Source organism: Melitaea cinxia, chromosome 3, assembly GCF_905220565.1.
Source record: "Melitaea cinxia chromosome 3, ilMelCinx1.1, whole genome shotgun sequence".
NCBI classification, from domain to species: domain Eukaryota; kingdom Metazoa; phylum Arthropoda; class Insecta; order Lepidoptera; family Nymphalidae; genus Melitaea; species Melitaea cinxia.
In genome coordinates, this window is record NC_059396.1 from 13923957 (window position 1) to 14051539 (window position 127583).

Below are 127583 nucleotides of genomic sequence, written 5' to 3' on the forward strand. Positions count from 1 at the left end.
ATTTGTCTTAAAACACATTGCAAACACGTTTTCAAATTACTCTCATGTTTATCTTGCTTTTTAATTATAACTGTATCGCCGCAATGTTATTATACTGTTTGTAGAAAGTGTTAACAATGTTACATGAAATTAATTTTAATATTTGTACAGCCTCGCCTGGATTAATAGTTCAGTAACATAACATTAAAACGGGAAGCCGCTGTCACTAGCGGTCGCCTTCCGAAAGGCTTTATATCCAATCCCAATAAGCGATTGGCGCGAAGTTTCGCCGGTGCGGCGCGGGCGTTATCTACGACAGGTTTATAGGAATAACACCTTAAATAGAACGTTTAAATACGGCGCGCCGAAGCGGGTCTGATGTAAGCTGTTATCGGATCAGAAAGGCTAAATTCTTTCCGACCTCCCTAAGCAAGAACTATATATATATATATATATAGTAGAGTTCGTTTTTATTATAATATTATATTAATGTATGTAAAACATGTTTATTTTTATCAATTTCTCGTAAAAGATATAGACAAGATATAAAGACCAATTTAATAGTAAATAAATAAGGGAATTTGTTATTGTAACGAGCTTTTTTTTTAGTTTCGTGTGATAAAAACTTCTTGTAGCGAAAACGATATAAAAAAATTAATTTTAAATTTTTACGTCTGTCGTCTAGACAGATATTTTGGTCCATTTAGCTACCAAACAGCTCTACGACCTACGAATATATTAAATTATATTTCTAAAATGTTTACTTGCACATTAACTGGTGTGATCTAGAAACTTTGTTTGTCTAGAAACTCGACAAGTAATACAACGTAGATAGATGAAAAACTAGTCAGGTAAACAGGCATTATCAAAGATTACTTAAAAAGTCGTCATCAGATCTCGATCAAATTTAAATGGAACCAAAAGACACGCACCACCATTCGATTAAAAAAAATCATCGAAATCAATCCACCCATACATAAAAAAATACATTGGAATAGAGAACCTCCTTATTAATCTCCATATTTTTCTTGAACCATTATCTTCTTTTAACATATATAGGCCACAACGTGAGAAATTGTATGTGGTGCACATTTTCTCATATCGCTATAACCAATATCAACAATTTCATATACTTTAGTTCATTTCAAACGAATTCTGATTGTTTATATGTAACATAATTATATACATAATATATTGTTCCATAACATGAACTGAATCTATTATTTAAACTAAAATTGATTTAGAAAAAGAAAAAAAATACAATTGATTACATGTTAAAAAAAATAATGAATTTTTTATTAAATAAAAAAGTAGGTGTAGAAGAGAAAAGGAGTTGACATTCAAAAATCAGCAACAATAATTGTAATTACAAGTGCAACTCACAATGACATTTCGTAGAAAATTGTTATAAAAAATGTTATCAGAAAAATGCATAAAAATGTTGCCATTACTTTAAACCGTTACGACTCGACACTACTTGATACGTTACGTAGAATTTAAAAATTAAGTATCTTATAAAAAATATTGATAAATTAAAAAGTTATAAAAGTATAGATTTTATGAATCCAATGCATGTTTATTCTCTCGTGTTCAGAGAATTATTTTGCAGTTTTCTTTTGGTATAGTTACGTATCAGAAAAGTACTCACCCTAAGTTACTCCTTACTACATCAGCTATTCACCAGTGAAAGTCCCGTTGAAATCGGTCCAGCCGATTCAGAGATTAGCCAAGCCAAACAGACCGACAGACAGACAAAAATTTTATAAAATATCATTTTGGTATATGTACCGTGTATACATCCTTACGCATTTAGTAACAGCGGTTATTTTGATATTGCAAACAGACATTCCAATTTTATTTATTTGGATAGATGAGTACCACTAATCCATTCTAGAAGGGCAATCTTATTTAAGAATAGACACCTAAATTAGAAAATAACCACGAATATATTCAGAAACCTATTGTATTTTACCCTTAAAAGTGGATCAAATGAGTGTTTGAATTTATACCTATGGGTACATTACGGGCATAACTAGAGATTATTTAATAATTGTGTTTGCTCGCAAACGAAAAAAAACCGACTTCAATTACATCGACGAGTATCAAAACGTAGATCGACGAAAAAATAGTCAAGTAACTACGCGTTATCAAAGATTACTCAAAAAGTATTTATTAGATCTCAATAAAATTTATATGTTTTACTGAGGTAGGGCACAGCAGGAATTCCCTGCTCAAAATATGGAGCAGCCCGACTGGGGTAGTACCTCGACTTTACAGAAGATCACAGCAAAATAATACTGTTTTCAAGCAGTATTGTGTTCCTGTTGGTGAGTAAGGTGACCAGAGCTCCTGGGGGGATTGGGGATTGGGTCGGCAACGCGCTTGCGATGCTTCTGGTGTTGCAGGTGTCTATAAGCTACGGCAATCGCTTACCATCACGTGAGCCATACGCTTGTTTGCCGACCAAGTGCCATAAAAAAAAATGTCACCACATGACAAACATCAGCTTTCGATTAAATTAAAAATTATTAAAATCGGTACACCCAGTAAAAACAGTCTGCCTGCGACCACGGCCAGTAATATATTTTACCTTAAAAAAAATTTTTGTTCGCGTTAATCCCCGTATGAACATTAAAATATACAAATGCAACGCGAAAGTTTAAAAGTTGTTACACCCAGTAAAAAGTTATTGCGGATTTTCAAGAAGTTCCCTTGATTTCTCTGGGATCTCATCATGAGATCCTGGTTTCCTTATCATGGTACTAAACTAGGGATATTTTCTTTCCAAAAAAAAAAAGAATTATCAAAATCGGTACACCCAGTAAAAAGTTATTGCGGATTTTCAAGAGTTTCCCTCGATTTCTCTGGGATCCCACCATCAGATCCTGGTTTCCTTATCATGGTGCTAAACCTGGGATATCTGCTTTCCAACAAAAAAAGAATTATCAAAATCGGTACATCCAGTAGAAAGTTATGCGGTATAATACAACGTAGATCGACGAAAAAAGCGTCAAGTAAAAACGTATTATTGGATATAACTCGAAAAGTAGTTGTTAAATCTCAAATAAATTTAAATGGGACCAATTGACACACACCACCTTTCGATCAGAAGAAAATTTGTCGAAACCGCTCCACCCAGTCAAAAGTTCTGAAGTAACATACATAAAAAAAAATACAGTCGAATTGAGAACCTCCTCCTTTTTTGGAAGTAGGTTAAAAAATAATATAGCAAATTCATTATTTTCATTTATTTCAAAATATAAGATATATATATATATATATATATATATATATATATATATAAAAGCGAAAGGTCACTCATTCATCACGAAATCTCCGAAACTATAACACCTACAAACTTGAAATTTGGCAGGTAGGCTCCTTATAAGACGTAGGCATCCGCTAAGAACGGATTTTACGAAACTCGACCCCTAAGGGGGTGAAACGGGGGTTAGAAGTTTGTATGAAAGTCCTATGTTTTTGAAGTAAGAGACTTAAAATTTAAAATGTAAGCTCTATAGATGATAAAAAGGTGACCAAATAATGAATATTTAGAAATTAACCCCTTTTTGGGGTTAAAACGGGGGATCGTAGGTTGACTCACTGATCACGAAATCTCCGAAACTATAACACCTACAAACTTGAAATTTAGCAGGGAGGTTGCTTATACAGCGTAAACTACCGCTAAGAATGAATTTTACGAAACCCGATCCCTCAGGGGGTAAAACGGGGGTTGGAAGTTTGTATGAAAGTCCTATGTTTTAGAAGTAAGAGACTTGAAATTTAAAATGTATGCTCTATAGATGATAAAAAGGTGTCCAAATAATCTATCTTTAGAAACCAACTCCCTTTTGGGGTTAAAACGGGGGATGGTAGGTTGACTCACTCATCACGAAATCTCAGAAACTATAACACCTAAAAACTTGAAATTTGGCAAGTAGGCTCCTTATAGGTCGTAAACATTTGCTAAGAACGGTTTTTACGAAACTCGACCCCTAAGTGGGTGAAACGGGGGTTGGAAGTTTGTATGAAAGTCCTACGTTTTTGAAGTAAGAGACTTGAAATTTAAAATGTATGCTCTATAGATAGTGAAAAGGTGTCCAAATAATGTATCTTAAGAAATCAACATCCTTTTGGGGTTAAAATGGAGGATGGTAGGTTGACTCACTCATTACGAAATCTCCGAAACTATAACAGATAAAAACTTGAAATTTGACAGGTAGGTTTCTCATAGGACGTAGACATTTGCTAAGAACCGATTTTACGAAACTCGACCCCTAAGGGGGTGAAACGGGGGTTGGTAGTTTGAATGAAAGTCCTATGTTTTTGAAGTAAAAGACTTGAAATTTAAAATGTAAACTCTATAGATGGTGAAAAAGTGTCCAAATAATTTATTTTTAGAGATCAACTCCTTTTTGGGGTTAAACCGGGGGATGGTAGGTTGGCTCCCTCATAACGAAATCTCCGAAACTATAACAGATACAAACTTGAAATTTGGCAGGTAGTTTCCTTATGGGGTGTAGACATCTGCTAAGAACTGGTATTATGAAATTTAACCCTTAAAGGGGTAAAACGGGGGTTGAAAGTTTGTATGAAAGTTCTATATTTTTGAAGTAAGAGACTTGAAATGTAAAATGTGTGCTCTATAGATGATGAGATGGTGTCCAAATATTGCATCGTAATCTATATATGTAAAAGAGAAAGGTCACTGACTCACTCATCACGAGAACTCAAAAACCGCTGGAGGGTTCATCCATCCAGGATGGACAAAGATGAAATTTGGCAGGGAGGTAGATTATAGTTAGTAAACGTCCGCTAAGAACGGATTTTGCGATATTCCACCGCTAAGGGACTTAATTGGGGTTGATAGTTTGTATGAAACATATAAGTTCGCCTGATAAGTTATTTATACTGCTGCCTGAAAATAAAACTAAGAATGTGGTGTATAGAGAGGTTTTATAAAAACAACTATTAAATTATACTAAATTGTGCCTTTTAAAAAGTTACTCAGTGTGATAAGCATTTCAAGTAACTGAAATAAAACAATAATTTGCGTTAAACATCTTAATAGTAATGCATATCTTTATAACCACGCGGATGTAGTTGCGGACAACAGTTAGTTTATTATAAAACAAAGTCTCCAAAAGTGTATGTGATCGATTCCCTCAAAATCTACTGAACGAATTTTCATGCGGTTTAAAAGGAAGGTTTACATAACGGCTTAGCCGATTTTGATGAGAGTTTCACTGGAAGTTTGCCGGGAAAACTTTGTGACACACTGATTTCAACGCGGGCGAAGCCGCGGGCACAGCTAGTATATATATATATATATTTATTTATTTAAATAATATGGATCTTAAAATGTAATGTACTCGTATATGTTATGTAATATGATGTAATCCAACCGATTTCGACCATAGCGACCACTTCGACCCCTTATAGGGCTTGGCGCTGATGCGCCCAGAGATGGCTTATATAGCACACAAATATATTACACAAAGTGGGCAAGTGAGCTTACCGCTCTCATAATTATAGTGAATGGCGGCGAGTGGACGATTTTCAGCTCATCACGCTTGGCTTCGAGGTCAGCTAAACGCTCTTCCTCAAATTCGCGAATTCGCTTCTTCACAATCTTGCGCCATTCCGGTCGCCGTGCAGTCAAACTATCCCAGTGAGAGGGCTTTATATTGCATCTTTTCATGTGACGCTTCAGAATATCTTTATATCTGTGGAGTTGTCCACCATGCTTTGCTTTCGCATCAAATATGCCTCAATGCCACTACCATTGGCGCGTCTTAGAACTTCGGTATTACGTACCCGATCGGACCATCTGATCTTCATGATGGTGCGAGGGCATTTTAAGTGGAATCGATCGAGAGTGCGTATATGTTGACGATACACATATCAGGTCACGGAAGAATAGAGAAGGTTTGGCAGCATGATCGCCACGTAAACCGAGATCTTAGTAGCCAGCTTAAGGTCATACAAGCAGAAGACCTTGGAACACAGCTTTCCAAATGCTGCAGCTGCAGCAGTTATCCTGCTCTTGATCTCGACATCAAGGTGACACTTAGAACTTACACTATAAGAAAGAATAATTTAAGGGAGTCATTTTTGTTGATCTATTCGTCTTAGTTAGTTTAGAAATAGTACATTTTATTTCACCATTAATTAAGGCGCACCTTGTTCATTATAAAATATTTAAAACTCACTGAGGCTTAAACAAATAGCAGCCATCCGCAGAAAGTATCTTCAAAGGGATAATAAATTGCTAAATTCAAATAAAGGATGGACGATAACCCATTTAAATGTGTATAATTTAATTAGGAAAGGGTAACGTATTCCTTGCACTTTTAACGCGTTTGCAATGGACGGTCAGAAGTGCTGCATTTTATTAATTAAAATCTCGTAGCGAGAGATAGTGCACGTAGTTGATTCTATTTTTTGTCTTTTTCCAGCGGTTTGCTAGCAGCCTGAAAAATCGAAGGAGGTTTCACTGGGAGCTCGTAGTGCCCTACGATAACGATAATACGCTACCCGCATTTAAATAGTAGATTCGTGACGTGCATCTCCCTCGTGTTAATTTGAAATTTTTATCTGCGGTTAAATTTAAATATTGAAACTACTTATAACGAGTACCTACATAAAGTTTGCTAGTATTTAAATATGAAGTATAGTCAGTATTTTAATATGTGATGATGATGATATGATGATGATGATGATGAATGTTTTTTCTACAATTTTATTAACATTTATTCCTCTTCTCTTTGTTCTGTAAAAATATTTTAGTATAAATTTGTTATTAACTGAGACAAAGAAGTTCATTAAATGAGAACCCCATTTCTCGCAAAGCCCTTTTCGTGATAAACATAGACGTAGCAATTAATACCCATCGAGATCACACGTGGATGGGTAGTCAGCTTAATTATTTCCCCTGTAAATTTGTTTAATGGAATATAATGGCCCGTGGGCGATAATAGCGTTTCATGTCACGGCAACGTGAATATTAGACATTGTGCGAACTTGTAGGTACTTATGAATAGATATCGGGGTGTTTTCACCCGAATATTATTTGAACAATAAACTATATTGCAAAAAGTATGTCGAGTAAACATCAACAATTTTGATGAGACTTTGTCTACCTACGCTGTGCTAATTTGTATAATTTAGGTATAACTCGTTCATTTCTCGTTCTCCACGTAATTATTTCCTGAAAAACTTCACACACATGTTGCCAAGAAACTAATTGGTTAGATGAAACGGTGAAGTAGCTTTCGCATGTACGATATAAGAGAAATTTCTTCATTGAATTACGTAGAGTATGCAGTGCAAAGTGTAATAAGTATTTGTATGGGGTGGTGTTGCGAGGGCGGCGGTCGAGCAGATCAAGGGCGCGTCAGACGGTGGGGCGGAGCGGGGCGCGGGGCGCGGGGCGGGCGGGATGCTGCGCCGGAGAGCGCGCAGATCAATATCTCGCGTTGCCGGGGCGACGCCGCGCCAGACCGAGTGCCTCCCGTACTACGCCTCCCCGGCCGCCCCCGTCAACCCACTACTCGCTTATTTAATACATGCCGTATCTGGGATGCGAGCTTTTTCATGTTAAATGACAGGGCAGCGTAATACGCTTTAATTCCGAGTCACCGCGCCCGCGATAGTCGCCGGCTCTCTGGCCGGGGGCTGCCGCGGGACCGCGCCAGCTCTTACGGCGACATTGACCCCTATCCCAGGGTGCTCGCTATGTCTTCCGCGCCCATTACCCTATATAGCGCACCACGAGTAACGCCAAAATAATAAAACATCGCAGTATTTTTGACACATATAATTTTATTGATTTAATGTAGATAATTCTTGCGGGAATTCTTTTTCTAAGTGTATAATGATAAAACAATGAATGCGAAAAATAGTTTATTAAAAACTTTAAAATGTGAACATAATCTTTCGTTTTACATAAAATATATCATGAAAACTGAACAGAAAGATAATACATTACAATTCACAACGTAATTGACTAGTTTACCTAAATATAGGACATAATAACAAGCAGGCATTTATTGAAATATAAAATACAGCCAGCCAGCTCTGATACAATTTACAAAAAAATATGCACAACACGTCAATTCATCAAAAAATATTAAGCGTGTAACAAAGGACTCGCGTTCTTTGTTAACAATATGTGGACAGAGGTGGTGCCTAAATATACTTTTCGTTATAGGATTCGCTATATTTTTAAGCAGTTTAACAGTACTCTAATAAAATTTTCAAGGTATAAAAATAAAGATTGTTTTATACCACCATTAATGTTTTAGCAATTTATGCTAAACTCAGTTACCAAATCGAACCGATCGAAAACGAGAAAAAATAACGTTTTAAATGTTATTGTTAACTATATTTTTAGATGTTCGTCGATCCTAAAGTACACGTCGTCATTTTATAGTTTTTTTTTTTAATTTCCATCCATTCTATTCATCGCTCGTGCTAAGTGCACTGCTCGGAACACTAATTGAATCAGACGTCGTTTTACATGTATAATGATTATATTTCTTTGATGGAAAGCCTAGGACAGAAGCGAGTCTGTTTTATTTGATATCGAGTTTTCACGTAACAAATAACAAGCAAAGATCGTAACAGAAACTTTATTACAGGCTCCTATTCATTAACAAAATCAAACTGTGAAGACAAAGTCGAAACTTAACATAATTAAAACAAAAGTTACAAAGTTAATAACAAGTAATTATTATAAATTAAATTAAAATTAAATAATTGCTAAAGGTACATAGAGTCGTTACTTTATCTTTCGTGTCTTGTTAATAGATTACAGATTGTAAAGCACAAAGGCTTTTATTTTTTTGTATAGATACATATTAATTTCATATATCGTGTGTGTGTTTAGGGACTTAGTAAAAGTTATTTGATACGAACTCTCAGTATCAGATCATAATAGCAATGAAAATTTTCCACGAGACATTATTTCGCTTTGTTTCAGTTCAGTGGAACCGGTATCGAGCGTAGGTGGAATATTTAAGTGCCTTCTGTTGCTAATTTAAGTTAGATATATTTGACTAGACTCCACTGGTGTCTACACTAGCGATATCCATAATAATTACATGCAACTAATATTTGTAAAATACTTTTTGGGTTATTCCAAATCTCTATGATTGCGCAATATAATTGTAAACAATGTCATTGGAATGACGCAGTCTCCGTACAAATGTTTTTTTTAATTTTATTATTTTTAATAAGAAACCAAAATATACCATAATAACTGTACATTCACATATCATAGTAATTTGTGTAAATTATTATGGTTATCATAGAATACTTCTCGATTTATCTATACTAATAGCTAAAAAATATTACATGAATCAAATTTGTCGGTACCGTAAATCATAACTTCATAATTTAATAACCACATGTCTAATGAAGCTTTAAAAAAAGTTCCTAACTTATAATTAAGAATAATATACTTCAAAGATATTTCTGCAGTCGCCACAGTTCTCAAACGGTCCAATCAACAAATTCAGCACTTCATTTCGTATCATCCCTTTTCTCTTGTTTATCTTTCGTATTAAAAATATTAGAAGTGCCGTTGGGATCTTACGTAGTGATGATTCGTCTTACGCCCGGTGACTTTATTTAGAAAACGATTCGATTTATACACGAAGTTCGAACAAGACTGAGGTAGGTTTAACTGAGGTAGGGCACAGCAGGAATTCCCTGCTCAAAATATGGAGCAGCCCGACTGGGGTAGTACCTCGACCTTACAGAAGATTACAGCAAAATAATACTGTTCTCAAGCAGTACTGTGTTCCTGTTGGTGAGTAAGGTGACCAGAGCTCCTGGGGGGATTGGGGATTGGGTCGGCAACGCGCTTGCGATGCTTCTGGTGTTGCAGGCGTCTATAAGCTACGGTAATCGCTTACCATCAGGTGAGCCGTACGCTTGTTTGCCGACCTTGTGACATAAAAAAAAAACAAGACACGTTTTGAATGTAACGGTTCGTAAGATAAACGGTCAGTTAAATAAATAAATATTTACACAATACACACACGGTCGTCTGTTCCTAAAGTAAGCAACTTAATGCTTGTGTTATAGGTTACAGCCGACTGGTATATAGCTACATATTTTTTTTTTCGATAAACATACTTATAAATAATACATATATAAATATATAAATAAATATTTATATTACACCCAGACTCGGGGTGGGAATCGAACCCACAACCCTCGGAGCAGAAAGCAGGGTCACTACAAACTGCGCCAACGGGCTAGTCAAAAGTTGTATAGACAGTTAGGCATAGTTATGGCAGCGGTGAATCTTCCGTCCGCCGGGGTTTGCAGAAGAATTTGGATTCCTGCGATCGCGGCACGGGCGACGAAGGTGGACAGCGCTGGTTTTTAGTGGGTAGTCCGGCATCGCACCTACCGCCGGGAGCCCCACACTCCCGCTGCCCAGCTCGGCGGCGGGGTCAGTGCGTAAATGCATTTTCCAGCGTAAAAAAAAAGCGCTGAATCTTCCGTGGTGTTGCACCTACCGCCGGGAGCCCCACACTCCCGCTGCCCAGCTCGGCGGCGGGGTCAGTGCGTAAATGCATTTTCCAGCGTAAAAAAAAAGCGCTGAATCTTCCGTGGTGTTGCACCTACCGCCGGGAGCCCCACACTCCCGTTGCCCAGCTCGGCGGCGGGGTCAGTTCGTAAATGCATTTTCCAGCGTAAATGCATTTTCCAGCGTAAAAAAAAAGCGCTGAATGTTCCGTGGTGATCCGTTTCAGAAGGGCAGCTGAGTGAGCAGCGCCGCGCCGCGCACGACCCAGTGGTCGGGCGCGCGCGCGGTGGGCAGGCGCACGGCCAGCACGTAGTTGGTGGAGTGGCCCGTGGTGGACAGCACGCCGCGCCGCTCGCCCGTCTTGTACAGCGGGCAGGCGTAGCGCGCGTCTGCCGGGATGTCCTCGCGCTTCATGGGGATCAGCCACACCTGACGGTCGGCGGTACGATAACTGGCCGCTTACGAATTACATTTGTGGTTTTTTTACCAGTCATTTTGTCGCTTGGGGGATGGGAGGGATGGGCTTATTTTTTAATCATTGTTAAGCATTGGCGTTATCAGGATGTCGTAGATTTTCGTAGAAGTCAAAACTATACGATAGATTTTAATTAGCTCTTATGTTAAACATTAATACTGATGTAAGCTGCAGTAGTGTAACAAGTAAACGATCAGTAATAAAACTAAAAATCGGAATAACAAAAGCATGGGCACTTTAAGCCTGTGGACATAACTTTATTTAAAAAAAAAAAAAAAACATTAACACTGACTTTATATAAGAAACCGTATCATAAAAGATGGTAGGTTCAAAATCTATTAAAGGGCAATATACCGCACTACTTGCATAACTACTACTTAACTAAGTACAAAACACTTAATGAATTAAACTCAAAATATTCCACATTAAGCTAGTAGCCTACTTTCAAACAGTACGTATATAAATAACAAACACTAAAATCACAAACTAACCGGCGGGAAGTCGTCGTAGAGCACTTTGGGAAGCGACTCGTCGACGACGTAGTCCTCCATATTCCAGCGCGCGCCCTCCATGAACAGACCGCGGATGTACACGCCTTCCTCCGGTGGGGTCTCCAGTTCGAACGAACTTTGGACCTAGATTTTCAGATCACGTTTTTAAGATTACCGTATGTTTGCCTGCCCATCCGTTCACCTGTTACAAGCCTGTATTTTTTAACCGTAGTATGTATAATTGAAATTTGTACAAAATACATATTGGCTCCTATAACAAAATAAACTAGTATAAAATTTAAAATTAATAGAACTTCCGTACTTAGACAAAACCGTGCTAATAAGGTTTTACTGTCTGTCTCTCCATTCATCCATCCGTATTTTACAGGAACATATTTATATAGAGTTAGAAATAGAGTTGGAATTTATTTAAAATTTAAACATTTGCTGCGTATGCATGTTTTAATGTACGACTGTCTACAATTTTTAATTTTTAATAAGATATTTATAATTTTGCCAAACAAGATAAATTCAGGAAAAAAATTAATAAAAACGAAAAAAAAAAATGTACTTCAAAACCATAATACTCAAATTAACTTTGTATTTGCTTTTTAATCACATTCGTTTTTTAGTATTGAAAATCGGAAGTAATACATCTGTTGCTAATATATAATTTGGTTAGAGGCACTCTCAAAAACATGGATTTAAGCGATCTAATTATGTCTACGATTTTTTTTTATATTATATCCACATTACAGCATTATTGCCAATCAATACGCAGGTAGACTAGTTGTACGAAAAAAATTACCATATTTTGTATGCATGTCATGTTGTAATATTTTTATATATATAAATTAAGCGGACCATTGGCATTGATAAATATTTTACACGCTCTTTGTTGCAATACAAAACACTTATCACGATACTACGAGTATATTCGCTTGATTACCATAATAATGACGTAATTAATAAGAAAATTAAATTAAAGGACTTTAGTAAGCCAAACTAATAATGTTTGAGCCGATATCTTGACTATAAACCATATAAAACCTCGCAATACTCTCTCAAAGAAAATCGGGGTGATGTACTAGAAGTGTAGACATAGACTCGTGTAGTACAGTGAGTAAGCCGGAAGCCCAAACCCCTCTCTTATCTAACTCAAGAGGAGAAAGCCCTTAATACAAATAGATCAAGGGGCCTCTCCCCTTTGGTTCGAACAAGCTAGCAACGCATATCTGTTACTCATACTACAAATTTCGTATCAGTAATCGCATAGCATAAGATGGTATATCTTCTCGTATTTCGTCTTTAACCATGAAAACATTAGCGTGAAAGGTGACAAAAGGAGAATTTAACGGTGTTCCAGTTCACAGTGGTTCCAGCAACTGGCTATCGTTGCACCAACAGTTACGAGTTGGATCCCCCCACATGAAAATAATTTTGTATATGTAGACTTTGGTCGTGGTCTGGGCGTTAGTGCTTGTGCATGTGTCTAAGCCCCGCAACAAGATTCACGCCCTACTGGGAGCTGTTGAATGTGGGATAGTAAGTTTTCTTCTTCTTCTTCTTCTTACGGTGCCTCTTCTCTACGAAGGTTGGCGACCATCATGGCTATCTTAATCTTCGAAGCTGCAGCATGGAAGAGAGAGCGAGTACTTAGATTAAACCATTCACGGAGGTTCTTCAGCCAGGATATTTTCCTTCTACCTGGTCGGCGTTTTCCCTCGATTTTTCCTTCAATCACAAGCTGGAGAATCCAATATCTGTGTCCTCTCATTATGTGACCAAAATACTGCAGCTTCCTTTCCTTCACAATCCTCATTATTAGTAAGTATACTGTCTGTGAACATACCTCGTAGTGGAAGGCGAGCTGGTCGATGGGTATGCGGTACTTGCGCGCGTAGCTCTGCTGCGCCGCCGTGAGGAACGCCTGCGGGAAGTAGAAGCCCGACAGCCAGAACACCGCCGGCGGCCCGCGCTGGTGCCAGTGCTGGCCGGGACATAGGCGGTTTAAAATACTGCGTCAACTAAATACTAATACAGTGCACTATACAAATCTATTTTCGTTCGATAAAAATTAAGTAGATGTTTCAACTCTTATAGTTCACTACGCATTATGCGTGTCAACTTTGTCCATAGATAGAAATTTAACTATAAACAAGTGCGCAAGTCAAAGATATAAGTTTATTTTTATAGCTAAAATAATTTTTATTCTTATCTTCAATAATATGTAAATTTCTTGTTTGGCCACTATTTCGAATTTAATGTGTACACCAAGATGGCAACAAAAGTCCAAATTAAATTCTTCAAAAACTGTACTCATATAACAAAGCAAGGAAATGCGGCTTTTCATCAAACAATGCCATAATTAAAACTATACAATACACGAGTACATGTCGACATACGGCCATATGCAAGACGATTACACCCAACTAGCTTTATTGAAAAGCTTTTACTAGTATTGAACAAATTTAGTCAATACTGCGCAATAAAGTAGAGCAGTGAAACTTCATCTTTTTTCAACCGACTTCCAAAAAGGACGAGGTTTTCAACTAGATTGTATTTTTTTAAAATGTATGTTACCTCAGAACTTTTGGAACTGGGTGGACCTATTTCAATGATTTTTGTTTTAATCGAAAGGTGGTACGTGCCATGTAGTTCCATTCAAATTGGATTGAGATCTAAGAAGTACTTTTCGAGTTGCATGTAATGCGTATTTGCTTGAATATTTTTTTTCGTTGTTACTTGTACTACTCGTCGATGTAATTGAAGTCGGATTTTTTGTTTGCAAGTAAATACATTTTATCTCAACACGAGACGATGCTTGTATAGTATAGTACAATATGATAATGATATAGTTTAGTATTACAAATATGCAACTTGCCTGTAAGAACTCGAGTCTAGCAAGTAGATCGTTGAAATATGCGGCAAGAGGCTTGAGCGAAGGATAACTTTTGCCAGCCCACAGCGCTGGGATGCGGCCGCGAACCATACTCGTCAGCACTTCCTCAGTTATGTCATTGAGAACGCTTACACCTTACGACAAACAGAACTATTTTGGTCAATCAGTACGGACTTGGCTTTCATATCGGCAGTAGTTGCACCGATAAAAAGTATTTTGGCGAAATCTTCTGTGCTCATTTGGCACTATTGAAAGCCATTTTAAGAAGAAGAAGAAAAAGTAATTTGAAGTCTACCACGTGTTTTAAAAGAAAATAATAATAAATTAATTTTGAGATTTTGATAATTTCTTAGTAAGATACGAAAAGTGCAAGTACATATTAGTTTTAACTGAGGTAGGGTACAAAATATTCAGCAGCCCGACTGGAGTAGTACCTCGACCTTACAGAAGATCACAGCTAAATAATACTGCTTTCAAGCAGTGTTGTGTTCCTGTTGGTGAATAAGGTGACCAGAGCTCCCGGGGGGAATTAGGGATAGGGTCGGCAACGCGCTTGCGACGCTTCTGGTGTTGCAGACGTCTATAAGCTACGGTAATAGCTTACAATCATGTGAGCCGTACGCTTGTTTCCCGACCTAGTTATATAACAAAAAGAACAAATACTTTGTGAACAAAAACTGTTAACTAAAGTCTAAAAAATTAGTACGTCCCGCGCCAGTCACAAATTCTAAGAACTCTTGCTACGATTGACTCCAAACAGCGATTATCACTCAAAATCAGATAAAGAAGCAACTGCTATATCGACAAGGACGATTCTTACTTCATAGTACCATTATAAGGTAGAGACATCTTGCAGATAGCTCACCTTGTACAGCACCGATCACAGCTCTGGAGCTAGTTCTCACAACAGAGACGAGCCGCTCATACCGCGCCGCCTCCTGTATCACAACGATGGACATCGGAGTCATGTCCGCTGGTTTTATGTCGCCCTCGTGCGATGGACCCGTGAGGATCTGCTTGGGTAGCCTCGCTAGAATGTCTTCGGCTATGGCCATCGCTTGTTGCTCTGGGGTTACACCGACCCCACCCGCGGCCATGGTATCCTGATATAAATTACATAAAAAATATTCAAATATTTTATAGATTAGAACCAATTTTAACAGTGCGAAGCGAACTAACGATTTCAACTTTATACGATACACTCGTAATGTACATATGTATAGACTAGATGACACCGCATACGTGGTTTTGCCATATATATTATTAAACCCTTAATCCCTTGTAACGTAGGGGTATGAAAAATAGATGATGGCCGATTCTCAGACCGACCCGATATACACACAAAACTTCATAAAAATCGGTCCAGCCGTTTCAGAGGAGTATGGTAACTAGCATTGTGACACGAGAATCTTATATATAAGATATCTAATGTTAAACTTATTATAGATTTCTTTTAGTCAGCGAGTCATATATTTATATTTACAAACACATTTTAACATAGCTTTACTTTTTTATATGCTTGTTAGTTTTTTATCTTTATGATATATATTATGATGGGCTTTGATGCATAAAATATAATCTATTGTGTACCATACCAAGATTATGATAAGTTCATTTTTGATCTTTATATCCTGATGCCCTTTGCAGGCATACTGCCTACGTATGTCAAATTATATTTACCTAATCTTACCTATTTTTTATTTATTTTAACAGCAAACGTAGACAACTGTGAAAGTGGACGAGAAAAAAATACTACTAAAAAATAAACTCTAGACAAAATAATAATGTTTTTAGTAAATGAAGAAGTAGCCATGAAATGTACTTTATATATCGATAGTTTTTAAGTACATATATTTTAAAAGAAAAATAAAACATTCAAAGTAAATAGAATAAAGTGAATGTTTTTTTCTTAAAACTTACCAAATGTTTTTTCAGACGATCCTTCGGTAAAACAAAAAAAAAACAACGGTATGATTAATTGCTTCAGCAAGATAAGAAAGATAATGATATAATCCATTAAATGTTGCTTACCGTGCGATCCTTCAGGAGAAGATGAACGGATGAAACATAAAAAAAATGAGATAAATTAGCTACTGAAAAATGAAATCTAGTTTATCTAAAATTATCCTACAAGTAATGAATAGTTTTCACAGTAGTTTGTTAGACAATCTAAATACATAATTTGTAATTGCGATAAAACTAAATACTAAACATATATCTTCGTAACTGACGAAATTACAAAGTATAAGACTTACCATCAACACTCAATTCAAGAATTATATCTAATAAGTATGTATGGTCTAGGTAATTAATAAAAAGAAAATACCTATTTGATATTGATAAGCTTCAATTTTGCGCTGGGGTTTTAAAATTGGAACTTGGTTTTTAAGAAGTACTATCTACTATCAAGTTTACTGTTTACTGTTTACTCATATGCTTATTAAATACAGATCTCGGTTATAGTACCTGCGTAAGAACGGCAGTGCTGAGTAATTCCTCGGCCTCGCGGAAGTGCTTTGTGATGTCGGCGTTGGAGTGGAAGCCAAACACGCTCGGCGGAGTCGCCACCGGCAGCGAACGGGCAAATGAAATGAAATCGGAGTGCTCGCGGAGTGTCGGTATGTAGTAGGTGCCTAATTTATTAATACATTATATATAAAATATGACAAGAAAATTTTTGATAAGTTTGAAAAGTTGAAAAGTTTTGAAACTGTGCCAACGAGCTAGTCAACAAGAATCAAATGTTACTAATGCCCGCATTTTAACTATCATGAAAACAAGGCTTATGGGTAATACTAGTGAGGAAACATCAGGTTAATTTTAAGTAAAATAAATACAATTTAATGCTGACTGATGGGTAGACTGATTTAAATAGGTAGGAAATAGGGAAGCCTTATCACGTGTAGTTTTGGTAGCACTATATACTACATGTATTTCCAACGAATACATGTTATCAATGGAATACGACGACATTACTATGACTTTTCAAATTACTTATTAAATGTAAAATTAATAATAACTAATATATTTTAGTAATCCCTATATAATTTTGTACAGCATATTAAGTTAGAAGACCAACTCTTATATTTTATAAATCATGTTATTTTCAATCTAAAGGTTGAAAGGCTACTATTTTTGTATAAACGTAGCGTTAACAAAATGTTGTTTTTATCTATCGAGAGTAAGGAAAATTAAATCGAACGCGATGCAGTGAATAAGAATATCGAATTAAACTTCAACACAATTCTTAAACAAAAAAAGGAAGATTTTTTTCGTTAAAGTGGAATATCTGGAAAAATTTACCTTATTTCTTATACATCATATAAGAGCTTTAAAAGAGATTATATTATTAGCTTAAAGAATGGTAGTACAGTACTACTGTCACGTGAAGTAATAAACCATGTACTAATTATTATTATAGCATTTTCTTACGGAATCGCCTATTGAAGTTCTTAAATAATTTCATTTATTTACAATTACTTCGTTAATTACATTGCATATGATTATGCAATTATGGTAACATCAACTATAATACTATCAGAACGCTAATCCTGTAATATTTTTAATTTAGGACTCATAAGACATTTGATTAATAATGAATTTCAGATCCCTCTATATACTTAGTGTATGATTAGCTATTGTATTAATATTAGTGGATAAATATTATGTATACGTACAATTCTACTTATGTCATAAATAAATAATAAATAAATGTCTGTTATAGTCGGGGTTATATTATGTGGTTGTACTCCGGAGCCTCGAGACGAGATCTCGTTCTATTGGGAACGAAAGAGTGTATTTAAAAACTACCTGTAGCTCTCAGTATCACCCGCGTACGTTTCAGATCCCGTGATTGTTAATAATGATCCCATAGGCATAACATAGGATAAAAATAGCCTATTCTTTACTATCAATTGTCAGCTACCTGCTTACCTAGATTCAATACAATCAATTTCAACAAGTAAATCCATCCTGACAAACTTTTGCATTTATAAATATTAGTATCTGGGTGACCGCGCTCAGCTCGATATTTTTAGTAAATTGTGTTTTTTAGAAATCATATTTAAATATAAATTACACATTAATAGAATATGAATATATTATCCGATTTTACTGACATAATAATGAAAAATATAAACTGGTTATTTAAATAAAAAATTATGAGTGCAATTAGAAAAATTATGGAAAAAAATCGATCTGGAGACATGGGGATTTGAACCTAAAGCTTCTCGGTCGATCCTTACTGGCCGATTTCCCACCTGAGCTATTACAACTTCATTGACAATTGCGAAATTTACCTTCGTATTCAAACGATATTGTAGCAATTTTCCATTGCCTAAAACATGGATAAAACAACATTTTCTAAAAATGAATCTTAGCTAGATGGATTTATCGCTACTGAAACCTCCTATATACTAAATTTCATGAAAATCGTTGGGGCGGTTTCCGAGATTCAGATTATATATATATATATATATATATATATATATATATATATATATATATATATATATAAGAATTGTTCGTTTAATAGTATTAGATTAGTGGGATTTTCTAATAAGTATGATTTACCTGTGGGATCGAGAGGGTACTTGTCCTCCTCGATGACGCGTGGGTTGTAGAACTTGTAGAGGATGGTGTTGAGGCAGCGGCGGTCCCAGTCGTCGGTCACGCGGCCGCCGTAGTTGCACTCGCCCGTCAGGTAGCGCAGCGCCACGAACTGCACGTCCTACGAGACGGCACCCTAACTCTTACTACTGATCGAAGAATATGTCTTACAGTACATTGTGTACGTGAGTATATAGTGAAAGAATAGACATTAAAATTCATGCCGTGTTAGCACTTATAATGTACCTAGTTTAAAGACATTTTACAATGTTCATTGGTTTCCTTCAACTCGAGTTGAAAAAAAGCAACAACATTGTTAAAATGTTATTGCTTTATATACGAGTATGTTATTGGGTAGCTTTGTTGTAAACAATAGCCTCAGACACAATTAAATACACAAAATAACTTTCTATTGTAAAATATTATTAAGACATTGAGTTGATTTTTTTATTTTTTGAATAGTGCATAAAGTATAGTAAAATTTTTAAAATACACTTACGAGAATTAGATAAACTTTTTACAGACTCAATTATAACTTAGATAAGCAGCATACAATATAGGTAGCTCAGAGTGGAATTTAACAAGGCGCATGTTAGACGCAGTCACTATGAGTTTGGTTAACGTTTACCTCGTACTCGTTGAGGAACATGTAGAGCTGCGTGACGCTGATGCGCAGGTCGGTCTCGTTGAACTCGTAGCGGATGTTCCAGCCGAGCGGCCCGAACTGGCGCCGCTCCTGCACCACCGCGTGGAAGAAACACAGCGCGAACAGGAGCTTCTTGAACGTCTCCGTCTGCTTGTTGCCCTCGAACCACTCCAAGTCGTTTATCGGATCGCTTTGGTACGACCGGGCTATGTTTGCTCGTAAACCTTTGTTTTAATATATAAGTGAATGGTTTTTAATAGGGCTTTGCTTAAGCAGAAGGTTGTCCATACTTATATATATAGCTAACCTAATTTTAATGAGTGATTAATCGTTCATTAAATCAGGTTTTTGTTTCTATTGTCTACGCTTGGACTTAAGTCAAGACTTATAGTAGTCAGGACACGTTGTTTGTATTGATTTTATCGATACTACATTTGTTTTGAAATATTGTTGATGTACAGGCCACATAAGGTGACTACCATGTAGTAGTCTGCTTGTATGTCTACTATTTAGACCGCTATAAGTAAATAGACTATAATCACATCCTTCACAGTGTCAAAACAAGTCAAATATTTACAATTTTACAGAAGAAGTAGATGTACTGATTGCTAACTTGATATGTCAGACAATATTTTAAAACCCTATTGCTCTAAATTTATATTTTACTATTCAAGAATGACAAACAAAAAAAAAATTGGTAAAACACTTAACGTATTCACGAAATGTACTTAAAAACATTTTATATTTTTTGCTACATATTACTGTCTTTATTTTTCTTCATGGCCAACTGTTACAGGAGTATTGAAAACACGTCTCAAATGGAAGAGCTTTTGATGTTTTAATATGCTTCGTCTAAAGCCAGGGGATACTCATCCCAATTGGCCTGCCCGCCAGTTGTGGTATGTTATACGGGTACGCGACCCCGGCTCCCCGAGCTGCTACTGTCTCAATCGCATTCATCCGAGGCAGTAGTATCCCTTCCCTTATCCACTCCAAAGATCCAAACCGTTCCTTCCTGATTTCCTTGCAGCGGCTCCCTCCCGCTCGACATACAAAGACTATCTCGGTGGGGAAGGCAACTTACAGCAGATATGCAACGAGATAGGTGGACCCGGCGGGATAGCAAAGCCTGGTGGACGGCTTAGGGCGATGGTAGAGGGCGTACAGTTACCATTGGCCAGACACATCATCGGAACCCTTCTCCGGTCGTATCGGTCTCTCCGTTCCACCGGACAAAGAAGGGGGAAGACGAGTGAGTGCACCTGCGTTTGCGCAAACGTTTGTGCACCTAAATATCTCCTGCGCACTTGACTGCTTCCGGAACTAAGGACTCCGAAAAAAAATTGGCTACATAAGCCACGCGCGAGCATACCAAAGACAAAAACGGAGTTGAATGCAGTCGCCGTGGCCGTAATCGGCCGGGAGGAGTATATATGTTTCGTCTGCTACGTCAATCGTGGAATGTCATCGAAAATGTAATTTTATTACTCAATTATACTTTACAAAGTGACAAGTGATGACATCGAAAAGTTTTTTTATTGAAATATTTTTTAATCATACACATTTCTACACGCTTTACAGTACATACGTCACGTAATATGGCTTTCTTTTAAACGTACTTTAATTTATAATACAGGTTTTGGTACATTATAATTATAATTATTTCGACAAGTTTACCTTGAGGTGGCTCATTAGTCATCTTCACTCCATTCTGGAGTACATACACGGGAAAATGATCTGCCGGATAGGAAGTCAACCACAATCTAAAATCCGGGTGCGTAGAGTCTGAAGTTAGACCTTCACATATCTGAATCGAAAAGAAAAGCAAATCAAATAAAAACATTGTTTAAGCTGAAGTACCTAAAGTTGAAGTAGAAAAATGTTGAAGTACCTTTTCCAGCATTGGCATCCAACTCTTAGCCAAGTGACAGTTTTGTAAAACAACCCAAGTGCCACTTCTAACACCTTCATCGATTAACTTCACTGCTATTGGACCTTGCCCTTGTCCAAGAGACAGAGAAAACAAACGAGAAGACCCAAAACCCTAAACAAAAATTGGAAATACAGTATTAAGTCTTATGTCTACTTATGCCTAACATAAGTATATAAATTACCTGATCGTCAGCAAACTTTAGTAAGGTACCCATAGGATCAGACCCTGGTGTTAAAACGAACAACAATGGGATACAGCAATGGGAGTCCGCGTAAGATGATGCCAAATCAAATAGTGGAGGCTCCACAAACTGACGGCCCATTTGCACTGAAATAATATGTTTATTGTAAAGTAGTAACCTCAAAAGAAAATATGCAGGTAAATTTGCTAGTAAAACTAACCTTCAACAAAATTTTGTACAGCGGGAACCATCATATCCAGGCGCATACAACGCAGTACCATCATTTTCTTAAACAAGAAAATATGATGAAATATATATCCATGTAAATATATATATTTGTTCTGCAGCGAATAGTAAAAACACATCATATCATATTCAAACCTCAAACATGTCGAGATTCTTGTTCCAGGGCGCTGGCAAGGGTTGGTTCTGGGGATCTGGGGTGTCACAGAAAGCCTCCCATTGGTTCTGGTGTTCAATAAAATGTTTGACTATTCCTTGAAATTTGTCAAATTCATTAAGCCTGAAATTATTAATTAATCTTGAAGAAACATAATTAATAACCTGTCAATAGAAATATATTTTCCCTGGACTAGACTAGTTTATAAAATGAAATTCTCGGTCTTCCTTGGTTTTAAAGGTTTAGAAAACTCTAATACCAGTGAAGGTATTAATTTGTAATCAATTACAATTGTTGATAATAATTATGTTTATTCGCAAACAACAAAAAAATTGACTTCAATTACATCGCCAAGTGAATACGACATAGGGACACGAAAAAACAGTCAAGTAAATACGTGTTGTCAAAGAATAAAAAGTAGTTATCAGATCTCGATTAAATTTAAATGTGACTACATGACAAGCATTAGCTTTCGATTAACGTAAGAATCATCAAAATCGGTACACTCAGTGAAAAGTTATGCGGTACAATACAACGTAGGTCGCCGAAAATAGTCAAGTAAATACGCATTATTAGATATAACTCGAAAATTACTTGTCAGATCTCAATTAAATTTAAATGAGACCACATGGCACGCACTGCCAGTCAAAAGTTCTGAGGAAATATACATTAAAAAAAATCGAAGTAAGAACCTAAGAAAAAAGGAGGCTTTTTTTAAAAGTCGGTTAAAAATATTATTTTTTTTTTGTCAAAACACGTAAAAAGTAGAGATTAATGTCAAATCAAATTTTCAAACATTATTAAATTTAAGTACAGTGATTGAACTTGTCGATTGTCTATTTAAAACACGAAATTATACACAACCAAAAAAAGTTTCGTTTGAGATCAGTGACCCAAGTCTGCCTTGATAATAATATCTAACCCATTTAACTCTGCCCAGGCCTGAGGGCTGAGGAAAGAGACGGGGTTGGGTGGCACGTTTCTTGGTTGAGCGCCTGCCAGGAGAAACATAACATTTGCCTGCTGAAGTTGACCTTCTGCTACCAATATTGTTATGGTGAGGAGCAGCGAAAACACCAGTTTATCCTGATGGACATAAATAAACATGTTATTGATAATAAATTTTACAACTTGACTTCTGACTTTATGACTAAGCTTGACTAGTTGATAGTCATTTGTAGATAATTCATTACAAGTTTCAAGAGTGACTCGCGGGTAATTACGTTTTTAAATAAATATTACATAAATTAGTAACTATACTGATTTGCATACAACGAGTATGAGATGAAGTCGATAACCAAGGGTTATGCTCACTTTCTAACATAACATACACATTACAAGACACAAATTCCTTAAAGAAATGTATGGGCTTAGTACTCATCAACAATTTTTTCTTCTGTGGAGTATCACACCCACATTACATTACATATTGTAAGTAATGCTAATAGTACAAACATTTGATACTCTACCACCAGGAATAATACATAACTACATAATTTCTTAGATCTTTCTATACACTTCCTAGAATTTAAGTAAGTAATACTTAAACATCGTATTACCTTTTCAAAAAGACTTCTGCAGATGTTTGCGTACAAAGAATATGTGAAGTGTGCTCGCAAGATAGCCAGTCTCTCAGGAATTTCCTCAACCTTTTCAGTGTTATCAATAGACGCGGTAAACAAACCTTCAAACCAGCCCAAAGAATACTGATACATGGGATCAATATTTGCCAATGAAGCTTAAAATAAAAGATTATATTTTATAAAAGTAAATACGTAATATGTATAGGACAAAGTGCATATTAATGTGTTACCAATTAAGAAGAATAAGTTAGTCGAATGAACGGCAATTGGTACGTAATCGTCTCTCGCTTCATCAATAGCTTTCTCGGTTGTCATCGCCACTTCTTGTTTTTCTTTTATCTCATTTGCCATGTCTTTAGCCGAATTTAATATCTAAAATGTAGTTGTTTGTTATACACTTAAATTTGCATGGAACTTAAATCTATTAAATAAGGTTTATTCTTTCATTCCTTCAATATAATGGTTTCCAATAGTGTTAAGGCTCAAATTATCTAGATCCATTATATAAAAATTGATGAATCCATTTTCATATACTTTGTTGCAAACGAAAAACATTTTCTTAGTTAAAATTTTGATGTTAGACTTACCTGAACAGCCTCTTCATCCTCTAACAAATGTTCAGAAGTTGACAGAACATTGAGTATTTTCTTTTCAATGTCCTGGAGTAGACGACGATGCTCAGCGCCTTGTGTGGTAAGGTCCGCCTTAGCTTGCTGTAAGTCTGGTCTCTCACGGGCAACCACCCTAGCTAGCAATTGTGCTTGTAAGCCATCCTTGGCTAACATAAAGTTAACCAATGTGACACGAACTCCAACTTCCGGCAAGTAGTGTGGATTTGCTAGTTTTGTGCTTATATACAACCTGATACAAAAAAAAATGTTAAAAATACAATAAAATATTATCAAAATAATAGAAAAACAACATGTTTGACCTGAAAGGCTATTCTATCTTTAGTATAATTAAACATACTTGAAATCTTTACTGTACTCAACGATTGTGTCTCCAATTTTTATGCAAAGTGCTCCACCTTGTTTAAACGTCTGTTGCTGTAACAATGGTTCCAACATTGGATCTAATTCTTCCAGAACGTTCTCCAGTAGCACCTACGTGAAGAACATAAAATTAATTATAGTTAGTACTAGCGACCTCTGTCCATCCATATTTTTTAACCGACTTCCAAAAAAGGAGAAGGTTCTCAATTCGACTGTATTTTTTTTTTTTTATGTATGTTACATCAGAACTTTTGACTGGGTGAAGCGATTTCGAACTTTTGACTGGGTGAAGCGATTTCGACAAATTTTCTTTTAATCGAAAGGTGGTGTGTGCCAATTGGTCCCATTTAAATTTATTTGAGATCTAACAACTACTTTTCGAGTTATATCTAATAATGCGTTTTTACTTGACGCTTTTTTCGTCGACCTACGTTGTATTATACCGCATAATTTTCTACTGGATGTACCGATTTTGATAATTCTTTTATTGTTGGAAAGGAGATATCCCAAGTTTAGTACCATGATAAGGAAACTAGGATCTGATGATGGGATTTTAGAGAAATCGAGAGAAACTCTTGAAAATCCGCAATAACTTTTTACTAGGTGTACCGATTTTGATAATTCTTTTTTTGTTGGAAAGAAGATATCCCTAGTTTAGTATCATGATAAGGAAACCAAGATCTGATGATGGGATCCCAGAGAAATCGAGGGAACTTCTTGAAAATCCGCAATAACTTTTTATTAGGTGTACCGATTTTAATGATTTTTAATTTAATCGAAAGCCGATATTTATCATGTGGTCACATTTAAATTTCATCGAGATCTGATAACTACTTTTTGAGTAATCTTTGATAATGCGTTGTTACTTGACTATTTTTTCGTCGATCTACGTTGTATTACTCGTCGATTTAATTGAAGTCGGTTTTTTTTTTCGTTTGCGAGCAAACACAATTATTTACACGATAAGTAATCACCAACATATCATATACTAAGCCCTTTTCCGAAACACGCTGCATCTTATGGTATAAGTATTATTCCGATCGGTTTGGTAGTTTTCGCAGTATCACGTCAACAAAAAAACATGCTCTCCATTTACTAGTATAAATAGATAAACAGAAAATAAAATGTTATTTCTTAAAGGAAATAATAAATACTGGTTGTCCAAATTGCACGGCGTTTTCCAAGATACGACTGAGATCGGCCTGGGTCATGCGCACCACACTCAGATTGTTAGGCTTCTCCATATTTTTAATCCAACGATTTGCCTGTCCCTGAGGATCTATCATTAAAGGCCATCGACGCGCTGTCCTGAAATATTGCATTTATTCAAATATACTTTTTTATATAAAAATTGTGCAAACCAAAAATGTACTTATGCGATATCTCGCAGGAACTAATAAACTAAAACTCATACTATTTACTAGCATACCGTTCCGGCTTCGCACGGGTGCAAAAGCTATCAGTGTTACTCTACTATATTATGCATGTATTATACATATAAACTTTTCTCTGAAATCACTCTGTTTACCAAAGAAAACTGCATCAAAAACCTTTGCTTAGTTTTAAAGATCTATGGATACAGACAGCGGAAAGCGAGTTTGTTTTATACTATGTAATGATAAAAACAAACGCAGACTAAATATTGAATATTAAGGATATTTCTTGTATTTGGGACCATTTGTCTTACAAATAGCAAATGATAATACGATTACATGATAATAATGGCGCTTTCGACGCTAAAGTCATCAGCCGGCAGTCCGTCAATATTCCACTGCTGGATGGTGACGGGCTCTCCTAACGACTTGATGAGGCTGTAGTTTAGACTGCACACGATACCACAGTCGTGACACGCATGAGCCCACTTCTTTACCTATATTTTATTTAGAAATTAATTTTAATTTTAATGAATACATACAGTAATAAGAACTCAATAAAATGTTCAGTTTATAGCTTACTTGTTCATTTCGGAAAGCGGCCGTGAATGGTCCTAGATACGCTATAATACCAGCTGCGATTAGGATGTCACCTGCGAAGAAGTTTCATCACAAATACTAACAACTTTGTAAAAAAGAATAATGTGATTGGATATGGTTGATCCAATCAGCCTTATCATCAATACCTCGTCGATAACCAAATTTCATAGATTTTTTACATTGTTGAATATTTAAAATGACTCACCAGTGAGTGAATTGTAGGTTTCACGTAATGTCTTAGCGATGCTAGTCCAGCGAGTTTTCTCTCCTCCCAAGCCTGAAATAAGCATCTCTGCCCTCTTCAATTTGTTACTGCAGTCCATAACCTCATTGTCAAGGAGTTTCTGCTGACGGTTCTGTTCAGATAACGCTTCTTCCAACTTCGCTAATTTTTGTTGAACCTGAATACAACTTTTGTTTCAAAGTCTTGCTGTCATATTGAGAGAGAGAGTTTTGTGCAAGTACTTTATGTATAAGGTGATGTTTATTTCCTTGGTTGTATATTACTAATAAAATTAAATTAAATCTTTAATAACTCGAATGGGTTTCAGATGGACAATATTTTGGTAAATATGGTATATTTTTAATACGATTAATATTTAGATTAAGTCCTATAGTAAACCTCTTTCAGTTGCGCCTGCTTGACAGCGAGGGCGGCCATGGCCTTATCGTAGACAGCTTGCGCGGCCGCTAACCTTTGCTTTTTCGGTGCTACAACTTTCGCCACTTTGTCATATTTCGTCATCGCTATTACCCACTTGCACATACCTAACATTTAACAAGATTATTTAAAAACAGTTTCGATGTCTAAGTCCTTAATAAATGTTTGTTCTTAAACAACAAAAAAATAATAATCAAGTAAACGACAAATACCCATTATTAGCCGTAAATTAAAAACTACTTATCAGATATCGCTTAGATTCAAATAGGACCATTTGACAAACAACAGATTTAAAAAGGTAAAAAGTTACGAGGTAACACACATAAAATGTCGAATTGAGAACCTCTACCTTTTTTAAGGCGGTTTAAAACATAACATGAAGTATTTATCAACTTACTCTAGCGTTTATGGATTAAATTGAATGGTTAAGTCTACTTAAGTATAAAAATAAGATTCACTGTTTTCATAGGAATAAGTAGGTATGCAAACGCCTACTTGGCTTCTACTTGGAGAAAATTTCATTTAAATTTATACCCTCAGCAGCAACCGACACAGCTCTGATTTTTTCAGGAACAAATCCGTCATCTTGCATAACAGTGGTCATCAGTTTCTTCATGACAGCCGGTGGGATGTTATCTTTGTCGTAGTTTTGCAACGACTCTAGGAACTTTATATCGTTTAACAGCTTTTTTGACGGTCCCCAATAATCTTCAATTGTTCCAACACCGGATGGATTGGGAACTTTGTCCGGCTTAACTTCCTAGAAGTAAAGCCATCAAATTCGAATATCACAAAAATATGTGTTATAGAGTAGAAACAAAAAACTGATATTCAGTTTCTGCTAAATGCAAACAGCACAAATTAACCAAATTTTAAATGTATACTCACGTTATAACGTTTTTCACGCAATTAATTATTATCTAAAATGTTTAATAGACACAAATTACTTACCGGATCATCCTATCAATGATTAACGAATGGAATGTGAATGCATGAACATAAATAAAATAAATATTAAGTAATTTAAAACTTTCATTAATTACATTAAAATAACAATATATTAAGGTATAGGACTTTACATATGCTGTATGATTCATTAAAGTAGTAATAAACAAAAATATTCATCATCATCATCATCACTTCAGCCTATCGCATTCCACTGCTAGACATTTGCCACCACAAGTTCGCGCCTAAAATTGTGCGAACTCATATGTGTTACCCATAGTCACCACGCTGGGCAGGTAGGTTGGTGACCGCAGGGCTGGCTTTCTCGTACCGAAGACGCTACTGCCCATCTTCAGCCTATGTAACGTAACTACATAGCAGTAAAAATATTTAATGAAGTATTAAAAACCTTTAAAATACAAATCGCTTCCATAACAAGCTTAATCCCTCTCGGAGGACTCTTCATAGTCTTGATGAAGGTAATATCTTGTGGCGTGAGAGTATCCAGCGCAGCTAAAGCAGCATTTAGAATTGGCATTGCTTCTGCTAGATCAGCGTCACACTCATCCTTGATGCCTTGAGCTTCTTTAGCCTATGGTTAGTAATTTATCAGTCATATAATACTAACAATTCAAGAAGATAATTGTGTTTGCAGGCAAACGAAGAAAAACCGACTTCAATTATATCGACAAGTAATAAAACGTAGGTAGACGAAAAAATAGTCAAGTAAATACGCATTATCAAAGATTACTCCAAAAGTTGTAATCAAATGTCGATGAAATTTAAATGTGACCACATGATAAACATCGGCTTTCGATTACATTAAAAATCATCAAAATCGGTACACCCAGTAAAAAATTATGCGGGTTTTCGAGACTTTCCCTCGATTTCTCTGGGATTCCATCATCAGATCCTGTTTCCTTATCATGGTACCACACCAGGGATATTTCCTTTCCAACAAAAAAAGAATTATCAAAATCGGTTCATAAACGACGGAGTTATCCCCGAACATACATAAAAAATATATAAACGGTCGAATTGAGTAACCTCCTCCTTTCTTTGAAGTCGGTTAAAAAACGAAAATACAAACCATACCACACTTGAAATTAAAATTAGAGCATCAAGCAAATAAATAAACCTGACTGTTTATTGGAATGTCTTTGAGCCATTACCTATCTTAATATATACGATCCAACTATCTATTACATATCTTATTATATAGGCATAATAATATGCTTATAAGTGAACTGTTGTTGAACTGTTCTTGAGGAAAAATTCTTTAAACGTATCTTAACTTCAATGATATGAAAACTTGATAAACCGACTACAGTATAGTGCGATAAATAATATTGTTTTCCTTAAAATAAGATATATATATATATATATAATAATAAAGATAATAATAAAGTTTAACCTGCTCTTCAGCCGCTGCTTGATCAACCAGTACTTCAGCTTCTACCAAAGCAACTCCTTCCTTTTCTTTCTCCACCTTAGCAGTAGTCTCTGCAACCGCAGCAGCGCCAGCTGCTAACTTCGGTTGCAGGACTTCTAAAGCTTCTTGTAGAGCTGCTACAGACTTAGCAGCTATTGCAAGCTGATCGAGTCCAGTTATATAACGTTTTTCACCGGTAAGCAACTCTCTGTAATAATATGAAATTAAAATAAATACGACCAAATTTTTAAGCACTACTCAACTGTAGAAAGCTTTGTTAATTTTATTTGTTAATTTTATTCATTACAAGTGTGGAAAGGCTGTCACTGCAAAGAGTTCCGACAAATGTCTACCCGAGCCGAGGCGCAGCCGAAGGCGAGGGTTGACACTCGGAACAAGTTACAATGACGGTTCCGCACGTGTACTGAACAACTATTTTTAATACAGTTGCGAAAAAATGAAACAATTTAATAAAATAATAAAAAGAAATTTTCTGAAGAATGGCGCCAACTGTAGAATATAAGTTTTTTTTTCTTCACCCATTCTGATAGGCAAAGGGAACTATGCCCATACAGCCAAGTCTTCAGTAGAAGTTTTTTATTAATATAAAATGAAAATGAAATTTAATGAGATGAAATGAAATGAAACCTAACCAAACTCATTCAATCAAATCATTAAATCTGATATTGAAACAAATTAGTAGCTTCTTTTTAGAAATATACGTATTTGCATTAATCAAAAAAAACTTCTATTAATTTTTTCAGTAAAAACTTCATGGTTGGTTTTTCTTTTTAATATACATTATTTTGACAGTTGGGAAAGAGAACGCACGAGTTCGGGATAGGTAAAAAAAAAGCACGAGTATGTAATAGCCTACATCCCGAACGCTATACTATACGCCACTTTTTGAGCAACTGTATTAAAATAATAGTCACGTGAAAAAATATAAAGGTGAGTGATTTTCAAAGGAATCTTAAAAATTAGTACAGTTGAGAATTTCGAACAAAGATCGTATTTTTCATGCCACTTACGTTCGCTTCTTTCCCAATAATGACTTAAACATATTAATTAACTCTAGATAAGCCGTAGGTGTGACGTAATTGTAACGCTTCAATCGCAGCAGGAACTGTTTTGTTAGTTCTTGAGTGTCCGTGTGGAACATTTGACAAAGTTTAATGGCGGTATCTCGTTCAAGTTCTGTTAACTCAACATCCTTTAAAAATCGGGTAGCGACTGCAAGTAATGCATCTGGTGGCCATTCCTGTACAACAATTAAAATACTATTTGTTTATGTTTGTAGTTTAATAATGCTCAAGAATGCTTCAAAGGCATTTGTACAAGATATTTAATTTCGGTAATGTGATCTCAAGTAGAGCCGAACACGTACAGTCACTTCGCGTCAAGAAAATAGTGAGACAACGTACGCCCCTTGTCCAATTAAATAATAATAAAAGATTACACCAGTTGAAGCAAACTTTTTAGATATGTCAAGTGGCGTGGCTCAGTTAAGTGACAGAGACGAGTTACTATTTTCTGAACGCGAATATAGAAGAGCGTTAAGTTTGACAAAGCTAGACACAACACATCTAAACAAAGATACAAACTAGATGCAAATATGTACATAGCTCTTGTACCTGAAACCAGTCAATGGTGCAGCAGTTGACAAGCGAGGGGAACTTCCGTATGCGCGTGCGCAGCGACGTGCCGGCCGGCGACATCGCCAGCACGATGTGCAGCTGGTCGCGCACGATCGACACGAAGTACGCGTAAAGGGCCGTCGGGCTGCCGTCCGTTTGGAGTGATTTGTCGCGTTGACGGTCTATCTGATTTATACAAGATTGGTTTTAAGCAACACAGACGGCACTCGCTAAAAATAAAGTATGATGTTTTCTGAAACTAATACTATAAATCTGAAAAGTTTGTTGGAACGCGCTAATCTCAGGAATTACTTACTGATTCAAATTGTGTCATTCTTTTTGCGTTAGATAGTCTATTTACCGAAGGAGGCTATACAATATTTTAGTTCATTTTTTCTTTAAATTATAAATACAAAGTCTGTCATGTATCAATCTTATAGATATATAAGGAAGATATTTATTAATTTTGTCTAATATTATATAATATAAACTTAAATATTGTATAATATTTAAGTTTAATGCTTACCACTCGCATTTTTTCGCAAAGCTCGGCTTTTTCATCTGCAACGAAAATGTTCGGGACTTCTCCTGAATTTAACATGTTATTGACATCTTCTAAGAATCCTTCTTCTTTGATCTGATTTAAACATAATTTGACGATAAAGTTTCATCCTTATTAATAATATTGATTTAATAAATTTGAAAAAGACGCTTACTTGTGACTCGATGAATAAGAATACCATGTGTAAATCAGGGGTACTAGATTTTCTCAATAAGGTCTTCAAATCTTCACGCCATTCGGTCTTACCATAGGTTCGACTCATTTCAACCTATGATAACATAAAGTCATAAAAGGCACATAAATTAACATATAGCTATTTTCATGAATTTTATTTTTACAGATTCAATACTGCTTAAATTACAACAATATAAAGAAATACGACAAAATTTCGAGACGAACCGAAACTAATACAACATAACGACTGAGAATCAAAACAAACCAATGAATATAAACTAGCTACACAGCACGATATATTTTATGAATGCTTTTGATAATATTGCAAGGCCAAAATATATAGGCAATGTTAAACCTGCACTTGAGGAGCTCGATAGAAAAGATAACAAAGGTATAAAATTTACATCCTCATTATTTTGGGTAGCTATTTTACTAAGCTCCTCAATTAAAGACGAACATGTTAAGAGTAATGTGGTTTAAACGTTAAAATAATTTACATTTGTATTGTGACATAATTCTACAAGGTTCTATAAGGGTCTCAACAGAAAAAAAGTAATATGTAATGTATAAGGATGTGTGACCTGGAAGAGGTCGTACTCGTTGATGTGCGCGGCGAGGCGCGTGAGCGACTGCCGGCCCGAGCCGCCGAGCCCCACCAGCAGCGCGTGCGAGCGCGGCTGCGTCAGAACGCGGCACACGCGCGACACGTGCTCGATTGCAAACCTGCGCCCCACGTGTACTCGTATGTTCAGGATATGTCCGGACATGTCGTGATACGTCTCACAAGAAGATCATAGCTAAATAGCAACGCACTCAAGCAAACAACTCTAGAGCAGTATTATTTAGCTGTAATCTTCTATAACTCACGTAATTTATACTATATCTGTGTTGATGTTTGGCGTAATTTGGCAAATTCGTTTACTTCATTCATTTTACACGAACTGAGGTAGGGCACAGCAGGAAATTTCCTGCTCAAAATATGGAGCAGCCCGATTGGAGTAGTACCTCGACCTTACAGAAGTTAAATAACACACCTAAATAATACTATTTTCAAGCAGTGTTGTGATCCTGTTGGTAAGTAAGGTGACCAGAGCTCCTGGAAAAAAATAGGGATAGGGCTGGCAACGCGCTTGCGATGCTTCTGGTGTAACAGACGTCTATAAGCTACGGTGATCGCTTACCATCAGATGAGCCGTATGCTTGTTTGCCGACCTAGTTATATTAAAAAAAAACAAATACCTAAATAACACAAGATTCATTGGTTTCTTAGACATGTTGTTGAACTCCACAAGGTACGCTTCAACAGTCGAATTCAAATGCTCCATATTGGTGGTTTCCATGTAGAAACGCGTATCTACTTTTGGATTGGCAAAGTCACAATATATTAGGTTACGTAAGTGTAAATCAGTAATCTGAAAACCAAAAATTTTAATGTTGATATAAAATGAACAATGTTTGCATAATCCTATACAATATATTCAAAGATTATATTATTATTAATTATATTAATATTAATATTTTTTCTTACGGAGGAGCACTAACGGAACTGTTACTTTGTAAAGGATGACAATTACTATCAATGACATTGAAATACAATCAAAAGCAATTAAAAGGTATGTTGCTATAGCTTACAGTATCATCAGGTCCTTCAAGCAGTCTCGAGAGTAACTTGTCAAACTCATCGTTCAAATGTAGATAAGTGGCTTCTCGCAAACATTTCACAAGCCAATGTCGGTCTGCGTCTTCCGTCAAGCGATCCGAAAACACTCGAAGACATTCATGTACCCATAGTCTTTTAATTGACTGAAGATCTGGCGTTACCTCTGGTACTGATAATAGCACACCCTGTATTGGTTGAAGAATAGTTATCAGTTAAAGGTTAAGTTTTTCAAAACTGAAATAATTAAATAATGAAGCGTTAAGAAAAAAAAACGAAAGTAAGTTGTCTTTGTTCATCAGCTGCAAGATTAAGCAAGCCGTTCAACTTTCATCAAGTCGCAAAAAAAATCAAATGAAGTTCATAACGACCCCGTGATTTTTGAATGAAATTTTACATAAGACAATAGAACCTTTTCAGCATTAGTTATATCGAATTGTGTTTAAAGTTTACATAAAAAAATCTGATGGACATAGATTAATTGCTCTGAAATTTTACTTTTTTCTTAATGGACAGTTGATACATACCAATATGACTTTAGAGAAATCTCGTAAGTTAAAAGTGTAATGAGATTTAGATGGTGTCGGCAATAAGTTTAAGCGACACTGCTTGTACACTTCTAACGTCGCTGACACTATTTCCTCTATACACGGATCAAATTCTTTCGAGAAACCTCTGCAACGCATTTTTAGTAAATAAATGTATTTTTATAAACTTATACAATAAATTATTGCTATAGTAGATATCACCTTGTATCTAAATGCCAAAGCATAATTCTCCCAAAAATAACTTTAAGAGTTTCATCATCAAACTCATCGATGCAGAAGAATGAGAAGTGCCTTGAAAATCTTGGTGTTACGAGCTTAGCCCCAGGCATGGGTTTGCCCATGGCACACATAAACTGTAACATTTGTTTTGTTAATTACACCTCCATAAACATTTCAAAATTTGGAAATATTTTACAAAAACTAGTCGATCAAATAGCAAAATAAATGATGTTGATGTTTGTAAATTACTATTGTTCCTTTCAAAAAATAATAACTGTTGATTGTAAATTTTTAAATTTTCAGACACTTTCGACGATTCAAAAGTGCTTTAAAATCTAGTTAATAAAGTTTTGATTTAATATAACCAAGCATTATCTTACTTGCACATCAATTAGATGCATCGCAATATTGGTCTTGCGGTCGTACCACAATCCGAGATCAATCCCTTGTCGCAGTACTTCTATCGGTGGCTGGGCTCCATACGTCTCAGCTTGAGGCATACTCACATCGTCCACAAACACCACACAGTGGCAACCGATCGGGGGACCAAAAACACCTTACGAGCATTCAACATTAAGATTTAGCTTATAAAGGTGAGAAACTAATGCTCCAATTTTGAGCAAAAAGACTCTTCTCCTAGTAGGGAGATGGATTTGAGTTTCACCGTATATGAACAAGTTATGTTAAATGTTTAGTTGCCCAAGATATAAGCTATTTATGGGTGACAACTTACTGTAAGATTTTGCTGGCAAGAGAAAACTAAAACTATAAAAATAAAAATAAAATATATTGTTATTTTGTGAAAAAATACCTTTTCTTCTTTTATCCAATTTTCCCATTATGATGTCCTGAGTTTGATTACAATTCGTTTGAGCGGAAAACGCCATTATCAGAGCTTTGTATATCTTAGTATCAACTCTTTTTACTAAGAAATCCTGGAAGGCATGAACTTATAAATCAATCACTGATCACCAAAATATAAATTGTCGAAAATATTCTACGTACAATGATATAAGATGATTTCCCAGTTCCAGTAGGACCGACCATCATCACTGCCTTGTGGTGTGTCACCAGGAGTTTAAACAACGCCAAGTACCTCACACTGTCTAAAGTCGTCACCAGTATTTGATTAGGTGGAGTATCGCGACTAATAGGAGGCGCTGCTACTACGTCATCATGCCACGGTTTCCATTTGCCTTTACCCTAAAATTTTATATTTATTGAAGTAGATGTCAAGTGCAAAAAGTATTCTATAAAAACAGTGAGCACAAATCGAAATATTTATTCTAAAATCTTACTTCTTTTATGAATCGATAATCGTAAACAGATCCGTCTTTTGGTATTGTAAATATGTACTGTTTATCAGGCTTCGCGATCTCTTTTGGGTAGCCTAAAACCTCTATGACCTACAAACATTTGTAACCAATTTAGTTTTTAATAAAAGAAGTTGACGATATTTACTAAATAAAAAGTACATATGTACCTTTTCAGGGAATTCTTTTTCAAGTAGACCACGGAACATAAGATCAAATTTAGGACGACCATCACTCTCTAAAGTAGCTCCAATTGACCAAATGCACGAAAAGAAAAACACTCCCTGTAACGAATAGGATTATTATTTTAAGTTTAAAGTACTTTTTTGGAAATATAATGAGCAAAGAAGTGAATCAAACCACCTCAAGTTGAGCTCTGATGTCGAGATCAGAGAGTTGCTCAACATACTTCTCGTCATTATAGTCATCCATGAAACAGTCAAAGAGGTTCATACACGCCTTTACTAGATTAGTGCGCGACGTTACATACATTTGCTAAAAATTAATGATACATGTTATTAGCTAGCAGACTTTTGACATAATAAAATCTCAATGTTATCATGTAAATACCATTAAAATATGGATAAGAAAGTGGTATTTGAAAACCTTAAGGAATATAATAAAAACAAAAATCAACTGAATAATTCATTTGACTTGTGTCAAGTGACAAGTATTTATACTTTTATGAGTTACCAATTAACATGGAGTAAATCCAGCATTCACATATTAGAATAACTCATACTCAGTTATTATTAGAAACTGTATTATACCTTAACTTTTCCAGAGAGTTCGACAAGCCAAAGCAAAGGCGACATAAATCGATTGAACAGCGTGCGAATGTAATTGCGGTTGAAGCCGTGCAGAGTGGGCGGTAGAGTGTTCAGCCACGACTCCAGCAGACACTTCCAACCGAGACCCTTCGGCTCCATGTAGATCATGCCACAACGTGATACCTATGTAATAAAATTTCTTTGAAAAATAGTACGTCAATACCTTACTATGTTATTGTATAACTGTACTCAGTTACACATATGTTCAATTCCGATAGTTATGGTATTAGTTGACAATACGTTGTGTATTAGATTTACAAACCGTGCAACACAATAATATTAATCGAAAAAGTAATGTGACCAACAAAAAAGTCGAACACTTTTTTTATTACCGTTTTAGTATCACCCAGAAGAGTTACGTAGAATTTGTTACTTTTCTATAAACAAGTGTTTTAATGAAAACAAATTTTTCGTACGACTTTATTTTTGTGTTACCCACACATTAGGGAATTCTAAACATTATTTTATTATCATCAAAAATCGACCGTTCCAGAGGGGATCGAACCTACATCTCCGACTGACTGTGTAGGTGCTCTAGTTAATTAAGTATGATAGATATAGATGTAACCGTTAGATCGAAATTCTTAATATGACGATTTTATATTCTGTTTGGGATCGTGGCGTCGTTTATAGTGAGTTCTTTACAGAAACCCGGAACTACTCAGATGTAGGTTTGATCCCGGTTGGAACGTTCAATTTTTGATATGATATTTAAAAAAATGTTTAACATCTTTTTCAACAGAATGAGAAGCACTTTCAATTTTATTGTAGGTAGAAAAGTCAGTCTCTTTGACTATGTTTCTTTTACCGTAGCTGGCGAAGCAGCTTCAAGATCCATTGGTTCAAATATGAGGTTTGTAGTAGGCGCCAGCTGAATGATCTCGCCGCTCATTAAACACAACTTCTTGTTATCGTCTAAAACTGTATTCAGATTCTCTATCCAGATTGCGTCTACCGGGCCATCAAAAACTAGCCACTTTCTAGAAAAAACAATAATTTCATTTACTATTCATTAAACACACAAAAAGAATATTTTTCATATAATACTTTTAATTTAGCTAAATGTTGTCTAAACTTTTTAGATTAACCGACTTCAAAAAAAAAAGAAAATTTTCAATGTAACTGTATTTTATCTTTACGTTGTTATCTCACAACTGTTTGTTGTGTGTACCGATTTTGATAACTTTTTTTATATTCTAAAGCTGGTGCTTCTAATGAATTTACATTTACATTTAAGTGCGACCTGACGAGTAGCCAAAAAAGTATCCCTAACAATAAGTATTTAGTTTTAGTAATTGACTACGACTACGTTGAAGATGTTCTCATTACATTAATTATCGATGTAAATTGAAGGCTGTTTTTTGTTTCTAATTACCTATTATTATTAGACGACACTGCAAAAGCCCTATAGCTGACAGCAAGAATCCCATCAGACCACTCGTGGGATACCGGATCAAACTGTCCATAGAGTTGACCCATTGTTATAGATTTAGGATTTATTACAGTCCACTCTACAGCATTCTCTTCCATGAGGCCCTATAAAAATTTCATATAAAAGACATGAAAGTCACTAAGCTTTTGTCTACGATTACGCTTACAAGTCTCAAAGTATCTAAATATTTTAGCGGCTTTTAAATAACTAATTTGATTAAATAAATAACTTCTTTTGAGGAGACTATTACACATGCAAAGCATGTGCATATTAGATAAATGCTCGATAGCTAATAGTTTTCTGTGTAATCGTATTATGAACTAATAAAGTGCGTAATATGATAATATGTAATACCGCTCATGTATTCATGGATTTACTAGATCGAGTATAATTTAAAATATAAAGAAAATCTTTATCAGTACCTTTTCAGAGACTAATCCAAGAGCATGTCCAAGTGCGTGGTAACATTTAGTCTTACCAGAAAATGGAAAACCGACCAACATTAGTCCATGTCGTACTAAAATCATCTCGTACAATTGAAGAACCTGCCGGAGGAGTAGGGTATCAGACGTAAATAAACATAAGAATTATTAAGAATTAATAAACGCTTCACACTCAATGCACCCCCCAGTAGGATTTCCTCCTGTGTTGGGGGTCCGGAAACACATACACACATATATATGGTCGATACAAATGTCTGTCGTTAGCGGGAATCGAACCCGCGACCGCCAGCGTAACAGCCAGTCCTATTACCGCTGCACTATCGCATCGTCGAAAAAAATATTTCGTATAAAATTTGTGATACGTAAAAACTAACATAATACCTTTTCAATAAAGAAGTCATTAGCTTGAAGATTAAGTGGCACACAAACTTCTTTTAAACATGCAACCAAATGTGGTAGACCCGGTTGAGGCAAGGGCAGTCCGGGGAACAAATCTCCAATGATGCCCTGTGCAATCCGTTCACGTAAGATAAACTTGAAAGCTAGTAAAGTTTCATAAAGGAGTCCTACTCAAATTACTTGAGGTTAAAATTATTGAACTTTTTAGAACATCTTTTTTCCGTCAAATATGGGAAAAGTATTAATTGAATTCGACAGTATATATATATATATATATATATATATATGTTAGGGGATAACTGCGTCGTTGATGAACCGATTTTGATAATTCTTTTTTGTTGGAAAGGAGATATATCCTAAGTGTGGTACCATGATAAGGAAACCAGGATCTAATGATGAGATTCCAGAGAAATCGAGGGAAACCCTCGAAAATCCGCATAACCTTTATCTGGCTGTACCGATTTTGATGATTTTTAATTTAATCGAAAGCCAGTGTTTATCACGTAGTTACGTTTAAATTTAATCGAGATCTGATTACAACTTTTGGAGTAATCTTTTAATATTGCGTATTTACTTGACTATTTTTTCGTATATCTACGTTGTATTACTTGTAGATGTAATTGAGGTCGGTTTTTTTTCGTTTGCCAGAAAACACAATTATCATATTTAAAAAAGAAAAAAGTATAAATAGTTAAGAAGTATAGTTCAAATATTTTTCTACTTTCGGTATATTTAAAAAAATTAAGACCACCTGGCTTTATTAGGTTGTCACAGGACTGTCGATCTTTACTCTTCAACATAATAAATTGCCTTTAGGATAAGAATAATACACGATCCTTAAAAAAGGCGTGAGAAATGACCGTAGATTATGTTAAGGGGCTACACTACCTCAGCTCGAATTCAGATTTCACCCGTACTAAATACACATGAGAATTAAGAGCGCTTGGTTGTTCATCGCGCGAATTATATGTATTTTCTCCCCACAAACATTATCAATAGTTATTTTTTAAAAAACGCAACATATAAAATGTTTGTCATACTTATTTCAATTACCATGCTTAATCTCAAGTCCATAACTTCTATATTTACTGAGATATTAAGGTTTTAATACAAAAATAGAGGTAACTTTGCGATTTTTTTCTATCGAGAAAATTTTATGGAATCGTGTTTTCGAAACATATGAAAGATAGTTTATGTCCTGAACTTTATCATACATAAATTTCAAACTTAAATATTCAGTAGTTTACTACTTTGCCCCGCGTTTCACATTATCACTCACTGCCATGGGTTGACTGGAAGAGATCTCTTTTAGAGATAAGTTCGCCCTTGCCAACTTCCTATATTATTATGACTATTGTAAAATTTACCTAGTGCAATAAAGAATATAATAGTTTGGAAGATATGGACATCCTGCCGAGTGGAAAATCAGCAATTTGAGGTAGCATACACTCTTAATATAAATAAAAGTATAGAAAGTATATTGTTAATGATGTCACAACCAAAAATATGAGTTTTCTCACCATGAAGAGCGGAACATCGTGCTCGAGAAACTTGGGCAGGTTGACGTCTTTGATGGAGCGCAGCAGAATGACGTCCTCCACCTCGTCCGGGTAGCGCAGCTTGAGCGCGCCCGCCGCGCGCAGCACTGACTTCACGGCGCGCATCCCTACGATACGCTATGCTTTACCACGCTTACTTTCAGACACGGTGGGCTTTACCGCACTTACATTTAGACACATTGCACTATATCTTACTTTCAGACACGCTGCACTATACTTTTAGACACGCTGTACTATACTTTCAGACACGCTGGCCTTTACCGCACTAACATTTAGACACACTGCACTATATCTTCTTTCAGACACACAATACTTTATCCCTGTAGGTTTCATATAGTTGTAGCATTCACATTGGCCACTATTGTCAGTTGACGTAAAAACAATGACAAGACATTTTAGTGAATGTATAAAAATCAGAATGAATTTAAATAATAAATAATTAGGCAGCATCGAGTTTCAATACTCACCACTACACCTAGAACCACTAGATCCCGCTTACATTCAAACACTCTGTTTTTTACGACGCTCACTTACAGATACGTCGCACTTTATTACGCTTATCCTTAGACAATCTGGACTTTACCGCGTTTTGTTTCAGATACGCAGCACTTTCCCGCACTTACTTTCTGACACGCTGCACTATTCCGCACTTACTTTCTGACACGCAGCATCGCGCTTAATTAATAGACGTCTTTAAATATATTGATTATTTAGATAATTTTTATACTTGACCTAAATTCCATTATATTATAAAATTGTAGGGAGCTTACGTCTCATGTAATAATGACTAAATTAAATTGAGTACCAATAATATAATGCATATTATAGGTGACATACTATAAAGACAAAACAAACGTAAATGAGGTACTCGTACACGAAAGCACAAACTGAATTACAAGTATTATCATTAATAAAAAAAATAAAGGAACTATGATGTTGTGTACTTAAGAGACTGTATATTATAAAAAAGTATAGTTACCATAGTCGTAATGGCTCTGTGAGGACAGCTGTTCTGAACACAGTTTATAAGTGGCGACGATCTTGACAGCGAGCGGTTTGGCGTTCAAGTAGCCGAACGCGTACAGCTCGATCTCGGATATGAGCACGTAGTCGGGTACCATCATCGCTACTGATCGGAATAGCGCCTGTAATAACCAGTTACTAGTTTCTAAGACGCATAATTTTATAGTCATTCATATCTTAACCACTCTCATTATTATTCACAAAATCTATACAAATAAATAAAATTAGAGTGTCTGTTTGTAATATGAAAATAACCGCTTTCTACCAAATACATAATCATGGATGTATACACGATACATATACCATAAAAAACATTTTTTTTAATTTTGTTTCTGTCTGTGTGTTCCGGCTAATCTCCAAAACGGTTAGACCGATTTTGAAGGCACTTTCACTAACAAATAGCTGATGTAAGTAAGGAGTAATTTAGGCTACTTTTATTTTAGAAATTTATTTATTTTATAACTTTGCGAAATGAACAATAGCTCCGTTATGTACGATTTTATTTTTGTGTTACCCACACATTAGGGATTCTAAACATTTTTTTTTTGAATATCATATCAAAAATTGACCGCTCCAGCGATGCTCCAACGATGTACATCGTTCCATAGCTTAATTGGCTAGAGCGCCGACACGGTCAGTCGGAGACGCGGGTTCGAATCCCGCTGGAGCGGTCAATTTTTGATATGATATTAAAAAAAAAATGTTTAATAACTCCGTTTTTAGAATCCACACGGACAAAGTCGCGGGCACAGCTAGTTTCTAAATAAAATGTGGACTTAACTTGATAAGATGAAAAGGGTACATAATACATAAGACAACTAAAAAATTTTACAAACTGAAAATTACTTCAAAATGGTGATATGTTATTATTTTTATTTTGACAATGTTTCATTATCGTAGAAAACAAACCATTTAGACTTAGACACTACAGTGATCAGAAAATTTGCCTTTAAATTATCAGGTAGCTCAGATCTGCCAGCATAACCAGGGTTCATGGTGATGAAGACGGCGCAAGACTTGTCGAGGTGCAGCAAGGTCCCTTCGAACAGTAGTTCCGTTGCTCCAGAATTAATACCGCGCTGTATGGAGAGGATCTGCTGTGCGACTACTGACAACACCTCGAGGTCGATGCGGTTGAACTCATCGAAGCATGACCACGCTCCACATGACGCTAGTCCCTATTAAAAAGTATGGAATAAACATTTTCGTTTTTTTTACCCAGTAGCAAAATTAGTTCTTAATGATCGTTTACTAACTATTAACCATCTCCCGGACAAATTTCAAGCTTGTAGCACAAAAAATGAAGAATTTCCATACAAACTTGTGAGAGACCTTTAGCCCATTTGTTATTCTTTTTTTGTATCTTATATATTAAATATATTTATTTAATTATGATTTGTTAGCTGTATCCTAGAGAAGCATATACTTTATAAATAAATGTCTAGATAAAATCTTTAAGTTCAAGAAAACTACCGCCGCCGCTACCAAACCGCTCACAATTTTTGGAGACGTTGTACGTGAACCTAAGTGGTTGAATTTATATGTACATTTATAGTTCTAGGAAAAAAAATTTTGCGACTACGATATTTGACAAAAATGTATGTGGTTTAAATAAAAAGCCATACCTTAAAGAACTTTCCAAGCGCAAGATAATCAAGGCCATCAGAGCAGTTGAACACAACGCACTGCTTAGCGACGGCCTTCGCTAAGTCTTTAGTCGTTTCTGTTTTACCAGTGCCAGCTGGACCTTCAGGAGCACCACCTGATATAATAACAATAATTTGAAATGATATTTTATTAAGTTACTGACACTACCTTTGCCCTTAACTATAGTCATATGCGGACTTCTTCAGATCTGTAATACTGTTAAATTGACGATGTGTTAGAACAGCGTTTCATAAAAATAATAGTTGTAATCTCTGTATTCATGTTTTTGCTCTTAACTGCTTAGTTTTTTTTTTTTTTGATTCCAAAATGGTAGGTAATCTTGAGGTAGGGTACCGCAGAAAATATCCGGCTCAAAGTCTGGAGCAGCCCCACTGGGGAAGGACTTTGACCTTACCAAAGATCGAACTAAATAATACTGCTTTCAAACAGTGCTGTGTTCGTTTGGTGAGTAAGGTGACCAGAGCTCCTGAAGGAATAGGGTTAGGGTCAGCAACGCGCTTGCGATGCTTCTAGTGTTGCGATCTATAAGTCGATACGTCTATAAGCTACGGTAATCGTTTATCATCAGGTGAGCCGTACGATTATTATTAAAAACGAAAACAATAAAGTTTTTAAAAAACTGAAACAAAATATCGTTTATTTCTGGTATTGAAAACGATATACTTGCCTAAATTCAGATGCAATGCTCCAAAAAGCGTTCTAAAGCACCTGTCAGTGAGAGGAGTTACCACCAATCTCCCAGTATTACCCAGATATTCATATCCGTACATCAGTTGTGAATTGATCATACGAGTTGCAATCTGCATGCTGTTGTCCTCTTCTTGCAACTAACAACCATAATAATTATGTCAAAATTTTGAGTGGAAATGTAGGTTTTCCGAATATCAAAATTACTAGCTGTGTCGTGTAAGCTTCATCATATTATAAAGCATAGGTACATCATATATAGCATTTTTATTCCTTTATTGGGAAAAGTCGTTAAAAATTGAGTAGTTATAGAAAACCACTTACCTCCCAATAATACCTAATTTGCGAAAGCCAATTAAAGTCGTTATCGAGCTGCACGTTGAGCTCAATCAGTTCCATGAGCACATCTCTAGCATGTACATCCAGTACAACAAGTGCACCTGTAAATATATCATAATATAAACAGGTGGAGAAATATTCATATAATAATTTTAGTAATATTTGACAAATAAAAGAAACAACATATAAACTAAACGAGACGAATTTATATCATGGATAATTGCGGAGCATGACAAATGAGATCAAAATTTTATAAATAAATTAAGTTTAACGATAAAAGTTTTTATTCATTTAAAACAAAGGAGCGTGAATCCGGATCACAACTTCACATGTTAATAAAAATCCAGAGCAATGTAATTACCAAGTGTTATTCGATTTTGCAAACTAAGTTCTCCCCTCACTAAGTCTACAATTTTTGATATTTGGTAGTTGCACTTGTCCCAGTAGGCTCTCATGGCTGAAATACTGATATGAATTGCTTCCGTTACTTCTGACGTCCAAAACGTCATCGCTATGCATTGTACCTGAAAATAGTTTTTTTTTTTTTTCATTGGAAGCCATGAACCAAATTAATGAATATTTCGATTAAATAAAACAATCATAAATTTCTTGATTGTTTCTTACCGCCTGGCCGGGCCAGATGAGTACCCACTGTTCCCGAGGTCGTTGCAAGTAGTCATCGTAAGAAAGCGCCACTACGTGGTGAACGGAAGCCTTCATAGCTTTTTCAAGCTCTAGTAACCATTTCTCCACCTGAATCGAAATATTTGCTTAACAAGTGGAAATGTAAAATAGAATAATGTAGGTTACAAAATAAAAGATATTTGGGGTTCATATAGATGATATTCAATTTTTGTACAAAGTAAAACAGATTTAATGAAAATAATAAAAGATATATAGTAAAATACTTGTCCCCTGGCGGCTGCTGTATTAATGGTAATCGTGAGCTCTACAACTTCTCCTTCTGACGACTTCATATGAGTCACTACTAAATCCTCTGTGAAATTAAGTTTTGCGATTCCCTCAAAACATTTCTTGAGATGAGGTTGTACGCTAAAATTATAAAAAGCACATTTTAACCAAAAACTGGTCAAAGCGCGGCCCGTAAATTCACATCTGTGCCACCATGTGATATTTAAAAGATTTTTGATAAAACTCTATTTAAAAAAAAAATATGGAAAAGGCTACTACTACGTACCGCATAGGATCTTTTGTTTCTGAAAGTATTTCGAGCAGTTCATCGTTAGACAAGAAGAAGAAGCGCGGGAAGTAAAGACGTTTCTTTTCAAGATACGCGTTCAGTCCTCGCTGCACCATCTCTAGTAGGTTGTTTGATTTGCGGAGTCGGTCCAACATCTTCTCAATCGTGATAACGTCTAACACTCTCGGTTCACTATATGCCGCTTTCATAATTTCCCGCCACATCTATTTTTGAAGGAATAACATTTAATTTTTTCTTTATTATTAAATTTTATATGTAATTTACATACAATTACAAGCAGTTTCCATTTTTTGTCTACAATGACTTTACTAACGATCATCTCGCCTAAATAAATAACTGCGCGAAATTTCTACACATAGGTAAAACTGTCAGTCAATTACAACCTCGAAAATAAAAAAATATATATTTGAGTAAAATTTTTTTTTATATAATCATTAATGTGTACGACCTACAGTGAATCTCTATAGCTATATCTTTTCTACGCGTACCTTGTCAACAGCACTAAATCTTCGACCTTCTTCTGGAATTTGTTGCTGAATATCGGGAGAGGAAAATATTGGCTCTAGATACATCCACGTTGCTTGAACTTTGAGCCACTCGTCTAAAATTTCTTGTAATAGTATCAGCTTACCTTCCCAATCACTAAATTTAAACAATAAAAACACAATCACATCATTTTCATATCCTTTAAAATACTATGTCAAAACTTGTACTGTTTGAAACTTACACAATAATTTCCTCGAAAGGTTTAATATAAGGTGAATTTTTCATTGTCTGAGTTTTTACAATATGATCATCTAGTAACAGTTGAATTTCATCAACGCTTGATAAAATGTAAGTCCCAGTATCTCTGTAATTCAGTATAATAATAATAAAGGATATATCCAAAAGCGCATATATTATTATTTTACAAATTATAAAAGAGATAAGTTTACATACTTGTAAAGCAAAATGTCGAATTTCAGTTCCGCCCATTCTTTAATCATCTTATCGAGAGCTTTTTCTAGGTTATTTTCTTTTGTAGCTGCTTCAGATATATTCTCAAACTTTTCTATATAATCGACCAAATTAAAATCAATAACTTTCTCTAATGACAATTCATCGTCCACAACTATAGGAAAGCCGACGATTTCTGATACTTTCTCCCAATGTCTTGGTTTCATTCCAGGATTTCCTAAGGTTTGAATAATTGGCATGTGTGTTTTGAACTCCTCCATTTTTTCTCTAGAATTAATAGAATATGCTATAAACTTTTAGGAAAGGTCACAACTATCTTTTTGTAACTCATTACATGTCACATACCGAACTGATTGCGCAAGTTGATAAGTATCGGGTACATCTTGAAAAGATTTTTCCAGTTTGTAAACAATCTTATAATAATAACTCACATCACCTTCTATGTCTTCTGGGTCAAAACTACCAACCTATATAGTTAAGATAAAACCGTCAATAAGGAGTTTTTAGTTATTACTTTTATGTTATAACAAGAATACTAAATATTACCTTAGACGTCATCCAAGTTTTATGTTTTTCTAAGAAATCATATCCAGCATCGTATAACTTTTTAAAGGGAACGAGTCTATCATAAACTGCTTTTCTTTTAGGATACTGAGACAATTCCCACCCAAAGGAAGTCTCTTCTTCATTAAATTGATCTATTTTGACTAATGCATTTGCAAGCCTAAAAAATGAGTAATTAAGGGAATAATGGTTAAAATTACGCTCAAAATACGTAATAGTTACGTCTTTTAATTTTATTTGAGACTAACTTTTCATCTAAACGACGCGCACGTGTTACGTATTTCGAGAGTTCGTTGATATCTCCCCAGTACTGCAGTTCATTACATTGAGCCTCATAAATATCTAGGTCCTCGATGAATTTAGCTATGCGCACCTGAAAATTATAGCCAATGATAAAATATAATACTTTTGATGAAAAATATTGGTAACAAGTTGAGACACAAACTTGCAATAATTCTTGATACTCAATTTTCTTTTGATCACATATTACTTTGCATTCCTCTATTACACCTGGCATACGAGCATACCTGTATAGAAACATCATTTATTAACAGAAACAATATATGCAAGACCAAAGTGACAGAAAATACAAAAAAAAATTGAACTAGAAACTTTTTAAATTATTATGTTCTATTACAGACATTGGTTTTTTTAAATAATATTTACAAAAAATTATTACAAACATACTTCGATAATAAATTTATTTCACATTTTTTTTACATATGAGAAAAAATTGTAACCATACCAATGAAACGATTGGTTATTAGCCTTCATTTCCAGCGGTGTGAAAACCGTGTAGTCGCTCAAAAATATTATATATCTCATGACATTCCGTAACTTGTCCTCCATTTCGTCGAGGAGTACCGCCTCGACCTTCTTACAGTAGTCGATGAGCTGCATGAGAGCCGCCGTGTCTTGTGGCGGAGTTAAAAGCGTGTTTGCTATATTTGAATATTCATCATATATTCTAAAATTCACAAGGAATGACAGTTATCATTTTTTATTATCAAGCTACTATTATACCGAATAGGCTATATATTTATTGCTTCTAAATTTAATAGTATTCATTCGTGTTGCTTTACATTATTTTTTATAAGTCTTACTTTAAAGTTTTATATCGTTAGTGGCTCGTCAAATGCACATAATACTTCTATATTTCGTCAAATGTTTGTAACTAATAAGGTAATAATATAATTTTGTTTGCTCGTAAACGAAAAAAAAGAAGTAATATAACGTAGTCGACGTAGACGAAAAAAATTAACAAACGCACTAGTTGTCACTACGATTTTCGAGGTTCTCCCTCAAGTTCTCTGGGGTTCCTTCATCAGATCCTGGTTTCCTTACCATGGTACCACACTTGGGATATCTCTTTCTAACAAAAAAAGAATTATCAAAATCGGTTGATACGCGACGAAGTTATCCCCGAACATACATTTAAAATATATATATATACCGTCGAATGGAGTAACCTCCTCCATTTTTGAATAAAAAGTGAAAAAAGACAGTTTATTTCGTCAAGTGGTTCTTACTTAATTTTGCTATCATCCATGGGGTACATCAAAATTAAATATATAACATATCCAACACAATATTTTTTGATCGATTCATCTTACTATAATAGTTTCAGTCAGTAGTAGTTGTTGAGATTGCAAAAAAGATATTTAATTTATAGTTTCATGTGTATTGTGTTATAAAAGTGAGTATTTTATAACATATATAAGTATTAATGCATTGATATAAAAATATAGAGATTTAAGAATGAGCGCTTTCCGTATTTTTCATTTGTGAGAGTAAAGCACAGCCTCCTAGGAGACGCGCAATAACACATCTTGACTAACTAACAAATTCACCATGACCAAGCTCTAATTAAACTAGAGACAGTTTTAACGATCAAAGCCAGAGATAAGAAATTTGTTTCGTGGAATTATTTTTTAATTACGTACACAGGAACGGTTATTAGAAATTATACCTCTAAGGGATTTAAAGAAGGGTTGAATGTTTCAGTGGGAGACCGTTATATTTGAAGAAAGGAAAACAAATATTTATGAACAGTACTTAATTATTTATTTGAAATATACGATTAGTAAAAAATAAACAGAGGGTGAAATGAAGCACTAAAGTTAGCAAGGGTTCTTATCTATCCTTACTTCATTATTATTTGATCTTTCAGTTAAAAAATAATTAACTTGTGTCCTTTGGCGTATCTTTAATTTTTTTTATAAATCAAAGAAAATATCACAATATGGTCAATTGTTCGAAAAATTCAAAAGAAATATACCGTGCTATATTTCATAAAAGTAATCAAAATAACACTACGGTCACCAACCCGCCTGCCCAGCGTGGTGACTATGGGCAAAACACATGAGTTCACGTTATTTTTGGCGTAAACTTGTGGAGGCCTATGTCCAGCAGTGGACTGTATAGGCTGTAATGATGATGATGATGATGAATCAAAATAAAACACTAACAACCGCTATCACGCTTACAAGATCGGCCGCGTACGAGAGAATATAATACAGGAGAATATAGAATGTAGTCTATACACCTACAGAAACCCCCAGTTGAAGGAACGGAGCTAGGAAAATCCTATATACAAATTGTTCACTAACATTTGAAATTACGCAAGATAAATATGAAAATGCTTAGTACGCTGAAGGTTTAGTTATTATAGTTATTAAATCTACATCATCGCTTACGATTTAATCATATTCTGATAATCCTCCGTCATTCTTCTCAGCAAAGTATTAGCGAGCCGAGTAGCGGCACCGCGCAATGAATTGATAAGGTCTCCCCTCTGCATTTGAAACATGCCTATTGTTATCGTCCCTTCCAGTTTCGAAGGAATCTCCTTTGCCACACAAACGTATTTAACTGCTTCTTCGCAAAACTCTTCAAACGTTTTCTCAGGTTGTGAGTCAATAAAATTCTCAACTTCTCTTTGTGACTAAAAAGTTTTACCGTTTATTAGATCCAAAAATATTGCAAATCTTAATTTTTAAGTATATGTGTGAGTTTAAGTATCATCATTGTGTTCTTACCTCTCCATTAAGTAGACATATGTAATTATCAAAATCTTGTACCCGAAGTTCTGGTCCGATTCTTTGATCGTTTATCATATCAGCAATTTTTTTCTTATAATCATCGACAAGTTCGTTGTCAATTATCGGCTATTTAAAAAGAAAACTTTTAAAATAATTTTTGATAACCTAGACTCATTGCAAACAAAAAATGTACATACCCGTAGAGTAGCTCTGTTTGTAATTACAAAATCTTGATACAGTAAAGTTTCCAAACGCGGTGATTGGCGACAGGCGTCAATTATAAAATCATACAACAAACAGAGCTGATCACGAAATTGCTTAAAAGTTGGTTCAAATCCTATCGCGTCATCTTTAAAAGCCAAATTGATAACGAATCCTTGATTCATACCCTAACAAATAAATGCTAATTATTGTTGACAAATATTGGTAAAGATGTAAAAACCATAAAATGTATATTTTTACCCCAACATCAAGGATGTATTCTGTAAACTCTCGCATAGACTCCAAACATAGGGTCTGCAGATTATATGTCATAATACAAGCCAAACAATTGTAGAACCGCTTCATTTTCAAAACCTGCTTCGGTTCTGGTATTTGCTTCTTTTTACTTCCCTAAGAAGAAATTGGAAGCTTACATCACTGTTATTTTCAAAAAATCTATCAAATTTGGCAAAAACCACAACCCGAATTAGAAAATACTTAGTTTAAAATAATTTCATTGAATAATTTTAGAATCAATTAAAAAACAAGTAACGTAGACCAGTTCACTTATCTTTCAGTTCCGCTCTATATCATCCGTCTAGTCTAAAATAAATTAGCCATGTAATTGCCGTATTGATGAATCGATATTATCATTTGAGTAATGTACTTGCTGATGCACGACAAACGTAATGTATATTTTATCTATGTTGTCTAACACAAAGATATTGTATATTGAATTATATTATTAGCTTTATATAAAAACTAAATTATTTTAGATCTTTGATAATGTACGACATTTAAATGCTGTCTCAGAAAAGAAAGTAATTCGGGGTAGTACTTGGAGGAATACTGCTTGTAGTGTAGGAAGCCACTGTAGCGTGAGCACGTTTCCGGCGGTGTCTATATGTCGCTTGCATACGAAACAGAAATCCTGAAGTTCATAAGCCTCGTGCGTCGTCATAATATCCTTCATGCTGATCAATCGTAGATTACTAAAATTTAACGAAGTTTATAACTGTAAAATAGTACTAGCATTCTAGAAAGTAGTTTATTTGCAATGGTGAAATAAATGATAATACTTTTAAATTTTTTATATTAAAGTAATTGACAAGCTGATTTTGCCTTGTCACATACATACACACAAAAATCCATGGATTATTCAAGACTGGGTGCTACTTTACCTTCAAACGATTACATTTAAATACGTATTTACATAATGGTACGATGACAAATGTTGTAATAGAAAATCCAATTATGTTACGATATATAAAAAAATCATCAAATATTAGTAGGTATTTCAGAAGCCAAACTCAATTATTTAATAATAAAAATGTGCATAGCAATATTTGTTTCAATTTGAGCGCAGTTTTTTAATTAACATTTGATTTTCCCCCTTTGTAAGTTCATAACATTTTTTTTGCAATTAAATGTGAATAAATATTACTTATACTTACTTATACTGTTTCCACCAGATCTGTAAGACTTGCGATATGCACGGATTAACGCTGTGTAAATTTTTATTCAGATATTTTTTAGCTAACGCGTATCTATTTCTCCAAGCATCATCTTTCATAGCAAGTTCTCTTTTTAGAGGGGTATCTTCTTCTTCTAGAGACTCTTCCTGTTAGAAAACAAATTAAATACCGAATTGGCTTAGCGGTGAAAAAACAATACTTTTCACACGGACGTATTTATATTATAATAAGACATTATACATTTTTAACGAAAGGATGTTTATGATAAAATTTATTGGTATTTCATGGAATTATTTTACATGTATATTTTTAACAATACAGTACAATACAAATATACTTCATTCTACAACCAGAAACAATACATGTAACATTTTAGTTATATCAATATTATTTATCTATAAAATAAATTATTGCAGAACCTTGCCTACAGAACATCTCCCGTAACGAGTAACTTGCATAACGACTAAAATCAAAATTGTGGAAAATGATTTCTTAGCGAGCGATGTTTAGCGTAACAAGTGAAACTTCCGGATCATGCATATCTGCGTTTTAAGAGAAGCCTAACTTTTGCTTCGTATAAGCTTAAGCCAGAGAGACATGACTGTTAGTAATGTTTCATTTCGTTTTAATACAACGAAATTTGGAGGAAATTTGTTATTTGAGCATGAAAAACTTACTATAATAAGAAATAGCTAAATTTAATGTCGCAGTAATGCAAAGCACTTTGTCAGCTCACACTTCCGCAGTGGTTAAAGTAATATGAGGTATGGATGTTTATGTGTCAATGTTTTTTACCTATCTTCATGTATTAATGTATTGTATATTATAATGTATGATATTTTATGTATACATGTGTATGTATGTAGTATATTTCTTTTTTGTATTTTTTGAGTAGGGAACGAAAATGCATCATGTTTGCATGCATAATGTGTTTATTCACAAATTACACAGATAATTGCGCTACTGCACCTACCTTTTCAATGCATATTTCCTATTTCTAAAGGTTGTCTGGAAGAGATCGCTACTAAGCGATAAGACCGCCTTTGTACATTACTATCTCTATGTGTAAATAACTGTTTTATTTAAATCTTTCCTGAGTGGTGTGCAATAAAGTTTATTCTAATCTATTCTATAATTTAATTTGTTTTATATGATAGCTTAGGATACGATGGATTTGACATGCCAAGATGGATAAAAAACCCTTTAAAATAGATATGAAAAAAGCTACGCGCGCTGCAAAATTACTTAAAGATATTTCTAAATCTTAATTGCCTAAATCTTTAAGCATCGATAAACAGTAGCGGTCATGCTTCCAGTAAAATATAGCAAGGTAGCATAATTACTTAGATATTTTTATTTTATCTAAATCAAATCGAAATTAACGTGGATTCTTCCCGCGATTAAAGAAAAGACGATGAATCGCTCTCGTTAAAAGTATGTTACCTATTTATTTTAAATACAACTTTCTTTAAATAGACATAATACAGGCATGCATGCATTCAGCCTGTAACATCCCACTGCTGGGCATAGGCCTCTTCTCCATATGGGTGAAGGCTTTCCATATAAGATAGGAGACATTATAAATCATCATCATCATCATCATTTCAGCCTATCACAGTCCACCGCTGGACATAGGCCTCCACAAGTTCACGCCAAAAAATTATATTGCATTTTATTATTATTTTTTCGATATGGAACGATTTACTGTATTTTACATAAATTTATATGATAAACGGTATTTCTTTATACGCGTATTTTTTTTTTATATCACTAGGTCGGCAAACAAACGTACGGCTCACCTGATGGTAAGAGATTACCGTAGCTTATAGACGCCTGCAACACCAGAAGCATCGCAAGCGCGTTGCCGACCCTATACCCAATCCCCTCCAGGAGCTCTGGTCACCTTACTCACCAACAGGAACACAGTGCTTGAAAACAGTATTATTTAGCTGTGGTCTTCTGTAAGGTCGAGGTACTACCCCAGTCGGGCTGCTCCATATTTTGAGCAGGAAATTCCTGCTGTGCCCTACCTCAGTTATGAGTATGATTCTGGTCCGAGCTTTATTGCAATTTATATTTAATATTAATATAAATTATTATTAAAATTTAAATATTTCCGTCACCGTATTAGGATCCTTGAGAACAAAGTCAACGATCGCTTTCTTCATGCTCATCATAAAGTCTTCACGCATTTCATCAGTGCTTGTCAATAAACACTCTCTCCACTTTCTCAGTTTTGGAGATATTAAATTATGAACTCTGTAATAGAAAGTTTAATACAAAATGTTTCTCTTGGATATCTCTATAATCTACAGAAAGATTACTAACATTCGAAATTATTTGAAACAAACCGTAAAATCATTTTATTATCCAGTGGAGCTACGTGTATGGTATCTATACCATAACGCAAATAATAGTAGTATCGTAACATATTTTTCTCATCTCCTGATGGTATTGCATCCCCATCTTCACCTGGAGCTGATTGACAAATCAGCCTCATCAGCTTCGCTCTGAATTCCTCCCTAGCTTTTCTCATAGCTGTGAAACTCTGCATAACTGTAATCAAAGATATGATAGGTAATAAGTATTTAGGTATCTTCCAGGATTAAAAGTAGCCTATATGTTGCTCCACAACCTCATCTATTTTCCATAGTAAGTCCCATAAAAATAGGTTCAGTCGTTCCGGAGATTTATCCGGACAAACGAAAGACAGACAGACAAAAATTTTAAAATAGTTTGTAAGGGTTTTAGTATTGTGTAAATAAATATATACGCTTGAAAAAACAAATATTTGAAATCAGAGACAGACACTTCAATTTTATTTATATGTATAGAGTATAAATAAAATTGTACATCCTACCGCTCGACTTTCTTCTTGGAACTGACTTTGAAGATTGGAACTTTGCAGCCTTCTTTGTAGGAGGAGGTAATTTCAGTATTTCTTCCGGAAGTGAAAATAAGGGTTGTGTCCTTATCTTAAAATCCTCAGGCATTTTGATCCTAGGAATTTTAGGTAACTTCACATCTGAAGAAGGACCCGGTTGACTCTTTTTACGAGTCGGTCTATTTCCTTGCATTTTTTATTGAATTACCTAAAAATAATTTTCATCATAACCAAATAGAAATGGTCACAATATAATATGAATATGAATAATACAATAAACATTTATATTTTTAATTTTATTTAGTTAAATAAAAGGAAGCCCGAAAATTTCTTTCCATCCTTAGACTTATATGTCTGCTGGCAAACGAAAAAAGTGACTTCAATGACATCGACAAGTAATTAAACGTAAGTAGACGAAACAAATTAATAAACGCACTAGCGCCCCTATGATTTTCGAAGGTTCCACTCGATTTCTCTGTGATGCCATCATATCCTGGTTTCCTTATCATGGTACCACCCCTGGGATATCTCCTTTCCAACAAAAAAAGAATCATAAGAAGTTATCCGCGAACACACATAAAAAAATATATATAAATACGGTCGAATTGAGAAACCTCCTCTTTTTTGAGTTGGTTAAAAATAATTTTTCGGTGATTGAAACTAATTTTAAAATATGTACATTGTTGTAGTTGCTTTCTGCTAACTGGGTACCTACTTATCGAAGTAGAACAAACACAACAGGAAAAATCCTGCGCAAAATCTTGAGCAAAATGACTGGGTACCTCAGAAATACGACGTGAAGAAGTACCGCAATCATATAGAAGATCACAACCATATAAATACCGTTCGGAAGTACCTAGTATTCAGTTTTTATTTAGTTAGTAGGGTAGCCAGGGTTTAACGTATTCATTTTGATATAAAAAGTCGATATAAGTACTCATGCAGGTTTTGTAATAGAAAATTTGTTTGGAATGTGTCCTGTCTCCATCAACAGATTTTACAGGTATTAATAATTATCTTACAAGGCTTAATACTTTCCAAATTATTCCCCAAATTCTACTCGATAAAAAGCAATATTATAATTAGAATAACCTATAACGAAATTTAGTATAGTAGGATAAGTTATAACGTTGTGATTCAGAAGGTTACAAGAGATGTGTCGATTTGACTCTGTTACGTTACGTTCAACTCAGTTGAAACCAAAGATGAGAGATACTGATGTACGATATTAGAAACGGTTAATATGTTAAAGGAAAAATTCCATCGAATTTAGAAAAACCCTGATTGGGCTTTTCTGCTTTACTACTCTTTGGGAATTAATTTTTATTTGTATGTAAAAACAACATCGATCTGTTAGAATAATTGCAAAATCTGACTGCTCCTTTAAGTAAGACGCGTTCTCCATTCCAGGACCCGTCTGCTCAAACGGCCATCGGTGCTACGACACAGATGACCAGCCCACTGCCACTTCAACTTGTTAATTATATGGGCTATGTCGGTTACTTTCGTTCTCTCGCGGATAGTCTCATTTTTAATTCTATCTTTGAGAGAAACCCCAAGCATAGCCCGTTCCATGGCACATTGAGCGACTTTAAACTTGTGGACCAGTCCCTTCGTCAGTGTCCACGTCTCAGCTCCGTATGTTAACACAGTGAGGACCCATTATTTGAAGACTTTCATCTACAAGCATTGCGAAATCTTCGAAGTGAAGACTCGACAAAGCCCAGCTCAACCGAATCCTCCTATCGACCACTTTCTCGAAGTTATTGCGGCCTAGCTGAATAATATGGCCTAGGTTAATATAATCCTGAACAACTTCGAGAAGGGTATCATCGACCGATAACGGTCTCGGTTGTTAAACATAAATTTCGTTTTGTCCAAGTTTATACAGAGACCAACACGTCGGGAGGACTCGTTTAGGCCGGCCAGTATTTGGCCTAACTCATTCAACGTCTCCGCAAAGATTACGGATAGCGTCGATGAAACGAAGGTGAGAGATGCATTCGCGGTTGACGTTGTTGCCTCGTTCCCCCAATCCAAGGTCTTAAAGACATGAACATAAAAGTGAAGAGCGCGTCTTGTCAAACGCAGAGTGGGACGTCCTCCGGTCCGTTGGACCGACGATCTACGTAAGATTGCCGGTGTAGGCTGAATGAGGATTGTAGAAAATCGGGATGTCTGGCGCGAACTTGGGGAAGCCTATGTCCAGCAGTGGACTGCAATAGGCTGAACTGACTGATAAACGTTTGAGTAGTCTTCTAAAATAAAATAATAAATTATCTTTTTGAGAAACTAAATATTTTTGCGGGAATAACATAATTTTGCTTCTACTATGTTATTAATATTTTAAAGTTCAACTGAACTCAATATTTCTTAGAATGGAACGTGTTTCAGAATTTAGACAGCCGACAATCAATGTCGTTTTGACAGCTTTACCGAAATTATTTCGTGAGTGTTATGTACTTAAGAATATAACTCTAATAAGTAAAGTTCTCTATAAATCTGACATATACACACAAAAAGTAGAATCAATATTTATACCATACCTTTAATTTGCACAGTACGGCAGTTCGTATCAAATAACCTATCAAGGTATGGGTCTGTTCTTTTCCTACAAAAATTACACAATCCGTGTTGATTTTACTATTATTTCCCTCTTTATTCATAGGTACAATAATACAAAAAGAAAATATACTAGTTCAACTCATCTTAACAACAGAATAACAGAATGTTAATGATTTCTCCATGGCAACGTATTATTTTACAAAAATTGATATTCTCGTTTTACCAGTATTTTCTGTCAAAATTTCTTACATAAATAAGTTTTATATTTCATAAATCCTTTTTTAAACACATAATCGAAGATAGATTTTTGTTTTATAGGTTGTTAAAATATTAAATGAAGCAAAAAGTCAAATCCTATTCTGTGGTAAATTTTTCAATGGATTGTAACACGCTGAAGTGCTTGTCAAACTAAGTCTATAATACGTTTGATTATATAGTGTGTAGATCTGTCCTTGATAGGATTTAATGCTTAGATGATGTCATCACAACTAATATGAACACAGTATGCTTAAGTAACATCACATTCATCTGTACTATAGCAATCACTTATTAATAATAGAAAAAATAATTAACAAAATAAATTTGTATATAATAAATTAAATTGCATGTGTTTGCTATGTTTTTATATAATTAGTGAAAGCCTGTAATTGGATTTATTGTCTGTAAGCATTTTTTCATTATTGATAAGGGTTATTAAGCTAATTATAATTTACAATAATAGTATTTCCTAATACTTTAGATGATCTTTCAATTGGTGAGGAGTTTGCATACGACTCCAGTCTATCGAGCAGCTGAGTCTTCACTCTTGGCAAAACTGAGAAAAAAGACAGGATATACTATTGCTAACTGTAAAAAAGCTCTTGAAATGCACAATAATGATTCAGAAAAGGTGAGTTTCTGATTTACTAATTGAAATGTTTATAAAAGATTAATGAAAATAAGCATTCTTATCGAAAGAACGTTAAATAATTTTTTTTTTTTTTTTTATTTTCCTTGTGTTTTTGTTGTAGATTTTCCTTGTGTTTTAGTTTGTTTAAATATGTTATTTTTTGAAACTATTGTTATAAGTAATAATTGTGTTTGCTCGCAAACGAAAAAAAACCAACTTCAATTACATCGACGAGTAATACAACGTAGATCGACGAAAAAATAGTCAAGTAACTACGCGTTATCAAAGATTACTCAAAAAGTAGTTATCAGATCTCGATAAAATTTATATGTGACCACATGCTAAACATCAGCTTTCGATTAAATCAAAAATTATCAAAATCGGTATACCCAGTAAAAAGTTATTGCGGATTTTCGAGAGTTTCCCTCGATTTCTCTGGGATCCCATCATCAGATCCTGGTTTCCTTATCATGGTACCAAACTAGGGATATCCTCTTTCCAACAAAAAAAGAATTATCAAAATCGGTACATCTAGTAGAAAGTTATGCGGTATAATACAATGTAGGTCGAAAAAAGCGTCAAGTAAAAACGCATTATTAGATATAACTCGAAAAGTAGTTGTTAGATCTCAAATAAATTTAAATGGGACCAATTGACACATACCACCTTTCGATTAAAACAAAATTTGTCGAAATCGGCCCACCCAGTCAAAAGTTCTGATGTAACATACATTAAAAAAATATATAAAAAAATACAGTCGAATTGAGAACCTCCTCCTTTTTTGGAAGTCGGTTAAAAAATAAGACATTGAACATCAATATTTACAATACTGTGTGGGTTACCTTGTTTGCATAAAACACACAACTAAAGTTCTATCTACTGTATAGATTATATTAAATAATAAAAGTGTAATTAAAAGTGTTTCTAAAATCATAAAAAGCAAATGTAGTTGTTCATTTTACAATAATTTATAACATCTTTTCCAGGCTGAAGCATGGTTGAACGACCAAGCACAAGCCATGGGGTGGGCAAAAGCAACTAAACTTTCTGGACGGAAAGCACTCCAAGGTTTGGTGGCAGTGAAATTTGATAAGAATCATGGAGCACTCGTGGAACTTAATTGCGAAACAGATTTTGTTGCAAAAAATGAGAAATTTCAGAAAATGCTTGAAGATGCCACACTGGCTTGTTATAAATTTGCACACACGCATTTAAAATCAAAGGGACCTATAACAAAGGTAACTGTTTCTTTATTTTATCAACAACAACATAATGTTTAAACAACAACTTATTTTAGTCTTAAAGTTGTGATATAATTAATATTAAAGATCCATTTTTTCATTTTCGAAGGAATGATTATTTTATTTTAACTTTTATTTATAGCTGGAGTTAGATAGTGAGCAGTTAGGAAATCTATCCGCTGACAGTGGTAAAAAGCTTTCAGAAGTATTAGCATTATTCATTGGGTCTGTCGGTGAAAATGCTGTCCTTCGTCGTGCTGAATGTTGGAAATCAAACAGCAATGATGTCAAAATAACAGCTTACACTCACCCTGCTCCGCCAACAGCAAGTGATTATTCTAGTGGCAAATATGGAGCATTACTTGCTTACAAACAACCCAATGATATTGAAGACATTGGAAAACAGATTTGTCAGCACATTGTTGGTTGTGCACCAAAAAAAATTGGTAACAAGGAAAAAGATAAACCAGTGGAGAACTCTGATGATGAAACATGTCTCATTTTCCAAGAGTATTTGTTGGACCCGTCATTTACTATGGAAGAAGTACTAAAAAAGAATAAGGTCGAAGTTCTCGACTACGTTAGGTTTTCTTGTGGGGAAACTTTAGAAGAAAACATGCCTGGTGTTGAAAAACAGCCTTTAGATACTGTTCAAACTTTGCAGTAGAATACATTGTTATTAGATGTTAGAAGACACTTGTTTTATTTATAAATATAATTTAATCTGTACACATTTGCTTATTAATTTTTCAACAATGATACCAATTAAGTACTTTAAATAAAGACATAGGTAAGAAATTTATTTGTCACATATCTTGAAAAATTTTCTTCCTTTTCCCTTTCCATAGGAACATCCTACAATCTTTCTTCCAAAACATAGCTATAAGACTTGGCTCGAAATTATAACCATGATAATTCAATACATTCGGTGGCACGACGTGCAACGCCAGTGTATTTCTTTCTCTCGTCCTGAAGGGTATTGTCGCAGGCGGTCGTAACAGGCAACCACATGGACAAGCTGCTACAAGCCTGGGCGTTGTAGTTACACGATTACAAACATTTAACCTTTGAAAGTCGTTACAAAATCTAAGTTCTTCTACAGCTCCCGTAAATGATTGTGTTGAACGTATTGCTAAAGGCCTGGCGATTTGATTTTCAGGATTGTTCCGAAAGCCGACTGTTGACAATGATTTCTTCATAACATTTTGGCTATCATCCAAGCTTTTATTTTCACCATCTTCTTTATCCGAATCATTTTCAGTATACATTGGTTCTAATACAATTCATAAAAATATGACTTAAATTTGTAAACAACTATGCCTAACGTCACAATTTTTTTTTTGTCAAACTTATTTTTTATTAATGGTAGGTACATGTCAATAGTCGTTATCCAAAAACGATTTCAGCTAGATCATCTTATATATAAAATTCTCGTGTCAAAATGTTTAGTTACAATTTACAATACTCCTTCAAAATGGCTGACCGATTTTTATGAAATTTTGTGTGCATATCGGGTAAAGCCGGTGATTACTGCCAGTGTTAAGCCAATTAACCAAGGAGACATCTCTGAATATATTGCCTTTTTTCCGCTATGATGAATCTATCTCGTTCTTCGTCACAGTATCGGAGCTTTGCCATGTCCACCGCCTTTGGGGCTTCTTCTCAAGATAAAGGCTAAAAGTTTCTCAGTGGATACTTCCAACATAACATTAGAGTCAGACCATACTTTTCTTTTCTAGACGGTATCAGGATACTGCTAACCTGAAGTCTATTATATAAAACGCATGCGGATGGGCAAAATAATATCACGTATAAAAAAACGAGTGTGCTTTAGTAGCTCCATCTAACTTATATCTCCGTCTTAACTTCTGTTCGCCTCACCCGATCACACTTTTCGTAACGCTTTCGTCACGCATTCACCAGTTCCTCTCTCTTAGACCTCAGACTCCCCAGTCAATCGTGCGTAAACGTAACCAAGATATCTCAAAAACTAGGGAATCGATTCTCTTTCATATTAAAAACTCTTTTTTGCCAGAACGCCGCTAAAATTATTATATCTCCTAATTTACCGAAACTTTTAAAATAAAAATCATATAAGTATAACATATCTTCCCGTATACAAGTTAGTATATGGAGGTGGGTCATTTCTAGAGTTAAAAGCAAAAAAAAGTCTTTTTAGGATTTGAAGACAAATAATAATATATGTATAATAGTAAAATAATAACAATAAAATAACATATACGTGTGTTTCAGTATTGTTAAAATTGCATCTTTAATAGGGGTAAAACAAGGCTTAACGTTTAGTACGCTATCTGTGCCGATGTCACCATTGCGACGTCGGCGCCGAGGACACGGCGGAGAGTACGCGCGTTGCCTGCCCAGCGTGGATTGTGGAGCGCAGCGCCTTATCGGCAATCATCGGGGCGGATCTCTCACTGACGGCCGACATTGATTAATTGTTGCCATGGTCAGCACTTTCTGCAGCGCCGTAATGCTGCGGAAGGAAGCGGCTGAGCGGGAGCGGGAACAGGGCCCAAACTCGCTCCCGACTCGTCGCGGAAGGCGCGGTCGCCGACGCAGGGCTTACCTAGCCAACCTGCCGCCGTAACGCCGGACCAGCGGGTGATATACCTGGGGATTTATCGCCCGCAATTCACAGTCCCGAGGAGGGAGACAACCTTAGTGTTCGAGGAAGCCTCTCGGAGGTCGCTTATGGTGACGGGCCCTAATTGGGCAACGCCGGTGGGATCGCGGAAGTGATTAGCGTCCCCCTGATCCCACCCCAAGCGAGCGAAGGAACACGCCAGAGTTTTTAGTCCGTGCGAATCGGACATACCCTCCAGCTCCCCTGGGCTGGAGGCATCCGATAGTGATTTCCTCTGGGTTAACAATAATGGTAATAAATAAATAAATAAATAATGGTTTAGAACAACAACATGAGGAAATATATACAGATATCTTTAGATAAATTTAGGTAGGACTATACTCACACCCTTGCAGTTGGCTAAGCTTTTCTTTTTGTATTAATACGATTATGCACAGCATGGAGATTCTTACAGACTTATTTAAATCAAATAAAATGTATTGTATGTAATCTTTATTTAAATTACATCAAGTACAGACGTTAAGCACTTGGTAATTATTATGTATTCAAGTTGCTAATAACTCAACGTTTTGCAATATAACCTACTTAGGTATATAATTAACAAAATGTTTTGATATGCTTCATTTGATTCCCTACGAATCATAATAAGTTATTTATACGTGTGCGTACCACGTATTAGATTGAATCCCCTATTGTTCGCATTACAATACATACCCGATGACAATACCTCTTCTGGTGACATGATTAGATTAGGAAACATGTATTGTGCATTACAATACAATGTTTGAAAATTCAAGGTCATCAAACGGTATCGCACACAATTGTATAAAATTGTACTTTTGTCGCGCTACTTTCAGAAGATATAACCCAAGAGCCAGCTAAGGCCAGAGCTTCGTCATTTTACAAAAGCTGAAAATTTATCAGCGCATGCTCCAAACATAGGTAGAAGCAATGGCCAAATTTGTAGTTTGACTTATAATGTCTTTGGCCTGGTGGCAAAGGCGTACAAAATGCCAACTAACTTTCGTCATACAGCGTATTTTTCTAATATTTTGTTCAAAATAATATTAGAAGTCACGACAACCATTACCAGATACTTTACATAGTATAATCCTCTAGCCAGACAACCCCCAAACTTTTGTAACTTACGTCATTGTATAAAAACTGTATTTCGTATTGGGAAATGTGTGTATGTTTGGGGCTGTATTTTTTACTTGGGAAGTTATTAAGAGATCAGGAGCCAGACAGTTTCAAGTTTGTAATATTTCTGTTTTTCATGTTCAATAAAGTGTATTATTATTATTATTATATGACTGCCTGAACGTAATTGAGCTAAAGTTTCAGCAATTTTTAGTTTTCTTGACAGTTCAGCAGAATCGTTTTGCAGGTGGCCGTCTTAACTTAAAAAGTGCTCGTCGGATTTCAATCAAATTTAAAAGAGACCATATGAAAAGACCAACTTGTGATGGAAAAAGTCATCAAAATCGGTACATCCAGTAAAAATTTATGAGGTAACGTAGTACGTATATAACGTAGGTTGACGAAAAGTTAGTCAAGCAAATACGCAATATTAGAAATAACTAAAAAAAACACATATTAGATCTGGATTAATTATAAATGATCGAAAAAAAAACCGATCGAATAAAATTCATCAAAATCGGCCCACTCAGTATTAGGTTATGACGTGACACACAAAAAAAAATTAAAAAATACAGTCAAATTGAAAACCTCGTCCTTTTTGAAAGTCGGATGAAAACGGCCCACGACTTGAAATTTTCGGAGCATATTTTTGATATGCTAACTATACCTACTTTAAGAATCTGTCAAATTTATTTTTCAATCTATCGATCGTACTTATATCTATATGTATACATGTAGCTAATAGCAATTACAAAGTTTGTGTGGTATGTTTTGGAACTATAAGTTAATAATAGTAACAAAACTTTAATTTAGATTCTACATTATATGTAGGTACTACCAATAAGACTTAGTAGATGGCACTACATCTATACATCTTCTATACAAATAAATAAAATGGGTGTGACTTTTTGAAATAATTAAGTAACCGCTTTTTACTCAATGCAGAATGTATACAAGATATACATACCAAATACCAAACACACACCAAAATACAATTTTTTTACAATTTTTCTCTGTCTGTCTGTCTGTTATTTCCGGCTAACCTCTGATACGACGGGACCGATTTTGACTCGACTCACTGGTAGATAGCTGATGTAATAAGGAGTTACTTAGGCTACTTTTATTTTAGAGCTTTATTTATTTTGTAACTCTGCGAACTGAACGATATTTTATTTTAAATTCCACGCAGACGAAATCGCAGGCACAGCTAGTAACAATATAAAGTTTATATATTCACTTCATCTTGTGTATATTTTCATGGTACACATTTATAAATCTTATAATTACAGTAATGAATCTACCTAACTTGCGTAAATAGTCAATTTAGAAACTAGATCGCCCAATTATTTAAAAAAAAAGCAATTACGTAATTCTTCTAAAAATTAGCCCGCAAATAGTTAAAAATTATGAAACGGAACAGCCGCATACCTTTCCACATTCGACCATTATAACTAACGTCACATATCGGACCAACGAAAGTGGACATATACCTAACAAAGTGCACACAAAGTGCGCGTCGAACCGTGGTTCCTGGGCCAGATGTATCAGCTTGCGAATCATTAGAACTCCCAGTTAGTGCATGGTCTCTGCTGTGAGTTCCATCTTCACTCACTAGCACCAACAGTACCAGATACTAATCAAATACTTTCTACGAACAAGAAAGTGTAACAAAACTTGCAAAAACATTGATGGATATATATCAGGTGCATCACATTTTTATAATACCTACCTAGTTTTAAACTTTTTTATAACGCCTAGTAATAAAAATATTAATAGTTTAATCAGGTTTACTTATTTAAAATAAATAAATATAATTAACAAAATATAATATAATATTATAAAATTTCAAAATAGTTGTATGAAAAAAAAAATATAAAAAATCAAAAACATTGGCAAGATGTGATAGATATATTTAAACGGTATGAAGTACAGTGATTATAACAGTGTAGAGATTATAATTTTACCATCAATTGCTTTTTAGATTGAATTCATATAAGTATAAAAATTATATCGAAATTTAATTTAATTTTTTTAATTTTTTATAATTATATTTACGTTTTATACTTGTATTATTGTAACGATTTATTTATTTATGTAACATATATAAAAATATAATTATGTTACATACATTTCTTGATACCACAAATAAAATTTTGTTTTATCACAATTCTTTGGTATCAAGAAAAAAGGAGATAAGTCAAAAAATTTAAAAATAAGATTTTTGCACCTATTGCTTCAAAATATTATTATTTATGTCTCATGGCAAAAAGGAGTTTAACCACTATTATATTGAACATTAAATAAATTACAATTTTCAAATAAATCACATAAGTTGCTATCTTATTAATTGCCCATTATGAAGAGTTCAAATATATTATGTACATATCTTCTTTTTCTTAACACCACAGAATTATTATTAAACGTCTCTTCTTCGGTATGAGCGCCAGTATGTTTACAAACGCATTGTAACATTTTTTGCAAACGAATGTTAATTAAGGTAATGGAGATGAAAACACTATCTTATAAACGCCGTGGTCATCAATTGGCTGCAACACGCCACTCAAGACTTTCGCGAGAAGTAATTTATTTCTATATTTATTAAATTATGCGTGTTCAGCTAGCATGAAAAAATCTTTTCTCATCAATTGGTCAGCGGTACTAGTAACTAGTTAGTCTTGGACTGTGCATCACCGTCACGGTCGTTTTGTTTGGTGCTCTCTTGAGTGGCTACCGGCTGAGTGTCGGGTGGGAGCGAGCTCGCGGTGATGGGACCAGTCCGTCAGTGACAACGGCCAAGAATATGCACATCCTGGAAGTAGGCGCCGAACAAGTAAAGCAATTTGTGATTTTGTTTAGTGTTTCTTAATAAAAAGTGCGCCAATTTGAGTTTTTGGTAGTGTCGATTAAAAGTGACCTCCGTGTTGTAGCTATATCATTACAAATATACGCATAAACTATTAAACAAATAATTAACTATTGTGTTAAACTTTAAAAAAAGTTATTAATTATTTTTAATTGAATAAATTCAAACTTGAACATTAAAATAAAAACTAGACTATATAAATGACCATATTATATACACATCTATCATTTTTTTTTTAATTTACTATATTGCCCAAACAGATTCTAATCGCCTACTACCTAAGTAGTTTGCTTTGAGACACCATAAAAATATTTTTGTGATAGTGAATTTATATACATCAAAGAATAAATAGATATTAATTTAAAAATGAAACATTTTCATTTATGAATTTAATGTTTGATATACCCGCGTTAATAAAAAAATATGATAAAATCAATACGACTGTCAACATAGCAAACGTAAATTTGAATTTAGTCGTACGAGATGTGTAATTTGTTATGTTAAATAATGGTGGTATATAGTGCGTATCATGTGGTACAGGAAGACGTGGGACAGCCGCGGAACGCGCCGACGGAGGCTACCTTTCGCACCGTTCCTCGTGATCACACCACTTTTTTGATATGGAGAGTCACGGTATGTATGTATATCTTAAATATGGAAATTTAATATATGATAAAAAATACGGCCAACAGCAACCAATTTTACTATACACTTTGATACACTTACCTTTATAGGTACATGTTCTTTGTTTGATCTAATCAACTGGAGATAACTTTGTTGTATATGAAATTAAAATTTTTGTTAAAAGTTAAATATTACTGCTTCAGATTACACTTGGTTTCTTTTATCTTTTAATTATCTGCCGGAACGTTGTGAATACTATTTAATTCGTGGTTATGTAAAACTACATAATTATGGGTACCTCTGGCATTACCAAATACCGAGGTTTTTTTCATGACGTGAAGTAGTTACAGTATGTTATATCTTCTTTAATTACACATGATATTTATATAATTTTTGTCTGTTTGTTTGTTCCGGCTAATCTCTGAAACGGCTGGCCGATTTTGACGGGACTTTTACTGTCATATAACTGATGTAATAAGGAGTAACTTAGGCTACTTTTATTTGAGAATGTTTTTTTGTAACTAAAAGTTTTTTTCAACTAACTGGACACAGACTACACTGTGCACACCGTCGTACTACTGTGATATCGAAAGTCATTTTTGTATCACCTCGAAAGTCAAAAAAACTCGTCGTTAATTTTTTTTAATAAAAATTTCAAGAAAAAGAGGTCTATATATCATAAAAATTCTCATATTCCGCATAGAATGAACGTATCTCGGGACGTGAAATAATGGAATAAGAATGAAATTACAAACATCGTTATACTAAATAAGTACCACATAACTATTGCATTTCCTGTGGTACAAACTACTAAAAATATTAAGATATCATATTTAAAAAAAAATTATAATACTTATAAAGGACGGAGTCGTAGATATCTGCTAAATAAAAATAAATTATTATGAATTTGATAATTGCACTCACCTGTTAAGTCATTTTAAATGTCTCATTCACGAACACCGTGCGAAATGGTCATTAGCACGCACGAATACGATTTACAAATAATGTTACAAATCGGTACATACTATAGTGAACTATCACGCACACGTTACAAAAGGTTTTTCGTACAGATTTTACTTTCTCTGGGTATGACAATGCCATGTAACCCAACCATGTTATTGTACCACTCATTATTTTAGTCGTGGTCTGTTTCCTGTAAATTTACGATAGTTATGTATCTGTAGATATAAATCAAAATCAAGACAATAGAATATTTTCCATATATATATAAAGAGTTGCACATAAAGCTTTCAATGAACCGTGAGGATTTAATCAGATGAGTCGGAATCCCTATAAATGCGAAAAATTGGTGTATATAATTATGAGATGATTTTTTTTTCAAGTAATACCCATTGAACACAAATAATAAATGTACATAATTATACTTGGTATATACTGCAGCAATAAAGTTTAAAATTTATCTCCTCTCACTAACAAAACAAAAATGATTATATTATTAATCTTATGAATCAGCAGATTCAAAATATTCAAAAATAATTTTCTATCGACGTAATTAAATAGGATTTACCTAGTGACAAGAACTGCTAAAAATAAATGGAACAACACCATTGTTAAGTAGGTAAATACGTTGTTGAGAATGAAACGCTTAACAGTTGAGAAACTTTAATGATGAGAATATGTTTTTCGACAATTCAGTTGTTATCTTATTGGATGTTGAGATAGTATTGTGAAAGGTTGACACAAAAATCTATTTTATCATTTCTTTAAATTTCCGTAGATTTAAACTTTCAACATTTTTCAAGTGATTTTTGGTCAGTTTCTTTAACAAAGTACATTAACAAATAAAGTAATATATTATCTCAGTATATTATATATACATAATAATAAATAATAAAATATAAACGGTTACACAACAAATAAATTATTCTAGCTTTAGTGATATCCGGAGCCGTAATTTACTAAACCGAAAAAACGACGTTACTTTAGATTTAACTGTAACCTTTCCTTTTGCTCGTAACGAGTCGTTTAAAAAAATAGGAAGAGAAAGGAAATTACTGTTTCTTATCTTCCAGTTACACCATGTCTAATCTACCTTTATTTATTTCACGATATAAACAAACGCACCAATATATTCGTATAAATTGTAGACATTAACCTTTGTCATTGTAAGCATTACTTCAAATTCGAGTAGAAAAAATATCTGGAATATATTGAATGTTACTATGCCTCTTTCCCCATGTAGGAGAAGGATCAGAGTTTAATCCACCATGCTGCTCCAATACGGGTCGGTGGATATATTCCCTACTATGAGTAACGATCGCTATCAGGTGTACATGATAACAATCGAGACCGACGGTTTAACGTGCTCTCCGAGGCACGGTGTAGAGACCCTCAGGAACTACAGAAACACCGAGACTACGGCAAACATCTATATGGCCAATACAAATGTTTAGCATGTGTGGGGATCGAACCCGCAACCGCTAGCGCAACAGGCTCAAACCAGTGCTGTGACCGTTGCTCCAACGCGTCGTCATATCAAATGTATTTTTATTAAATTCATTACCTTAAAATAATGCTCATTATGTTTAAATAATTTTATTAAAGATGGTAAGTTTGTTAACACTGAAGTTTGTATTTTTCTTTACTCATTGTAACAAAATTATTCCAAAGCGTAAGTTAATTTATTTTATTTGTATGAGTTGATTTTTTGTTTTATTTTTTTGTAATATTACTATACTTATTTTAATTTTTCGGAAACCACAGCTATTTTTTCTGTAGTACCTAATAATGGACAATACCTACGTCGAAAATAGTTTATCCTAGAAGGGTTTTATAGCTTACCTAATGAAAAGATTATAATTTAAAAATAAAATCGATTTCCTATGTTACTGATTTTTGTTTATAAAAAATGTTAATAATAGTCAAAGAAACTACTTATAATGGTTGTTGCTTACAGTGCCGAAAAATAATGAAATCAAAAAACGAAAGAAAGTTGGACACAATTATTCATGGGCTTACCGTCCATGCATAATTGCAGTAAGATGCATGCTCGGCGAAATGGCCGCACGTCTCACGCTCGGTAGTCATCCACAATGCAATGTCTGGACATGATTTACACGCTGTAGCTTATGATTGATAATAATAATAGTAATAAACAGCTCGCCTCGCTGCTGCGGCTATTTACTAGATAAACATTTAGACTAGAGAATTTCTCTTGCAACAAAAACATTTTATGCTTTTAATCCGCGCCAAGACGGCTCAGTATTTAAAACTTGTAAGTTGATAACTAGTTCATAACCAAAATAATATCTTATACTCGTATATCTAAGAGCTTTTGTGTTTACATTTTTTAAACGGTTGGCAGTGAAGGGAAACATCGTACGGTAATATGATTATTTTCACAGAATAACCCAAATGTGTCCAATTATATTATCTAGATCACAGTATACCAGCACGATGTGGTAAATAACTAAATACGAGTACCAAATGCCTTTTTACTCGAAACGTCCTTAAGATGTTTAATTTTTTTTTTTTTTTATAAAGGACTAGTTTGACGAAAGAACAATATTGGTATAAGACAAATTATACCTTCAAAACAATCTATTATATAGCAATATTTTAGTATATTTTTAATTTCTATGGGTTTATGTGAAACTAACAGACGAAACCGTAAACCTTAGCCATCTTAGATATAAGTTGATATAATAACATAATAGTTTACCTCCTAACAATAAATCGTTCTACTTTCGACGGATGTAACGGTAACTGATAATGCCCACTTCGCTTCAATTACACAAAGGAACTGTCACCTAATTTTTTACATAACAATTTTAATAAATATTTAAATCTGATCTAGATTCAAATGTAAATGATATATGATTGTGTAATTGTTGTTACTTCACATAACAACATCAATTGCATAATCAAAGTATGCAATAATTTGATAATAAAAAAAAACCTATTGCAATGGATAAAATTATTATACATATAATTATGTTTTTATTTACAATGGATAAAAACCAATAACCTATTTTTAAACATTCGCCATTAGCCTGGAACTTCGGAGTTCATTTCTGACATAGATGCAGATATCGTTTTTTGAATTTTAGACAAAATTTTCACTTTAGACGGAACTTAAGAAGTGCTTTAAATCATGTGATTTCAAACCATTGTAAATGATAAACCATTCGTAACGGAAAAGCAGTGATTCATCCCACCAACATCTTGGTACCGCTAGCAAAGGAGCAGTGGGCGCCAGCCGACCGCGACCAAACTATTTTAACTCAATATCATTTAATAAATAGGTCATTAGATTTATTCGATTCGCTATTACTAATCAAACGATTAATTTTAACTTGATGTACTTTTTAACAACATAATGGAACTAAATGCTCAACAAAGATTACCCGTATGCAATCATAGTGTTAGATCCCTACAAATATTTATATGGATTCGTTTGAAGCTAGTGCACTAACAGTGAAAATATACAAACTAATTACCATTTAATGTTCTGTTGTTTATAATGGATATGAATATATGTATAAATTACGGTGTCGGCGCTAGTTTGCGTTGAAATGAAAGCGTTTCTTCTAATCTAAGATGCCGTGCAATGATCGCGAGAAACGACCACGTCATCAAGTTTATGCGTGATTTTGTAATTGTATGAACGAGTAGGTAATAAAAATTAACTACATTTACATGTTGGATTTCCGTTACCAGTATGACATAACCCTGCTGAAAGTTCCAAATAAAAAACGATGGATTGATGGAAAGTTATTGTGAACTATTGTGTGTTTGAAACAGGGATTTCAAATAATTTATTCAAATTTGATACGTTAAAGTACAATTTTTATCTGGGCATTTTTCGATCCAGATAGATCTATCAGTATCCCCAATGGAACTTAACATTTTATATAGGAGTTTCCACAGGGAAGACTCAAGTTATTATAGTTCGCAAAATATTATTAAAAAGTGAGCTTCATGTCTATTTACCAAAGAATTATTTTATGTGATACCTAGCACCATATGTTTATTAAAATTTCGACTCCAACAGCTGACCATGGCATCCGTATAATGATTGCGTCTGTTTCGGCAGTAGCTATAGATAAAGTTAAACTTTGTGAAATCAAAATCAATATTATCCACACGTCAGATTAATGTAGTCCACTGCTGGACATAGGCATGGTAGCCGGCAGTAAAGAATGTAGTCACTCCCTCTCTACCCGTGGGTGTCGTAGCAGGCAAATAAGGGATAACACAGTTCCACTGCCAAGTTGGAACTTAAAAAGCCGACCGATGGCGGGATAACCATTCAACTGCTGGCTTTGAAATACACAGGCCGAAGATGGGCATCAGCGTCTTCGGTGCGACCAAGCCAGCCCTGCGGTCACCAACTCGCCTGCCCAGCATGGTGACAACACAACATGAATTCACGCCATTTTTGGCGCGAACTTGTGGAGGCCTATGTCCAGCCATGGACTGCGATAGGCTGAAGTGGTGATGAGATGATGAGTGATGAAACACTTTAAATTTATGTTCAGATAATTGCAAAATTATTTGTGGAATTTATTATACATGTGGATACCATAACCCAGAAAGGAAACGTTTACTTTGCGCAGTCGGAATCTAGGAATAACAATTTTTGAAAATAAAATTATACTGTTGTTACGTAACAATCATACAAATAAAATAAAAAATATAAACTAAAACAATAGTTCTGTAAAATGACAGTAAGTTATAAAAATTAATTCCTTTAATAAGCCACGTTCAATGTCATCTTATTTTCCAGGAATCTGGTACCGAGATGTTACATCGGTCTTATTACGGAACATTCTACGACACCGAGGCTTATCTCGTGTATTCCTGTTCTCTTCCGGGCCAGCCAGCGGGGCCAGATGTTATCGTAAGTCGACTTTCTTTTGTAAACGTAACTTACGCTTTCAATTATAAAACTGCTTAACATTTTTAGAAAATAAGTTTTTTCTTTCATTTTTTATCTAATCGTAAGTCATGTTTTAATTGTCATAATACAATATATTAAATATACGTAATTCATCAGCGTCGCGAAATAAAAGAAAATGGAAATGGCGAATATGCTGAACGACATGTGCACGCCTGGGCTAGCGAAAGGAGCAGTTCGCTGGCAGCGCTTACATTACGTCGTGCGACCCAACTGTTGGCCCATCTGGGGTCACCGGTTGTACTCTATCGGGAAAGCGCAACTAAAGAATCACCAAGAATGCTGTCTTATTTTCGTGATGGGATCAGGTTAGTAGATATTGTCTGAAAGTACGCTGTACTCAACTGACCTTTTCTAAACCCATTGTTGTATTAGGTAGTAATAATTTTAACCGACTTCCAAAAAAAGGAGGAGGTTCTCAATTCGATTGTATTTTTTTATGTTAATGTTACTTCAGAACTTTTGACTGGTGGAACTTTGGACCGATAACTATGATTTTTTTTAATCGGAATGTGTTGTGTGTCATTTGGTCCCATTTAAATTTAATTTAGATCTGAAAAGTACTTTTCGAGCTATATCTAATAATGCGTATTTATTTGACTATGTATTCGTCGACCTGCGTTACATAACCGTATAACTATTTACTGGGATTACCGATTTTGATGATTCTTACTTAAATCGATAGCTAATGCTTGTCATGTAGTCTCATTTAAATTTGAACGAGATTTGATTAGCATTTTTTGAATAATCTTTGATAACACGTATTTACTTGACTATTTTTTCGTCTACTTATATTGTTTGACTTGTCGATGTAATTGAAGTCGGTTTTTTTTTTGTTTGTGAGCAAACACAATTATACATGATATTTTTTTGAAAGTTACCATAGGCTCGTATTATCGGTGCTGATTAAGAAAACTTTACGTGATTATGCATCCAAACTAAGTTATTACAAATATGTTTACAAAACAAATATAATAATATCAACCTCGAACGGGAACGACTGACCGCGATTTGTGGTGTCATAGCGAGTTTTAAAATGAAATGAAAATAGTTTTATTTCGCCATAAGCTGATTATACACACGTAACGAAAAATATTCATTCAACAGAAAAAAATCTCAACAAAAATAAAAAAGGTAAGGTAGTAAAATGTTAATCAACTAAAAAAAATTACATCTAAACATTATGTACCTAGTGTTATCAAGCAACCTTAACTTAGTCACAATATTTAATTAATACTAAATCCTAATGTCTTGGTAGACATTACCTTTCTATTATATCCTCGCCTTTGTCCCTAGTGTAGGCCAAGAAAAAAAAAATAGGCGAAGGAAATAACTCTCTGTACTCTTTTAAAATGTTAATGTCATATACAAGCAAAAAACAACAACCATGAAACGATCAGGCCACGACAATCGACGATCGACGAGACAGTCAATCGTATGTGCCAAAACCACCACCTACTCACAATATTTGTAACTATACTTATCTATGTACAGAGCCTGGTCGATTCGACAGTATGTATATATATATATCGAGTTGAGTAACCTCCTCCATTTTTGAAGTCGGTTAAAAAAGACATTCGTATAAACGAATGACTTTTTCTTGAGCTGTCATTTAGGAAACGTTAATCTGTCGGTCGTTCCTGAGTGTTAAAGCATTTGAGGTATGTCGATCAAATAAATGCCTATTTTTCCAGGGGGACCGTACGCTTGTTTGCCGCCCTAATTATATAAAAATGCTATCTTATATAGCTAGAGCAAATAATAATCTTCCTTGACAGAATTCTCCGCAATGGTTCCGTGAACGGTGGTCCTCGATTGTACCGCGTGCGTGGGTATAGACCTGTGGTATTGCAACTAGAACCAGTTTCATGGGCCGAACTATCATCTGATGGGGTGTTCGTGCTGGACACGTCTAACCTAATCGTTTTGTGGCTCGGCCGAGCAGCTAATTTAATCGAGAAAATTTTCGGGGCTAAGGTGATTATCATCACATATACATCAAAAATAAGTACTTATTTCATACATAATTAAATATCTTTAAGTTCATTTATTGGTTTGCAGATAGCTTACCGCATGGCTCGTGGGCCAGAAAAGGGCATGATGATGCGTCGTATAGCAATAGCGCATGATGGTTATGAACAAACATTGCCAGTGGTGGACCGAGAGCTGTTGAATAATCTACTCGAGCTCCGATCACGTTCCGTACGACCGCCACCACCAATTACTGAGTCGCCACGACCAGCAAGATTGTATAAAGTAACACAACCCCCGAGAGTTTCACCAGTTTCCGTACCGTCACAAAAGTCTGCAGCACGTTTGGAAGAAATTAAGCGTGCACCTTTATACAGAGAAGATTTAAACGATGACGTAAGTTATAATTGCAAAATTGCATATTTTATTCCGTGTAGAGTCATTTGCACTATAAATAATTTTTTGCTGTTTCTTAAATGAAAAGGATTTACCTATTAGCAAGTAGCAAGCATATTTTAAAATAAATAAAGAACATCAGATAATACATATCTTGCAGAGTGTCTACGTAGTAGATGGTGGGTCACGCGGTGTTTGGGCCTGGGTGGGAGCCAATGCACCTGCATCTGAGGGTCGCGGTGCACTTGCTGCAGCCCGAGGCCTAGCGCGGGCGAAGAGGCTGTCTGGGTGGGTCGCTACTATGATCGCAGGTCGCGAGCCGCTGGAGTTTGCTGCACTGTTCCATCGCTGGAGCTGGGCGGATGCACGCCGCGACGTACGCGTTCGAGCGGCGCGGTCTGCTACTACAAAGTTGGACGCTGTCAGTCTCGCTTCCAATTCATGGTTAGCGGCTGAAGTAAGTATATATGTTATACATTAGTTTAAAATGTGTATTTCTATATTTTGACTATGTTATAGTTATACACGTATTTAATAATATTTTCGATATTACAAAAAATAAACTAAAAATAAAATAGTATAACCATACTAGCTGATCAATCCCCCCCCCCCTTATAACTTAGGGGTATGAAAAATAGATGTTGTTCCGAGTTGTAGACAATATTAAAATTATAGTAAAACATGGGACACCAAGTTGGAACGAAGTTCCTTCGGATAGTATAGAAGCAACACAATTTAAAAAAAAAAAGTTGAATTTTATATATATTTTCTAGTTCTTGATTTTTTTTTTTAAATTTTGTTGATTGGTTTTCAATTAAGTACATAAAAGTATTTAGGAAATTTAGTATTTTAGAAAATAACAAATACCGTAAAATAAAATAAATCAAACAAAATAATAATAATTTAAACTATTAAGTGAAATAAAAAAACATATGTCTTTATTTATTTTTGTCGACGGTATAAAATTGCATAAATAATTTTAAAAAAGTTTACTATTAATATTTTAGTTTTACAAACGTCATATTATACAGTCTTGTGACTGATATTACGTCACTTCCGTTATATATTTTTCTTACGGTTTTAGTATCACATTTTTTTCAGTTCGCTCGTCAAGCGTGCCGTAAAGTACTTCGTTCTAACTAGCTGACTCGGCAAACGTTGTCTTGCCGCTAAACGCTATTTCGAAATAGGGGTTGGTGGTAGAAAGGTGAAAATTTAGGGTAGTATGTATTTTTCAACGCAAAATCATAATAAAATAAAAAATAAATAATTTATCTAAAAATTAAAAAAATTGGGGTTGGACTACCGTTAACATTTAGGGGGATGAAAAATAGATGTTGTTCGATTCTCAGACCTACCCAATACGCACACAAAATTTCATGAGAATCGGTCAAGCCGTTTCGGAGAATTTTATATATTAGATATAAACATACAAATTTTGGTTAGTTGTAACAACATTTTTATTTTATTCTATTCATTAGGAAATTCTACATACACCTAACGGTGTAAAATTTGGTAATGATTTTTACATATTATTTTTATGCAACAGCATGAAACTATTTTTAGTTTAAAAAAAATAGCGATGGTTTAATTCTTCAGTGGGTATAGTTGTAAAATATAAATATGCATTGGGACGTTGGACGACACCAGAGTGTTATTGAAATTAGAAGTATAAAGGTTAATGGAGATTTTTTTCTTATACAATACTTAAGGGACATCAATTACGTTAGCTCAGAATGGGGGGAGGGGTCCAATGAAATCTCACCAAATCTCATTTAAACCGAGGGGGATAGTCGAAAATCTCACATCAACTAAAAAAATATATTTTGAGTGTTCATTTTGCCCGCTAAAATAAATTTCATGGCTACTAAAATCATTTAGTATTATTATTGACTTTGAATTTTATTTAATTTAAATAAATTAACTATAGTATACTTGAACAGTTTATTATTTCCCGTCAATCTCTATTATATTCAGCGTAAATCTCACTAAATCTCACTTAAGGGGGGGGGGGGGGGGGTCTAAACTGATCGAAAAATAGCTCGAATAATTAAAGGCCATCATGCCCCCTTACCATCTAATCTTATTCTAATACATATATTGGAAATTCAGACTAAATTTAATTTTTTACATCTTAGGCGCAGCTGCCCGACGATGGTTCCGGGTCTCTACGTATGTGGCGCGTGACGTTGGAGGGCGAACTTCTTGAGGTAGAGCGGCCGCAGCGGGCTGTTTTCTTCGACCAGGACTGCTACATTGCGCTCTATACTTACCACGCGCCCACGGGGGATCAGACCGTACTGTACTATTGGATGGTAATATGGCCCTGATAATTACTATAAATATTATAAACACACCAGCTTGTAAAGAGATGGACACTTGTTATTCTTGTTAAAAATTAGAAAACGATTTTGCTGCACATGTTTTTGTTACTACTAAGCACGAAAACTGCCATATTGGCTAGTTTTAATCTCTATATTTCCAACTTTATATCTCCAAACCGCACTGGAGCAGCGTGGTAGATTAAGCTCTGATTCTTCTGCTATATGGGGAAGGAGACCTATGCCCAGCAGTGGGGTGATACAGACTGATCCGTATAATATTATTAATTCTTGTGCGTTTTAGGGTGGCTCTTCGCCAAATGATTTGAGGAATTTGGGTGCAAAAGAAGCCAGAGATCTGTACATAAAGTTAGCGCGTCTTCCTATTCAGGTATAGTAACAATATTCCATAGTTTTACGATTTATGCTATGATACGAAAATTTGCAGGCAGCTGTTTTTTGTAAATTGACACTATTAACAGTGAATTAATAATTATACCGTTAAATCTCGATTCCAGCTTACTTTGTAGTGTACACCACTATAGTGTTCGCAAGTAGTACATCAGATAATATACTTAGACCAGTGAGATCTAATAATTGACACCTGCGGTGCTGCTGCAACGTAAAAATTGTTTACCGTTTCTTTTAAGATTTATATTACTGAAACGAAATTATCATTTATTACGATATACTACGGCTTTTTGAATACAAACTTGATTTTTGTGAACAATTCATGGTGTACGGTTGAAACATGAATAAATAAAATATTGTTAATAGGCCTGGATCTATCAAGGCAAGGAGCCAGCGCATTTTCTGCAAATCTTCAAAGGCCGAATGATTACATACATCGGAAGTGCAACCGATTACGATCGTAAGTACATATATGTATATTGACATGGCTAGTGATTAACAATCACTTTTGCACACCTTCAGGAGGCTGTGCTTTATTTTTTATGTATGTACCCGGTTACATTTTTTTTAAAGAATCTTAGAAAATGTACCTACTTCATGCATATTCAAATATATTGAAAGATTTTTATCTTAGATTAGTTTATAAATATTTTTTGATATGGGCTACTTATATGTCTCACACGTCGACTATTATATAATAAAACGAATATATTGTTAAAAGTTAATACTACAATTAGTTAGTATGGGTAAAATTATTTGGAGAATAAATAAGAAAAAAAGCATTATTATAGCAGTCTATGTAATCTAGGGGTCGCATCTTTTGGTCTAGTGTTAATATTAAGTACTAGCCGATTTATGAGGTTTAAAGCGCTTTTATTTATAAATACTTTATTGCACATATGAAATTACATACGGAAAATTACAATATTCTAACTAAACAAAGCACAAAGGCGGTCTTACAAGAGTAATCTCTTACAGACAACCCATATAAATAGAGAAAAATATTGATAAAATAAACAACAAAGTATGATACCACTCGTAAATAAGGATGTTTGAGTTAATAAGTTTGAGGCTGAAAGTTATGTACCTCTAAAAAACACCCATAACAAATATGACTAAATTGCTTTAGGTAGTTATATTAAATCAAGATTCATGTCGCTGAGCAGCTTATTAATTAGCACGTTATTAATATATTTTGTGATTTATTAAAGCGTTATAAGTAAAAAAGGAAATTCGTCATACGCTTGTAGAGACTATGAATTTACTACGTGCTTGTTCATTTAATTATCAAGATTGAAATATCGCTTTCTTAGTAATAAAATGTTTATTAATGCGATAATAGGTCTTTAAGAGAATTGAAATAATTGGATTGGTGTCGTTTTAATTTCGTTTTCGAATACACACAATTTCGTTAATTTTCCTTTCCGGAAAACACCCATGGAATAAATAAGAGGCTGTTGAGTTAAAATTATTTCAAGTTATGCAGGACATCAACCAACCTATCCATCATAGTGAGAGATAGACAAATGTCCTTTTTTTTGAGTTATACAGTACGAAAAGAGATCTATCTTTGAGACGGTGTATCGAATCTAATCGATTATTGCGTATTTTTTGCTCAATTATGACGTTCTTTGAACCAACGACAAGTAATAATTATCTACCTACTTGGGTCAATAGTTTCGACTGTAACATGGGTTTAATCGTGCTGCAGCGAGCGGCCGGCGCTTGGTCCCGCCGGCGCGCGCTCTAGTCCTCGTGTCGGGGCAGTACGCGCGGGAGGCGCGCGGCGTGCAGGCGGGCCGCGGGCCGCCCGCGCGCGCCGGCGCCTGCTACGTGCTGCGGGACGGCGCGCGCGTGTGGGTGTGGTGCGCCGCCAGCGCCACGGGCGACGAGCGCGAGGTCGCCAAGAACATGGCCGCCGCCGACCACACCCTCGTCATGCAGGGTACGACATGTTTGATACGTTGGGGATCGCGCGGACTGTCGACGGCTTTTGGGGGTTTTGAGTTTACTCCTTAACAAACGTTATAAGGTGCGCAGTATGAAAAAAATATACTGACCGAAATCGTCTGAAACAAGGCAAGTGACGCTGAGAGAGTGACTCTGGATAGTTACGTAAGAGTTACGCTTTATAGCGCGATACATGAGATATATGTATAATACTTAGTAGTTATATTTACCTACATCTACTGTACCTACCTATCGGTTTAGCAAGCGTCAATTTATGTCTTGATTTAAGAATTTTTATTTTAATGTTTTAATAAATTATCATATGATTAATATTATAGAACATTTTAACTAGTGATGTGCCGGATCGTCAAAAATGTATATCCGCGGATATGGATCCGGATACGGATATTTAGTGTCAAGATCCGCGGATACGGATACGGATACGGATCTTTATTTACTCACTCAATCGGTGTCGGTGCGTGAAATTGAAATGATAGTTGACGTCATGCCCGCCGCAACGACGGACAGGATCAGGGTCGCTAGATCGACTAACCCTAAGGTGAAAAAAAATTTCGGGATATTGGGACTTTGATCAGAAGAAACAAAAATAAAATAAAATAAAAGTTAATACGTATATTTTTGAAACAACAACATTTAACGTTATTGTTACATCGTCCGCTGCCGATACAAATGTCTATATAAATAAATACTACCAAAAAAAAAAAAACAGAAAATGATTTTCTCATTACCTATATTATTATATTATAAATAATCATACTGTGTGGCTACGGTACTAAAGAATATAGCCTCCCCACCTCTTTCCGTGGGTGTCGTAAGAGGCGACTAAGGGATAACACAGTTCCGCTACCACCTTGGAACTTAAAAAGCCGACCGGTGGCGAGATAACCACCCAACTAGCTGGCTTTGAAATACATAGGCCTAAGACGGGCAGCAGCGTCTTCGGTGCAACAAAGCCAGCCCTGCGGGCACCAACCCGCCTGCCCAGCGTGGTGACTATGGGCAAAACACATGAGTTCACGTTATTTTTGGCGTAAACTTGTGGAGGCCTATGTCCAGCAGTGGACTGTATAGGCTGTAATGATGATGATATATAAGAAAATGTCGATTTGTTGAAGTTGATTTAGTATCTTTGAGTTAAACTAAAAGCCATAAGAAAAGAACTGAACTAATCTCTGAGTTTTATACCATCAGTAAGATAGCTTACTAGAATATATGATTGTAATTAAAGGTGCCAAATATTATTGATTATACTACTTAATCACATAATCTAAGATATTGTGATCCGTATTAGATCCGCGATAAAAGTGACAGATACGGATTTCATTTTTCCCGCGGATATCCGCGGATACGGATACGGATATCCGGAACATCACTAATTTTAACTTTTAAATATCACGATAAACGTTCTTAAGAAGTAAACTCTAGTCGCGTGTCCGAGCTGACAAACACACTTTTTTCTACTTTGATATCTTTTAATAGCCGATATTACGGTAACAATGTTTTGTTATGACAGGAAAAGAAAAGGCAGATTTCTGGGCCGCTTTGGGTGACCGACGACATTTACTCCAACCGTCTCCACTGAAAGAAGTCGAGCGTCCTTTACCTCCACGCTTGTTCTACGTTTCACTCGGAACGGCAAGTCAATATTCCTGTAAGTTATAAATATAGGTATGTCGATTATTTGCAATAGTTATGACACGTCACATTTTACTTAATTTATGATAATAATATTTTATTGACTTAAATGGGCGACACAAAACTTGTTATAAAACAATGAAATATAAAAATCATGACAATTTGTTTCTTACATTTACCTGACTCACCGTTAGCGTTTAAACTAGACCGAGGCTGTATCATAAACGCTAAATATTATTTATACAGCGTGCTCAGAAAGTAATTCGTTCCAGTCGAAGAGATCGCGTCATTCAGCCAATACGAGCTGGCTCCGGAGATGGTGGCGCTGCTGGACGCGCACGCCGCCGTGTTCGTGTGGCTCGGCGCGCACTGCGGACCTCGCGCCCGCGACGACGCGCGCTCACTAGCCCTGGCCTACCTCGCACAAGGTAGACTTTCGCTACCTTCCTTCTTAAGTGGGGTAGCTCAGAGGCTAGCTTTCAACGAATCATGTGCATTAAATATGCGATACCTCTGAGCTATAGCGGTCCCAAAAAGCAAACGAAATCAAGAATTTTCGTTTTCGTGTTTTGTTGATATAGGATATTTCTAAACAAACTGTTTCTCGGTGTTAAATCTTGATCGTACTTAATAGTTTAAGAGAGTTGTAATCATTTCTAATTTGGGCTAAACGTACCTACGCAGATCCAGCAGCACGCGACCCCGAGACACCTATAATAGTAATTAGCCAGGGACGTGAACCACCAAATTTCACAGGATTCTTTCCCCACTGGAAAAATTCTATGTGGAAGGTCAGTTTTAGTTAACTTCCGTAGTTTATTTTGATTTTAATTTTGAGTTATTTTTATTTTATCTTTGATCCATTTAAACAACTTAAGCGCTGTTTAAACCAGCAAATAAAAATAAAAAATAAAAAAATAATTCGTCATTCTACCTTATAAATATGTCTGCTTGACTTGTTATTATTTCATATTAAAACTACTGAACGATGAACATTTTTATCCACGTAAATAGTTATAAGATCAAACTAAAATTTCATTTATATCAAGGAACTCCCACGGGATTAAAGTTATGAGCAAAAACGCGATCAATAATTAGTACATTATCATTTCAGGGTCACAAGACGTTCAGTGCAATTGTGAGTGCTCTGGAAGGAAAGGCGATCGTTCGCGGCAGTAACAATTCCCTGAACAGCGGTAACAGCGAGAACTGCTTCGACCAGCACGAGAAATACCCGCTGTCAGTGCTGCGTGGACCCAAGGAACACATGCCGCCCGACGTCAACCCACTCACGAAGGAAGTAAGTTATGACATAAGCATCGTTAAAGTTTTTATACTGCATTTATGTGGGTCCGTACCCGTACCGAGGGTGATAATAAGACTCTACCGGCAATTCGACTGTCTGTTTGGTACTGGCTAAGTACTAAGCAAGTACTAGAAAGTAAAACTTTAAAGTTAATCGTAATCGATTATTGTTTTCTGGTTGAAAATTAAGCAAACAATACAAAAACTAAACTGAAAAAAAAAACATCTACTACCAATGGCTACTCTATTACCAATGGCAGTAACTAGTGTAAGCATTAGCCGTTAATTTGTGCCAGCGAGCTGTGACCAGCTCCATTCATTGCAGAGATGTTTGTGACGATAGTTTGACTAAAATGATCTTTCCAGTCATTATATCATATGTGGATGTACCTACATGCTATCAAAAAAGTTTAAAAACTTTAGTCCGATGTATATGTTATCTAAGATCTGCATGTATTGTTTAAGTTTTGTTTTTATTGCCAGTACGACAACAATTTTGATTTTAATTTCTGATAATTACCATACCATAATAGTTTTATTTAAAGTAGGTATAAACTAAACAATGTGTTTTTTTCCAGCTATATCTAACACACGACGATTTTGTGTCAACATTCAACGTGGCTTACAATGAGTTTCGGTCATTGCCTTCGTGGAAACAAAAAGAATTAAAAAAAGCCGTGGGACTATTTTGAAACAATATATAGCATTACATTGTGCGGCTATACACTTATTTAATTGGACACCTGTTTGTAACTGTTATTTTATAGTTAATAATTTTATTGTCTCGTTTCTAACTTTAATTCTATATGATGAGCCTTATGAGCAAGCTTAATAAAAGCTAAGCTATTGCTTAATATTTCGAATGTATGCTTGAATGAACTTGGAAATTAAATGACATTTGATATTGTTATTTATCATTTAAGATCTATTTTGTTTTTAATGTTGCTGTTGTGTTATCGTAGTATTTATAATAATCATTAGGAGCATAAGTTGTTTTTATATAAATTAAATAAAACAATGAATTTTTAAAATGTTATTTATTTTTTCACAAATGTAGCACTTATTAGCTAGGCATTAATTTTATGATAAAATTAATAATTTTCTTTACAATATACAAATTCCTTAAAAAAATCCATAAAATATTGGTTTGTTTGAAAACATATGTACATTATCATAACTATCAATACATATAACATAGTATGTCTATATGATATGGGAGTGGGCCGTGTAGCTAAGGCACGTGGTATATGTATTGCAACGTGTAATATGTCGGGCGCGCCGACAGCGAACCGACAGCGCGACGACAGCGCGACGACAACGCGACATCGGCGCGTCAACACTGTGCCGACACCGCGCCGACACCGCGCCGACATGGTACCGACATCGTAACGGCAACACGCCGACAATACGCCAACGGAGCGCCCGCGACGTATTATAAGCGCACTTCCTTACTAAACGATCAAATTCTAAAGCATGTTTTACGAAAGATTCTCCGAATTTTAATAAGCATTATAAAAATATACCTACTATACGACAAACGGTAAATGTTCAATGTATCATCGGCATTAGTGATCTCAGAAGCTAGCTAGTTAGGAACTTACAATTTTAAAATGATAAATAAAAACGTTATGATGTAACACAATAAATAATTTATCATAATGACGACAGCACACTGCTCGCGATTGAGATGACGCTACGGATAACATTTCGAGAGTATTTCTGTACCACCACCGAAACCGTTTCCACTAAAGAAAAATACTCCCGAATATGCTATACGAAAATAGAAACTAACGCGATAATTATGCATTATAAACATATTATTAATTTAGGTACTGAATTAATATTAATGACAAGCATAATTTATCTGTTAACGGTCTAAGTTTAAAAAATAATAATTTGCAATTACTTGTAATAATTAAAATTTCCAAAATTTCTTTGGTAATAGACAGAAATAACCGAACGTGTGTAACAAATTACTATTTTGTGGAAAATCATGGAATTACGTCACACGAATGCAATAGCTGCCTAACAAAATATAATTTAAAAATGCATCTCAAAATATAAGCGTAAAACTACGATTAATTGCAATTTATAAAAAATTTAAGTACGTAAATTTAAAATTCGTATGTCAGTATGCATCGAGTAGAGATTTTCTTCAAACTTAAAAACTAGAATATATAAAAGCGATAACGGGTCAAGCGAAATGGTTCAACTCGAGTCGACGTAAAACTAAGATTAACAAAAATCAACATAGCTTTGTTGCAGGAATGTTAACAGTTCGTAGAGCAATAATAAACAGCGCATAATGTTTAACAAGAACCATTAGTAACAACAATGCGTCGGAGGCCTGTTTCGCTTTAGCACCAAGGTGTTTCCTACACACGACTATTATCACAGCTGACCGAGTTTGAGCCGGCGTCCTTCTCGATTAGGCCAAATTTTATACAAGAATCGAAACCACCGATACTCGCGTTTTAACATTATAACGAATAAAATGTGAAAATCTTGTCATCACGTCGCTTACTCCCTTAAGATACGGACAAGTATTCTGTGGGTGCGAGACGAAATGAAGCAGTGTTTCGTATAACGAAATGTACTTGCACATCTAATTTTGTACTTTAACGATCACTTCATCGACTGCGTTACATAACAATCTAACTGTTTTAATTTACTTTACTTTAAATTCATTACGTAGTTTCTACACATTATAAGCTCACATTGGTGTCATTTTACACAACCGTTTCAGGTGACGCTATTTATATTACATTGAAAGTATACTCAGCTATCATTTGTACATGTTTATTGAGTAAAGAACGAAATTTGGCACCAAGGAAATAATTTTTTTGTGTAGTTGTGATATCAGCTGACTAAGTCATTTATGTGCAAACTGAACACAATCTTCTTAGAATAGTTATTGAAATATTAATTCTTAATAGTTGGAATATTAAACGTTTACATTAATAAGGCAGCTTAATTTCATTATTTGCTTTCTACTTAAGACTTAGTGTATTCATATAATTTGCGTGTACAATGACTACAGTAAACCAGGTTTGTAAAAGGAAGCCCATCTGATTACTACGTTGTGTTAGATCACTTGCAAAGTTAATAGATGAATTAGTGAGGTTGAGCAAATACCAACAACTATAAAACATTATGGCACTATATCTCGTTATAAAGATTGCCAGTGCAAACTTACTAAATTCGGTCCCTAATTTGTATATTTTCTTGTAAAAATGGACTAAGGTAGGTACTGTCACGTTTTCGTAATGAGCCAATTATTTCTATTCTAATCAATTCCGTTTCTTTATTATTTTGTTGCGTAATATTTCTAAAAAAAGAGATTACTTTAATGTTAGAAATTGTATATGGAGTTAATAGAACGTTCATACAATTATATCAATGTGATTTCTTCACGTTCAAAGAGGTAAGTATTACTAATTATTTTTATATTATTAAAATACAAAAATGTCTACAAAACGATCTTACTTTGCAAATGGACTATTTTGATGGTTACTAACGATTGCATTGTTAAAATGTTTAAAAATCTCATCTAAACTCTAACCCCTTATAAAACGTGGTAAAAGCTCCAAGGTGCAATTTTGTAATTGACTGCAAATTGAACGTCTTTTTTTCGAACATTACGTTTGTATCCGAGGTAGTCACAATAAAAAAAAATCCAAGTACTTTTCAAATATTGTCCAGTACTACTTAACATGATTTTCATTTTAATAATGTATTTAAGTAAATGTTTTGATTAGTCAAACAATATTAAAGAGCGCGGCTAAAAGCGTCAAACGGATCGTTAGATTTCGCGATCTACAAAAGCAGTTTTATCGCACCAATTAACGACAAAACTCCGTCGCTCATAACGCGTACTTACATTACAAATTAAAATATAATATCAACACAATGTAACTAATATATACACGATAAAACAGAAACGAACCGTTTATAATACCGTTTTTTTTTTTTTTTTTTTTTGTACAGAGAAATACAAGAAAACGTGTACAAGTTTCTTTGTTCAAAATCTTTTTAAACGGACTATAAAGCATTTTTTTCATTTGACTTACGAATAAGCAAAACGCTTTTTTTATAATTACATGTCTTATGACGCTTTTCTTAAGAAAAAATGTGACAGTATAGTAACAATTTAACTTTTGCAGTTTCTAACTCAGGGTCTGTACCTTTGCAATAATAAAAAATTACTCATGTATCATAAGTCGAATAATACAAAAAAACATCAAACTTCTGGTACTAAAAAAAAATCAGACTTTTTCAAACATATTTTTATATAATAACAATTTTTTAAATTAGTACGCTTTTTAAAGAACGAAACGTCATTTCAACAATGTTAATCGATTATTTAAATTTTGGCCATAATTTAAATGAGACTAGCTAATATACAAGTAAGTAATTTAAATTCTATATTCGAGGTAAAAAAATTATGTTCATTGTTTGAAAAATATATAAAATTTCAATAAAAATATATATTACAGATTCGCATAGGCGTATGGGGATAATTACGTGGTATGTCGTTTTGATTACAAAAAAATTTGGCAAAACGTTTATTAAATACATGCTCTTTAGAAAGTCATATAAACGAAACAAAACGGGGCGTCAACGAGACTATTCAGTACTATTCTGTACTAAAAATTTAAGCTTTAACCCTTATATGCGTTGTGTAATATGTAGAGCACGATAGAAGTTTGGTATTAAGGACTTTTGTACAAATGACTGTGTATAAAATACGTTGTTATTACGTCAGCTTGCAAGACTTTTAGCTCTTTATTACTTTTGTAAATTTCTGTTGCTTTTTAAACCATGAAACTCTTTTGCGAGTCCGAAGTTGGTCTTTTACATGTTAATACTTTACTTTTTTCCTTTTTTATCGAGCATGTAAGGGTTACATCCTTCGTCAGAATACCGAGAACGTGTCCGCGAGTGGCGGCCGCGGCGCGTCACTGGCGCGTCACTGGCGCGTCACTGGCGCATCACTGGCGCGTCACTGGCGCGTCACTGGCGCGTCACTGGCGCGGCAGCGACGCGTTGGCGGGCAGCGTGGAGCTGCGCTGCGACGCGTTCATGTACGCCGCCTTGAGGTTCGACCGCATCGAGTCCCTGCAAGTCGCTCTTATTACAACAACTCTATAGCACAACAATATTTTTTTCGTATATTTTGTGATATTTCGCTTAAAACCTTGCCAGGTTTAGATAAATTAAATTTTTACTGTTTGAGTGGATGACTGGACACATTCATCCCGATTGGACTCAACAAATAGGGACAATGTAGGAAAAGATAATTCCCGTGCGCTGCGGGCGCCAGTGTGCCGGAGGTACCTGGGCGAGAGCTTGGTGTGGTCGTGGTTGGTGTGCGCGGCGCGGTAGCCGTAGCGCTGCACGCGGCGCGCCAGGCGCGCCACCCAGCGGCGCTGCTCGGGCGCGCCGGGCGCCAGCAGCAGCAGCTCGCGCGCGCGGTCCGCGTGCAGCTTGCAGGCCGCCACGCCCTCGCCCTCCGCCACGTGCTCCGCGTGGATCTTCATGCGGCACCCTGCGCACGCGCACGCGCACGTCGTTACACGAGCTTTTTGTCGATTTACTTTTATTTTTATCGGGAATTGTTCATACATTTCAAAATATATTTTTAAGGTTTAGTTAAAAAGACAAAGAAGCGTTTAAATAACAAATTAATAACTGTTAATATAAATAAAATAACGGTTACAAGCAAAAGTAAATAAGTCATTGTAAGCCTAAAAAAATAGTCAATTCGAGACCTTTATTTATAGAATGGCGGGGAAAAAGTCTTTTGATACTTTCTTGTAAAAAGTTGCAGTAAAATCTTTTTGGTTATACTGTTTATAACTGGCTAGTTTTCACCAAGGAAAGGTGACATTTAAAAAATAAAATTACGAAATAAAAAAACAGTTTCCCGCTACTGTTCATTTTTTTTTTCTGTCGGCCAAAATGGGTGAATTCAATGAATCTGAATTTCTATATGATATACAAAGAAACTTTTTCTTAACCTAACATGTTATATAATATAGATTCTTAGGGACTCACGTCGGCACTCGTAGGCCTGCGGCGGGCGGAACATGTGCCACAGCGGGCGCGTGCACACCTCGCACGCCGTGGGGATGTGGTACGTGATGCTGACCAGGTCGTGGCCCTTGTGCTGCACCGTGTTGCCTGCGACACCATCGAGGGGATATTGTGTGTTACGTTAAAACTTATGTTAGAACAATAGAATATCATTTGAACTATGTATCAGTTAAACGTTTAAGAGTAACTCATCAATCCAAACTGGGCAAATTTAAACCTATTTTTGTCTCGACAAACAGTCCCCTGTTTAGTTTTTTTCGTAAGTTATTAAGGTTTTTTTTTTATTATATCATTGGACAAAATAAAAAAAAAACATGAAGCATTACGTAGAAATAAAGATTAATTGATAATTAAACGAACTCACCTTAAATCATCAACAATATAAATCAAACAGTATAAATCAGTTTCCCTGTAGTCGCGAGACAGTAAATTCAGATACTATTACATGCATTCATTTATTCCCACATGTGTTTCATTGATATTGACGTCTAATTATCTTCGTAATTAAATAAGAACATATTGCAGCTATTTAATATAATTCATAATGTGTAGACACTTAATATCGATATTTTGTCAGCTTACTCTCAACATACACATGTGGTCTACATTAGGTTTTAAGCCTTTTTCACCAAAGGACTGTTTTGTGACATGCAGGGGATTTGTGTTATAACCATTGTAAAATCGATTTTAATATGAATGCATGCATGCATTTAGCCTGTATCATCCCACTGCTGGGCATAGGCCTCTTACTCCACGTAGAAGGATTGGAGCATTAAGCTCGCGCACCGCGTTGCTCCACTGCGAATTGGCGGATATGTTTCATACTACGAGTAACAATCGCTATCAGGTATTTATGATAACCAATACCGACGGTTTAACGTGCTCTCCGAGGCACGATGGGGGTGACCCACAAGGGTAGACATCAAAACTGGAGAGGAATATTTAAACAAATATCCATCCCTAGCACTATACTCACACCACTATACCAGAGCGGTTGTTTTTGATGTAATAAAATTCATTTTAATAGACATTGTACAATAGAGAGTGGTAAATAATATGATGATCTTTTCAAGTTGAGTACAAATTATAACACGAACTATGTATATCATACTAGACTGAGACGGCGATTTGCCTAACTTACAGAGAAAGTAACTAAATATTATCCATAATATATATATTTTTCTATTCACATAAATAATAAATAAATAAATAAATATTTACACAATACACACACGGCCGTCTGTTCCTAAAGTAAGCAACTTAATGCTTGTGTTATAGGTAACAGCCGACTGGTATATAGCTACACATAAAATAGTAGTTGTGAGCTGAAATGAAAAGACTAGTGTGCGTGGCCTCACCGGCGTGGTCCGCCGCGTCGGGCGGCTGGTCCTGCGCGTCGCCGGGCCGGCGCGCCTCGCCCTCGCCCGCGTACAGCAGCTGGAAGATGCGCGGGATGTCCTTCGCGTCCGCGCGGATCACGTCGCCCTGCGTCACCGACCGCACGTGGAACACCTTGCTGCGGACCGCGGACATCTCTTGTTGGGTATACCCGTTTCATAAAGGTGAAATTTAAAAATACGCTAAACCGCGCATTTTTTCATTTCTAATAAATTATTCTTTTTATTGAAATAAAGATTTTTACGCATGCTCGACTTGAGGAGTAATCTGGTGAATACGTGTTGCAAAAAGTGTGATCGGGCGAAGCAAACGGAAGTTGAGAGGGAGATATCAGTTAGATGGAGCTAAAATTTTACTTCAGTCATGTGGTCACACAAGCGTTTAAATAACATTCAAACAGAGTGAATATGAGTTTCCAAATTCTTTTTTCAACTCCCTTAAGTTAAGTTTCGAAAAATGGTTTAACATTCATTCATTAATTACATAAGGCCACAAACATGGTTAGGTATTTCGATGTACTGAATACAAATTTGAGATCCATTTTGTCCCAACGACTCTAATTATGAGAAAATTCCGTAAAAAGGTTTTTTAGAGGCTTTTTTTTTTGTAATTTACTCTAAATTTATAGGGTTGATGAGCCAAACCAACTTCGGATTTGAGTTCAGCGAAACGAAATACATAGGAAACATACTTAGGAAAGTTCAAAAAATAATAATTTGCATAAATGCATTTTTTTGCGATTTTTATCCATACCTAGGAATCGAAATTGGAAGGTGAGACCAAACAGACCTCAAATTCGGATTCAGCGCATTAAAAACTTGACCATAAGTGGGTCTGGTCAAAGGTACAGAGCACTTTTTTGTTATCACTTTGGGGTAATTAAATCCCTCAATACATTTTATAAATCCAATTTAAAAATATATATTCTAACATAATCCTTTATCTCCTTCTCCCATCTTATGAGAAGAATTTTTAAAAAACTTTCGTTATCTATAATAACTCTTCATGTGTCTGGCTTCAATAGGTCATCATCATCATCATTTCAGCCTTTCGCAGTCCACTGCTTGACATTGGCCTCCACCAGTTTCGAGCCAAAAATGGCGTGAACTCATTTGTTTTGCCCAGTCACCACACTGGGCAGGCGGGTTGGTGACCGCAGGGCTGGCTTTGTCGCACCGAAGACGCTGCTGCCCGTCTTCGGCCTGAGTATTTCAAAGCCAGCTGTTGAATGGTTATCTTTTGGTCGGCTTTTTAAGTTCCAAGGTGGTAGTGGAACTGTGCTATCCCTCAGTCGCCTCTTACGACACCCACAGGAAGAGAGGGGGATGGCTATATTCTTTAATGCCGTAACCACACAAAAATAGTTCAAGTTTGGCCAATCCTATCATAAGTCACATTACAATACACAGCTTTCTAGCTCGTGTTTAAATAAAAATACCTAGTTTTGTATTGTTTTAGTTAGTATTTTAGCAACAGCTATTATATTGTGCTTATACTATAGCATAGTAGTATAGATTATTTACACAGAAGATAGTATGTACTATTTTATTACCTCAAATCCAGTATCATGACCGGATCAGTGGTGTTCTGCTTATCATTCTCCGAGTTGTAAAATATGATCTTCTTCGAGGATACGACAACGTATTGTTTCTTCCAGCCGTGTCTGCGTATATTCTGCTTGAAGGGCACGGATAGCCAGCCCTCGAGGGTCTGTTCCGTCTCGCCGTCTTCGGCGTCGGCGGACGACTGAGACGCGGTCTCGCTTGTTAGCGCCGCGAGTTTCTCTTTCAGCTGTTCGATTTCTGCGTCTTTGCTATCCACCTGAAAAATACAATGTAAACTAAATGTTCATTAAATTAACATAATAATATCACTTCGTTTATCATTTTCCTCTTTTTATATTTATGATAACTGATGCTATTGAAAATACAATGATACATGCACAAGCAATACAATACTGGTTGGCGCCTATTTCCGATTATTTTTCCTGCCCATATAGACAGCGCATAATAAATAAATAATAACCTAACGCCTCAAACTCAACGGCCAGAACTAGCATTTACTCCTGTGTTAGCGGTCTGGAAACACACAATATACAAGGACAAACGCCCACACTATGGCCAATATTAAATGAATGCCACGTGCAGAGTTCGAACCCACAACAGCCATAAGCCAGTGCTATGACCGTTGCACTAACGCGTCGTCATATAGAATGATGAACCATACCTCCATAGCGAACCGCAGCCTCGTCTGCTGTTCCTCCAGCAGTTGCTGCTGCGCGTCTTGCAAGTCTCGCTGCAACTTGGCGATATGTTGGTCTGATTTCTCTTTCTCGCGCGTCAGCTCCTGCTGCAGCTTGCGGTAGTCCTTGTCCTTCCGAACCGACATCTTGCTCTTGTTCTTTGTGGACGCTGGGTTCATGTCTTTCCTGTAGGTATTAATAATATACTGTATAATAATGGGCGGAAAAAGTAGATGTATCGTCACTATTATTAGTTATAGTATTAGTTATAGCATTTTTAGACGTTGTCTAAATATTGAAAGATTTCTAGATAAAGCTGCAACAAATTATGGATCAATTTTAATTAAATTAAATTAGAAAGTATAATTGCAAACTAATTTTATTATAGAGAGCATTATAAATTTTAACACAAAAAAAAAAAAATAGGAAGTAGGACCATGGCTGTAGATTTTTGCATCTGTGTTGGGTCTGTCATTCAATATTGATTTTTGTAAATAAGGAATTTTATAAAATAAACCACATATTAATTTTGTACTTCACAAGACACTTTTCAATATAGAAAAAGAAATTTGAAAACAAGAAATTATTCAAAAAACCATTTTAGGTACTCAACGTTCTTATATTAATAACGTACAGTTCATAACATAAATACATTTTAAATTGTGATGAGTCAGCATCTTCAGTAAGCTTAAGTAGATATGTAGTAAATACCTGTTCATGATCTCGGCCAGCTTATTGACGGCCTGCTGCTTGAGCATGATCTCGGAGTTGAGCTTCTTGGTGAGGCGGTCCACATCCTCTTGTAAGCGTTGCATGCTTGCGACTCGTTCTGCAAGTGATGTGCCACTACGACGTAACTCATCGACCTCCTGAAGCATTATATCAAATAAAGATGAATTTATTATTACCATCTGTCTTTAACCATTGTAGAATACAAACGAATTTTTATACAGTTTCAATTAGCTTATAGAATTTTATAAAAATACTGAAACACTAACAGTATCGAAGAAAACTAGGAAATTCCTTTATAATATCTCATCAATCATCACGAGTCTCATGTCTTTGACCTTGAATGTCGTCTACCTGATAGCGATTGATCGGTACATAAGATTTTGTATTTCATTGAATGACAGTGCCTGTGAGGCACGGTCTCAGCCACGAATGACCGTTTGTTCATGTGCGGGCGCGTCACCTTCCGCTGCAGGTCGATGGTGGCGCGGCTCTCGTGGTCGCGGTCGCGCAGGCCCTGCAGCAGCGCGTCGCGCGCCGCCAGCTCGTTGCGATGCTGCGCCAGCGCGTCGCGCATCTCCAGCTCCTTCATCGTCTTCTCCTTCTCCAGCTCGCCCACCGTCTCCTCCGCTATCGACCTGCAGAGACGTGTGTGGCGTCATTTACTGATCGTTTGTATTATTGTTACCTTCAAAAATAATGCGACGATGCGACGACTAATTGAAAATGATTTAACTTTGTAAGTGTTGCTTAAATCGAAATACATTTTTCTGTGCCTGACTCAGTCGAATTTAAATACGATAACAGGATACTTATTATTGCAAATTAATTGGTTATAAATAATAAACCAAACCAAATCAAAATGTTGATTATATTGTAGAGTTCAAGATACGTTTTCTACAATTTAATCTAATTTATTTATCAACTCTATTTTGTCATTTAAGATATCCGGTTTTCAGAATAAAAAGTAGTAAATGTGCTAATAGTTTTCTACTATTTACACATAGTCAAGTCACAATATATATGATAAATGACTTCCATTAAGATAATGACTTTCTATAAACATATAATCATGTAATATCTTACAACCGAGTGTACCAACAAATTGCAAGGCAGACACGGCTCGGTGTGGACGGCACTCACCGGGCGATGGCCTCCGAGTCAGCGCGCGCGATGGCCAGCTGCAGCTGGTGCATGAGGCCGGCGCGCTCCTGCTCCAGGTCGCGCGCGGCCCGCGTGCTCTCCTCCAGCTGCGCGCGCAGCTCGCTCGCCTGCGTGCGGTACGCCACGCAGTAGTGCTGCTCGTTCTCCAGCTGCGTACGCAACTCCTCGCTCTACAATTTACATTATTATTAATAATATTTACATACTAACTGACACATTGAGGTGGGCCACAACAGGATATATTCTAATACAAATTTAGAGCAGTCCATTCGGGAAGTACCTCGAGCTTACAAAAGATCACAGTTAGATAATAGTGCACTCAAATAGTGGTGTGTTCCTGTGGTGAGCAGGCTGGTCAGAGCTCTTTGGAGGAACGGGGATAGGATCGGCAACACGCTTGCGATACTTCTGGTGTTGCAGGCGTCTACTGTCTCTTATAAGCTAAGTTAACCGCGTACTGGGCTGGAAGCTTATTTGCTGACTTAATCGTATATAATAAAGATACTATAACGATCACGCTAACGCTTAGGGTTGATTCCTCCCCCTATCAGTGTCGTAGTGCGATATTTCACAGCCCACAAAAAGAATTTTCAAATCGATTCAACGAAAGCTACTTTTACTGTTCTAGTAAATAGTTCCAATATTCGTCATATATACAGTGACGTGCAAAAGTTTCGGGCCACCTTGTTTTTGTAACATATTATTTTATTCGCTGATTAATTACTTCTTTTCACTAATGCGTCCAACCTGTCCCTTTAGAAGTTACGGCACAGTGCTTTGATTATATTCGACTATTATATTTAAAAAAAAACAGCTGCTTTTTTTCAATACATTTCACACACTCTGGGGTGGCCCAAAACTTTTGCACGCCTCTGTATCTCCTTTGATTGATTCTGCCTGTAACATTCTACTTCTTCGCATAAATCTCTTTCTTAATAGAAGAGTTTGAGCTTAGCCCGTGAAGTATCGCTAGTAAACTGGCTACACAAACGGAAGAGACTACTTCATGTGGTGAAAATTTCGGGTAATTTGGAAAGTGTTTGAAATGAATGCTTTTTGGAAATTAAGCAGTGTGTTTAAGAATCTACAAGAATTCTATCCGTTGATAATACAGTTATGTAATCTGTTGATACTATTATAATTAATATTTGGACTCTTTTTTTTCTGACTTTGACATGCGTAGCATACTTTTTAGATCTATGTAATCATAAAAATTAAAGAGTTCGTGCCGTATAAAACATCTCTCTAAGGCTCTTGAAACTCAAGTGAAACCATGCACATACATGGTCTACTTTATAACAACAGTACTTAATAATGACGTTTGTTTTCATAATAAATTAACTATAATGTACAAATCTGGTTTTAAATTACCGTATGACATAAAACTAGAACCGAACATTACATGTATCATTTTACCTTAACACAGTTGCAAAGTATGTTTGTTTGAAACTGTGAGAATGTGAGAGTTTACGAATTATATCTAGTCAAAAAAAAATTCTAAACTTTTTACCGCAATAGACCTGCAAATATACTAATAAAAAATCACCGTGAGAAAATCTCACTTAAATTGAATATAAAAATTAAAATATTTTAACAATTCAAGATTTTGTTTAAAAAGATAGTACTCATAAAAGCAGAACATCGTCATCATTTTAAAGTTACGAATTTTGAAGTAAATTATGTTATGAATCTATTCATTACATTAAGCCTATATTAAAAGAAAAAAGAATACTTATTACAACCGACTTTCCATTTATAATGTTAATATTAATTTGGGAAAAATCTTTAAACATGAAGCTAAAAATCGTTACCGTTACTTTAGGAGCGCTCGACGGCAAGCGGCGTATTTATCGAAGCGTGACCATCTTGAGTAAAATAAAGCATCAAAAATGTATTTCTTATTTTTTTAGATTAGTCTTTATTAGTTCTCGGCAATAGCGTATATGAGTCATTCGCATTTCAATTTCAGTAACTAGTATTTAACGATAAAACTACTGGAAGAAATAAGCCTCCGGATATATTTCGTCAGGATAATCGCGTAATGCAAATTAAGTGACGCGTATAATCTAAACACCTTGTTTTAACAATTTATGCTTAATTTGTATGATTATTATTTTATAAATTTTGATTCAACAGTAATTGAAGACGATATAATAAAGTTCGCATATAAACTTGATTCAATAAAATCACAACTGGTCGAAGAAGAGCTGGAAATAAAACATCGTAAAATATTCCGTAAATGAATCTATGCAATAATGCTAGCGTTTTATGGAGTTGTCGACTCGCCTAGTATTTGCTTTAATAACATTAATAAAATCTAATATAAATAGCATTCGTGATATTTCTTAATAAAGAGACGGTTTTATTAAAATAAAAGTTTATATCATAAAAATCGTGGGTATATAAGAAACTAAAAACATTCAAAAGTGTGAGCATTTGTTGTAAATTTACATTTCGATATGGAGATTACCGAACCTGACTACTATTATTTTTTATATTAAATAACATGAATTAAATATATAAGTATTCGAACGATAATTGTAAAAAAATATTAGGTATAGTAATATATCAATAAATAAATATATATTTGTTTTTGTTCTGTCCATATAATGCAAGTGATTATCAAAAAGTGTAAAATACCATCCATATATATCTATATAGAATAATTTTTTATTAAAATTAAAATAAATTAATATAAAAATTCGTTACTATGATACATTAAATAATCTACTAGATAACCTTATATAATAAACTACCAAAATTAACATTCTTAAGCTCCGATATAACGCTTAACTGGCTGTTTTATGATTTTATATGATTTGACTGAGTCATTTACATATATCTGGACTTGTTAGTAGGTTGCTAAGAACACGTTCATATCGGTTCTACGAATGTTTATCTTTACTTTCTGCGACCATCAATCGAGCTACTGTTTGCGAATGGTCTTTATGATAAATGTTTTAAGCTGAACTCAACCTAACTCCTAAACATGAATATCTATACTAACATAAAGAAGAAAGATTTGTATTTTTAAATGTTTGTAATGGATAAACTCAAAAACTTCTGGACCAATTTTACAAATTCTTTCGCTAGGAGATTGTTACGTTATCACTGAAAATTAGTGATATCTACTATATTTTAAAAACACAATAAGGAACAGCCAAAATCTAGTCATCCACTTGGGCAAAGCCGCGAGCGGAAGGCTTAAGTCAGTGTTAAATAAAAATAAAAATTCGAAATATGTCACAATCGAGACACATGAATTACATAACAATGTTGTCATAACAGATCAGCTCTTAAAATTCAGCGATCCTAACCCAGATTTGGAATCGTGACCTTTCGGCTCTAAGATCACGTGTTCTTTCCAATATACTGCCTTAGCTCGTGACATAGAATAGTGAATTTTGGAAAACAACATATGATTACGAAAAGTATTATATAATACGCATTAGTATTGATTTAATTGGATGTATGTGTATTAGAAATTGTGTCTAGTAGCGAAAAAACTACGAGATATGATACTGCAGTATCTAATTGAATAGTATTTAGGTTAAATTACAAAGGTTACAGAGGACTATCGTATCATGTGACCTCTATGCGTTGTTTTCGTCGCAGGAACGTAATATGGGTGCCCGTTTCAATTAGCGCGTCGTCTTAATAGACAATGTTGATAAATTGCACCCGAGTAAATTAATTAATATATAAATAAGCTGTTGCCATTTATATCACTATATTAATATGCACAGAAAACGATAATTATTATACGCAAATTACGTTGATATCTATCTAAAACGTAGCAACATCAATTATAATTAGGTATTACGAGATAAATATAATTGTAATTATACTATCATATATGAAAGTCCAATATTAGTTTTAAAAATGCAATATATAAAAATCTGCCTCTGTTTGTGTCGTCGCGTACCACCGGCACCGAAACGATTAGAATATTATTAGATCGATGCTATGAATGTTTTGTTGTAAATTTGGTAAGTAATGAGAATATGTCGTAAGTATATTTCATACCGCTAGGAGATTAAGGTTACTATGTCGGGTCAACTAGTTAGGGTTTTGGGAATTTATTAAATTTTTGAAATAAATTTACAATACTAAGTAAGAAAAACCACGAAATACGTAAGAATCTGTTTATTTATTTAGAGTAGCAAGCGCAGGTGTATCACATAAGGCAAAAGTTATCTTGTGTGTGTATATTTTCTGTCGACTTCTCACTATGAGTCATAGTGTCGTAATGTCGAAGGACATTATTTCGGCGTGATGAGACTATGATTAATTCAGAGAATAGTAAATAAAAGCAATGTTGATAATAAAATGCATTGTTAAATTACATGTAAGCGCTTAGTAAAAAATAACTTGGATATCTAGATCTATATGTTCAGTAGCTTTGTTGTAAGTATTTATTGTTTTAGTTCTCGTAACACATTTGTTTATTTATTTATATTCATACCGTCATTATCACGTCATAACACTAGGATTGCGTTAGACAGGAGGAATTTCTTAGCCGTTTTATTATTTTATAGATCAGGAAGAGTTGTGCCTTTTTTTCTCTATCATATTTTTTATTATTATTTTTTTACAAATGTAATTGTACTGTTGTAGACAAGTATTTTGTGTCTCCGAAAATAATAGAAGAAAAAATTTAATATATAAAAAAATAAGTTATATGAAAATATTAGAATATTCACGATGTTTATCTAAAGATACTTAACAACGATGAACTTTTTACAATGTTCACATTGTTATTATTAGCGTAAACTATATATAACAAGTTCAAATTAGAAGTAGTAAAGATGCAGTCATTTTAACCGTAATTAGCTCATACACGGGAGTATTCATTAATAAAAATCGTCATAACTTCTCATACGTTTCTTAGGAAATATTTGAAGCATTGTTTTAAATGCGAGTATTATATTGAGATGTTTTCCTTATTACAAGGTTTTACAAATCATTATTAATTATGTACTTCAATAATATTTTTAAGACAGTATTTTATATTTTAGAATAAATATTTAATGTATCGAAAATATATTAAGCAATTTTATATTGAAGTGCTCCCATTTTTCTCCTTCATGGAGATAGGGGCTCAGCAGATAGATGTTACAGGCTGAATCATTATGAAGATAATTGTTCAATGTGTCAATATCGGTACCATTATCGGTGTCGGTTTCATTGTCATTGTCGTTATCGTTGTCGGTGTGGCTCAGAGAACAGTGCATAGCCACATTAGAAAAATCATTTAATAAGTCCTTTTTAACGTTTCTCTTATTTAGAAAAATAACAGCACAACGTGCCGATATCGGTATCGATATCGGTGTCGGTGTGATGTAGTGTCATCACAAATTAGAAAAATATTTTTTAATGATTCTACAGTCATTTAAAAGGTAAGTGTAATGCGCCGATATCGTTATCGTTGTCTTTGCCGATACCGATACCGGTTTGGATCGGAGTAGGTGTGTGTGTGTGCAGGTGTGGCGGCGTGCCGGCGCACTCACCCGCACGTAGTGCATGTCGCGCTCGGCGGCGGCGGCGGCCAGCTTCTCGGAGGTGTCGTGCAGCGCGGCGCGCGCGGCGTGCAGGTCGCGCGCGCGCGCCTCGCGCTCCGCCTGCGCGGCGCGGCTGGCCGCCTCCGCGGCCGCCGTCTCCGCGCTGGCCGCCAGCCGCGCCGCGCGCTCCTGCTCCAGCGCCGCCTGCAGGCCCACCACCTGCCCGACAACACATGCCTTTACAGCACACCCCTTTATTATACCCATGTTGATAGAAGATAGATTTGTACTGTGTGGCTACGGTACTAAAGAATATAGCCATCCCCTCTCTTCCCGTGAGTGTCGTAAGAGGCGACTAAGGGATAACACAGTTTCGCTACCACCTTGGGACTTAAAAAGCCGACCGGTGGCGGGATAACCATCTTACTGCTGGCTTTGAAACACACAGGCCGAAGACGGGCAGCAGCGTCTTCGGTGCGACAAAGCCAGCTCTGCGGTCACCAACCCGCCTGCCCAGCGTGGTGACTATGGGCGAAACCCATGAGTTCACGTTATTTTTGGCGTATACTTGTGGAGGCCTATGTCCAGCAGTGGACTGTATAGGCTGTAATGATGATAGAAGATACTACTGCTGTTGCTGGCCTCCGTAAATCCTCGGTTCGTGTCCATTAGGAAAAACATAGAGTTAGATCAATTTAACTGAGATAGAGTAGGGTCTGCAACGCACTTGCGATACTTGTGGTATTGCAGGCGTATATAGACTACGATAATCACTTACCATCAGGTGAGCCGTACGCTTGCTTGCCAACCTAGTCGTATAAAAATATATTTCCAATTTGAATCGTTTTCTTCATAATTATTTAAGACCCGAATTTTAGGAGACCCATTGGCATAAGATTGCTTTTTAGCCGTTTATGTCCATTAACGAAAAACACAATACTGCTTAGTTTTATTACAGTAGGTAAAAACGGTCCTCGCAAATTTTTCAATACGTAAACCATTGAGTCTTAGCTACGCTTAAAGCCTATAAATTGTCTCACATCCATACATCCACTCTGACGTTTCTGTACTATCTAGTCTCAGATGATTTGACTTTTCTTGTTGTTTCTTCTTTCACGTGTTTGTTTCCATTAACTTTAAGACTTATGAAGTGTACAAGGATTTTAATTTACGTACTATACTGCATATTTGAATGATGTTAAATATAAAAGTTGTAAAGTTCTCAAGTCTATACTAAGTCATTGTAATAAATAAGCGACAGAACATCTTTTTAACTGTTATTAAGATAAAGACCGAATAATTGTACATTATCACCTTTTCGCTCTCCTGTCGATGTTCACCCTCCAATTTTTGTAACCGCTGTTGCATTTGTCGATAGTCGACACTGAGCATTGACATTTGACGATCTTTTTCTTGAGAAACTGACTCAGCTCGTTGTCGTGCAGTTTTCTCTTCATTTAGTTTGCCTTGCAATGCTATTAAGGGTGATAAAAATAACTTTAATGTAAAAACAAATATTTTATAACTTTAATGTCTAGTTACTGTCTAGTGTATAAACGTGATGCATATTTGTATATATTATCTATTCTATCAGAGTTCACTACAGCTATCTAATTTCTCAAAAGTAAAATATGGCTTCAGGCAAAAATATATACATGAAATATTTAACAAGAAACCAAGTGCATCATAAATTGAAACCTATTGTATGTATTATAACCAAAAATTACGATTTAATAGCTAAATTAACAAACCTGTCAAGATTTTTTCCAATGTTCCTGAGGCATGCAAAAACAATAACATAAAGGTGTTTTAATCTTACTACAAATAGCATACATTTAATAAAAATGGAAAAATAGCCACTTCTAATATTACATATATTAATCGTCACTATATTAGATACACACAAAAATGCTCACCCTTGACCAGCTCTAAGTTGGCTTCCTGCTTAGAAAGCAACTGAGAACGCTGCGTTTCTTGATGCGCCCTTACTTCTTGCTGGTACATGTGTTGAGTGGTTCTCAAGTCGTGAGACATCGATGCACACTCCTTTTCCAAAGACGAAACACGCTCCGAAAGTTGTCGATTGTCAGCTATTATTTGGTTTAATCTTGCCGATGACCGTTCCAGCTCAGCATGTGCAGCGTTCAACCGACTAGTTGCTTCATTTACGGAAGCCTCCGCCCTTTGTTTAGCTGCCTTAACCGTACCGAGCTCTTCTGACAAAGTACTACACTCTCTTTCAAGAGTGTCCCTCTGTGCTCGCAAACTAGCTACAGTGCCATCACTCACAGCAGCAGCAGCAGCTTGTGCTGCACTCAGTTCCGCTGCTTGCTTGCGTGATTTAGCAGCAGCTTCAGACTCCTGTTTTAATTTCTCACGCATTTCTGTTAACTGTTTTTCCAATGCATTAATTTTTTCATTATACATCTGTAAATTACTCATTTCCTTAACTCTCTTACTCTGCTCATCTTCTAAACGACGTTTTACATCACCATAGTTTAATTCCATCTTTCTTCTAGCATCAGCTTCCATTTCAGCTTTACGTTGAATTTCCTTAAGATCATGTTTTAAAAGTGCCAACTCTTTATCAGTATCAGCTATAATTTTTTTACTCCTGGCTTCTCTTTGCGAGAAATCTTCCAACTGAGCGCATAGTATTGCTTGTCTATCTTCAAGTTTACGTTTTCCATCTCTTTCTCTTTCCAATAATTTTTCTAGTTGAAGTATTGCTTCAGATCCAACATTATTAATGTGATTATTAGATATTGTATCTACCACATCAGCAGGTTTAAGTTTACCTCCACAGAGCTGATAATCTCCATTATAAGTAAATCCTACAAATGGTAAATGATTTCCAACAAATGCTTTTGGAACTGGAAATGATTCATCCAAAGCATCAGATTTTTCAATATCATCAAAATTACGTGTATCATCATCACTGGATAGATCTGGCACAACTGGTGGTATAGAGTCTCTTAAATTATCAAAACTCCATTGATCGTTTATAAAAAAGGGATGTTGTTTTATTTCATCTACACTATTCTTACCAAGTCTTTTTACTCTGTCTGTTAAGAGTCCTCTAATAAGTGATTTTGCTTCTTTTGATATTTCTACATCGTCAGGAAATTGTAAAGAATTTCTATGGTCCATAATTTTTCCATACGTACCTACTAAGCTATCAGCATAAAATGGTGGATCTCCTATTAACATTTCGTATAAAAATATTCCCACCGCCCACCAATCACATTCACGCCCATAAACACCTTCCCCATTTTGTGATTGTAACACCTCAGGAGAAATGTAATCTGGAGTACCTACAGCATTACTAGCCCGAACTAGGCCATCGGGCCCCATCCTCATGCATGTACCAAAATCTGCTAACTTCAAATGGCCATACTTATCAATTAGCATATTGTCAGGTTTAACATCTCTATGAACAAACCCCATACCATGAATAACATCTAGCGCTAGTACAATTTCCATTGTATAAAATTTAGCCCACTTTTCAGGTATATCATAATTAGACATAAGACTCACTAGATCGCCACCAGGCATATAATCCATTACCATGTAGAGATATTTATGATCTTGAAAAGCAAAATGAAGTTTCAAAATCCATTCGGAATTTGCATGAGCCATTATATGTCTCTCTTCCCAAAAAAATGTTGAATCTGATCTTTTAATCATTTCAACTTTACTAAGAAGTTTCATGGCATATACCTGACGTGTAGATTTATGTCTGACTAGTTGAACTTCACCAAATGCACCACGACCTATTACTTTAATTAGATCATAATCCGCAGCCTTCATACGCAAGTCAATAATGTCAGATGCAAATTCTTCATCTGTAAAAAAAATATAAATAGACCTCATTAACACACTACTCAGCTACAAAGTAAATTTTATTAAAATTAGCATATTATTGTTACAGTATAATTTTATAATGAACTAGCTGACCCGGCGAACTTCGTATCGCCTAACACAAATTTTATCGTATGGTATTAAAGTTCAAATTGAGTTTTAAGTATTATCACAAATCTTTTGTATGGGAGTATAGAAAAGTGTTGTTTTTAGACTTTTTCAGGAAATTTAAATTTTTTTTTTTTAGAATTTTTCTCTCCGTAAGAACCATCCTCGTACTTCAAGGAATATTTAAAAAAAAGAATTAGCGAAATCGGTCCAACCGTTCTCGAGTTTTGCGCTTAGCAACACATTCAGCGACTCATTTTTATATTATAGATATCTAAAAATAAATATAATAATATTTAATTTTGTCATAGTTATTATTTTCATTCATAAAAAATTAACACTATATTAGTTATACTTTAAAATCAATCTGAACTACAAAGTACAATTAACAAAATTACCATATTACATAAAACTTTAAACAGTTTATCTCATAAGAAGAGTGTACATAACACATAATTGATTAATTTAGTCTTAAGGAGGTTCTCCAGTTATATTAGAAATAAAAAATAGGATAGATTAATAAATTTGTTTTTGTTTTTTTTTTTTGCATAAATTGTTTCCTTATTATGAATTGAATATGGTGGTTAAGCAATTTTTTTATTAATTTGCGGTTATTATAAAGATTCTGCCGCTTTATTAACGTTCCAAAGCTGAGCGCTGAGAGGCTGACCCTAGTGTGATTGATACCTGAAACTCTTTTATATATATATTTATTTATATCTTCTATATATATATTTATGAAACTAGCTGATCTGGTGTACTTTGTACTGCCTAATTATTATTAAAATATAATAATTACATATATCAAAATAGAAAATAATAGATAATATAGGCTATCTTTCAAGTTGGATAAAACTGCACACAGTGTGCTGATTAAAATCGGTTACGTACTTTATTAGTCCATCGCTGTCAAACATGATGTGTAATTTATATATATATTAAGATGAGAAAAACTAAACAATAGAAGCATGGCTAATTAGTTCAGCCTGTTCTTAATAAAATAAAAAATTTAATGGAATCCGCTTCACAATCCAAAAGGATGAAAAATACACATCAGTTTCTGCTAAAAAGTTTGAGACGGTGCGGCATGGACACCGTGGTTCCTATCGCTTAAAGTTTTACTTATTGTATTTTAGAGTTTGCATCGTTAATATTCGCTATATTTAATATTGTAATATGTAGAGTGTAAAGATGTGATGCTCGTCCTCAAAACAGAGTGACAACGCTGATGTCAAAATTGTTAAGTTTCCAATGTTTTTAGAAAATATAATATTCAATTAAGGGTTCCAGGACATCGGTAAAATGGTCTGATGTCATTAAGAATACAGTGGGAGGCAACTTACACCGTGCAACACATGCTGCTTACGATCGCCTTCAATGGAGACATATCATTCGTGGATGCGATCCACGAATGGCATTTAAAAATAACGACAATCATGGGATTTCGCACTGTATGAGCGCATGCTTACATAGACAAATGTGATGAAAAACGAATCTCACAATACGAGCGGCGCACCATTGACATCACCATAAATGTCAAAATTGTAGTAAAAACAGAAATATTTGCTCTGAGACTTTCAAGAGGAAGAAAAAGGTGTGCTCTATGGACCAGCTAGCGTAGATTAAAGGTAAGTGAGGATTTTTGTAATTGAAACTTCAAATGCATTTTCCCCAAAACTATGTTTTCCAACCTTTCCTCTGTAATATCTTAAGAATGCCTTGGCTTAAAATTTTTGTGATTGACTGAGCACATATAAACACACAAAGTGGTCTATTATTATCATATTAAAATTTAAAATATTTCTAATTTTTATATTTGCATTAGCATTAACATCTAACGTTAGAAAACAATATATTTCTATTTTTTTAGGAATTGTAAAAAAGTTCTTGAAATTCAAAATATTTTGTTTCACTGTCATAAATCCAAATTTCTTTTCATAATAGTCCATTCCATGCATTTATGCTTACAGATTAAGGTGACAAATTTTTCTTTACGTTCAGTAAAGTCAATCAAGTTGAGTTCATGAAGGGAGTGACTGCCCATTTTTTTAAAGGCAGGTGTGTCCAGAATGCTATACTTTGGTTCTAATGAATATTTTTAGCTAAAAATACACATATACATTCTTGAAAACCCTATAAATAAAACTAGTGTGGTCCTGATGGTGGTTCTTCACTTTTAAAAATAATTAAAGTTTAATTTGCGAAATTTCTTCTTTTTTATCAAGATATTTTTTATTTTGATTTTTTTTTAGAGAACCCTATAACAACCCCTATAACATATTCAAAATTAGGTGGATTAGAATATGAGTAGACTGCTACTAATATGAGTTACAGTAAATATGAGTAAACAAAATATATGCAAGTATGTTTGTATTGTATATGTTAAATGAGTTTCTTATTATCTTATCTCAGCAATGTCAAGGTTTATTTTGATTATAAAATCGTTTACTAATAGTAATTGTTATGAAAACCTATTACAATTACAACAATTTTCTTTATACCTGAGTGATATCTCATAATAAATGTGCCGTACAAGCATTGTAAACAAAACTGAAAAATATTTTTAACTAACAAATTTTTTTTCTGAAATAGTTTATTGCTTAAACATTGTTTTGTAAATTTGAAATTGGCTATTCTAAACTCTTTTTTAGTTTTCGTTTTGTTTAATATACTCTGATTGATTAAACTTAAATACATGATAGAATTAGCAGTAATTAATTTAAATAGTAATAGAATATAGCTTGGAATTTGAAGAATAACTCTTACATCGACTCGTATAAGCTTCGACATTTTTCATTCGTCGAATAGCCGGGTGATCGCAGTCAGAGACGAGCGCTGTGACAGTGTCGAGCAAGCAGTCCACGTTGCCAGTGGAGCGAGGATCGCATAGTTTCTCTTCCAATAGTCGAAGACGCCGCAAGCGTTCCTCATCCTTCACTGCCTCCATACTGTGCCCTGGATCTGATTCTATTGGATCCTAAATACCACCGTACATTCTCCTGATAAGCAATACTGATTGGAACACTACTCTCATTACGACACACCAGCAAGTTTATTGGCTCATTATTTTCCACTATCCAGCACTCCTTAACATTCTATAAAGTGAGAAACTTATATCTCATTATCAAAAAATTACTTGCTTTAGCTTAAGATGACAGCAGATAAAGGTGGTTCTCACAACAAAGCATATGCACGTTAGCAAACATAACCGATCGATTGAAGTCGTTTAGCGCATTCAATTTACTTCTAATAATTTTATTTCACTTATTTTCGAAATTAGTTAGCACAACATTAAAAATAATGTAAATTAACGAATTAATAAAAACCGCTTGATTGATGAACGATGGTCGAACAATAATCTGAAGTTGGCAAAACATCACAGGTTTGCAATGGCGACTAGTGTGAAATTCATAAACTTCGAAAACAGTATATAAATATGACATGAATAGCAATTGAATATCATTATTCTAATATAAATAATCATATTATATTTTAAACTTAATAGAACATTTAAAATTTTGGTCAATAATTTATAAAAAAAAAACTTTTTTATATATTATAAAGATGTTCGTACATGAGACATTTTGTATTAATTTTATTATAAAACAATAACATTACTACCATATTATTTATTTAGGTAAATGTTCTTACCTCTACGGTGAACTATCAAATTATCAATTAAATAAAAATAATCATTTTTTATTCGTACTTTTACTATATTATAAAAACTATCCTAATGAACTGAGCTAATGAATATATTTTTTTATTTTATTTTTTTACTTTTTTCTATTTTAATTATTTATATTATTTACTCAGATTATTTAATTATTATTATTATATTAGTATGTTTATGGTTTGTATTTTGTTGTAAATATTTGCATTTGGTAAATTGCAATAAGCATTTTTATTTTTTCTTAAAATCACTATAATTTAATGTTTATTCAATAAACAATTAAAAATAAAGGAAGTACACAGTATCTATAATAAGTTAAGCATCATAGTACCTACTTTTTAACAAAAATAAAAAAATATTTTTGTTTAAATGCATTTAAATACAATAATGTTTTTATTTAAAACGAAACAGAAAGGAATACTTTATATTTTCCAAAAATTTTTAATTGTAAGTTTGGTATTAAATAATAATAACAATATTAATTACAAACCATGTGGAAATTTCTTTGCATGTAAAATATTAAAAAAATAACAGCATATAATTATTTAATATTGATTGAAGGAGGCTTAAGATTTTTGATACAAGTTCTCAATGTTTGAAAATATTTTGACTGTAAGCAAAGAGTATAATTATAATTATAAGGTAGATTTTTAATAAGATCTTTTTTACCTGTGGTAAAAGGTCATACTTGTTCATTCAACAGTTCAACTTATAACTTATAGTTTAGTGTTCAATTCACTCACATGCAGTGGTCGAATGAATGGTTCACTTTTGTTCTCGTAGGAATCGAACATGGCGGTGCTAGGCAGGATGTGCGAAAGCTTTTAATTTTTGCGCTAACATTTGTATTTTTGGTTTAATCTTTGTGACACCAAAGTTTCTCTAAATGCTGACCTACATGCTTTTGTAATTGGTGATTTATTTAAAGTTAAGAGAAGAGTTGAAATTTCTGGACCAAGTGCAATGAAAATTATTACTTCATTGGTGGTATAAAAATAATTGTGACAAATATAGCACTTAATTTCAGGTAATTTATATTTAAAATTACTAATTATTAAGCTTATAACAGATATTTAATATCTCTTATTAGTCATTTATCATCGCAGCATCCGTTGCTTTGTCATTCAGTTTCAGCTGATCCTTACATTTACTAGATAACGCTCCACTGGTGTTATTTTTATCACTTTAACAAGGGAAATATGTTGTGATTCACATTAAATTTTACTTAGTTACGTTGTAAAAATGTATGAGTCTATGAGACTAGCATCTCTGGCTTTAGATATTTTATCTTTGTGCTCTCAATCACGTGTGGTTTAATCTTTATTATGGGGTCAATAACTGCTGCCTGTTGCTTTTTTATTCGTTAATCTCGTAGTATTAGACACTAAAGTAAAACTATATACCCCTAAGTATAACGATTATGTGGCTTGTACATAATTATTAAATATTTAGTGAAATGGCGATTAGGTCGTACAATCCTCGTAGTCTTTTATTTTGAATGAATGTCAAATTAGTGGGTGCAACTGCAATCCTGTTTATTACCTGGTGGCCTGCGCCTGTACAAAAAAATTGCTATAGCTAGGGGCGTAGATGGCGCGGGGCGACGCGTGAGGGGCGAGGGTCCGTCCGTCCGGGCAGTCAGCTGTGCGAGTGTCATCTTGTCGGCGTTGTCGCATCTCGTGCGCCGTGAGAAGTGGCTTAAATTGTTACATTTATTGAACATTTGGTAAATTTTGTCCAAGAAGGGCAATGACCCACATGTATTTGACGTTATCAAAATATTGATTACCTGAAGATGGGTGTTGGCTGTTGCAATTAACATACCTTTATGATTTTAATTTTTAAAACCTAGTAAGGTTAAAACAGTTCCCTCACAGCATGGTAATTTTTTATTTTATTTTAATATGTTTTTTACACTGTTATGTTTAAATGTATTTTAAGACTATTATTTATTGAAATGTTTCATTGTTAACAATATTTTTAATGATATTAAAATATAATATTAGTAATTACCACAATTGTTATGTAACAAGAAAAAAGGTTTCAAAATTTAAGCCAAGTAATTATTCACATATTTTTCCATAATTTACAAATGTGTAAAAGTTGATAATGTAAACTATTGCAACAGTTAAGCCGCACAGAGAAAAGTTATTGTTACATGTGTGTGTTTGGTATTGGCTATTGTTGTGTAATCAATAGTTTTCAATAAAGTTCTCTTTATGGTTTGTTTCTGGATACACTTCATAACTGAAACAGCTTTGATTGAATTGCATTAATCAGTATTTCTTTCATTTTAAATATTTTTTGTACATAAGAGTTTATATAGTTATAATACTGGCATAACCAAAGGACAATGTTTTTATGAATCAATTATATTTTTAGGGATATGAGAATAATTAAAGCTATATTATTATAAAATAATAAGCACTTGTACATAATCAGGTTATGTTATCAATTGTAATTATTCATTTAACTCAGAAGAAAACTCTATTTTTTCAGCAAGCCGTGGTGGATATGGCTACACTTCTCCAAGAGAACGGTATTAAAGAACTGAGTAAAGGGACTCATGGAGTTGTAGTAAATCATGGTATGACAACACATGGAGTTCCCAATCACATGGTCCCAGATCATGAATACTGTGAAGCCAGTAAGCCTGAACAACCTCCACAACAATGCCTCGAGACTCCAGATGCAGCAGTTCAGCAAGCTCCTATGGAGGAGGAAGAGGAGGAAACCCCCGAAATAGACATAATGATAAACAATGTTGTGTGCAGTTTTAGTGTTAAGTGCCACCTGAACTTGAGAGAGATTGCTCTGAACGGTGTAAACGTCGAGTTTAGGCGTGAAAACGGTATGGTGACGATGAAACTTCGCCGTCCCTACACGACGGCGTCTATCTGGTCGTCGGGGCGTGTGACGTGTACGGGCGCGACTAGCGAGGACCAGGCGAAGATAGCCGCGCGGCGCTACGCCCGTGCGTTACAGAAACTAGGGTTTCAAGTGCGCTTTCGCAACTTCCGCGTAGTCAACGTTCTGGGAACCTGTCGAATGCCTTTCGGTATTCGGATTATAGCCTTTTCTAAGAAATACAAAGAAGCAGAGTAAGTTTTTTTATAACTTTTTAAATTTTCGATCACTTAAAATTTTTGATTCAGTTAACATTGAACAGTTATTTTTGAATTAGGCGTTACATTAGTTAAGGGTTTTAAAATTAAAGGTGACTAAGATCACAAACACGTAGTTTAGGAGTTCTGTCTGTCTAATCTTCTTAACTAATATTAAAAATATAACAAATTTGTTGATGAATTCAAACAATTGAATTCATCACTCATCATCACTTTAGCCTATCGCAGTCCACTGCTGGACATAGGCATCCACGCTCATGTGTGTTGCCCATAGTCTCCACGCCAGGCTGGCGGGTTGGTGTCCGCAGGTCTTCATCCTATGTATTTTAAAGCCAACAGTTGGATGGTTATCCTGCCATCGGTCGGCTTTTTGAGTTCCAAGGTGGTAGTGGAACTGTGTTATCCCTTAGTCGCCTCTTACAATACCAACCGAAAGAGAGGGGGTGCTTACATTCTTTACTGCCGGTTACCATGCCTATGTCCAGCAGCTTACTGCACTAGGCTGAAGTGTGTGTGATATAGACTTGAAAACTACTACATAACTTTAACTGCAAACCATAATGTCGAAATGGGTTGGGGCGATCTATCCAGATCTTTCTGATCTATAATGATGTCCAACAGATAAAAGGATTTTATATATTTTCATATTTCATCATCAAACTTCATTTCATCTGTCAGGTATTTCTATTTGCTACCCGTGAATCCAAAAGTTCTAGTGAAACATTAGGTAGTTGAGGTTAAGCAAGATCTAAGGGCATGTTTTATCTCCTATTGATAGGCTAACAGTATCTTATGTCCGAAAGAAACATTATCAACAACTGCTAGAATAGGCCTTAACAGTAGTCATAAATGTTAACATAGATGTAACTGCAATTTATCTCTAGTACTGTTACAGTCTCTAAATGTATGACTAGGCAAAGAAGTCTCCTTTATAAAAGAGTTGTGTGAGAGTTCATAAATCTACTAGTCTGCTGTGAATTAAAAAAGAAACAAACGATGAATTACAAGAAATATTTAATGTTTGAAAATTCATTGGTGATAATGTCTCTGAATACCCATTACATATTCATCTTTTTTTTCATCTGATCCATCTGACACAGTTTCACAATTTTTGTTTTAATTGTGATACAGATTAATAATTTTAAATTGCACTGTTTCTAATAACATAGTAATTGTTAATTGAAAACAAAATCAATATTTCTTTTCACTAATTTAGCCATTTCTTACCCGACTGCTAAGGAAGGGTTATGTTTTTCACACGTATCTTGTATGTATGTATGTTTGTATGTAATATTCTTTACTACCTCATATTTCCAGAACCACTGAACGGATTTACATAATTGAGGTATCGTTAGGTTCGTCTTAGCTGCCCAAGTGCTCTTAGATAGGTGACATTAAAAAAAATCAAACATGGCGGCTGCGCGAAGCCATTGTAGTTAATGAAAAAAATTTTTTTCTCGAATACTACAATATGGATATCAAATTGAAGGGCACAATACAAGGATTTTAAAAAGGTATATCATGATTATTATTACCGTAATATTAATAAAGAAATACAATATTAAAGTTTAAAAAATGTGGACTTTGCTCTTTCCCATGCCTATGCCATGCTAAACTCGTCTCCTAGGCGAAATTGAAGGATAAGTCAAATCATTCTCTCTTTGTGCATGTCTCCGACTGCATATTATCTACGACGTTGCATAAAGTTTCGAAGGACTACCGTATTAATATATTTTAAATGTACAGCACAAAATGTTTGATATTGTTTCTATTTATTTCGCTGACTTTGTGTGCATATTGAATTTTTATCTTGTTCCAGCTTTTTCAGTTGATATTCTATTAGTTGTTCTTCACGCAGGCGGGTTTTTTGTTTTTGTTTTTTTAAATTATTATTTTATTTATGTCTTTTTAGTCAGACAAATTACGTAATCGGTTCAATTCAGTAAAACAGTTTACATCATGTGGTTGATTAAGTAATTTTTTAGGGTCAAGAGAACTGATAGCAAGCCCGGAGAAAGATCTCACTCTGCTCAAAACAACGTAAGCCTGCCCTTTAGCAAATAGGTGACTGCTTAAGTCAACAACTATTAGTTTTAATATAATGAAATTATTATTAAAATTATTTGTTTGTATTTGGTATTATGTATTTGTTATTGATTTTATTAATGTAGTTGTAAATTGGTGTGACATTTATTAATTTTTATTTGTAATTTTAATTGTATGTTTTTTTTTTAACCATTGTATTTTATTAGAAAGGCTACACCCCGAAGTTGGTCGTTGTCTAGGAGGCGAGTTTGGCATGGCATAGGCGTGGGGAAGAGCAAAGTCCACATTTTTTAAACTTTAATATTGTATTTCTTTATTAGTATTACGGTCATATTAATCATGAGATACACCTTTAAAATCCTTGTATTGTGCCCTTCAATTTGATACCCATATTGTAGTATTCGAGAAAAAAATTTTTTTTCATTAACTACAATGGCTTCGCGCTGCCGCCATGTTTGATTTTTTTTTTAATGTCACCTATCTAAGAACACTTGGGCAGCTAAGACGAACCTAACGATACCTCAATTATGTAAATCCGTTCAGTGGTTCTGGAAATATGAGGTAGTAAAGAATATTACATACAAATATACATACATACAAGATACGCGCGTAAAACATAACCCTTCCTTGGCAGTCGGGTAAAAATATAAAGGATTGGTATTGGACGAAAATAACTGTTTATGCATGTTTTGGATACTAAAAATCATAAGTAATTGTTCATTGACATTATTAAGGTCTGTTTTTTTGGAATTGTCCTAATTGGTAAACAAATATGGCGTACTTATGACCACAGACAATTAGAGTATAGTGTAGCTTAGTGAAGTGACACAAAGAGCAAATGAATGAACAATATCAATAAGCCATAGACAAAGTAAAATTAATTTAACATCGAAATATTTAATGATACCATATTGCTGAAATTATTTCAAAAACTAATAATATATTAAATAATTTTGCTAAGAATTAGTAGAGGTACAGAATTACGAAAAAAAATATTAATCGAGCATCGAGCATAAAAGGCAACAAAGGGGACTGTCCATTTTGGCCCAAGGTGAACAGAATTCATACAAAAAAACAAATATACCAATAATTTTCATATATTAAATCATGTTTATTCGTGAATTGCAGTTTTATCAATATAAACTGATGAAAAGTTTATTTAATAAGTATTTTAATTCATTAATTATATACTTCTAGTTTATTTTCGGTTGGTGATTTGATTACAACACGTTGCCAGTCTTAAACAAACAATTATTATTAACGAACAATCGATTTTAAAATATTTTTAAATCAATTATTTGTTAAAATCGATTAAAAGTATTGTTAAATCGAATTAATAAGAAAAAAGTCTAAAAAAAGTCTATAAAAGTGTATTTAGTAAAAAAACATTTAACTTTGGTGAAAAATAAACTATTTTAGAAACATTGTTATTGACTAAATAAAAAGCAAGCAATTAATTATATTAAATTCGATTATCGATTTAATCGATTATTAAAAATATTATTTATTATGGCAACCCTAAACTACAGACTTTTGCTTCATACATTCATTTGACTTCGATGTTGCTTTCATGGTGATATAGCAAAATAAGGTTTTCCGTCAACCGAGAATTCATCACTACTGCGACGTAAAATACACAGTAGGCAAATTCATAAGTAGGAAAATATATTTTGTATTTATTTTATATGTAAACAATAAAGGTCAGGCAGAGAAGCCATAAAAAAATATTATTGCAACTGCATGGTTGGTCGACGGACAGTAGGTTGTTGTGGCCATGTCATGAAATTATTTGGTTTTTGGGCTGAAAAAGGTTTCAAGATTTTATAAATCTACCTGCCTAGTTTTTAGATAACATTCTGTTAACGTACGAATCCGATTAGTAAAACAAAAATAACAAAACAATGATTTTTTATTTCAGAAACCTTCTTGTAATTATCCACAAAAAAACAAAAAATGAAACACCTGGATACAAAACTATATCATTTTTCTAATTCATACTTGTTAGTACTACTAACTTAATATATAATTATTATTCTCAGTGACTGTCCACTCGGGGCCGAAACCCCCATACAAAGTGGACAGTCCCCTATATATTTCGTTTATGTGATATGGTCGGTAAAAAAAAAGCCAAAAATAAAATTTACAACAAAATAAAGGGGCCGCCTGTGTCTAAAAAAAGTCGACCCTATTAATATTATTGTCACATTATTTGTATTTACTATGAATAAAAAACCTTGCGCCGACGGCACACTCTCTCTAACATCTAAAAAAAGGACTAATAACATTGTACTCCACGAAGCTCTCATTGGGTAATCTTAAGTCTCATCCTAAACTCTCAAAATTTTTTCCTGTGAACTACAGTAAACGTTTATGCCGTTGCTATGTGGTATACTTTAATATTATATGGGATAGCATTAAAAATGTTCAGGATGAAATTGATATTCAGAAATATTCATAATATAAAATAAAACCTTTACAATGAACACTTTACCATAAATGATTGACATTTGCAATATTTTGTAAGCATTTTTTTTTGTGCGCTCAACATAAAAAAAAGAAGAAAAAAAAACAATTAATAACAAAATACAAATAAATAACAAATCGCTTTACTATAATATTATTTAACAAGTTATAATTCGTGAAATTTTAAAATATAGTTAAAGAACATGGCCTATTTTATCGCTCATGCTGTTCATTCACTTATACTCATTCACTTCTAAAAATATTATGACCACATCCCTATTTGCCTTATAAAAAAAAGATATTGAAATGTCATATTCGAAAATATTAGTTATCTGTACTCTCGGAATTCGTATTTTGTAGTTTTTATGTGTTTAAAATGATAAATTGATATTTGTTTTTAGTGAAATAAATAGTAAATGGAGTTTTACAAATGTCCGTAAGCTAATATGTTGTGAAAGTGGGTGATAAATGCGGAAAAAACGTGAATTACGATTGACAGCGGTTTGTTTACCAATTAGGACTCTTCCAAAAAAACAAGATATAGGTATGGACTAGGACAAGCATAAATTAGTGACTTATTCTAATAGAAATGCCACATTGTCTTTAACAGATGCAATATCTATATAATAAATAAATGTTGCTAAGCGCATAACTCTAGAATGGCTCGACCAATTCGGCTATTTTTAACCGAGTTCCAAAAAAGGAGGAGGTTCTCAATTCGACTGTATTTTTTTTAACCGACTTCCAAAAAAGGAGGAGGTTCTCAATTCGACTGTATTTTTTTTTTGTATTTTTTTTTTTTTTGTATGTTAAATCAGAACTTTTGACCGGGTGGACCGATTTCCACAATTTTTTTTTAATCAAAAGGTGGTGTGTGTCAAATGGTCCCATTTAAATTTATTTGAGATCTAACAACTACTTTTCGAGTTATATCTAATAATGTGTTTTTACTTGACGCTTTTTTCGTCGACCTACGTTGTATTATACCACATAACTTTTTACTGGATGTACCGATTTTGATAATTCTTTTTTTGTTGGAAAGGAGATATCCCTAGTTTCGTACTATGATAAGGAAACCAGGATTTGATGATGGGATCCCAGATAAATCGTGGGAAACTCTCGAAAATCCGCATAACTTTTTACTGGGTGTACCGATTTTGATAATTTTTAATTTAATCAAAAACTGATGTTCTTTTGAAAATGAAATTAAATTCTTTTGGTATGGTAATATCATCATGGTTAGTAACCGAACCTAACAATGAGTCAATAGCATTACATTTTAGATCAAAAAGATTAAAGAGACAAACATTGTCTGCAATATACACGGGTTTATGTTCTAAAAATATGCACTATTTTCAACAGTGTATTTGTAAAGATTTAGAATGTTTCGGCAATCGGAACTTTTTGTATTATTAACTAGCTGTGCCCTCAACTTCGTTCGCGTAGAATTTAACAAAATAGTTAGTGTCAGCTCGCAGTTCTAGAATGAAAAAAAAATCTTAAATTAATTTAAATGAATAAATAATAAAAGTAGCCTAGTAGCCTTTAATAATAGAAGTAGCCTAAGTTACATCTCATTACATCAGCTATCTGTCAGTGAAAGTCATGTCAAAATCTGTCCAGCCGTTTCAGAGATTAGCCGGAACAAACAGACAAACAGACAGACAAAAATTATAAATAATTGTGTTTGCTCGCAAACGAAAAAAAAACCGACTTCAATTACATCAACGAGTAATACAACGTAGATCGACGAAAGAATAGTCAAGCAACTACGCGTTATCAAAGATTACTCAAAAAGTAGTTATCAGATCTCGATCAAATTTATATGTGACTATATGATAAACATCAGCTTTCGATCAAATTAAAAATTATCAAAATCGGTACACCCAGTAAAAAGTTATTACGGATTTTCGAGAGTTTCCCTCGATTTCTCTGGTATCCCATCATCAGATCCTGGTTTCTTTATTACGGTACCAAACTAGGGATATCCTCTTTTCAACAAAAAAAGAATTATCAAAATCGGTATATCCAGTAGAAAGTTATGCGGTAAAATACAACGTAGGTCGACGAAAAAAGCGTCAAGTAAAAACGCATTATTAGATATAACTCGAAAAGTGGTTGTTAGATCTCAAATAAATTTAAATGGGACCAATTGGCACACACCACCTTTCGATTAAAACAAAATTTGTCGAAATCGGTCTACCCGGTCAAAAGTTCTGATGTAACATACATAAAAAAAAAAATACAGTCGAATTGAGAACCTCCTCCTTTTTTGGAAGTCGGTTAAAAACTAGCTGAGCCCGCGACTTCGTCCGCGTGGAATTCAACAAAAAAGTTATTGTTCAGTTCGCAGAGTTATAAAATAAATAAATTTCTATAATAAAAGTTGCCTAAATTACTCCTTACTACATCAGCTATCTGTCAGTGAAAGTCCCATCAAAATCGGTTCAGCCGTCTCAGAGATTAGCTGGAACAGACAGACAAAAATTATAAAAAATATTATTTTGCTATATGCACCGTAAAAACACCCTTTTCACTCACTTTAGTAAAAAACGTCCAAATGCATTTAGTAAAAAGCGGTTATTTTAATATTACAAACAGACTCCAATTTTATTTATTTGTATAGATTTATTGTAGTAGCCGTGGTTGCTACACTGTATCTATACTAATATTATAAAGCTGAAGAGGTTTGCTTGCTTGAACGCGCCAATCTCAGGAAACGCTGGTTCGATTTGAAAAATTCAGTGTTAGATGGCCCATTTATCGAGGAAGGCTATAGACTATAATATATCATCACACTAAAACCCATAGAAGCGGCGCACCAATGAAGAATGTTTCTAAATCGGGTTCTTTTTTTTTTCCTTTTGAGAGCTTCCGCTGCGTGCGCTGCGTAAACAGTTAAAATTTCGCAAAAATCATGTCTGACAGAATTGTTGCTATTCACGGGAAGTCGCAGCAAAAGCTAGTTTAGTAAACTAGCTTTAAATCTCTACTCTAAGATTTGTTTTTTCATTATTCGCTTTCATTACATAGAACCTATTTGATGGTCAAACTAATGCTCAAATTACTAAAACGAAATTGAACTAGCAGTTGTCTGTGATAAACATGTTCAAGCTGTATTGTACTAAAACATAACTCCGTTATTGTAATAGTCACGGTGAATTACAATTCAATTAAAATTGATCCCTGATAACGTAGAAAATTGAGATGTTTGGTGGAAACCCATGAAATCATAATACCGCTATTTTAATGCAGCCCAGATACTTATTGATAAAAAATCCAATATTATAATTATATCATTTGTGAATTAAAACGTTCTATTTTAGCTATTAGCTTAAATAAAATATTAAGAAATGTTATTTCTAAACAGTCTATAACAATCTGCACAGAATTAGTCGACTTAAAACAAGAAATATTATGTGGTATTCAACCAAATTTTGAAATATTCTGTTGTTTTAATTTAATAATTATATTGTAATTAAATAATTTAATATTTTTTTTATTACAGTTATGAACCTGAACTTCATCCGGGTGTCACATATAAGCTTTACAACCCTAAAGCGACACTGAAAATTTTCTCTACCGGAGGGGTCACAATAACAGGTAACCAACATTAATAAACAAATAAGATAATATAATATATCTTTCATTAAATTAATTACATGTTTAAAAAAGTTACCAACTATTGTATCTAGAAGTGTGTACTTACAGTTAAGATTTTTTTATATTGAGTGTTTTTTAATATTATAGTATTTTAATTATAAATTAATTTTAATAAGACTTTAAGCCAAGGTGAACTTTAAACCGCCTTGATTACGAATCGAAAGCGATGTCATTCGAGGTCATGTAAACAAAAAAAAAATAGCTCGTCGAAAGAATCGTTGGAAATTATACTTAGTCTATTCATGTTATGAAACTGAAGATAATGTTAGTGCAATTGACGTGAAGACCTAAAAATGTACAAGTTAGCGTATACTTTTTTATCTTTATCTTAATGCTAAAAAGTAGCTCACGCTATTCTCATGACGATAATAGCCCAATAATGTTAACAAATGATAATTCCATTTTCACTAAATTCTTAAAGTACCTAGATTAGTATGGAGTGTCGAAGTAGTAACGTAATGCAATTCGTATTCGGTGTATTCGCAGCGCGCAGCGTGAGCGACGTGCAGTCGGCGGTGGAGCGCATCTTCCCGCTGGTGTACGAGTTCCGCAAGCCGCGCACGGCGGCCGACGAGGAGCAGCTCCGCGCCCGGCGCGCGGCGCGGCGCCCCGCCCCCGCCTGCAGCGCGCCCGCCCCCGCGCCCTCGCCCGCGCCCTCCTCCGGCCTGCACCTCGTCACGCTCTCCGACGACGACGCCGACGAGCCCGACGCGGACGCTTGGGAGTGACGCGCCCGCGCCCGCTGTGCGACAACGGACTCCCGTTTGGCATAGTGCGATGAGCGTCGGCCGTCGATGCGACCTCGTGTGATTTGTCAGCGAGCTCCTTTCGGTTCATGCCAAAGATATTTATTAGAGGAGGCGCTTCGCGCTCCGCCGCGGGCCGCTCGTTTCTCGGTTCGATCGCGAACGTGCTCGTTCGCGACGCTACCGCGACCTCTTTTAGTATGCGTAGGTACGGTCGATTCGTTTGACTCGTTCGATTCGAAACCAAATTTTCGTAATTGATAAACGATGAGATGATAAATCTCTTTACCGATACTCATTCTCATTTTTTATTTGCCGTCGTGATCGACGGCTTCGTAGTGATAATAGTGTTCGCGATAACGTGAGAAAGTCGACGACTAAACGACTGAATGTTAGGTAGAAGTTAGTGGTTGTAAATACTAAAGCTTTAGACATTATACGTTTAATTAAATATTCGTTTGTTTTATTACAACATTTCTTTAATCTTCAGATACATCCAGTTCGGAGCGAGTTTAAATATTATGAGAAGCAAGTAACTGCGTAAACGAGATAAATCGAGTAAATTGATTTAGACTATTCGGTTACAATATAAGCTATGAAAAATGGAAGCGTTCTCTCGGTACAGTAACGTCCCAGGATGTCTCTGGAAAATAGCCCGAAGCTACGAGTCCGAGTCGTGCGTGTCGTACTCGTCGCTGGTGATACGCGGGCGCGTGGACCGCGAGCCGCGTGCGTCAGTGCGGCGCCGGCCGGCGACGGACGCGGGCGTGCGCACGTACGTGCTCAGGTCCACGATGGCGAGCCGCGGAGTACGGACCGCCTTGCCTGTAGCGCAATATCACCTTTACTATCGCTTCGATATTACTATCTAATATTCTATATTTAAACATATCTCGTTAACATTGTAGCATTTGAATGTTGATTCCCGCTTCGATTGTTGAAAAAAATGGTAATACGATGTTATGAAAATAATGTTACATGTTGCAATGATTGTAAGTATACTCTTTTATAATGTGACAATAAAATATTTTCAAAAGAGTAACTAATGATTTTAATATTTAATTTATTTTGTAATTTTATAGAGTAGTAAAGAAGTAGAGGACATGATTAGTAATACCCGCTTATATGTATTTTGAAAATTAAATTTCGCCACTGATTAGCAACTGAGGCCTTGTTTTGATGTTTACGATTATAGTAACTGCTACTAAGACTGGATTTGAAACAACTTTTTTTCAGTGCAATATTGCAAAATTTTATTAAAAAAATTTATACGAGTACTTATCTCTACATAAATGTAGACTTAGTCAAATACAATTATTTTAACTTACTGAACAAGTGTGGAAATGTTGTTTTCAATATTAAAGAATGTTGTACAAAATAATATTTGTACTAGTATTGTAGTTGAAAATTCGAAAACCTGATAAAAATAAACTTTAAAAAAAAAATAAACCTAGAGTTCTGGCTAAAAAAGAATTTTTAAAATCGGACTAGTAGATTAAAGATGACCTTTTACGGTCGTGGTTTTTCAACATTTTATACAACAATTATGCGAGCATTAGACTCTGAGATTATCGAGCTCCAACTTCCGCTTTGAAGTAATAGTAGACTTATTAGTTTAAATATTTTTTTTTTGTATAGTTGAATTTAATTTAAAAAAAAAAAGACTTCTAATAAGACATATAGATATAATGTCCTATTAGAAGGCAAATGCCTCTTATTCTATATATCTCTCCTGAAGGGTTGTTATAGGCCTTAAATCCGCCAAGCTACACCACTGCAGACTGGAGTTGTTGGTTTAGTTATTTACCAGTTATAATAGGTAAAGCGCCATCCCCGGCGCGGAAGTGTCTTGGTTTGCCTCGTAGAGCCGCGCTCTTTGCCGTTCGTAGTGGAAGCGCTCTCAGCGCAGGCGGGGATGCTACTGGCAAAGGTGGCGACAACACGCGTGCCACTAGTACCCTCCTTTCGGGCGACGAACTGCGCGATCTGGCACGAAAATACTTTAAATATAATATTTTTTTTTTGTCACACGACTATGCACTAAAATTAGCACGCGATTTTACAGCGTTGTTAATGCATTGTGACTTGATGTTTTTAGTCTAACTTTTGAGAAGTAACGATCTGATGGTAAAAAAAAACCTATTAAAACCAGTCAAATGACCTCATAACTTGCGACGTATCTTAGAGATTTCAAAGTATTTTTTTTTTTTCGATAATTCAAACTAGTAAAATAATCATGTTTTGTAAACATTATCGTATATCGTATGTTGCCAAAGAAAATACATCCTCAAAAATCTGCGTAGGGTTTGATATATTAAAAAAATATTCAGATCTGTTTCATGACTGAAAACGTTCATGGTTTGGTACCAATGATTATGTATTGACCTTAGATAGGAATAGTAATAATTTAAATAAAATAAATATATATAAATAAAATAAAATAAATTTTATTGGTAACAACAATAAACACTGCTTACATGAGATAAAATTCAACAATATTTGATCTTAATATTAAATTTCAAAGCCATATATAAAATAATAAATAAATGTAATATGAAAATTATTCGAAAACGTTACCTTGTCTTGATCACGAGACATTCGAAGTCAATGTCGAAATATCGAGCTCCGCAAAGCGAAAATAATAAACATGGTTTCGAATAATTTTCGTAATAGAAGTAACCATGTTAATATAAAATCTTATATAAAAAATATGATGTCACCAATCGGACGCCCACTCATCAATGCCCCAACACTGATTTTCAGTGAGCACCGTGTATAAGAAGACAATAAGAATAAGAACAAGAAGTGCAGCACGGACAGCGATAACATTAAAAAAAATATACATAATATAAAAAACAAAAAAAACAAGGAAAACAGGAGTATACTTATGGTAAGAAATAACAAAAACAAAACAAAATAATAACAATAAGTAATATCAGGCGACTAAAATGCAGCATCAAAACAAATAATAAAAAATTGTGTAGTAAATAATATATATACACATATATATATTTAATTTTTTTCTTTAAAAAACAAAGTTCAACTCAAGCACTTTTTTGTTTTTGTAGCAAGTAAATTTTGTATTTAAATTTAAAATTAGATGTTGTATTTAAATTTAAAATTAGATGTTGTATTTAAATTGAGAATGGGAGGTGGCGAACTTAAAACTTCCTCGAAAAGCTTCTGATCTGTGTTTTGGGATTTGGAGCCTAAATAAGGAAGCACTTGTGACATGTTCATTGGTGTTCTCTTTTAACCAGTGTAACTTGCTATATATTGTGGCACGCTATATTTAATTATTCCAAATAATAGAGTGGCGAAATGAAGCTGCATTCGGTAATTCATTTTTAAATTGTTACTATGATTTAAGTATGGTGTAACATGGGCACAAGGTGGAATTTGAAGCAGTACCGAGCACATGCATTTTGTACACGTTGTAGGTATAACGTTTTTGGTGCGAGCAAGTAATCGTGGCCCAATGACTACGTCAGCGTAGTTAAAGTGGGAAATAATTAAAGCTTCACATAATTTTATTCGCACTCCAACGGACAGAGAATCTCTAAAGCGATAAAGAATCTTTAACAACAATTTTCTCTTTATTGTACAGATAAAAAAAGGTTACAATTTATAACAACAATACACATAATTGTTTGCAGACAAACGAAAAAAAAACCGACTTCAATTACATCGACAAATAATACAACGTGGATCGACGAAAAAATAGTCAATTAACTACGCGTTATCAAACATTACTCAAAAAGTAGTTATCAGATCTCGATAACATTTAAATGTGACCACATGATAAACTATAAATTGAGTAAATATATAAATTGAGTAAATTAAAAATTATCAAAATCGGTACACCCAGTAAAAAGTTATGCGGATTTTCGAGAGTTTCCCTCGATTTCTCTGGGATCCCATCATCAGATCCTGGTTTCCTTATCATGGTACAAAACTATAGATATCTCCTTTTCAACAAAAAAAAAAGAATTATCAAAATCGGTACATCCAGTAAAAAGTTACGTAGTATAATACTGCGTAGGTCGACGAAAAAAGCGTCAAGTAAAAACGCATTATTAGATATAGCTCGAACAGTAGTTGTTAGATCTCAAATAAATTTAAATGGGACCAATTGACACACACTACCTTTCGATTTAAAAAAAAATTTGTCGAAATCGGTCCACCCGGTCAAAAGTTCTGATGTAACATACATAAAAAAAATACAGTCGAATTGAGAACCTCCTCCTTTTTTGGAAGTCGGTTAAAAATAAATATACAGCAGGCGGTCTTATCGCTAAACAGCGATCCCTTCCAGACAACCTGCGTGGAGGAAATAATGTGGAAAGAGTGTACAGAATTTAAATGACAGAAAACAAGAAGAAAATCAAATATAGGTACACACATACATAAATACACATATAAACAATATGAACTATAATAAAAATTAAATTTCACATATTTACACGTTATTGCACATTTAAATCTTAATTATAAAATTTACATTACAAGCAATTATAGTAACAAATTGTACAACCAGGCGATCTTATAGTTAATAATTGTGTTTGCTCGCAAACGAAAAAAAAACCGACTTCAATTACATCAACGAGTAATACAACGTAGATCGACGAAAAAATAGTCAAGTAACTCCGCGTTATCAAAGATTACTCAAAAAGTAGTTATCAGATCTCAATAAAATTTAAATGTGACCACATGATAAACATCCGCTTTTGATTAAATTAAAAATTATCAAAATCGGTACACCCAGTAAAAAGTTATTGCGTATTTTCGAGAGTTTCCCTCGATTTCTCTGGGATCCCATCATCAGATCCTGGTTTTCTTATCATGGTACCAAACTAGGGATATCTCCTTTGCAACAAAAAAAGAAATATCAAAATCGGTACATCCAGTAGAAAGTTATGCGGTACAATACAACGTAGGTCGACGAAAAAAGCGTCAAGTAAAAACGCATTATTAGATATAACTCGAAAACTAGTTGTTAGATCTCAAATAAATTTAAATGGGACCAATTGGCTCACACCACCTTTCGATTAAAAAAAAAAAATGGCGAAATCGGTCCACCCGGTCAAAAGTTCTGATGTAACATACATAAAATAACTGTGTTTGCTCGCAAACGAAAAAAAAACCGACTTCAATTACATCGACAAGTAATACAACGTAGATCGACGAAAAAATAGTCAAGCAACTACGCGTTATCAAAGATTACTCAAAAAGTAGTTATCAGATCTCGATAAAATTTATATGTATGTATATTTACATGATAAACATCAGCTTTCGATTAAACTAAAACTTATCAAAATCGGTATACCCAGTAAAAAATTATTGCGGATTTTCGAGAATTTCCCTCGATTTCTCTGGGATCCCATCATCAGATCCTGGTTTCCTTATCATGGTACCAAACTATGGATATCTCCTTTCCAACAAAAAAAGAATTATCAAAATCGGTACATCCAGTAGAAAGTTATGTTATTAATTTTAAATGGGACTACATGACACGCACCACCTTTCGATTAAAACATTATTGTGTTTGCTAGCAAACGAAAAAAAAACCGACTTCAATTAAATCGACAAGATAAATACAACATACTTAAGTAGACAAAAAAAAAATTAACAAACGCACTAGTCGTCCCTACGATTTTCGAGGGTTCCCCTCGATTTCTCTGGGATTCCTTCATCACATCCTGGTTTCCTTATCATGGTATCACTCTTGGGATATCTCTTTTCCAACAAAAAAAGAATTATCAAAATCGGTTAATAAACATCGAAGTTATCCCCTACTTGCGGACTGCGGTACACCGGCATTGATCCACAGTCACTAAGTGTCGTTAAGTCGCACATGGAAGGAAGAACTATTAGGAAAGAAGTGATGTGTATAACCGTGAAACCCTACTGAGAAAATAACAAAGCAATAAAATAATACAGATTTTGTCACCTTTCTTGTTCGTTTATTGGTCGTTTCCGCCTCCGCCTTCTCCGTGACTCTTTTTTCTTGATGTTTACACCTTCACGGGGCGCAATGACCCCAATATGACGGTAATAGTCACACAAAGCTTTTGCCAAGGACCTTCCTATTTTCAAATCTTATAATTTAAGATCAAGTTGTTATTTTCTAATATATAAAATTCTCGTGTCGCGGTGTTTGTAGTTAAACTCCTCCGAAACGGCTTGACCGATTTTCATGAAATTTTGTGTGCAGTGGGTAGGTCTGAGAATCGAACAACATCTATTTTTCATACCCCTAAGCTACAGGGGGGGGGGGGAATTAAGTGGTTAATATATGTGACAAAACATTTTCTGGGTCAGCGAGTAATTTATAAGATTGATCTTGTATTAAGGGTTGTTCAAAACGTTACTTTTTAGAGACTGATAAAATAAATGTCTGTACAACTTTAAAATACACTAATACAGGAACTCCTTTGTAGAAGTCAACAAAGAAGTTGTAGTGGTATGATATCTAGAGACATTACATCGAAAGTCTATAAAGATAGACAATGAGAAGCGAATTTGAAGTAATACTATTTTAACTTGCTAAACCTAAGCAAAACAGTGAGACCTGAAACGTAACTCTATCCTGTAATGCGTTGTAATCTATTTATATTATTTAAAAAACCAGTGAAAAGTTGACTAACATACAGGGCAAGTAACTGTCTGTAATCACACAAACAATAGTAAAGGATACAGGCATCTTCACTGTAGTGTATATAGGGTCCCGTTGGAGTTAAGCGTCGACCACCCATAGATACTAAAAGCGAGTAGGCGTCTACGGATCCTACAGAGAGCGCTCGTCGTGCAGTTCCAGCAGATAGTGAATCTGCATTATATAAGCAAGACTCTGGTTTCCATGCTTCTACCCGCATTCCAAGAAATTTCGGAAGGACTGCATGACGCTCGAATCTAAACATTGTGTAATAAATAACTAATATTATAAATATATTGAATATTTTGCTTTTTATAAGCGTAAAAGTCATTGTGTGAAGTTGTAAAATGTTAATTCTGCTATAAATTACAAGTAGGATTTTCCTTTTTACCTAATATATAAAAATATCAAGTCTTGGTATTTCCCTATGGAAAAAATCTCATAAAACATGGACAAATGCAGACTAAATTCTCATACAGGTTTATGATAGTCTATGAGATCTGATAGATTCTTATAATTCGGTATGAAAATTTGGTCTGCATTTGTCCATGTTTTATGAGATTTTTTCCATAGGGTTGTGCTGGTGCTATTCTAAAACGGCTTTATCGATTTATGTGATTTTTTAATGTATATTCGGTAAGTATGAGAAAGTGTCACAAATTAGCAAATAAAAATAAATACCTTTGCTCATCTATCCTTAGGTATGTTAATACTTAGTTTGTTATTTTGTAATTATTTAGTTCATGTGCATAATAAAATTTGTGTGTGACACAGTGTGAGTCGAGCAATTCTGATAAATGGAGTGGACACTTTCTAGGAAAGTTTAATCATTTAAGAATTACTAACTAAGCTTTTATATGACTGAAAATACTTCAGCTAGCTGTTGTGCTAGTTCTAGGAACTTACCTGTATACGTCATCGTACGAATTACCACGTACAAAAACCCCTTCGTGACTCACATCTGCGTGAATATCAATGATGAAATCCAACTGCATTGTCTAAACAGAGATAAAAGTTTTAAAGAATACTTTCAACTAAATATGTCCTCTATTCTTATTCTAAGTATTATATTTCATTATGATCTCTTTACTATATTAGAGAAGTTATGTTTTTTATGTAAGTAGTTATGTTTATCTGAAGTAGGGCACAACAGGAAATTTCCTGCTCAAAATATGGAGGTGCCCGACTGGGGTAGTACCTCGATCTTACAGAAGATGCAGTGTTGCGTTCTTGTTGGTGAGTAAGGTGACCAGAGCTCCTGGGGGGAATGGGAATAGGGTCGGCAATACTTTTGCGATGATTCTGGTGTTGCAGGCGTCTATAAGCTAGCGGTAATTGCTTACCATCAGGTGAGCCATACCCTTGCTTGCCGACCTAGTTATATAAAAAGAGTGAAATAAAATTGATGAGCTCCGCAACTAAATTGTAACTGAGCAATTATTTGTATAAATTTGTATGTATCTGAGTACTTACTTTTTCTGCTGTTATCTTCTTTATTTGATCATTGACCGCGATAAGAGCAGGGTGGGCGTAGCTGGTTGCTCTATTCCAACAACGATTAAGATCTGATCCAAGCAAGTCTGATCGGTGGTTACCCAAAAAGACACCATCTGGATTTAACATTGGTACAACCTGAAAAATAATTAGATTAATTTCTGACTTCTTAAGAACGGATCAA

At 34.7% G+C, this 127583-nt stretch overlaps 6 protein-coding genes and 1 long non-coding RNA gene across 8 annotated transcripts in view; 3 read left to right on the plus strand and 4 right to left on the minus strand.

Moving 5' to 3' along the window:
• Positions 1-10744: 10744 nt before the first annotated feature.
• On the minus strand, positions 10745-54771 carry LOC123667746 (dynein axonemal heavy chain 7). The gene is made up of 75 exons (XM_045601589.1): positions 54555-54771; positions 54046-54250; positions 53818-53953; positions 51674-51840; positions 51058-51211; positions 50481-50630; positions 50216-50407; positions 50016-50144; positions 49674-49921; positions 47723-47944; positions 47423-47504; positions 47226-47350; positions 46960-47137; positions 46759-46880; positions 46396-46680; positions 46184-46306; positions 45945-46098; positions 45433-45659; positions 45143-45287; positions 44859-44987; positions 44596-44758; positions 44216-44335; positions 43876-44028; positions 43166-43302; positions 42488-42718; positions 41497-41662; positions 40479-40624; positions 38941-39066; positions 38539-38661; positions 38060-38220; positions 37493-37664; positions 36625-36807; positions 36218-36349; positions 36025-36138; positions 35840-35947; positions 35547-35744; positions 35353-35476; positions 34922-35097; positions 34524-34675; positions 34302-34449; positions 33750-33962; positions 33357-33529; positions 32699-32840; positions 32098-32211; positions 31908-32018; positions 31379-31567; positions 30776-31005; positions 29727-29952; positions 28722-28904; positions 27902-28127; positions 27329-27474; positions 26912-27107; positions 26689-26759; positions 26446-26603; positions 25888-26041; positions 24711-24844; positions 24329-24602; positions 23972-24113; positions 23718-23896; positions 23081-23244; positions 22140-22281; positions 21979-22045; positions 21759-21904; positions 21536-21688; positions 21322-21451; positions 19627-19868; positions 18963-19119; positions 16857-17023; positions 16422-16430; positions 16311-16331; positions 15256-15493; positions 14373-14524; positions 13341-13478; positions 11489-11632; positions 10745-10951 (listed from the first exon to the last, which is right to left on the minus strand). The coding sequence occupies exons 1-75, from the start codon at positions 54769-54771 to the stop codon at positions 10745-10747; spliced, it is 11961 nt and encodes a 3986-aa protein (XP_045457545.1).
• A 2207-nt stretch (positions 54772-56978) lies between these two features.
• On the plus strand, positions 56979-60075 carry LOC123669206 (elongation factor Ts, mitochondrial). Of its 2 annotated transcripts, none has more exons than XM_045602832.1 (4): positions 56979-57026; positions 57883-58032; positions 59019-59270; positions 59416-60075. In XM_045602832.1, exons 2-4 carry the CDS (start codon positions 57883-57885, stop codon positions 59938-59940), a joined length of 927 nt encoding a protein of 308 aa, XP_045458788.1. In that variant the 5' UTR covers positions 56979-57026; the 3' UTR covers positions 59941-60075. The 2 variants fall into 2 exon arrangements, with proteins under 2 accessions (XP_045458788.1, XP_045458787.1); XM_045602831.1 differs by lacking the exon at positions 56979-57026 and adding an exon at positions 57463-57507.
• Positions 60076-65796: 5721 nt separating this feature from the next.
• On the plus strand, positions 65797-83409 carry LOC123669207 (villin-like protein quail). Its single transcript, XM_045602833.1, has 16 exons — positions 65797-65848; positions 66422-66514; positions 72255-72368; positions 72525-72733; positions 74204-74402; positions 74487-74792; positions 74953-75249; positions 76931-77107; positions 77418-77504; positions 77891-77984; positions 79236-79469; positions 81009-81146; positions 81403-81558; positions 81815-81921; positions 82245-82430; positions 83014-83409. Exons 1-16 carry the CDS (start codon positions 65819-65821, stop codon positions 83125-83127), a joined length of 2541 nt encoding a protein of 846 aa, XP_045458789.1. The 5' UTR covers positions 65797-65818; the 3' UTR covers positions 83128-83409.
• Positions 83410-86706: 3297 nt separating this feature from the next.
• LOC123669544 (rho-associated protein kinase 2) lies at positions 86707-106715 on the minus strand. The gene is made up of 13 exons (XM_045603145.1): positions 106301-106715; positions 101482-103410; positions 100880-101040; positions 99575-99784; positions 94044-94234; positions 93364-93538; positions 92883-93040; positions 92156-92357; positions 91482-91750; positions 89890-90047; positions 88493-88618; positions 87773-87983; positions 86707-87553 (listed from the first exon to the last, which is right to left on the minus strand). The coding sequence occupies exons 1-13, from the start codon at positions 106479-106481 to the stop codon at positions 87460-87462; spliced, it is 4065 nt and encodes a 1354-aa protein (XP_045459101.1). The 5' UTR covers positions 106482-106715; the 3' UTR covers positions 86707-87459.
• Positions 106716-109712: 2997 nt separating this feature from the next.
• On the plus strand, positions 109713-119703 carry LOC123669545 (TATA box-binding protein-like 1). Its single transcript, XM_045603146.1, has 3 exons — positions 109713-110308; positions 118350-118444; positions 118991-119703. Exons 1-3 carry the CDS (start codon positions 109722-109724, stop codon positions 119230-119232), a joined length of 924 nt encoding a protein of 307 aa, XP_045459102.1. The 5' UTR covers positions 109713-109721; the 3' UTR covers positions 119233-119703.
• An 8-nt stretch (positions 119704-119711) lies between these two features.
• LOC123669546 lies at positions 119712-121332 on the minus strand. The gene is made up of 2 exons (XR_006745770.1): positions 121058-121332; positions 119712-120075 (listed from the first exon to the last, which is right to left on the minus strand). It is a non-coding gene; the product is annotated as an uncharacterized LOC123669546 (long non-coding RNA).
• A 3864-nt stretch (positions 121333-125196) lies between these two features.
• The window catches only part of LOC123667755 (cytosolic carboxypeptidase 6), a 5799-nt gene continuing 3412 nt past the window's right edge, over positions 125197-127583 (minus strand). Inside the window, 4 exon segments of the mRNA XM_045601595.1 lie at positions 125197-125348; positions 125948-126162; positions 126812-126939; positions 127379-127537. Coding sequence (XP_045457551.1) covers positions 125197-125348; positions 125948-126162; positions 126812-126939; positions 127379-127537 — 654 coding nt within the window.

What these genes read in the sequence shown, in the direction of transcription:
- LOC123667746 (XM_045601589.1), bottom strand. Translation starts at nt 54,771, where the DNA reads ATGCAAGGAAATAGACCGACTCGTAAAAAGAGTCAACCGGGTCCTTCT. An exon ending in TGTGTCGGTTGCTGCTGAGG is followed by an intron (nt 27,475 to 27,901) that starts GTATAAATTTAA and finishes GTTAAATGTTAG; the next exon opens with GTATGTGCAAGTGGGTAATA. An exon ending in AGCTCGCCTTCCACTACGAG is followed by an intron (nt 11,633 to 13,340) that starts GTATGTTCACAG and finishes CTGAAAATCTAG; the next exon opens with GTCCAAAGTTCGTTCGAACT.
- LOC123669206 (XM_045602831.1), top strand. Translation starts at nt 57,478, where the DNA reads ATGAAGCAAAAAGTCAAATCCTATTCTGTG. An exon ending in AAGTCAAATCCTATTCTGTG is followed by an intron (nt 57,508 to 57,882) that starts GTAAATTTTTCA and finishes CTAATACTTTAG; the next exon opens with ATGATCTTTCAATTGGTGAG. An exon ending in CAAAGGGACCTATAACAAAG is followed by an intron (nt 59,271 to 59,415) that starts GTAACTGTTTCT and finishes TTTTATTTATAG; the next exon opens with CTGGAGTTAGATAGTGAGCA.
- LOC123669207 (XM_045602833.1), top strand. Translation starts at nt 65,819, where the DNA reads ATGCACATCCTGGAAGTAGGCGCCGAACAA. An exon ending in TATTTTCGTGATGGGATCAG is followed by an intron (nt 72,734 to 74,203) that starts GTTAGTAGATAT and finishes CTTCCTTGACAG; the next exon opens with AATTCTCCGCAATGGTTCCG. An exon ending in TAGCGCGTCTTCCTATTCAG is followed by an intron (nt 77,505 to 77,890) that starts GTATAGTAACAA and finishes TATTGTTAATAG; the next exon opens with GCCTGGATCTATCAAGGCAA.
- LOC123669544 (XM_045603145.1), bottom strand. Translation starts at nt 106,481, where the DNA reads ATGGAGGCAGTGAAGGATGAGGAACGCTTGCGGCGTCTTCGACTATTG. An exon ending in ATCGACAGGAGAGCGAAAAG is followed by an intron (nt 99,785 to 100,879) that starts GTGATAATGTAC and finishes GTTGTCGGGCAG; the next exon opens with GTGGTGGGCCTGCAGGCGGC. An exon ending in GGCTGCGGTTCGCTATGGAG is followed by an intron (nt 91,751 to 92,155) that starts GTATGGTTCATC and finishes TGTATTTTTCAG; the next exon opens with GTGGATAGCAAAGACGCAGA.
- LOC123669545 (XM_045603146.1), top strand. Translation starts at nt 109,722, where the DNA reads ATGGCTACACTTCTCCAAGAGAACGGTATTAAAGAACTGAGTAAAGGG. An exon ending in AAGAAATACAAAGAAGCAGA is followed by an intron (nt 110,309 to 118,349) that starts GTAAGTTTTTTT and finishes TTTTTATTACAG; the next exon opens with TTATGAACCTGAACTTCATC. An exon ending in CGGAGGGGTCACAATAACAG is followed by an intron (nt 118,445 to 118,990) that starts GTAACCAACATT and finishes GTGTATTCGCAG; the next exon opens with CGCGCAGCGTGAGCGACGTG.